General features: G+C 42.1%; 6 protein-coding genes across 8 annotated transcripts; 3 read left to right on the top strand and 3 right to left on the bottom strand.

Annotated features, from left to right (window-relative positions):
• Nucleotides 1–12,878: 12,878 nt before the first annotated feature.
• LOC109866583 (scavenger receptor class A member 3) lies at nucleotides 12,879–23,861 on the top strand. Its single transcript, XM_020455318.2, has 8 exons — nucleotides 12,879–13,118; nucleotides 13,242–13,343; nucleotides 18,022–18,057; nucleotides 18,302–18,346; nucleotides 18,860–18,979; nucleotides 20,322–20,402; nucleotides 20,837–21,880; nucleotides 22,051–23,861. The coding sequence occupies exons 2-8, from the start codon at nucleotides 13,337–13,339 to the stop codon at nucleotides 22,485–22,487; spliced, it is 1,770 nt and encodes a 589-aa protein (XP_020310907.1). The 5' UTR covers nucleotides 12,879–13,118; nucleotides 13,242–13,336; the 3' UTR covers nucleotides 22,488–23,861.
• A 32,442-nt stretch (nucleotides 23,862–56,303) lies between these two features.
• ccdc25 (coiled-coil domain containing 25) lies at nucleotides 56,304–61,386 on the bottom strand. 2 transcript variants are annotated; one of them, XM_020454814.2, is made up of 8 exons: nucleotides 61,199–61,386; nucleotides 60,766–60,813; nucleotides 60,615–60,654; nucleotides 58,809–58,936; nucleotides 58,587–58,690; nucleotides 57,259–57,461; nucleotides 57,106–57,151; nucleotides 56,304–56,967 (listed from the first exon to the last, which is right to left on the bottom strand). In XM_020454814.2, the coding sequence occupies exons 1-8, from the start codon at nucleotides 61,221–61,223 to the stop codon at nucleotides 56,938–56,940; spliced, it is 624 nt and encodes a 207-aa protein (XP_020310403.1). In that variant the 5' UTR covers nucleotides 61,224–61,386; the 3' UTR covers nucleotides 56,304–56,937. The 2 variants fall into 2 exon arrangements, with proteins under 2 accessions (XP_020310403.1, XP_020310404.1); XM_020454815.2 differs by lacking the exon at nucleotides 60,766–60,813 and having other exon boundaries at nucleotides 61,199–61,360.
• Nucleotides 61,387–61,429: 43 nt separating this feature from the next.
• On the top strand, nucleotides 61,430–65,900 carry LOC109866256 (N-acetyltransferase ESCO2). The gene is made up of 11 exons (XM_020454811.2): nucleotides 61,430–61,546; nucleotides 62,069–62,131; nucleotides 62,244–63,135; nucleotides 63,237–63,321; nucleotides 63,416–63,455; nucleotides 63,630–63,780; nucleotides 63,901–64,032; nucleotides 64,235–64,324; nucleotides 64,481–64,624; nucleotides 65,040–65,224; nucleotides 65,407–65,900. Exons 2-11 carry the CDS (start codon nucleotides 62,082–62,084, stop codon nucleotides 65,537–65,539), a joined length of 1,902 nt encoding a protein of 633 aa, XP_020310400.1. The 5' UTR covers nucleotides 61,430–61,546; nucleotides 62,069–62,081; the 3' UTR covers nucleotides 65,540–65,900.
• A 2-nt stretch (nucleotides 65,901–65,902) lies between these two features.
• LOC109866257 (lymphokine-activated killer T-cell-originated protein kinase homolog) lies at nucleotides 65,903–77,042 on the bottom strand. Of its 2 annotated transcripts, XM_020454813.2 has the most exons (7): nucleotides 76,915–77,042; nucleotides 76,517–76,707; nucleotides 76,017–76,326; nucleotides 75,266–75,395; nucleotides 66,607–66,777; nucleotides 66,253–66,467; nucleotides 65,903–66,219 (listed from the first exon to the last, which is right to left on the bottom strand). In XM_020454813.2, the coding sequence occupies exons 2-6, from the start codon at nucleotides 76,693–76,695 to the stop codon at nucleotides 66,274–66,276; spliced, it is 984 nt and encodes a 327-aa protein (XP_020310402.1). In that variant the 5' UTR covers nucleotides 76,696–76,707; nucleotides 76,915–77,042; the 3' UTR covers nucleotides 65,903–66,219; nucleotides 66,253–66,273. The 2 variants fall into 2 exon arrangements, with proteins under 2 accessions (XP_020310402.1, XP_020310401.1); XM_020454812.2 differs by having other exon boundaries at nucleotides 65,903–66,467.
• Nucleotides 77,043–80,982: 3,940 nt separating this feature from the next.
• LOC109866243 (scavenger receptor class A member 5) lies at nucleotides 80,983–129,890 on the bottom strand. The gene is made up of 9 exons (XM_020454794.2): nucleotides 129,581–129,890; nucleotides 126,973–127,091; nucleotides 124,452–124,583; nucleotides 108,295–108,969; nucleotides 105,726–105,806; nucleotides 104,966–105,073; nucleotides 100,582–100,647; nucleotides 88,429–88,617; nucleotides 80,983–82,895 (listed from the first exon to the last, which is right to left on the bottom strand). Exons 2-9 carry the CDS (start codon nucleotides 127,082–127,084, stop codon nucleotides 82,762–82,764), a joined length of 1,497 nt encoding a protein of 498 aa, XP_020310383.1. The 5' UTR covers nucleotides 127,085–127,091; nucleotides 129,581–129,890; the 3' UTR covers nucleotides 80,983–82,761.
• A 2,439-nt stretch (nucleotides 129,891–132,329) lies between these two features.
• Nucleotides 132,330–136,657, top strand: LOC109866702 (sterile alpha motif domain-containing protein 12-like). Its single transcript, XM_031800494.1, has 2 exons — nucleotides 132,330–133,435; nucleotides 133,863–136,657. Exons 1-2 carry the CDS (start codon nucleotides 133,315–133,317, stop codon nucleotides 134,030–134,032), a joined length of 291 nt encoding a protein of 96 aa, XP_031656354.1. The 5' UTR covers nucleotides 132,330–133,314; the 3' UTR covers nucleotides 134,033–136,657.
• The last annotated feature ends 5,703 nt before the right edge of the window (nucleotides 136,658–142,360 follow it).

Here is a 142,360-nt window from a genome sequence, read left to right as displayed (position 1 = left end):
GACATTCTATGAGCGAAAGGAGACTAATTGGTTAGAGCGTTGGACTAGTAACCGAAAGGTTGCAAGATCAAATCTGTTGTTCTGCCCCTGAACAGGCAGTTAACCCACTTTTCCTAGGCCGTCATTGAAAATAAGAATTTGTTCTTAACTGACTTTTTGGAACAGTTAGGATCATACCCTCTGATAGTGAGGAAAGTGAGCTTGAGGACAGTGACAGTGAGGGAAAATGAACCATAGGTTTGAGAGGTAGTGGAATACTGGTTTATTCCCAATTTGTATTTTCTTATAAAAATAGTGCATGTTTCTAGTATGTTTCACTTAATAAATGTTCTGAAAATATCACATTTTCCTTGGTGTTTTATTACCTTTATGTCGCAGCGTTGCCCTGAGGCAACAAGAACAATTCTGGGTGTGGGCGGTAAAGTGAATGTTTTTATTATTGCTAAATGATCAGAAAGCCTAAATCTTCCCCGACAAATAGAATGGAATATTTAAAACAAATGAAAAACCAAAATGTGTGCAGCTCACATTACAGACGCTGTCTGCATAGGAGCTTACATCATATGGTTAGATCTCCAAGACAAAAGGTCATTTCACAGCGGGTAGAGACAACTTCTTACCTTGTGATTATGGATTGAAGCAAAAACAGATGTTTGTCTCTGTCGCTCTCACACGCTCTCTCTTTCTGAGATCTCTTTCAACTACATTTTCTAAAGATAGAGCTTTTTCAAGTCCAGCTGGAAGTGGAACCCAATTTATTAAGTAACAAACTGCTGTCAGAACCTTTTCCAAACAAAGGATTCTAGTTTACCCATCCATTGATTTACTGGCTATTAGGATCCCATCCAAGATCACAACATTTTGTGCATTCACTGAGTATTAGAAAACATCAGTGGAGCATAATAAGACTTAGACAATCACTGAGATAGGACGATAATAGACCAAAGTGGACCGAAGCAATTAAGAGGTTTCTGTTGGAACCATAGAGCAGCTGGATCATTTACTCTGTATGGGCCTTGAAGTACAAGGAGAGAAGGACCCAGGCAAAAGGTTCACTCAGAGGTCAGAGAAAATCAAATCTAACCCAATTTTATTTGTCACTTGTGCCAAATACAACAGGTAGAGACCTTACAGTGAAATGGTTACTTACAAGCACTTAACCACAATGTAGTTTTAAGAAGAATAAGTGTTAAGAATATATTTACTAAAATAAACTGAAGTAAAAAATAAAACAGAAAGAAAATATGTCAAAAAATTAGAAAAAAAAAGTAGAAGCTGTTAACAAGACTTTTGGACGTAGACCGCTTGCCGTGCGGTAGCAGAGAGAACAATCTATGACCTGGGTGGCTGGAGTCTTTGGCAATTTTTAGGGCCTTCCTCTGACACCACCTGGTATAGAGGTCCTGCATGGCAGAGGTCCTTGGCCCCAGTGATGTACTGGGCTGGAACGTATGCAATACCTTCTGTAGTGCCTTGCTGTCGGAGGTTCGAGCAGTTGCCATTCCAGGCGGTGATGCATCTCGATGGTGCAGCTGTAGAACCTTTTGAGGATCTGAGGGCCCATGCCAAATCTTTTCAGTCTCCTGAGGTGGAATAGGCATTGTTGTGCCCTCTTCATGACTTACATGGTGTGTTTGGACAATGATAGTTTGTTGGTGATGTGGACACCAAGGAACTTGAAGCTCTCAACCTGGCCCACTACAGCCCCGTTGATGAGAATGGGGGCGTGCTCGGCCCTCCTTTTCCTGCAGTTCACGATCATCTCCTTTGTCTTGATCACGTTGGGGGAGAGGTTGTTATCGTGGCACCACACTGCCAGGTCTCTGACCTCCTCCCTATAGGCTGTCTCATTGTTGTCGGTGATCACGCCTACCACTGTTGTGTCGTCAGCAAACTTAATGATGGTGTTGGAGTCATGCTTGGCCATGCAGTCATGGGTGAACAAGGAGTACAGGAGGGGACTGAGCACGCACCCCTGAGGGGCCCGTGTGTTGAGGATCAGCGTGGTAGATGTCTTGTTACCTACCCTTACTACCTGGGGGTGGCCTGTCAGGAAGTCCAGGATCCAGCTGCCCTGTCTGTCACACCAGCCTTCCCCTTCGCTCCCCCTCCTGTCCAGCCCAGGCATTCGGCATCGCCGGCGTTCTAGCTGCTGCCGAACCTACTGCTGGCAAAACCCTTCACTCATCAACCCTGGACATGTATCGTCATCATTACACACACCTGGTTCCAATCCCCACTCTATCACTGTATATATACTCCCTCTGCCGTTTGTCTTTGTCGGTCATTGAAAATGTTACTTCTTTTCCTGAGAGGAATTTCCCTTACTATTTCCTGAGTACTTTAGATTTTGCACTTTGGGTTTGCCCTGTGCCTTTTTGTTCCTGAAGATATATTTTGAGCACAACAGAGTTTGTGTTTCGTCCCACTTTGATTTATGGTGCTTAAATAAACTCAGTAGATCTAAACCTGCGACTGCCTCCTGCCTACTCCTCTCTACACCAGTGACCCTGTCCAGATCCTCCATGTACTTCCTTTGTCATCCATATCTTGGTGACTGTTGATGTGACTAGTGCCCATATAGTTCACAGAGAAGCATCTGCCCTTTCTTCAGTGTGCTAACATTATAGCATCTTGATATTATTGTTGGGAGCAATTGATATCATAGTTGGCATTGCATGATCAACACAGCCATATGGAGGGTAATTAGACAGCCTGGTCTCAGAGCAAACACATAATATTTTTACAAAAATTGCACCAACATAAATTCTCCCCATAATTGTCCTCTGTTCTTATAACACAACAAGAAACCTGGTCTCAGAAAAACACATATATTACTATACTTCCTCCAAGACGGCGCATAGTTAGCTAAAATGTAGTAGTTGTTTTTTGGACTGGTACTGTATGACTGGTACTGTATGTATATATATATACATATATATATATGTAATAATATATATATACAGTACCAGTCAATTTTTTTGACAAACCTACTCATTCAAGTGTGTTTCTTTATTTTGACTATTTTCCACATTGTAGAATAACAGTGAAAACATCAAAACTATGAAATAACACATGGAATCATGTAGTAACAAAAAAAGTGTTAAACAAATCAAAATATATTTGAGAGTCTTCAAAGTAGCCACCCTTTGCCTCGATGACAGCTTTGCACATTCTTGGCATACTTTCAACAAGCTTCACCTGGAATGTTTTTCCAACAGTCTTGAAGGAGTTCCCACAAATGCTGAGCATTTATTGGCTGCTTTTCCTTCACTCTGTGGTCCAACTCATCCCAAACCATTTCAATTGGGTTGAGGTCGGGTGATTGTGGAGGCCAGGTCATCCGATGCAGCACTCCATCACTCTCCTTCTTGGTCAAATAGCCCTTACATAGCCTGGAGGTGTGTTGGGTCATTGTCCTGTTGAAAAACAAATGATAGTCCCAATAAGCACAAACCAGATGGGATGGCATATCACTGCAGAATGCTGTGGTAGCCATGCTGGTTAAGTGTGACTTGAATTCTAAATAAATAACTGACAGTGTCACCAGGAAAACACCCCCACAACATCACACTTCCTCCTCCATGCTTCACGGTGGAAACCACGCATGCAGAGATTATCCTTTCACCTACTCTGCGTCTCACAAAGACACGGTGGCTGGAACCAAAAATCTCAATTTTGGACTGATCAGACCAAAGGTCTTCGCCCAAACAAGTCTCTTCTTAATATTGGTGCCCTTTAGTAGTGGTTTCTTTGCAGCAATTCGACCATGAAGGCCTGATTCATGCAGTGTCCTCTGAACAGTTGATGTTGAGATGTGTCTGTTACTTGAACTCTATGAAGCATTTATTTGAGCTGCAATTTTCTGAGGCTGGTAACTCTAATGAACTTATCCTCTGCAGCAGAGGTTACTCTGGGTCTTCCTTTCCTGTGGCAGTCCTCATGAGGACAAGTTTCATCATAGCGCTTGAGATTTTTTGCGACTGCACATGAAGAAACTTTAAATGTTTTTTAAATGTTTCGTATTGACTGACCTTCATGTCTTAAAGTAATGATGTAATGTCATTTCTCTTTGCTTATTTGAGCTGTTCTTGCCATAATATGGACTTGGTCTTTTACCAAATAGTGCTATCTTCTGTATAGCATACCTTGTCACAACACAACTGATTGGCTCAAAAGGATTAAGTAGGAAAGAAATTCCACAAATGAACTTTTAACAAGACACACCTGTTAATTTAAATGCATTCCAGGTGACTACCTCATGAAGCTGGTTGAGATAATGCTAAGAGTGTGCAAAGCTGTCATCAAAGCAAGGGTGTGAATTTTTATAATTTTTTTATTTGGTTACACTTTTTTGGTTACTAAATAATTCCATAAGTGTTATTTTTTTTGTTTTGATGTATTCACTATCATACATAATTATATTATTCTATCATACAGTAAATAGTAGAAATGGTAGAAATGAAGAAAAAACCATGAATGAGTGGGTGTGTCCAAACTTTTGACTAGTACTGTGCATACAGACATACATACATATATATAAATACATTTTACATTAATTTTACATTAACATTTTGTTACTTTACAGCCTTATTCTACTTCTTCGGGATCAGTGTCCCTTCCATGGGATGGTTGAGCTAATGTAGGCTAATACGATTAGCATGAGGTTGTAAATAACAAGAAACAATTTCCCAGAACATAGACATATCTGATATTGGCAGAAAATGTACATTCTTGTTAATCTAACTGCACTGTCTAATTTACAGTAACTATTACAGTGAAAGAATACCATGCTATTGTTTGAGGAGAGTGCACAATTTTGAACATGAAAAATAATTAATTAACAAATTAACAAATTAGGCACATTTGTTAGTCTTGATACAACATTTTGAACAGAAATGCAATGGTTAGCCTCCTGGGTGGCGCAGTGGTTAAGGGCGCTTTACTGAAACGCCAGCTGTGCCATCAGAGACTCTGGGTTCGCGGCCAGGCTCTGTCGTAACCGGCCGTGACCGGGAGGTCGGTGGGGCGACTCACAATTGGCCTAGCGTCGCCCGGTTTAGGGAGGGGTTGGCTGGTAGGGATGTCCTTGTCTCATCGTGCACCAGTGACTCCTGTGGCGGGCCGGGCACAGTGCGCGCTAACCAAGGTTTTTTATAATCTTTTACCAGATCTATTGTGTTATATTCTCCTACATTAATTTCCCATTTCCATATACTTCAAAGTGTTTACTTTCAAATGATACCAAGAATATGTATATCCTTGCTTCGGAGCCTGAGCTACAGGCAGTTAGATTTGGGTATGTCATTTTAGGTGAAAATTGAATAAAAGGGACGAATCCTTGAGGAAAAAGAACAATTTAACTCATCAATCTACACACAATACCCCCATAATGACTAAGCAAAAACAGGATTTTAGATATTTTTGCAGATTCAGACCCTTTGCGATGAGACTCGAATATTGAGCTCAGGTGCACCCTGTTTTCATTGATCATCCTTGAGATGCTTCTACAACTTGATTGGTTTCAACTTGTGGTAAATTCAGTTGATTGGACATGATTTGGAAAGGCACACAGCTGTCTATATAAGGTCCCACAGTTGACAGTGCATATCAGAACAAAAACCAAGCCATGAGGTTAAAGGAATTGTCCATAGTGCTCCGAGACAGGATTGTGTCGAGGCACAGATCTGGGGAAGGGTACCAAAAAATGTCTGCAGCATTGAAGGTCCCCAGGAACACAGTGGCCTCCATCATTCTTAAATGGAAGAAGTTTGGAACCACTAAAACCTTTCCTAGAGCTGGTCACCTGGCCAAACTGAGCAATCGGGGGAGAAGGGTCTTGGTCAGGGAATTGGCCAAGAACCCAATGGTCACTCTGACAGAGCTCCAGAGTTCCTCTATGGAGATGAGTGAACCTTTCAGAAGACCAACCATCTATGCAGCACTCCACCAATCTGGCCTTTATGGTAGAGTGGCCAGACGGAAGCCACTCCCGCTTGAAGTTTGTCTAAAGGTAATTAAAGGACTCACAGACCATGAGAAACAAGATTCGCTGGTCTGAATAAACCAAGATTGAACTCTTTGGCCTGAATGCCAAGAGTCACGTCTTGCACCACCCCTGCGGTGAATCATGGTGGTGGCAGCATCATGCTGTGGGGACGTTTTTCAGCGGCAGGGACATGAAGACTAGTCATGCACTGTACATGTGTGTGCGTATAATGCTGACAGAAAAGTTCCTTTTCCCTCCCTTCCACTTGCCTCTTCTATTTTTGCAGTAATGCTGCAATTAGTTGGTTGTAATTTTGGGTAGAGCACATACTGTTGTTAGCTGCATGTGTGACATAATTCCCAGTCCTATTTATGATATCATTTACAAACATACCGTTTTAAATTTTTTGTTGTTGTAAAATAACCGTTTTTTTTAATCAATTAGTGTAATTGAGTTTAACCGCAATATTTGTTGTATTATTTGTTCTGTCTTTTCTGGAAACTGAAATCGCAACCAACTTTCTATGGCTTGTTTTAAAAATAGCGATATTTTGGAGATGATTTCATTAAAATAACCGCTAGTGAGAGGTTGTAATCTGAATAAAGGGGAAAAGGCCATTCTTAAACATGGGGGGTGTCACGTTCATCATATAGAAGAGACCAAGGCGTAGTGTGACATGAATACATTCTTCTTTTAATAAAGAAAGAACACTAAACAAACGTGCCGCTATATAGACCGAGTGCTGACATGCAACTACACATAGACAATAACACACAAAACCAAAATGGAAAATGGCAACCTAAATAGGATCCCCAATCAGAGACAACGATAAACAGCTGCCTCTGATTGGGAACCAATTCAGGCCACCATAGCCCTACATGACCTAGATATGCAAAAACCCATAGATATACAAAAACCCTAGACAGGACAAAAACACACATACCCACCCTCGTCACACCCTGACCAAAATAATACATAAAACATAGATAACTAAGGTCATGGCGGGACAATTATATTAAATGGACTGGATCTTTACATTTTCCTCTTGGATCCTGTTTCAATAATAATGAAATCAAATCAAATCAAATCAAATGTATTTATATAGCCCTTCGTACATCAGCTGATATCTCAAAGTGCTGTACAGAAACCCAGCCTAAAACCCCAAACAGCAAGCAATGCAGGTGTAGAAGCACGGTGGCTAGGAAAAACTCCCTAGAAAGGCCAAAACCTAGGAAGAAACCTAGAGAGGAACCAGGCTATGTGGGGTGGCCAGTCCTCTTCTGGCTGTGTCAGGTGGAGATTATAACAGAACATGGCCAAGATGTTCAAATGTTCATAAATGACCAGCATGGTCGAATAATAATAAGGCAGAACAGTTGAAACTGGAGCAGCAGCACGGCCAGGTGGACTGGGGACAGCAAGGAGTCATCATGTCAGGTAGTCCTGGGGCATGGTCCTAGGGCTCAGGTCCTCCAAGAGAGAGAAAGAAAGAGAGAAGGAGAGAATTAGAGAATGCACACTTAGATTCACACAGGACACCGAATAGGACAGGAGAAGTACTCCAGATATAACAAACTGACCCTAGCCCCCGACACATAAACTACTGCAGCATAAATACTGGAGGCTGAGACAGGAGGGGTCAGGAGACACTGTGGCCCCATCCGAGGACACCCCCGTACAGGGCCAAACAGGAAGGATATAACCCCACCCACTTTGCCAAAGCACAGTCCCCACACCACTAAAGGGATATCTTCAACCACCAACTTACCATCCTGAGACAAGGCTGAGTATAGCCCACAAAGATCTCCGCCCAGGCACAACCCAAGGGGGGGCGCCAACCCAGACAGGATGACCACATCAGTGAATCAACCCACTCAGGTGACGCAGACCTTCTTGTTGAGTATCTGATCATCTACCATTTTTATAGGAGTGGTTAAAGCATGCTGATAACTGTCCTCTGAGTATATCAAAAAAGGTTTGGTATACCTCCACTGTCATTCAGCACTGGAGTTTTATGTTAAAATGCTTTAATTGCATCAATAAGTTCCTCTGTAATTTGGCCTTCACATGAGTCTTTCTGTACAACTCTTCATTTTTCTTTTTTATTAGGAAACTACATGTGGGCATAATACGTGACACTCTAGCAACCCAAAGGTTGTGTGTTCAAGGCAGGTTGGGGACAACTATAGCATTTTAGCTAACCCTTCCCCTAACCCATATTCTACACATAACCCAATTCACCTAACCTGCTACGTAAATTCGCCTAACCTTTGTCATTTGAGTTCTCCTAACCTTTTACTTAAATTATCCTACCCTTTTTTGTTAGTTCCCCTAAGCGCCAACATAAATTATCCTCGTAATTCTCCTTTGTTGTTATGGTGCAACAAGCAACCTGTCACGTTCTGACCATCGTTCGTATGTGTTTTCCTTGTTTTAGTGTTGGTCAGGACGTGAGCTGGGTGGGCATTCTATGTTGTGTGTCTGGTTTGTCTATTTCTATGTTTGGCCTGATATGGTTCTCAATCAGAGGCAGGTGTTAGTCATTGTCTCTGATTGGGAACCATATTTAGGTAGCCTGTTTTGTGTTGGGTTTTGTGGGTGATTGTTCCTGTCTCTGTGTTTGCACCAGATAGGGCTGTTTAGGTTTTCGTACGTTTATTGTTTTTGTTAGTTTATTCATGTATAGTGTCTTTATCAATTAAACATGAATAACCACCACGCTGCATTTTGGTCCGCCTCTCTTTCCCCAGAAAACCGTTAGAGAATCACCCACCACAACAGGACCAAGCAGCGTGGTGACGGGCAACAGCAAAAGCAGCAGCAGGAGAGGCAACAGAGACAGCAGCAGCAGGAGCAGCAGCAGCAGCAGTGGGAGGGGCTGCACTACTTGGAGAAATGGACTTGGGAGGAGATTCTAGACGGGAAAGGACCCTGGGCAGAGCCAGGGGAATATTTCCACCCCAAAGCCGAGCTGGAGGCAGCAAAAGAAGAGAGGCGGCATTATGACGAGCTAGCACGGCAGAGCGGATGGAAGCCCGAGAGTCAGCCCCAAAAAATTATTGGGGGGAGGCACAGGGAGAGTGTGGCAGAGTCAGGAGTCAGACTTGAGCCAACTCCCCCTGTTTATCGTAAGGAGGAAACCAGAGCCGGTGTTGGAGGGGAGCGAAGCAGAGACGGTGAAGGAGTTAATGGGGAGATTAGAGGAGAGAGATATGAGGGAGTTGCTGTGTTTGTGCATGAGACACGGAATTCGCCCGACGGAGCGTGTCTGGGATTTGATGACACCTGGGTCAGCTCTCCATACTCGTCCTGAGGTGCGTGCTAGTTGTCTGGTGAAGACTGTGCCAGCCTCACACACCAGGCCTCCTGTGCATCTCCCTAGCCTTGCACGTCCTGTGCCATCTCAACACTACAGTGCTCCTAGCAGTGCTGAGCGTGGTGCTGGTCAGGCACCGTGTTATGCGTGGTTCGCACGGTGTCCCCAGTACGCGTGCTTAGCCCGGTGCGCTACATCCCAGCTTCCCACATCTGCCGGGCTAGGGTGAAGATTCAGCCAGGGCAGTTAGTGCCAGCCCTGCTCTCAAGATCTCCAGTACGCCTTCATGGTCCGGTCCATCCAGTGCCACCTCCACACACCAGCCCTCCGGTGGCAGCTCCCCGCACCAGGCTTCCTGTGCGTGTCCTCGGCCCAGTACCACCAGTGCCAGCACCACGCATCAGGCCTACAGTGCGTCCTGCCTGTCCAGCGCTGCCGGAGCCTTCCTCCTCTCCAGCGCAGCCGGAGTCTCCCGCCTGTTCGGCGCTGCCAGTGCTCCCGCCCCTCAGTCCAGAGGCGCAAGAGCCCCTCATTCCAGAGGCGCCAGAGCTCCTTAGTCCAGCGCTGCCAGAGCCTTCCTCTCCAGCGTTGCCCGGAGCTTCCCGTCTGCCCAGCGCCATCTGAGCTACCTGTCTCTCCAGCGTTGTCGGAGCTTCCCGTCTGCCCAGCGCCGCCAGTGCCGCCAGTCTGCCCAGCGCCGCCAGTGCCGCCAGTCTGCCCAGCGCCGCCAGTGCCGCCAGTCTGCCCAGGGCCGCCAGTGCCGCCAGTCTGCCCAGCGCCGCCAGTCTGCCCAGCGCCGCCAGTGCCGCCAGTCTGCCCAGCGCCGCCAGTGCCGCCAGTCTGCCCAGCGCCGCCAGTGCCGGCAGTCTGCCCAGCGCCGCCAGTGCCGGCAGTCTGCCCAGCGCCGCCAGTGCCGCCAGTCTGCAAGGAGCCGCCAGGAGCCGCCAGTGCCGCCAGTCAGCCAGGAGCCGCCAGTCAGCCAGGAGCCGCCAGAGCCGCCAGTCAGCCAGGATCAGTTAGATCCGCCAGTCAGCCAGGATCTGCCAGTCAGCCAGGATCTGCCAGTCAGCCAGGATCTGCCAGTCAGCCGGGATCTGCCAGTCAGCCGGGATCTGCCAGTCAGCCAGGATCCGCCAGTCAGCCAGGGTCTGCCTGAGCCGTCATTCAGCCAGGATCCGCCATTCAGCCAGGATACGCCATTCAGCCAGGATCTGCCAGTCAGCCAGGATCTGCCGGAACCACCAGCCAGCCAGGATCTGCTAGATCCATCAACCTGCCGGAGCTTCCCCTCAGTCCCGAGCTTCCCCTCAGTCCCGAGCTTCCCCTCAGTCCCGAGCTTCCCCTCAGTCCCGAGCTTCCCCTCAGTCTGGAGCTGCCCCTCAGTCCAGTGGGGCCCGTTGTTAGTTTTCCTAGGCCAAGGTTAGCGGCGAGGGTCGCCACTCAAGGGACGCTAAGGAGGTGGACTAAGACAATTATGGAGTGGGGTCCACGTCCAGCACCAGAGCCGCCACCGCGGACAGATGCCCACCCAGACCCTCCCCTATAGGTTTAGGTTGTGCGTTCGGAGTCCGCACCTTGGGGGGGGGGGGGGGGGGGGTACTGTCACGTTCTGACCATCGTCGTATGTGTTTTCCTTGTTTTAGTGTTGGTCAGGACGTGAGCTGGGTGGGCATTCTATGGGCATTCTATGTTGTGTGTCAGGTTTGTCTATTTCACTCACGCCGCCAAGCTTACCCTAGTAAAACTGACTATCCTACCGATCCTCGACTTCGGCGATGTCATCTACAAAATGGCTTCCAACACTCTACTCAGCAAACTGGATGCAGTCTATCACAGTGCCATCCGTTTCATCACTAAAGCACCTTATACCACCCACCACTGCGACTTGTATGCTCTAGTCGGCTGGCCCTCGCTACATATTCGTCGCCAGACCCACTGGCTCCAGGTCATCTACAAGTCCATGCTAGGTAAAGCTCCGCCTTATCTCAGCTCACTGGTCACGATGGCAACACCCATCCGTAGCACGCGCTCCAGCAGGTGTATCTCACTGATCATCCCTAAAGCCAACACCTCATTTGGCCGCCTTTCGTTCCAGTACTCTGCTGCCTGTGACTGGAACGAATTGCAAAAATCGCTGAAGTTGGAGACTTTCATCTCCCTCACCAACTTCAAACATCAGCTATCTGAGCAGCTAACCGATCGCTGCAGCTGTACATAGTCTATTGGTAAATAGCCCACCCTTTTTCACCTACCTCATCCCCATACTGTTTTTATTTATTTACTTTTCTGCTCTTTTGCACACCAATATCTCTACCTGTACATGACCATCTGATCATTCATCACTCCAGTGTTAATCTGCAAAATTGTAATTATTTGCCTACCTCCTCATGCCTTTTGCACACATTGTATATAGACTCCCCCTTTGGTTTCTACTGTGTTATTGACTTGTTAATTGTTTACTCCATGTGTAACTCTTTGTTGTCTGCTCACACTGCTATGCTTTATCTTGGCCAGGTCGCAGTTGCAAATGAGAACTTGTTCTCAACTAGCCTACCTGGTTAAATAAAGGTGTTCTCAACTAGCCTACCTGGTTAAATAAAGGTGTTCTCAACTAGCCTACCTGGTTAAATAAAGGTGTTCTCAACTAGCCTACCTGGTTAAATAAAGGCGAATTTTTTTTTATATATATATTTTTTTAAGAAATTCGATGTTTGGCCTGATATGGTTCTCAATCAGAGGCAGGTGTTAGTCATTGTCTCTGATTGGGAACCATATTTAGGTAGCCTGTTTTGTGTTGGGTTTTGTGAGTGATTGTTCCTGTCTCTGTGTTTGCACCAGATAGTGCTGTTTATTTTTTCGCACGTTTATTGTTTTTGTTAGTTTATTCATGTATAGTGTCTTTATAAATTAAACATGAATAACCACCACGCTGCATTTTGGTCCGCCTCTTTCCCCAGAAGAAAACCGTTACAAACCTGGTCTCAGAGAAAGATGTATAATACCATACGTCCTCCAAGATGTATAGACGTATGATACTATGCGTCCTATAATTCATATGATATTGTACGACCAATATTCCATTCATAATGTAACTTAACATAATGTAGTATATACTAAAATTGTCACAGATTTATGAACAGAATAATCCGAATTGCCCTGAGATCGTGTTGCAAATTGATTGTGATAAATTGTGTTATAAGTTAATTAAGCTGATGTTTGTCTTTTAAAGTGGTCTATAACCATCTAACTACATGTTTTCTGAAATGACTTGAGGTATTGAATTAGCCCTGATATGTCAGACATGGAGGAAAGTGTTTCCTTTTGAACAGTGGAGGAAGGCCATAGATAGTAAAGGTGCCCATTTGATCCATGTTCAAACATTTGTTAGCAATTAGCCCGAGCCGCAGACCGGACATTCTACAACATATGCACCCTCCGTCCCTCCCTCTTCTTTCCATCTCTTAGTCCCCTTCCTCTCTCCCTCCCTCTCCCTCCCTCTCTCTCCCTCTCTCCCTCTCTCTCCCTCTCGCCCAGTCATGTTTCCCCAAGCTGCACATGGTTATTGTCCAAGGTATAAGTTTCCTCTGGCTCTGAGGGAGAGGAGCAGCAGCCTTTCGCAGACTGACTCTAGCATGTAGCCAGGAATTTGTTCTTCACACACTAATAGACCTAGACTGTTTTATGTATGTGAGCTGCAGTTCAAGTGAGAAGTTGCTGGTGAGCGAGAGAGAGCCCATGGGCTACCTGAAGAATTCCTACTGTAGTTGTTGGGAGAAAAGTCTGGCTGGATATACAGCAGTTGTAAATTAATAAGTAAGTCCTGTCTCCTGCTCAGTGCTCTGGACACCCTGAACCATTTACAAGAGGGACCTGTTGCCTATGGATGAGTGTATACATTGTACATTAGACACTGTTTTTCTGTCACTTCTGCTGTAGGAGACTGTATTGCAGAGAAGAGGGCTGGGACAGTCATAGGCTTTTGTCCGGACAAGTTCTTCACATCGTCACCAGAGCTGCCTTGAGGAATCACCATGAAAGGTTAGACGACTGTTGATGACTCTTTGTTGATGCTGTATTCAAATTCAGACTACTGCTCACTGTGGAGGAATATAATATATTATGTAGGAGACGTGAAAGTGCACCGGTGGCACACAAATGTGCAGACAGCTCGCTTTTAAGACCAGTACCTCACAGCATCCAGAGAAAACGTTGGTTTGTTGACTTGGATGTGGGACATCCACCCCTTTTGCTTTGAAAGCTCTGTATTTCAAAAGCTTGCTGTTTCCAGAAGCCACACATTGGCTTTTGGGCTTCCTTTAAGGATCTTATATGAGCCCTTTTGAAAGGATAACATTTAAAGACCAACTTTTGTCAATGTTACATGATATAAGACTCTTCAGAGACTCTGAAGAGGCTTTGGAAATCTGAGGAGTCCTCTCGGAGGAGGAATTGAGTAGCGACATGTGACTTTAGCTTTGGAAGGTGTTATAGAGTGTTATGCTATTGACAGGGGAACACACAGGTAGGTGGTCTCCTCATCTCTTGTTTGGAGCTCCATTGAAGCCGGGCTACTAAAACATATAGACTAACACATTCCTAATGTGAAACAGGAAAGAGGCACCTCGGTAGGGGAAGCAGCAGGTGTGTGGTTGGCACATAGAGTACAGTAGAGAGAACTATGACTGGAGACACAGACTGCCTTACAAATAACACTGTTCAACACAGCTCTCTTCTTTGGAAAGACAAATGCATTCCTTCGGCAGGCATTCAATCATAAATTGTTGGCACGTGACAGTTATCAGATGAAATTGAAAGGTTCTAATTATACAGGACTGCTAGGATTGCAAGAGAGAAGTTTGTGAAATTACAGAACAAGACCCTTGCTACTATTGCTAGTGTTGCCTGGCTATTTCTATCACGAGATGTCCAAAGCGTTTCCTGGAGAAAACGAGGGCATGTATCATTTGATTTCAAGTCTGGACTCTCTCACCACCATGAGATCCTTCGGAGCAAGACCATTTGAATCAACACATTCCAGGCATTTCATTGCTTTGAAAGCAACTACACATTCCCTTTGAAGTGCATCTAAAACAATTGGTTGTCAATAGGGGCTTGGGGAGACACTAGTCTTTATCAGTTGCAGTTGGGGCTCTTTGGTGTTGGTGAATTCTTGTGTCTCTGTTTTCAAATTGGAGATTCAGGTATCCATGTTAAAAGCTTTAAGTCAACACCAATCAGGTGGACATTTCAAACAGTACAGTATAGTTGGTTGTCAGACTTGGTATTTGTTTGTTTGGAGAACGGATTGCCAGTTGCTTCTGTTATAAGACAAGAAAACATAACACTCTTGACCCAAAGCTTATACTATAGTTTAATAGTCAAACATAACTGGATTTTCCCTGCTCCACATTTGAATGCGTGTGAAATCCAAACAGTGGTTTACATATTCCTCAGCTTTTCTAGGTTGATCGGGAGAGATTGAGTGTAACATTTGAAAATCCACTGCGAAGTGTAAATCAAGAAGGAACACAATAGGGTAACCACAAGCATTGACAAATCATGAGGTTTGTGGACGTGAAGGGAGTTGACTGGTGTCATGTTCCTGCTCAGTGTGGCCCAAAGTTCACAATAACAATGAGGGTGGGAGGACTTAGACTTCATGTTCCCAATGAGAGACCACTAACATTCTCTTTGGTCCCTGTGTGTTGTACACGGATATTGGCAATTATTTGATACTTGAAACAAATGCATTGTGAATAGAAACACTGGGTTGTTGATGTAGGTGTTAGGTGAGAGTAGTCTCCCAGAGGAGTCTCCCAGAGTAGTCTCCTAAGGGAAGGCTTCATGTCCAGGGCATTACACAGCAGCCCTATTGTGTCATCATTTGGCCACTATTGGCAGTCAACATTGTCCTTGCCCTATCTGCAGTTCTGTATGGACCTTTCTTCCAGCCCATTGATGGCCTTTTCCTATGTAATAGGTTACATGATTAAATAATGTGACTCTTTAGCCTAATGTGTGATAGCTAGATTATTAGCCAACTTGTCAAACTTACCCTCATACCTACGTAGGTATTCATATGGATGTGGTTACAAATAATCAACTATGTTTAGAGTGGCACCAAAGATGACTATGTAACGCAGTTGCTACCTCTAATGTCCTTGCTGGGATGTTTTAATAGAGCTCAAGGTGTGTTTTCATATGTGGCTGTGTACTGTAAGACATCTGGACCAAGAGACAAATGAACTGTTTTGCTTTCGGGTAGTCAAAGCTCTTCTTTCATGCCCTAGAACTGAAACAGTGTCATAGTTTTTCCTCTTTATCAGTACCACCACTGTATCAATCTCTTCTCACCACTTACACGTTTGTCAACTGTTGAAATGCAATCGTCTCTGTAGCTTTAGCCGAGTCATGGCGGAAGTATTTGGATGAATATTTAAACCTAACAAAGATTATTTTCATGACTTTCAGGTAATGAAATGTTGTAACACATTATGACAGTTCAAGGACTATAGCATTAGAGGTATTTTTGGCAAGTTCTATAGTGGACAGAGGGATACAGGGTCACTGCCTTATACACTGTTAAAACGGAGAACATATCATCAAATTCACATTCCAAGTGATCTATTACAAAAACTAATGACAGGTAGGGGTTATTCTGTTTTCAGTGCATTAACATTGATGTTTTTACCAGGCACATTACTCTTTAGCAATGCAAGAATGACACACCCTCTAATCAAGGAAATCTGCTGGACATACAGTACCTGCTGGATATACCATACAGACATGTCGCCTTTCTGCTGGCATATACGTTATTGGATTACAAAGTTATCTAAATATTTAAAGGTTTTTGGAGTGGACATTCCATTCATGAAGTGTTTGATGAAATATAAATGTTAGTTTTGTCCATTAGAATTTGCAGAGGTTTTTTTCAGCCGTTTCCTCCAAATGCACCTGTGCTCATATTTGCAATGGAACACTGGCTCTACTACAAACACCCACCACATTTAAATATCTTACATTCTAAAGACCACTGACCAATAGAGCCCTCACCTGAGTGCCTGATTCTATCTTAAAAACATGTCTGGTGATTATGCTGGTGAAGTGCCCCTGATTGATGTGAGGTGCTGATAAATTTCCTGATTGGCGTAAGAGGCATGTTTTATACAGGGAAGGCAGGGCAGACCACTTCCCTCCGTTGGCAGAGCCAGGAGAGCAGTGGAGGGAAGGCCCGGGGTTTAGCTTACAGCCACCGGTATGGCTGACTGGATAATGTAAAGTCTAAGAGCTGCAGCGGGCAGCTGGGCCCATTCCAGCCCCCTTCCTCCCTCTCTCTCTCTCTTCCACTGGTCCGCACATCTCAGCATTTCAGTCAGAGCCTTGGCCTTCAGCAGTCTGACTTCAGCTGCTCCAACAGGCTGACTTCACATAAACACCCTCACCTCAGAGTTCTGTATTCCTCTCCACGTGCACAAAAAGCACAGCACAGCCCAGCAGAGGTGAAAACACCAGGGCTGCCTGAATGTAATATAAAGGGGAAAAGACGGTGAAGGAAAAGACAACATAGACTCAACTGAGTGATGTTCTTTACTTTTGTGGATGTTGTACCCTAGTAAGAGAGTTGTTGACATAACTCAGAGGAGATTCTGAAGGATTACCTCACAAGAAATACTGAGGTTTGTAGCCTAAAATTGCATATGCCATTAATCAATTGAAAGGCCCGTGTACATCTCTATCGCATCACAACGGTACAGTAAAGTAAGCTTTTCACAGTAATGTCTACACCTGTTGTATTCAGCACATTGGGGAAAATATAGTTGATTTGGTTTGATTAAATCACATATATTTTAGGTTATAGCTCAATTAGGTAAGCATTGCTAGTTCATTTAGTGGTTAGAGAGTTGGGCCAGTAAACAAAAGGTTGCTGGATCGAATCCCCTAGCTGACAAGGTAAAAAATCTGTCGGTCTGCCCCTGAGCAAGGCAGTTAACCCACTGTTCCCCGGGCGCCAAAGAGATGGATTTTGATTTAAGGCAGCCCACGTACCTCTCTGTTTCAGAGGGGTTGGTTTAAATGCGGAAGACACATTTCAGTTGAATGCATTCAGTTGTACAACTGACTAGGTATCGCCCTTTCCCTTTCATTTGTGCCCAGCAATAAGCCATTTAAACCCAAGTTGAATCCAAATTCAGGTCTTGGCTTGAAGATGCTTCTCTTTAGCATCAGTGTACCATGTCCCCCTGGCCCCCTGGCCCCTCTACCACATTGAGCTGGAACCAGGGGGGTGACACCACAGCCAACCCAGCTAGCATCACACACAATCAGCCTTACTATAGTGTTTCATATTAGGCTGCAATGGGGCCCTTTATCTGACAGCGCATACATTTTCATTCCAGCCCACCATACTTAGAGAAGTGAATGATATATTGGTCAGAGACACAGATTAAACACTGGGAAAACAATCCCGTTTCCAATTTGCGGAATTGTGTTTCTATAAGTTGTGAGCCAAGTATGACTTCACATTCGTATTGAGAGCTCCAAGTTGAATGGTTTGTGTCTTGGAGGGTAAAAGTGGCCGAGGGGGCTTATTGCATTTCACCTCGTACTTTGTGATTTATGACCACTTTAATCATATGTGTGAGTTGTTCCTTCAAGTTTCATACTATTGACCTTCATCTGTGAACACGCATTTCAAGTCTCTCCGTCTGTTTTTCAGAAATCTATTGCGGATACGAGAACCAGCTCTTTAAAGGTGAGGACAAACATGCGTGTTGGTTTTCTAAATTATCCTCTGGTTCTTGGACAGAATGGTGTGACAAATCTGTTTGTTGCTGTCCTGGCTTTGGCAAATCTATTAGGCCTACTATTGCATGCTTGCATGGTGGGAGTAGTCAGATTTAAGTCAAAAGTCAATGAATGCTGACATGAGCTGAACTTCTGTGTGCTATCAGATGTTTCCATAACAGTGACACATGTTTTTCTTTGCTGCCTTTCAGAGGAGGATCTGACTGGGGAGGAGGAAGAGATGACTTCCTTTAGAGGTGAGGAACATGGTTTCTTTCTTGCTGTCCACTTTTGTTTATTTTGCTTGTTATGTGGATAGACAAGCGGGTTCTATGAAGTGTCCTTTGTTTTGATATGTCGGTCATGAATCTCTCAGGTGAAGAACCCAACGATACAATAACCCTTTGAAAAATAGCATCAGAATATCCACCAAGGGCGTATTGTGTCCACATTGGGCTACAGTGTGTGTACAGTGTTTGTGTGTGTGAGGGCCTGCGTGTGTCTGCATACATCTGCCATCACTGTTTTGTTTGTGTGCGTGCATTGTACATCTGTTTCAGATATCCCTCCTTAATCCTTCTCTTTCCCCCGTCTGACCACCATGCTCACTCCAAACAGCCTCTGCTGACCAAAGCCAGCCACTAGTCTGGTAGTTAGTCATGCAAAGTCCACACAGTGTCAGGGTTAAGACATGCATTTCCCCTCCTCTCTGTTCTCTAACCACCTGATGTTATGGTAGAGAGACGAAAGCCCCATGCTTCTGATTACAGGAAGAACCAGAGGTGGCTGTGTCAAATGCCAGCAGACACGTTCTCTGCAGCTGGCCGTTAAAGTGCTGTACAGTTTCTTTGCCTTCCTCATCATAGCAGTGGCAGTGCTGGCATCACTTGGTGAGTAGACTATGATATTATACCAAATCTGGCAGGAGGCAGCAGGTAGCCTAGCGGTTAGAGTGTTGAGCCAGTAACTGAAAAGTCAATCCCCGATCCGACGAGGTGGAAAATCTGTCAATGTGCTCTTGAGCAAGGCACTTAATCATAATGTCTCCAGCGTTGCTGTTGATAATGGCTGACCCTGGCTGTGACCCCTCTCTCTGTTGGTGTCTCTGGGATTTTGAGCTGTTAGGCCCACTTTTACACCACTTTGGTTGGGTTTGATGAGATATAATAACTAAGCTAATAAAGTATTAAATCCAGATTATTGTATGAGTAGATTGAAGTCTGGGACTTGGTGTTTCTGCAGGTATTATGTGTGCACAGACCTCAAGCTTCTCATCAGCAGGCATTCCTCCCCAATCAGAACCTGTTCTCTTTTGTCATGCTTGACTTAACAATGTGCTCCACACTGTACAATAACAGATGAGAGGGAGATCTGCTTCAAGCCTACAGGGTTTCTGTTGTAAAAAAAATAAGGGCCCTTTAATTTCCAACAAGGATTGAGTGAACATACGACTTCAAACCGATTTGCCAGGTCTTACCTGACTGACAACTTTTTCAGTGCTTCCAGATGTTACTTGCATTTCGGCAAAAATATTATTGCGACTCAAAAAGATAAATCTCATTTTCACAGCAGCTCAGAGCTCCCTGAGGGCCATTGAGTAATTCCAAGATACAGAGGGTTGGGATTCCAACACTGCAGTGGCACTGCATTTTATTGGCAGGGTCTGCTTGAGTTTATGTCAACGCAGAGCACGGCAATAATGAGGCGAAACAAGAACAAAGCATTGTCAAACTTATGTCTGAAATGTTGTTTGGCTTAAACTCCCCAAACATCGAGCGAGAACTTAAACATGAACTCATAAATATAGAAATGTCCATATCATGCAGCACATCTGTTTTACATTGTTGAAAGTCCCCAATAATTAGTGTTATATAACAGGCATTCTGGTGGGGGAAAAACATCACATTAGAACCTAACCAACCTCTATGTAGCTAGCGGACATGATTAGAACAATATCAGAAGTTCAAGTCCACCAGTACACCATGATAATGTAAATGAATGTTTGAGAGGCTGTGTAGAATCAACATCCCTGAGACCAAATGCAGCATAACTGGTGGTATGTATAAATGACATCGTTAGTGAGTGCAAACATACTATGGTAAACCAGTTATTAATCCCCAAAGTCAAGGATTAGGAAATAATATGCAAGTATAAGTCCTTAAAAGTGTGCTTTAAGCACTGTTGTTCTTCTTCTGGGGAAAATATTTTACATAATTATCTTTGTCTCATCAGTATTTAGGAAGGTCGACAGCTTATCAGAAAAGGAATCCTTTTATCATAAGAAGATTACCAAGGTCCAGGAAAGTATACAAGGTGAGAGAATATGATTAATCACGTGACAAAATGTGCAGAGCCTCCCAATGTGGCTGCTGACAGAGAAGTCAAGAAGTAAACAATGACTAGTAGATTATACTGAACATTTCTGCAGATTTCCCAAATGTATTTTGTCGAAAGAGGACCCCTCTGTTTAAAATAGGTCACCCATTGAGTGTAACTGTATGGGTGACTGAGTATGAAGTCTGGGCCAGTGAGGATCCGCTCTTCAAGCTTTATGGCCTGCCTCTTCTGGGGTGTCAACTCCCTGAAGAGACATCATTTGCAGAGGCTACGACAACTGCCTCCCTTGGCTCATTTATGGAAGCACCGCACCCGTCAGTCGTCGGCTAGAATTTACAAATGGGAACTCTGATCATGATTAAATGATACATAAACAGATCACCATAATGTTGTTGTCTATTCCTTCCCAGATCTTAGCACTGCCAGCAACTGCTCGGACTGCTTCAATGTGGCCCACTTCAGTGAGGAGATCAGTAGGCTGAAGGGGGAGTTTGAGGACCTCCAGAAGATGATCTTGGGTCAGGAGCAGGTCCTGGACCAGGCCTCCCAGACCCAGCAGACCCTGAAGTCAGCCAGCAGCAGGATGACCCGAGACATGCAGAACTACTCCCTGTCCATCAGGCTCATCAACCAGTCCCTGGAGCGTTACGTACACCAGGTGGCTGGATGGAAGGCGGTCATCACCGAGACGGACGAGAGCATGAAGACTCTGTCTCAGGATCAGTATGACCTCAAGGCCACGGTGAATCAGGTCAACACCACGGTGGCCCTCAGCTCCTTGTGGATGGACGCCCTGCAGAGGAAGACCGATGAGGAGACGCTGGTCCTGCAGAAGATGACCGCTGACTGGCAGAACTACAGCCGGGTGTTGAGCGGTCTGAAGTCTAACTCTAGCACCACCACTCAGATGGTGAGGAGCATCCAGAGCGGAATCTCGGCCACGCACCAGAGGATCAGCATGAGCTCGGAGATCGTGCACGACCTTACACTGCAGGTGATGAACCTGCAGATGCAGCTGGACAACGTCACCTCCTTCATGGACGAGCACGAGGAGAACATGCACGACCTCCACTACCACTCCAAGTACTATGAGAACCGGACGGGCGAGAGGTTCATCACCATGGATGCCCGCATGAACTCCATCGAGATGGAGATTGACACCATCTCGTCCAGCATCAATGCCACAGTGAGCCATGTGCAGAGCATGTACAAGTACATCAACATTGAGAGCACTTCGTGCCAGACGCGGCTTGGTGGCCACACTGAGGACCTGCACAACCTGAACACAACGGTGCTACTGCTGATGCACCTGGCTGACACCCTGAGGCAGCAGTACATGCTGCTGAGCGTCCGTTTAGACGTGGACGTCAGGAACCTGTCCATGGTCATGGAGGAGATGAAGCTAGTGGACACTCACCACACCCATGTCATCCAGAACTTCACCATTCTGAAAGGTACAGCAGAGATGTTCTTGATGTTCGCCAAAGGCACTTTTGTTTACGAGATCTTCATTTAGCTGAGTTGCTGTTGGCTGGTTTCATTAGTGCTCACCTGACTCTTCTCTTCCCCAAATGCACTTCTATTATTGTTTAAACTTGCTAATATTACTGCTATCACCTCACAGGTGCACCTGGCCCACCAGGTCCAAAAGGCAACAGAGGGGAAGGAGGGGCCAAAGGTCCAGTTGGCCTGACAGGAAACAAAGGAGACAAAGGCCTAGCAGGGAACCGTGGCCCTCTGGGAGAGAAGGGCTTCATCGGGCCGGAGGGGGCTCAGGGGGAGCCAGGACCAATAGGAGCCAGAGGCGGAGTGGGAATCAAAGGGGCGAATGGTTCTGTGGGCCAGCCTGGCCCCCGTGGAGAAAGAGGAGAGAAGGGAGATATAGGTACTGTTGGTAAGGATGGACTGCCAGGCCCCAAAGGGCCAATGGGAATACAGGGCCAAACAGGGCTCCCAGGGGTGCACGGGCTACCCGGTCCAAGAGGAAAGCCTGGGCCTGTTGGTCCACACGGAACCCCTGGCCCACCGGGCCTACCAGCTTACCCAGCCACAGTGTCTTGAGGGGCCCATAAGGTCTGATCACTACAAGGGCAGGATTAGATGTACTGTAGTGATGTACTGGCAGCCTGACAAAGGGGTGGAGGGTAATTGAAGAGGTTGGAATGGATGGAGCATGGGAAAGCTAATTCTCAAGCTTTCCGCTTCATGTTAGTCCATTGTTTTCATTGGACACTCAATGGACAACCCATGCTCTTGAGCATATACTGTACAGTACACATAGCCCTAAATGCATGTTCAGGTATGAAGGGATGGAGAGGAGACTGCAAAATTGAAGATAACATAAAGACTGCAAAAGTACGAGTAAAAAAAAAATGCATTGTAAGTTTTCAGTATCACATACAGCTGAATGCATGTTTGAAGGAACCACAACCCTCTTGGGGGCTTCATAAAGATCTAGGTTTACATTGCCATGCAGTTTCATGAAGGTACACTTAAATAAGGATTATTTTGTACACACATTTTTGGAACATTGACACGTGAAATTCTGTTTGATGGCACTTTACTGGTTTTATAAAGTGTAGAAACTACAGTCTGTTTTTATGTGTTTGCTTTTGCATCTTTTATGTTTCGGAGCAGGTTCTCCTGAATACTGACTGAAGTTGAGATGATTCAACATGTTATAGTCATAATGGTCAGGGATGAATGAAATTGCTGAAGAACCAAAGGAATCTGCTTGGGTACGCAACTTTGGAAGTATTGGGTTTTAGTCAGCAATTGAACATTTCCTGAAATACTTCAAATGTATGGTTTGGGAATAAATATCTTTTTACGAGACATATTTGTGGTTTTATACCAATATTTTGCTATGTTACATTCAGATGTGTTTCCAGATTTTAAAGTGTATATAATATACGTCATGTTTGTTGTGTGTTCTTGTTTCCATTGTGACTATTCATATGAATCTCTGCACATAATCAGAGTTGTGTGATGATATGTGTATTTTAACACCAAATAGAACATGTTAAAAAAAAAGGTGAAATGATGAGAGACAGACGCTACGTACTGGGCACACACTAGTTGAATCAACGTTGTATAGACGTTGAATTGACGTCTGTGCCCAGTGGTTATTTTTGTAAACCTGTGTCATTCTTATAAACATTTGACTGGCTTGAATAGATGTTCAATAAATGCTACCACTCTACTTCACCAAAGTGTATCGACATACCACATTCACAAGTTCTGCTATTCTTCACATATGCGAACCTATTTTGAACTCCCATTTGTGTCTGGTAGAATGCTCGGAGGTAGCTGTGGGGAGAGCCAATCAGAGTTCTACTCAGTCCAAAACCCTGAATGGATAAAGGAGTGGTTTTTGCTGATTAATTAAGAACATGCAGTTTTCTCCCTCCAATAAAGTATTTTAGGATTTAGTGACTCAAACAGTCTTTCATTTCCTGTGTTACTCAATTGTTTTTTAATACAACGCATGCCTTAGATGTTTAAGCTATATTCCACATAGAATATTAGCTGTGGATATTATGGCTTCAAATTACGTGCTGATATCATGCAGTCTCGTGAGATCTGAGGGACACGAACTCGAACAAAAACTTCCCCTAAAATCCACTCAAATCCCATATTTTTTTGGTCATATAGATTTGCAATGTGTGGAGGGATTCGACCACTTTATATTTTCACCGAAGCAATATTACAGAGGAAAACAGATGGTAAAATTAAATGGCTGAATATACACTATCAAATATTTCTTCAAAAGAAGGAAAAGACTGCAGTGATGAAATTTGAGAAGGTGTGTCTGATTTCAGTGGCTGGCTGTGTAAAGATACTCAGTTAAAATGGCCTGAGCTTCTCCTTCACATGTGGTGTGCAAGCCGCCGCAAGACATCTGACCTCCAGCAGCTTTTCAAAAAACCATTACCACATGTGCAACCATAAATCACTCACAGCTAGTGTGTAGGGAGATATTTTGGCTTGATGCATCATTACAAATGACACATTTAGGCAGAAACATTGTTATCGACAGTCAATGTGGAGACAGTATTATCGTTGTAGTTTTGTAATAGCAAAAAATTAGGTTTTCCATTATTATTGCAGCAATAACTAACTGCTACTGTAAATTAAACACATTGCGCGTTGAGGAAACATACACTTGAAACATTTAATGACACTTGTTTATTAGATGGTTACTCTGAGTGTACTGTATACTCAATGACATACACTGTAGGTCCATTTTAATGTGAAGCACAGTAAATTATGAAGTCTGCGGAGAATACCTGCTCCATATTATATCTATTGTATTGGCGCCAGGCACATTGTTTGGGTCACAGATGCTGTCTGTTGCTGACACACTCATATTTCACAGCAAAGACACATCTATACCACTGAACACCAGATGCACTCTGTTCCTCAAGAATACACCCTCATGAATACCCCAAAATATATGAGGGAAGATTAGTGGCCGGGGGTCAACATGTCTTTTGAGCCCAATATTCAGTTTCCCTTGTACTGTAAGATTTGCACAAAACTGCTATTATGCTTCATTGAATGTACATAACTCTAAACCCGCAGATTCAATTGATGGAAAAAAAAAGAGATTCTACACCTTTGTGCTCAAGTCACCTCAATTATCATCATCTATTGCCTTATTTTTCACCAAAATACACGACTGCATTCACTAATGAGTAATGACTGAGTGAAACTTGTTTGGTTGTCTGGGTCTCGTTATGTGGCCGCTGTTGGCTGGGAAAACAGGCGTGGGGATTGTTTGGCCTCTCTATGAGCTCATGGCTGTTGCCCTCCTTTACCTTCAGTGTGTGCTAACTGCATGGTGAAAAAAAGGCCCCTGGTCTGGGTGTCTACAGCTGGCAGACAGGCCTGTAGCCTGCAGCAGGTCCACGCCACCACCGCCATCACCACCAACACACCATGTCATTTTTTTTCACCTTTATTTAACCAGGTAGGCTAGTTGAGAACAAGTTCTCATTTGCAACTGCGACCTGGCCAAGATAAAGCATAGCAGTGTGAACAGACAACACAGAGTTACACATGGAGTAAACAATTAACAAGTCAATAACACAGTAGAAAAAAAGGGGAGTCTATATACATTGTGTCATGCTGCTGGCCTGGCTGACAACTAGACCGGACTCCCTCTCCAAACCCAGACATACACACTCCGAGAGTGTGACGCTCCATGGATACGACCACCAGCCATGCAAAACACTGAGCCCACATGGAGGCAAAAGTAAAAGTCCACTGTGAAAAGTTTGTGAGAAAAAGGACTAGAATGAGTGATGGAAGATTACATAAAGTGTTTGTCTATAAATGTAAGCATGGAGCTCCTCCTCCACAGACATGTGTTGGTCTGAGCTGTCAGCTGCCTGGTGATTGTTGACTAAAAAAAGAGCTGGATTTTAACCCTCATACTACCAGCATATTTTACATACATGGATTGATTACCAACTAGGGTCATTCTGACCCCAAGAATAAACTATTGGAAAAGAGCAAAATATCAACTTAATTCTTGTCAAAACATGCTTAGACATGTAAATATGCAATCTCAACCACACTGCTATGAACACTGCTATGAATACCTATGTGAGAATGCTGTTCATCGACTACAGCTCAGCATTTAACACCATAGTACCCTCCAAACTCGTCATCAAACTCGAGTCCCTGGGTCTCGACCCCGCCCTGTGCAACTGGTTACTGGACTTCCTGACAGGCCGCCCCCAGGTGGTGAGGGTAGGTAACAACATCTCCGCCCCGCTGATCCTCAACACTGGGGCCCCACAAGGGTGCGTTCTGAGCCCCCTCCTGTACTCCCTGTTCACCCACGACTGCGTGGCCACGCACGCCTCCAACTCAATCATCAAGTTTGCGGACGACATAACAGTGGTAGGCTTGATTACCAACAACGACGAGACGGCCTACAGGGAGGAGGTGAGGGCCCTCGGAGTGTGGTGTCAGGAAAATAACCTCACACTCAACGTCAACAAAACTAAGGAGATGATTGTGGACTTCAGGAAACAGCATAGGGAACACCCCCCTATCCACATCGATGGGACAGTAGTGGAGAGGGTAGTAAGTTTTAAGTTCCTCGGCGTACACATCACAGACAAACTAAATTGGTCCACCCACACAGACAGCATCGTGAAGAAGGCGCAGCAGCGCCTCTTCAACCTCAGGAGGCTGAAGAAATTTGGCTTGTCACCAAAAGCACTCACAAACTTCTACAGATGCACAATCGAGAGTATCCTGTCGGGCTGTATCACCGCCTGGTACGGCAACTGCTCCGCCCACAACCGTAAGGCTCTTCAGAGGGTAGTGAGGTGTGCACAACACATCACCGGGGGCAAACTACCTGCCCTCCAGGACACCCACACCACCCGACGTCACAGAAAGGCCATAAAGATCATCAAGGACAACAACCACCCGAGCAACTGCCTGTTCACCCCGCTATCATCCAGAAGGTGAGGTCAGTACAGGTGCATCAAAGCTGGGACCGAGAGACTGAAAAATAGCTTCTATCTCAAGGCCATCCGACTGTTAAACAGCCACCACTAACATTGAGTGGCTGCTGCCAACACACTGACTCAACTCCAGCCACTTTAATAATGGGAATTGATGGGAATTGATGTTAAATATATCACTAGCCACTTTAAACAATGCTACTTAATATAATGTTTACATACCCTACATTATTCATCTCATATGTATACGTATATACTGTACTACATATCATCTACTGCATCTTTATGTTATACATGTATCACTAGCCACTTTAACCTATGTCACTTTGTTTACATACTCATCTCATATGTATATACTGTACTCGATACCATCTACTGCATCTTGCCTATGCCGCTCTGTACCATCACTCAATCATATATCTTTATGTACATATTCTTGATCCTGAGAGACAATAGCAGGTTTCCATTCAATTGGCGGCAGATTTTCATGTGAATATTCTCAAATCTGCATACAAACAATATGCGCATTTTCTCACCAGAGATGTGTTGCCATCAAAATGAACTATTGCGGATAAAAGGCTGTGCCTGATGAAGTAGTGCAAATAAAACAGCGTTTGCGGTAAATTCCCATGTACCCAATAAAGAATACAAGTTAAATGGGTTTCCATTGCATTTTAGACTCTAATGGTGGTTTTGTAAAACAATGTATTGCGTTGTATTGCAAATGTGCCCACTCTGGTTTTGGCATGTGCGATCTAGCCCACAGTTTACAAATACAGTGTGGGTAGGATATCCTACATAATGAGATTATTATGGACAAAAGGGAGAGATTATTTTTATTTGTCAAAAGGAAGCCAAGCATCGATCATCATGTCTTAAGAATCAGACCCTCGATATTTATTGAAATGGACCATCAATCACCACTTGCACTTTCACCACCCAGTTCCAAGTTCATCATAACTTAATTAATCTGTAGCCTAATAAACTGCAATTCTTCCCAAATCGTACGGGAGGACCATACAATATACAGTACCACTTGGAAAGTTTAATGAGATTTTGTCATTATCTTTGTTACTTTCAGTTTCACTTACTTAGCTAGCAAATGCAGCTGGCTCGTTTAGTTACTCAAACACCTGGCTCAAATAAAGGGATCCTATATTAGCTAGCTGGCTATGACTATCCAACACAACACTGGAGCTCTTCCAAATCAAGGTGAGCTTTTGGTTTGATTAATTTATTGTTATCGGGGCCTGCTTGTGTAACTGCTTACTGACTAAACATTGTAACGTTACTGCATGATTGTAGCGGGTTTACTAACACATTAGTTCTATTAGCTATGCTGACTATGAAGTTACTTTAGCTAATATGGGGACAACGATGTAGGCTGTGTGTAGCGGTTATGACATGGTTTGGCTTGGAAAAGTTTTTTGACTTGGTCACATACACGTGTTGTGCATTGAAGTCCACAAGCGAAGGGAAGAGAACAAAGTTGTTGTTATGAGAGTGAACTCTGTTTACACGTGACCAGGGGTGTATTCATTCCCGCCGATTCTGTTGAAAAACGTTTCTTAAACGGAAGCAAATTGAACAAAACGGTTGATAAACATACCTGAATTTGTCCAATAGAAACTCTTGTTTGCAACTGTCAGCTAGATGCAGGCAAGAGTATGCAAGGCAGTATTGAATGTCACTGTCTGTCCATGTGTCACTGTCTGTCACCTCAAATTTGTCTCTCGACCTGTGTGCACCTATGTTGTAAACTTTCATTCATAGGCTAGGTTGTTGCAACATCATGATGGGTATAGGGAAAATTTGAGTATCATGTAGTAGCCTAAACCTATCGCTGTTACGTTGAACTTGGCAAATGGAATATGAATGAGAGTCATGCAATATGCTGTAATAGAAAAAAGGCCATGCTCACGAAAAATAATCGTACTCCCTCATCTTAAACGGCACTGACCGCCACTGGTTTCCACCTCATTAATGAAAGAGGGAATGCCGGAAGGGATGGCTACTGTTTTACAGGCTCCTAACCTACTGTGCTATTTTGTACGTTTTTTTCACATTGTTTGTAACTTATTTTGTACATAATGTTGCTGCTACCATCTCTTATGACCGAAAAGAGATTCTGGATATCAGAACAGCGACTACTCACCTCGAATTGGACAAAGATTTTTTCTTTAATGAGTCCGATGTGAAGCATATACTGCTTCTCTGAGACCAGGCCCAAATCCCTGTCATTCGCGTGAAGAAAAGATGGAGATCGAGGGGGCGTAGATCGGGTATGCCTTGTGAGAATTTGTCAGCGAGTGGGTAACCTGCCTCTACCATCCGTTCTCTTGGCCAACGTGCAATCACTAGAAAATAAACTGGATGATCTCATTTCGAGACTAGCCTACCAACGAGACATTAAAAACTGTAATATCTTATATTTCACCAAGTTGTAGCTGAACGACAACACAGATAATATAGAGCTGGCCGGTTTTTCCGTGCATCGGCAGGACAGAACAGCTACGTCTGCCAAGACAAGGGGTGGGGGTGTGTGTCTATTTGTCAATAACAGCTGGTGCGTGATGTCTAATATTACAGAAGTCTCAAGGTAGTACTCGCCTGAGGTAGAGTACCTCATGATAAGCTGTAGACCACACTATCTACCAAGAGAGTTTTCATCTATAGTATTCGTAGCCGTCTATTTACCACCACAAATCAATGCTGGCACTAAGACGGCACTCAACGAGCTGTATAAGGCTATGCTCTCTCTAAATCTCTCTTTCTTTCTCTCTTTCGTTCTTTCTTTCTCTCAGAGGACCTGAGCCCTAGGACCATGCCTCAGGACTACCTGGCCTAATGACTCCTTTCTGTCTCCAGTCCACCTGGCCGTGCTGCTGCTCCAGTTTCAACTGTTCTGCCTGTGGCTATGGAACACTGACCTGTTCACCGGACGTGCTACCTGTCCCAGAACTGCTGTTTTCAACTCTCTAGAGACAGCAGGAGCGGTAGAGATACTCTGAATGATCGGCTATGAAAAGCCAACTGACATTTACTCCTGAGGTGCTGACCTGTTGCACCCTCGACAACCACTGAGATTATTATTATTTGACCCTGCTGGTCATCTATGTACTTTTGAACATCTTGGCCATGTTCTATTATAATCTCCACCCGGCACAGCCAGAAGAGGACTGGCCACCCCTCATAGCCTGGATCCTCTCTAGGTTCTTCCTAGGTTCTGGCCTTTCTAGGGAGTTTTTCCTAGCTACCGTGCTTCTACACCTGCATTGCTTGCTGTTTGGGGTTTTAGGCTGGTTTTCTGTACAGCACTTTGAGATATCAGCTGAAGTAAGAAGGTCTTTAAATATACATTTGATTTCATGATAAGCAAACAAGAAAATGCTCATCCAGAAGCAGCCTCCTCATGGCTGGAGACTTTAACGCAGGCAAACTTAAATCCATTTTACCTCATTTCTACCAGCATGTCATATGTGCAACCACAGAAATAAAAACTCTTACGCCCTCCATTTGGCAAATCTGACCATCATTCTATCCTCCTGATTCCTGCTTACAAGCAAAAACTAAAGCAGGAAGTACCAGTGACTCACTCAATAAGGAAGTGGTCAGATGATGCAGATGCTATGCTACAGGACTTTTTTGCTAGCACAGATTGGAATATGTTCCTGGATTCATCCAATGGCATTGAGGAGTAGACCACCTCAGTCACCGGCTTCATCAATAAGTACATTGACGACGTCGTCCTCACAGTGTCCGTGCGTACATATCCAAACCAGAAACCATGGATGACAGGCAACAACCACAGCGAGCTAATGGCTAGAGCTGCCGCTTTCAAGGAGTGGGACACTAATCCAGACATTCCCGCTATGCCCTTAGACGAACCAACAAACATGCAAAGCGTCAATACAGAACTAAGATTGAATCCTACTAAACCAGTTCTGACGCTCGTCGGATGTGGCAGGGCTTGCAAACTATTCAAATCAAATCAAATCAAATCAAATTTATTTATATAGCCCTTCGTACATCAGCTGATATCTCAAAGTGCTGTACAGAAACCCAGCCTAAAACCCCAAACAGCAAGCAATGCAGGTGTAGAAGCACGGTGGCTAGGAAAAACTCCCTAGAAAAGGCCAATACCTAGGAAGAAACCTAGAGAGGAACCAGGCTATGTGGAGTGGCCAGTCCTCTTCTGGCTGTGCCGGGTGGAGATTATAACAGAACATGGCCAAGATGTTCAATGTTCATAAATGACCAGCATGGTCGAATAATAATAAGGCACAACAGTTGAAACTAGAGCAGCAGCACAGTCAGGTGGAAGTTGAAACTGGAGCAGCAGCATGGCCAGGTAGACTGGGGACAGCAAGGAGTCATCATGTCAGGTAGTCCTGGGGCATGGTCCTAGGGCTCAGGTCAGTTGAAACTGGAACAGCAGCATGGCCAGGTGGACTGGGGACAGCAAGGAGTCATCATGTCAGGTAGTCCTGGGGCATGGTCCTAGGGCTCAGGTCCTCCGAGAGAGAGAAAGAAAGAGAGAAGGAGAGAATTAGAGAACGCACACTTAGATTCACACAGGACACCGAATAGGACAGGAGAAGTACTCCAGATATAACAAACTGACCCCAGCCCCCCGACACATAAACTACTGCAGCATAAATACTGGAGGCTGAGACAAAAAAAGCTATACAACCGGACCAAATAAACTCACACTATTACGGACTATAAAGGAAAACCCAGCCGCGAGCTGACCAGTGACACAAGCCAACCAGACGAGCAAAATGCCTTTTATGCTCGCTTTAAGGCAAGCAACACTGAAGCATGCATGAGCGCACCAGCTCTTCCGGACAATGGTGCGATCACGCTGTCTGTAGCCGATGTGAGTAAGACCTTTCAACAGGTCAATATTCACAAGGCCGCGGGGCCAGACTGATTACCAGGACATGTACTCAGAGCATGCGTGGACCAACTGGCAAGTGTCTTCACTGATATTGTCAACCGCTCCTTGCCGGGTCTGTAATACCTACATGTTTCAAGCAGACCACCATAGCCCCTGTGTCCAAGAAAGTGAAGGTAATCTGCCTAAATGACTACCGCCCTGTAGCACTCTCGTCGGTAGCCATGAAGTGCTTTGAAAGGCTGGTCATGACTCACATCAACACCATCATCCCGGAAGCCCTAGACCCTCTCCAATTCACATACCCCCCCAACAGATCCACAGATGAAGCAATCTCAATCGCACCCCACACTGCCCTTTCCCACCTGGACAAAAGGAACACCTATGTGAGAATGCTGTTCATTGACTACAGCTCAGAGTTCAACTACATAGTGCCCACAAAGTTCATCACTAAGCTAAGGACCCTGGGACGAAACACCTCCCTATGCAACTGGATCCTGGACTTCCTGACGGGCCACCCCCAGGTGGTAAGGGTAGCAACAACACATCTGCAATGCTGATCCTCAACACAGGGGCCCCTCAGACTCCAACACCATCATTAAATTTGCTGACGACAAAACAGTGGTAAACCTAATCACCGACAACGATGAGACAGCCTATAGGGAGGAGGTCAGAGACCTGGCAGTGTGGTGCCAGGACAACAACCTCTCCCTCAATATGAGCAAGATTAAGAGGCTGATCGTGGACTACAGAAAAAGGGGGGCCAAACATCCCCCAATTAACATTGACGGGGCTGTAGTGGAGCGGGTCGAGAGTTTCAAGTTCCTTGGTGTCCACATCACCAACAAACTATCATTGTCCAAACACACCAAGACGGTCATGAAGAGGGCATGACAACATCTTTTCCCCCTCAGGAGACTGAAAAGATTTGGCATGGGTCCCCAGATCCCTAAAAAGTTCTACAGCTGAACCATCGAGAACATCCGGACCAGTTTCATCACCGCCTGGTATGCAACTGCCCAGTACATCACTGGGGCCAAGCTTCCTGCCATCCATGACCCATATACTAGGCGTGTCAGAGGTTTTGTGTTGTACTCTGAGAATATTTTTGCAGAATTCTGCATGCAGTATCAATTGGGTGTTTGCCCCTTTTTCTGAATTCTTGGTTGGTGAGAGGACTCCAGATTTCACAATCTGATTTGAATATTTTTAGCCAGATCCTAATTGGGATGTGAAATTGTATATTCTTTTGATGGTGTAGAAGGCTCTCAGATCGTTCAAAGCCTTATAGAAGTTACCTGCGGTGCTGATGTTTATGCCGAGGTATGTGTAATTCTTTGTGTGTTCTAGGGGAAGGGTGTCAAGATATAATTCATGTCCGTGGTCCTGTGTGCAGGGTGTATATGTGGTCTGTCATACTGTATTTTGGTAAGAAGCCAATTTGACATTTGCTCAGGACATTGTTTTCACTGAGGAAATGTTGGAGTCTGCTGTTTATGACACTGCTGAGGATTTTCCAGAGTTAACTGTTAACACAGATTCCAAAGTAATTATTGGGGTCAAATGTATCTCCACTTTTGTGTATTGGGGTGTTTAGACCTTAGTTCCAAACATTAGGGAATATGCCAGAGCTGAAGATAATATTGAACATTTTGAGTTTAGCCAACTTTAAGTGTGTTAAATATAGCACTGTGCCCTGACAGGGGATGGTCTGTGTGGAAGATTAAGTTGCTTACGTTCCCATTTTTGTAGCAGATAGCAAAAGGTGTCCCTTGATTGTCCATGGGGAACTTATTTTTGTACTCTGTCCATGCCTTCTCATCTCTCTCTCTATTTCTCTCTCTCTCACTCTTTGTATTTTTCTCTCTCTCTTACAGTACATAAAATTCACACCTGCTGTTTTCATGGGTATTTTGTCATAGAGACTCCAGGGATTGGTTCCCTCCATAATGTCATATCCAGTCTGACCATTGAGGTAGGTGACAGAGACATCAGGAGACGTGACCTAACTTGGAATCTGTCCACACCAATGGAAACCCATTACAGTTGCAGCTGTATAAATGGACTGTTCTGAGACCTGCATTAAAGGTGACCAAATTATTATTATTGTATCTTCAGCTATGTAAACAGTGGTTGCACTTGCACCTGCCTTTTTATGTAGTGTATAGTGAGTCAACACTTTTAGAAAGTCTGTACATTACAGAGGTTGAGAACATAATTCTATTGCATGGTGAGTTTTTGTAAGTGCAATGGGACCACTATTGTAGTCTATAATATATGGTTTAGATGTTCTTATTGGAAGTAACTTCATGGGAGAGGGAAACAATCCCTCAATAATTTTCACGGGGGTCGACCCTGATTGCAGTGTCCAATACTATTTCTCCAAGCTGTAGAAAAAGCTATGGCAGCAGAAAGTCCACTGAGATTCTAATCTGCTCTTACAGTCTTGTTATTTCAATCTGTAATGAAATATATCAATGGAGAACTAAATTCAAGTATTATCTATTTATTTGCTTTCCATGACAGAGAGAACAATATAGGCCCCTAGTTATTAAAACAATTTGTTTGGAGAGAGGTCTATAGGCCAAATAAGGCTGATCCATTTAGTCTTTGGCAGTGCTATACTGTACATATGCTGACAAGTTTATTTCTCTCTGTGTATTTTTGGGAAATGTTTTCAATATTCCAATTTGGCACCAAGGATTTATATAGAGTGTTTCAATTTCAACACTTATTTGAATGAAGTAAATTCTAATAAGCAATGTGTCAAACATGATTAATTAGGATTTAATGGAGATTAATGCTCTGTAAAAGAAATGTTGGATTTAATTAACGAAAAATAAGCACATTTTCTTTTCTTTTTGTAAGCTGCAGTAATTTCATGCTTTGAAAGACAGTGTTTGATTTACACTACCCTTCAAAAGTTTGGGGTCACTTAGAAATGTCCTTGTTTTTTATTAAAATAACATCAAATTGATCAGATATACAGTGTAGACATTGTTAATGTTGTAAATGACTATTATAGCTGGAAACTGCAGATTTTTTAATGGATATCTACATAGGCGTACAGAGGTCCATTATCAGCAACCATCACTCCTGCTTTCCAATGGCACGTTGTGTTAGCTACTCCAAGTTTATCATTTTAAAAAGATAATTGATTATTAGAAAACTTTTGCAATTATGTTAGCTTTGTTTCTGGCCATTTTGAGCCTGTAATCGAACCCACAAATGCTGATGATACAAATACTCAACTAGTCTAAAGAAGGCCAGTTTTATTGCTTCTTTAATCAGAACAACAGTTTTCAGCTGTGCTAACATAACTAAAAAAGGGTTTTCTAATGATCAATTAGCCTTTTAAAATGCTAAACTTGGATTAGCTAACACAATATGCCATTAGAACACAGGATGGGATGGTTGCTGATAATGGGCCTCTGTACGCCTATGTAGATATTCCATAAAAAATCTGCCATTTCCAGCTACAATAGTCGTTTCCAAAATTAACAATGTCTACACTGTATTTCTGATCAATTTGATTGTATTTTAATTGACAAAAAAAAAGCATTTTCTTTAAAAAGCACAGACATTTCTAAGTGACCCCAAACTCTTGAACGGTAGTGTACATTGTTATGATCTGTGTACTAAGGCACCCACTCATCCTTAACAAGAAACTCATAAACTCGGAATTAACCTATTTTCATTGTAATTTTGCAGAAACATGTTTTCAGCTAAACAGGTGATCCTTAGGGGTCTCTAATTTTCCGCTTTGATCTGGACCCATATGGCTCACAGGTGCTCTGCAATCTGGGAGACATCTTGGAAGTGTCTTCCCTTGGTCAGGTCATATTGATGACCATACTCCACAATTCAGCTGCAAAACATTGACTTTGGAACATTCTAAACTTACCCATTCTTAAATGCTATAGTTTCTAAGTTCCCTTCCTTTCAATAACAAATGTATTCACAAAGGATGCACAGAATTCCACAATAGAAGGGGGGCAAATGAGAGTGAGACGTGGAACCATAATATGCATTACTGTCCAACAATGTGGTATATTGCGAAACAATATCAAAGTATCATGTGAGGACAGTTCAAGTTAAACAAAGAATGATTCACATTTTCCACCAGCTCTCAAAATGGTTCTGAATCCACCAAAACCAACCAGAGTTCGTGGGAGGAGTACTGTAAATTGCTTTTTCATTATTTTCTTGTCTTAAGAATAACAATGTCTTTCCAGCAAACCTTACAAAGTCCAGCTTAGCTTCAGAGACAGACAACTCCCTGTTTTACAGTGAAGCAGTGGCACCTTGATTCAATATGGCAACTCAATCAATGGGGGATGTTAGCAAATATATAAACAACCCCTGCAGGTTATGTAACAAGAATCAGACAATTAGATGAACATAACACCACCACAGAGGAAGTGGTAATCTGATGTTAAATAGCAGTTAGTGCTTTGTGATATCTACTTGTCTTTGTGCCATTCCTGATCCTAGAGATTTGGTTGGTAGATTTTCATTACTGTACACACTACAACTATAGGAACCCTAATCTGCGAGGACTCCTCCTCACAGCAATTTAGGAAGAATGGAAGTGTGGGATGGAGCTTTGGGGTATGGGCCTCTCCCCCCTCCTCCCAGGCATTTTCTGCTAAATTCATTATCTGTGGTTGCCTGTTTAGAGCCTTCGGGGAGGGCCAGGACATGACTGGCAAGGCAGGCTAACGCCATCCAGATGGAGCCACAGCAGCGGGAAGGGGGTCAGGAGTTGTTAAGACAGCTGCCTGTTTCTCTGGACTATTATGGATGGTGGAAACACCATATTATCATAAGAGCCAGTCAGCAGAGACAAAGGGGGAATGACTGGGCCAGAGGAGGCTGGTGGGAGGAGTTATAGGAGGACGGGCTCATTGTAATGGCCTGGGATGGAATCAATGGAACAGAGTGAAACATTTTGTTTCCATGTGTTCCATTGATTCCAATCCAATCCATTCCATTGTTTCCAATCCAGCCTTTACAACGAGCCCGTTCTCCTATTGCTCCTCTCACCAGCCTGCTCTAGACTAAGCACTTAGGATTCCACTTGTAAAGTTGTTGCAAAACATTTTAACCTCTACGTGATCGGTGTCCCTATACCTGAACGGTTGAGCTAACGTGCGCTAATGTGATTAGCATGACAGTTGTTAGTAACAGCAAACTTTCCAGGACATAGACATGTCTTATATGGGCAGAAAGCTTCAATTCTTGTTACTCTAACTGCACTGTCAAATTTACAGTAGCTATTACAGTGAGAGAGAAAAAAACATGCAATTGTTTGAGTGAACAACAACAACAAAAAAGTATCACAGCAACTGGTTTGATACATTCACCTCTGAATGTAACTCATGTACTTACAATCAGTAATCTTACTGATTTGTCATCCTGAGGGTCCCAGAGATCAAATGTAGCATAGTTTTGTTTGATAAGATACACATATTGCAGTACTGGACAATATTTTGTATCAAGCCTAATGTGCCGAATTGATACAACTGTATTACAATGCTTCACTAGATCAATTTGAAACTGTACACACTAAATTGCACCTAAAAGGGCAATATTATATTTTGGCCTTTCTCTTGCATTTCAAAAAAATAGAAAATGTATGTTGTTTTGTTTGTATTATCTTTTACCAGATCTAATGTGTTAAATTCTACTAAAATTTAATTATCCTATAAAAAAAAATCATAACTACATCATCAACAAGAAGATGAATAAATATGTTGTTATTTAACAAGCACAACACAGAAATATAAATACGGTATATACTGTACCTTGCGCAGCATTTTTAACACCGTAAAGCGAGGAAATAAGGGGAAGATCAAGAGTGAAAACCATGACATTAACCCGAGAATGATGCCAGAACACAAATCCCTAGACCATTTAGTGTAAAAGTATTTAAACTTCAGGCCACCAAGAAAAGTTATGACATGACACGAATGATAATAGTTACAAATAAATAAGCTCTCTTCCACAAAGATAATTGTTTCCAGGGAGAAACGATTATTACGAAGCGCCTCTAAATATGACAGACAGTTTCACCACAATGATAGCTGCGCAGCTGTGACTTTGTTGGAGTCTAGGGTCCCCAGGCATTTCACTTAATTGTGATTTATTTATAATGTCATCGGGTAAAACATGCAAACACAGCCAGTTTAGAGTTTGCTTTCCTTTGGCATGGAGATGATCTTTAGTATGCAGTATGTGGGTCCCAACTAATTAACTTAAAAGCCCAATGCAGGCATTTTTATCTTAATATCAAATTCTTTCTGGGTAAAGTGCCTTACTGTGATTGTTTTCAATCAAAATGGTCTAAAATAAAGAAAAAAATGCTTCTTCCAAGAGCAATTTCTCAAGCCACAATTTTGCTAGGACTGTCTGGGAGTGGTGGGGAAGGGAAATTTCTCAAGCCACAATTTTGCTAGGACTGTCTGGGAGTGGTGGGGAGGGGAAAACCAAAAAATATCCGCTATTGACAGAGAGATTTGGAACTCACCTTCTTATTGGTCTATTAACTAATTTACCGGAGGCAAAAACTCCATCCCACCAAAACAGGCTGGAATTTCATGTGGTCTTTTCAAACAGCTCTTACACTACAAGGGCATTATCCTCATTTTCACAATTTCACATGCTCCATGTGGTAAACGAGCATTCAGTTGTGCAAAAAAAAAAGTGTTTTATAACTTGTAAAACAGTCCGGTTGTTTCCAACTATTCCCTCTGGCTCCACACCAATCCACAGATGCAGAGCAGCCCTGCCAAAAGGATGTCAGGGTGAAAGGCAGGAGATTGTGGATGAGCCAAGTGATCTTGGACAGAAGAAGGGCATCACATGGCTGGAATCTATTGTGGATTCCTGTGGCCTGGACTCACTCCTAACCCAGATGAGCACCCCTGTCATCCAAACTAAACAGTCATTATTCCAATATGCACTCATGCATAATCAGACAGGATCCTGTGGGTTGTTGCACAGCATCAAATCTCATTATTCTGGCCCGGTGGGAGAGCGATTACTATTGTCCCAAAATGTGCAAATGTGTGAATGAATGCATCCACTTACGAACCATGCGTTGACATGAGTTTATGAGCTCATTTGATCCAGAAAGACAATGTTCCAGACAAAGTCTGAGAGATGACACTAACAGAGTGTCTCGTAAGATGCCAGGCAAATCCAAGTATTTATTGAAGGAGGATGGAAAACATGAATGCCTTTGTCTCCAGTGCCATAATTGTGTTTTACTGAGGATAATTTCACTCTTGGCTCAAGAAAGCCTATTGGATGGGTCAGAAGAGCTGGAGGAATCCTTGTTGTTGTCTTGTGAGTTGAGCAGGTTGGACAGAGGCCCGTCCTGCTGGTGCACAGATTAGGGACGTCTGTGTTCTCCTGCTGGGTCTGGGTGACTCAGCCTGGGTGAAATATGCTGACGGTAAATCCACAGGGAACTCTGGGCCCTTTCAGGGATGGATGACTCTAATGTTATGAAACCTGATGCCTAGATAGAGTACAATGAGATGTAACCCTTTGAGAGAATCATGGGTGTTCAATTGTGAAATGGGTTATGTTTGGTAGCAGCTGTGCAGGAAAAATATTTTGCAATGTATGGATAACAAGTCAAACGCAATATCATGTAGGAACTATCTTTATGTGCAGTAAGTGAAAGCATTACCATGTTTATCTGTCAATACCACAAGGATGACGCACGAGAAGTTTAGTCTAGTGCTGTAGGTTGGTTATCTTTGAATGCAGGAAATCATTCTCAATTAAGTAGAGGCTAATTTGTTGAGTCTACACACCAAATCTGGAGTCAATCTGACTTATGGTTCATGAGAAGATATTAAGTGTTTTTAGCATTAGCATATGTGCTAACAGCCATATTTGAATGCAGTCGCTTTTTATATCTCAAAACCATTAAAAACTGATGTATGTACAAAATCTGGATCTGAAAAATGGTTCATTAGATGATGATTGCAGATGATTTTGAGCATTTGGGGCGGAGGGGTAACTAGTGGTTTGAGTGTTAGTAACCGGACTAGTAACCGGAAGGTTGCGAGTTCAAACCCCTGAGCTGACAAGGTACAAATCTGTCATTCTGCCCCTGAACAGGCAGTTAACCCACTGTTCCTAGGCTGTCATTGAACATAAGAATTTGTTTGTAACTGACTTGCCTGGTTAAATAAAATAAATTAGTGTTACATATTTAATAGTTTCTTTTTTTTACTCAGCCATTAGCTTTTCTCAAATTAAGTAAAAACAGGCACCCCGGGCCTACATTCCAAATGTGGTGTCATTTGGTCATATGGTTCATGAGAAGATTTTGGAAGTACTTTTAACACATTTTTGCATATTAGCATAATTGCTAATGCATCAATGTTATTTTCTAAAACTCTTTAGGGACTATTGTGATGAGTCCAAAGACCACATTTGGAGGGAATCTGACATTTAGTCCATGAGAAGAAGATTTTTTTATGATTATTTTCAGGATTAGCTTTACATAGTAAAAAAAATGAATCGTTAATTTTTTCAATTTTGAATTTTTATTTCACCTTTATTTAACCAGGTAGGCTAGTTGAGAACAAGTTCTCATTTGAAACTGCGACCTGGCCAAGATAAAGCATAGCAGTGTGAACAGACAACAACACAGAGTTACACATGGAGTAAACAATTGACAAGTCAATAACACAGTAGAAAAAAAAGAAAAAAAAGAGAGTCTATATACATTGTGTGCAAAAGGCATGAGGAGGTAGGCGAATAATTACAATTTTGCAGATTAACACTGGAGTGATAAATTATCAGATGGTCATGTACAGGTAGAGATATTGGTGTGCAAAAGAGCAGAAAAGTAAATAAATATAAACAGTATGGGGAAGAGCTAGGTAAAATTGGGTGGGCTATTTACCGATAGACTATGTACAGCTGCAGCGATCGGTTAGCTGCTCAGATAGCAGATGTTGGAAGTTGGTGAGGGAGATAAAAGTCTCCAACTTCAGTGATTTTTGCAATTCGTTCCAGTCACAGGCAGCAGAGAACTGGAACGAAAGGCGGCCAAATGAGGTGTTGGCTTTAGGGATGATCAGTGAGATACACCTGCTGGAGCGCGTGCTACGGGTGGGTGTTGCCATCGTGACCAGTGAACTGAGCTAAGGCGGAGCTTTACCTAGCATGGACTTGTAGATGACATGGAGCCAGTGGGTCTGGCGACGAATATGTAGCGAGGGCCAGCCGACTAGAGCATACAGGTCGCAGTGGTGGGTGGTATAAGGTGCTTTAGTAACAAAACGGATGGCACTGTGATAAACTGCATCCAGTTTGCTGAGTAGAGTGTTGGAAGCTATTTTGTAGATGACATCGCCGAAGTCGAGGATCGGTAGGATAGTCAGTTTTACTAGGGTAAGTTTGGCGGCGTGAGTGAAGGAGGCTTTGTTGCGGAATAGAAAGCCGACTCTAGATTTGATTTTAGATTGGAGATGTTTGATATGAGTCTGGAAGGAGAATTTACAGTCTAGCCAGACACCTAGGTACTTATAAATGTCCACATATTCTAGGTCGGAACCATCTAGGTTGGTGATGCTAGTCGGGCGTGCGGGTGCAGGCAGCGAACGGTTGAAAAGCATGCATTTGGTTTTACTAGCGTTTAAGAGCAGTTGGAGGCCACGGAAGGAGTGTTGTATGGGATTGAAGCTCGTTTGGAGGTTAGATAGCACAGTGTCCAAGGACGGGCCGGAAGTATACAGAATGGTGTCGTCTGCGTAGAGGTGGATCAGGGAATCGCCCGCAGCAAGAGCAACATCATTGATATATACAGAGAAAAGAGTCGGCCCGAGAATTGAACCCTGTGGCACCCCCATAGAGACTGCCAGAGGACCGGCCAGCATGCCCTCCGATTTGACACACTGAACTCTGTCTGCAAAGTAGTTGGTGAACCAGGCAAGGCAGTCATCAGAAAAACCGAGGCTACTGAGTCTGCCGATAAGAATATGGTGATTGACAGAGTCGAAAGCCTTGGCAAGGTCGATGAAGACGGCTGCACAGTACTGTCTTTTATCGATGGCGGTTATGATATCGTTTAGTACCTTGAGCGTGGTTGAGGTGCACCTGTGACCGGCTCGGAAACCAGATTGCACAGAGGAGAAGGTACGGTGGGATTCGAGATGGTCAGTGACCTGTTTGTTGACTTGGCTTTCGAAGACCTTAGAGAGGCAGGGCAGGATGGATATAGGTCTGTAACAGTTAGGGTCCAGGGTGTCTCCCCCTTTGAAGAGGGGGATGACTGCGGCAGCTTTCCAATCCTTGGGGATCTCAGATGATATGAAAGAGAGGTTGAACAGGTTGGTAATAGGAGTTGCGACAATGGCGGCGGATAGTTTCAGAAATAGAGGGTCCAGATTGTCAAGCCCAGCTGATTTGTACGGGTCCAGGTTTTGCAGCTCTTTCAGAACATCTGCTATCTGGATTTGGGTAAAGGAGAACCTGGAGAGGCTTGGGCGAGTAGCTGCGGGGGAGCGGAGCTGTTGGTCGAGGTTGGAGTAGCCATGAGGAAGGCATGGCCATCCGTTGAGAAATGCTTGTTGAAGTTTTCGATAATCATGGATTTATCGGTGGTGACCTTGTTACCGAGCCTCAGTGCAGTGGGCAGCTGGGAGGAGGTGCTCTTGTTCTCCATGGACTTCACAGTGTCCCAGAACTTTTTGGAGTTAGAGCTACAGGATGCAAATTTCTGCCTGAAGAAGCTGGCCTTTGCTTTCCTGACTGACTGCGTGTACTGGTTCCTGACTTCCCCGAACAGTAGTATATCGCGGGGACTATTCGATGTTATTGCAGTCCGTTAATAGTTTATTTCTTAAGATATAAATGTCAAACTTAACATGGTTCATCATGTTAAGGTCTTTGATGACCCTAACAAGATTCAAATTGATAGGGCATTGTGGAGTGGATTTACAAAGGACACATAAAATCTGGTTTCCTGATTTATCGATAACCGATTGATCACCAATCCCTTAGCTTTTCTCAAACTAAGTTAAGAAATGTACCATGTGCCCTACATACCAAATGTTGTGTTATTTGGACTTATGGTTCATGAGAATACGAATATTTCCAAAGTTTTCCAAAATGTCCAAGATGGAGGAAAATCTCTCCTAATGGACGTTATGGGTCCTTGAGGCATATTTGTTCAGCATAAGGAAAACACCTACATACAAAGTTTCAAGTTTCTAAGTCAAATGGAGAAGATTTAAGGGATTTAAGTGAAACTGCTTATAACAGCGCTACCTATAGGCCAATCGGATCAATTTTTCAACCAAGTTACTCATGGCCTCAATTTTTCAACTAAGTTACTCAAGTTACTCATGGAGTTTTTGTGTGCCAAATTAGAAAAAAGTTACCGATCTATGCTTCAGTTATTTGACGAGGTCAAGAGGGAAAACAATTGAAGAAACAGGTTTCACAGCTCAGCTGTGAACCCATAATTAAGATTTTAAAAAGTCCTATCATATCTAAAGTCCTATAAGGCAGATAAACCAAAAATAATCATGGGTTGGTAAAATATACTCAAGTGCTGGCACATCTAAGAGCAGAGGTTTAGTGATCCTGGTCAATAAATCTCCTAACTTCACTGACACGAAGGTGATATGTGACCCCGGGAGCAGATTCATTGTAGTGAGGGGAAAGTTGATAGGTGTCCCAGTTCAGTGACGGTAATAGTATGTAAATCTTTGTGGGCACCGTTTGTCACCGTGCAGTTCATGTATTGTTTATCCCCCCCCCCCAAAAAAAAAGGTTTACCCCACCAACTGTTTGGGCCTACATAAAGCTGTCCCAACAGCAGAGCTTTCTTTTCAGCGCCATATAGTGAATACCACCGCTACAACTGGCTATCAGCGGAGCCTCGTCTGGCAGTGAAACAGTTCATTTTGATGTCTTTCACTATTATTCTACAATGTAGAAAATAGAAAAATAAGAAAAACCCCTGAATGAGTAGGTCTTTCCAAACTTTTGACTGGTACTGTATATATTTTTTTGTTTGTTTTCGTTGCCTATTTTGCATGTTATTTTGGCAGTAATACATGTCACATATCAGTTTGCAAGCAATGTAAAAAAATATATATAGAATCTTTTAGTTAATAAAGCCGAGTAAGTGTAGTGCAGTAAGTTGTTTGTAGCACATGTGCCTCACCCTAATAATTTGGTCCCTTTCCCCCTCAGAACTTAGACGACTTCGTAGTGCACATGTAGCCTGTAGCCTCTTTTAGAGAAATGTAATCATTGAATATTGTGCCAATATCACAGTGCCATCCGTTTAGAGCTTTCATTGTCTGGTTATATGCCCCCTTTATTTATCCTGCAGTTCTGACTTGGTGTACAGGGAGAATACTGTAAGAACGGCCCATGTTCTGAATTCTGTAGCTGTACATTTCAAAAGTGCATAACAAATAGTTATATTGACTACATGCATCCTAGCTCGCTCATTAATGGATTAATCGAACTTATCTGCTCGTTGTTCCCTTATCCCATAGTTTGTACATCTCAATTGTCAGTAGAAACCACATTTGTATAAGCAAGTAGCCATATCAACTGTGTTTTTTAAAAAGGCAGTAAATGAGGCTAAATTAACTGTTTGACTGCCAGACAAGGCTCTGATAGCCAGGTGTAGTGGTGGTAAGAATTCACTCCATGGTGCTGAAAAGAAAGCTCTGCTGTTGGGACAGCGTTTTGTAGGCCCTAACAGTTTGTGGGCACTGTTTGTCACCATTATAGTGCAATGAATGTATTGTTTAGTGTTGTGTTGTGTAGTGGCTTTGCTGACATGCATTAAAAAAATGGTTTGCCCCACCAAGATTTACATGCTAAAATTGCCACTGTCATCATCAAACTTTGGTTAGTGCTAGGGAAAAAAACAAAACCTGCACCCAGGGGGGCCCCAGGACCAAGTTTTGGAAACTCTTCTCTAACACGGAACCCAAACCGGCTGCGTGCATGCGCCATCGTGCGCTATCGTGCATAAATTAATTTTGTCCCCCTGCACCAAACACGATCACGACACGCAGGTTAAAATATCAAAACAAACTCTGAACCAATTACATTAATTTGGGGACAGGTCGAAAAGCATTAAACAATTTAACTAGTTAGCTTCCACTTGCTAGCTAATTTGTCCTATTTAGCTAGCTTGCTGTTGATAGCTAATTTGTCCTGAGATATAAACATTGAATTGTTATTTTACCTGAAATGCACAAGGTCCTCTACTCCGACAATTAATCCACACATAAAACGGCCAACCGAATCGTTTCTAGTCATCTCTCCTCCTTCCAGGCTTTTTCATCTTTGAACTTATATGGTGATTGGCATCTACACGTTCATAGTATTACCACGGCAACCGGCAAAACATTTCATCTTTCAATCACCCACGTGGGTATAACCAATGAGGGGATAGCACGTGGGTACCTGCTTCTATAAAACAATGAGGAGATGGGAGAGGTAGGACTTGCGAGCAGTGTGGGTACAATAACTGAATAACATGGATTTCTAAATGTATTTTCCGATGCTCGCACACTCTGCAGACTACTACAACATGACCCCAATCATCACCGACGTGTCCGGTCTGGTCAGCATGTAAGTGTATTAAATACTTGGTTATTCTAGCCACAAACTTATCTAAAGATATGGTAGAGACTAACATGAGATCTTTACTGTACTCTATGAAAGGTTATTTCCAAAGATGCATAAAATGTATTTATCAATGTGTGGAAATATGAATTGTATAAACATTATGACAGCTCCAGTTGTGTACTATACCCAGTGTCGGGCAAGCTACTCTGCAAATATAGTTTACCATGCTACCAATTACTTCACACTGGAAGAAGTTACGTTATACTAAATCTAAACTAAACTTAACTAAAGTTATTTTTAGAAAATTGTTTACTACATCCAAACTGCTTTGTAAAACCTGAAATTTCATGGACTACAAATTGCAAGAAGAAGATCACTCTGGAGTCAGATGTTAGCAGAATGTGTCATTTAACCTATTAAACATAGAAAGGTTTCATATGAAAAAAAGTTGTTAACTACTGAAAACACAGTAACACTTTACTTGACACCCAGCGTCATAACACGGTCAAAACACGGTCATAACTATGTCATAATATGTCAAAGAAGCTGACATCATACATACAGTGCCTTGCAAAAGTATTCACCCCCTTGGCATTTATCCTATTTTGTTGCATTACAATCTGTAATTTAAATGGATTTTTATTTGGATTTCATGTAATGGACATACACAAAATAGTCCAAATTGGTGAAGTGAAATTGAAAAACTAGCTTGTTTAAAAATAAATAAAAAAAATAAAAAAACAGAACAGTGGTACGTGCATATGTATTCACCCCCTTTGCTATGAAGCCCCTAAATTAGATTTGGTGCAACCAATTACCTTCAGAAGTCACATAATTTGTTAAATAAAGTCCACCTGTGTGCAATCTATGTGTCACATGATCTCAGTATATATACCTGTTCTGAAAGGCCCCAGAGTGTGCAACACCACTAAACAAGGGGCACCACCATGCAAGCAGCACCATGAAGACCAAGGAGCTCTCCAAACAGGTCAGGGGCAAAGTTGTGGAGAAGTACAGATCAGGGTTGAGTTATAAAAAAAAGATCAGAAACTTTGAACATCCCACAGAGCACCGTTAAATCCATTATTAAAAAATTGAAAGAATATGGCACCATAAAAATACCTGTCAAGAGAGGGCCGCCCAGCAAAACTCACGGACATGGCAAGGAGGGCATTAATCAGAGAGGCAACAAAGAGACCAAAGATAACCCTGAAGGAGCTGCAAAGCTCCACAGCGGAGATTGGAGTATCTGTCCATAGAACCACTTTGAGCCGTACACTCCACAGAGCTGGGCTTTACAGAAGAGTGTCCAGAAAAAAGCCATTGCTTAAGAGAAAAAAATAAGCAAAAACATTTAGTGATTGCCAAAAGGCATATGGGAGACTGGAAGAAGAAGAAGGTACTCTATGGAAGAAGGTACTCTGGTCAGATGAGACTAAAATTGAGCTTTTTGGCCATCAAGGAAAATGCTATGTCTGGCGCAAACCCAACACCTCTCATCACCCCGAGAATCCCATCACCACAGTGAAGCATGGTGGTGGCAGCATCATGTTGTGGGGATGTTTTTCAGGGACTTGGAAACTGGTCAGAATTGAAGGAATGATGGATGGCGCTAAATATAGGGAAATTCTTGAGGGAAACCTGTTTCAGTCTTCCAGAGATTTGAGACTGGGACGGAGGTGGACCGTCCAGCAGGACAATGACGCTAAGCATACTGCTAAAGCAACACTTGAGTGATTTAAGGAGAAACATTTAAATGTCTTGGAATGGCCAGGTAAAAGCCCAGACCTCATTCCAGTTCAGAATCTGTGGTGTGACTTAAAGATCGCTGTACACCAGCGGAACCCATCCATCTTGAAGGCGGTAGAGCAGTTTTGCCTTGAAGAATGGACAAAAATCCCAGTGGCTAGATGTGCCAGGCTTATAGAGACATACCCCAAGAGACTTACAGCTGTAATTGCTGCAAAAGGTGGCTCTACAACGTACTGACTTTGGGGGGTGAATAGTTATGCACTCTCAAGTTTTCCATTTTTTTGTCTTATTTCTTGTTTGTTTCACAAGAAAAAAATATTTCGCATCTTCAAAGAGGTAAGCATGTTGTGTAAATCAAATGATACAAACCCCCCAAAAATCTATTTTAATTCCAGGTTGTAAGACAACAAAATAAGAAAAATCGGACCAAAATGCAGCGTGGTTAGTGCAGCGTGGTTAGTTTGATACATGTTTAATGAAAGATGAAACGAACAATACAAAAACAAGAAACGGAACGTGAAAACCTATACAGCCTGTCTGGTGAAAACAAACACACTGAGACAGGATCAATCACCCACAAACACACAGTGAAACCCAGGCTACCTAAATATTGTTCCCAATCAGAGACAACGAGAATCACCTGACTCTGATTGAGAACCTCAGGCAGCCATAGACTATGCTAGACACCCCTACTCAGCCACAATCCCAATACCTACTAAAACCCCCTATACCACAACACAACACAAAATAACCCCATGTCACACCCTGGCCTGACCAAATAAATATATAAACACAAAATACTAAGACCAGGGCGTGACAGGGGGGTGAATACTTTCGCAAGACACTGTATATTTAGACCTGTTGTGACATATATTGCATTATGTTATGGCTGGTTATGACACCTACATAAGAGTGTCAAAACCCACAAAACCTACCACGGATGGTAGTTATTTTATGGCTGGTTATGACACCTACATAAGAGTGTAAAAACCCACACAACCTACCACACAAGAGAAAACATTCCATTAATTTATCATTTTAATTGCGCACAAATTGATGTCAGGCATGCACATACCCCAATTATCTGTTGCTGATGACTGGGATGAATGCAGGAGCAGATTTCAGGAGCAGGACAAGGCACCCTCTTTCTGACTGATTACTGACATAAGGGCATGTACGTTATAGGCCTATCTGGTTTATGAGATTATGACGGACATAATGCTTCTTGACAGTGTCATAAAGTTATTTAAAATATGCTGGGGGAAAAAACATGACTGTGAGCAGAATTCATTACAAAAACCACAAAGGACTTAAGAAACAAACTTTCAAAAGAAAGGAAACTTCTTGGCAGGGAAAAAACACATTTGAATAAATGTTGGTTTTGACACTTATGTAGGTGTCATAACCAGCCATAAAATAACTCAATATATGTCACAACTGCTGTAAATATATGGGCCATGACAGTGTTATGACCATATTATGACAGGTTATGATAAGTTATGTCAGTTTTTAAGATATATTATGACATGGTTTTGACCGTGTCATAAAGTGTTATGACGCTGGGTGTCAAGTAAAGTGTCACCGAAAACACGACCCAGATTTGAATTTAGTTCAACTACCACCAAGCTACAGCAAAATGTAATTCAATTACTAGTTGAACTACATGTAGTTCACTAGTCCCTAACACTGACTATACCTTATCTCATTTACCAATGCCAATCCCAGAATCATACTTTAAAGAAATAGATAGGATTTTATATGGGGGGAAGTGAGGCCATCATTTTTGGGCTTGAAAAAAACAACAAGCACACCCCTCTAGAGGTGGCTTTAGCCTCCCTAACTTTAAATGGTTCTACTGGGCCCAGACAGTTAAACAGCTAAGTGTATGAAGACCGGGAGGGAATGGAGCTGTACAAACTGACTGGTATTATATGGAGAAGGAGATGTGGGAGGGAATATCACCTTGGTGCTGGGCATTTCAATCTCTAACTCTTAGACAACAGGGTCATCCAACCATGTCCGGTGAGGCTGTGATAAATGTTTTTTTTTTATAAAATGGGATCTTAAAAACGGGAAAAACAAAGCAATTGTAATAGGGGGCAAAACAGCAGACTGGGGCGTCTGGATGAAGCTGACGGCCCCACAATGTACAACTTTGAACATCTGTCTGTATTCTGTAACATATGAGTTGCCTACGACACAGTTTTGCAAATACCCACTGGTCACAGAGGTCAGTTCAACGTCTAGTTTTGATTTACATTTGGTTGAGTTGTCAACGAAAGTCAATGTCATTGGATTTAGGTTAAAAGTTTGGTGGGAAAAAAATACGAAATGCTCTTACGTTGATGATTTTTTGCGAATCCTATCAGTTTTCCACATTGATTCAACGTCATCACTGATTTTTGGGGGGTTGAAATTACATGGAAACAACGTTGATTCAACCAGTTTTTGCCCAGTGAGTACCTACAATTGCAGGGCTGTCTGGCTAAAAACCTTTGTCAACCTCTGACTAGTTCAACTAAAAACTCAATTTGAAAGGCTTTTGTTGAAACAAAACAATAGAAAAAGCTTGACCTCCTTTACAGTATATTCTTGCCTACTAGATGAAATGGCTGAACCATTGGCAAAAGTGAACAAAATACAACCTATAAAGAAATGGGTAACAAATGTATACAAGCTAAAGTGATTCACAGGTGGCACTGGACTCCAGAGAAGCTGTGTAAAACCAAGATATTGCCGAATGATAACTGTTGGAGATGCAAGAGAGACACAGGATCAATCCCTCATATTTAATGGTCCTGTTCCTCTATTCCAGACTGGTGCAATAGTATCATCTATGCTATTTGTGAAGTAGTGGGGACTGATTTTTGCGTTTCTAATACATGTATAATGTTGACCTCTACATTAAGTGGCAGAGTTCATTCTCCTCTCACAAGGAGGTGGATCTTGCTGGCCCTTACTTCTGCAAAAATAGATATTTTTAGTCAACACTCTTACCCAGAACAACTACATTTTCATACTGGTCCCCCATAGGTATAAGAACCCACAACCATGGTGTTGCAAGCAACATGCTCTTACCAAGTGAGCTACAAGGGACATTGGAAGCAGGATCAACCCTCACTGACTATGACCTAGTATGGGCTCCGTTCCTGCAGTGATCAGCAGGTGGAGCTAGTAACTCATTATTCATGTTCTTAGATATGACAATTTTTCTATAGCATTAATGACATTCTCCCATCAATGTGTAACCGTAACAGATTATGAACTGACGATTAATGAAATTGTCTCCCTTAATTGTATATACACTACCGTTCAAAAGTTTGGGGTCACTTAGAAATACAACGAGTTTCAGAAGAAGTTCTTTGTTTCTGGACATTTTGAGCCTGTAAACGAACCCACAAATGCTGATGTTCCAGATACTCAACTAGTCTAAAGAAGGCTAGTTTTATTGCTTCTTTAATCAGAACAACAGTTTTCAGCTGTGCTAACATAATTTTAAAAGTTTTCTAATGATCAATTAGCCTTTTCAAATTATACACTTGGATGGTTGATGATAATGGGCCTCTGTACACCTATGTAGATATTCCATAAAAAATATGCCGTTTCCAGCTACAATAGTCATTTACAACATTAGCCATGTCTACACTCTATTTCAGATCAATTTTATGTTATTTTAATGGACAGAAAAGGAGCTTTTCTATAAAAAACAAGGACATTTCTAAGTGACCCCAAACTTTTGAACGGTAGTGTATATTGTCCAATGTATAATAATGAATATGTGATTATTATTTATTTATTTACTTGGGGCAGAGGATGGTGGTCCACATGTATCTGATGCCCATCTTAACATTTATTTTGAAAGAATGACCTGTAAAAATTCCAGGCGCATCTCCCATGCATTGTTTAAAAAATATATTGTTTTCCCCCCCGTTGTGTTGCTGATGTATGTACCTTCATCATTCAGTAGACCTATTGGCAGTTTCATAAAATACTTTAGGCCAGATTATGAACAGACTATTAAATGTAGGTCTGCCTACCTCTGGAAATAATGGAAATAATCTTGTTGATGTTAGGCTGCATATGTCTGTGTGTGTATCTTGTTTGTTTAATTTTGTCTCATCTGAATAAAGAAAGAAATTATATATGTAAAAAAGAGAAGCACAGTCCATGTTGTTGTAGGGGAGTGCTCTCTATCAACCCCATGTGCAAGCCATATTTCCTTACATCAGAAGGAGGCCTTTCCAAAGACAGCACCCCGACTCTGCATTTTACGGCCTTGTTTGCTTTTGTTGGAGGCTTCAGCTGGTCAGGCTGGACACGGGGACCACAGCAGAGCAGGTGGGTCTGTTGGTCGGAGGGTCGGCAGTACATCTCAGTCTGCCCTCCACAGCCAGACCCTCCATAAGTGGCGGTGTGTGGTCCCCCTGCCTCTGTCAGCCACAGGCAGATGTTATAACCAGCACATGGGTAAAGCATAGCTGAAAGAAGCCACAGTTAGGGGAACTTTCCTCCCCTCTCTCTAAACAGGAAATTACAGGACTGCCTAGCTATAGATGACAATACATCCATAAAGCAGAAATGTTTAGAGTAGGAGTTACAATGGGCCACAAGTTGAGGGCACCATCGTTAGACTAGGTGGTACCCCATTGTGGAAAAGCAGTATACATGTCTGATACATGTTGTACTGCAGGGAAAGGGGGATACCTAGTCGTAACTGCCTTGCTCAAGGGCAGAACAACAGATTTTTTTCCACCTAGCCGTCTCTGGGATTCCAACCATCTTTTTGTTACTGGCCCAACACTCTTAACCACTAGGCTACCTGCAACCCTGAATGGCCTGGTTTCCTGGACCCAGAATAAGAGAATCCCCATTGAAAATGCTATTTCTGTCCATGAACAGGGTTAATCTGGGTCCGGGAAACCACCAGCCCTAAATCTCAGCCATAAAGCACATAAGCATCTGGCTCAATAGTGTACTGCACCGAAGCAAATTAACAACAATTTGCTCCCACGCTCTCTCTAGTCATTTCTACTCTCCACCCCACTACTGCCCTGTGCTTGGGTTCTGTGAGAATTGGGCTGGGATGAAGCTGAAGCTCTGGCAGGGTCATGGGCTACTGGAGGAGATGATTGCATATTTCCAATAAACACATAAACATGCCTTCTCCACGTGGAGAGGAGAGGACCATCAGAGGTGGCAGCATTAAGAGGTCATTCTTTCCACAGGACCTTACGTCCTGCCAGCATGGCTGACGCCCTCCTCTGCAGAAGAACTCCTTTCTCAGGCTTCCATTACTGCGTCTGTCATCTCTATGTTGTGCAGGCCAGCTCTTCTGAAATGTACCCTCTTAAATCTACTGTGGGAGAAACAGTCAATTCAGAGCTGTGAAAGCTTTGTAAGAGATTAAACGGGGCTACCTTCAGGTTTCTGAAGCAAAGGTTCTGAGCACCGAGTTCAAAGTTATGGGAAACATAGGGCTTTTTGGCAGGATATTCGCTTGTAAATATGAAATTAAACTATTGTGCCAGAGCTGGAAATGATCCCTAGTAGAGGCCTGTCCGTATTTGTCCTGGTTCAGTGCTTTACTTTTAGAATGTCACTGCCAAACTATTATTTTGTGTGATTTGGGTAACCGTTGCCTCCCGCTGCAAATTACATACAGCCCACCAAAAAAATGTTTAGCTGACACCAGCTAATTAGCCACCAAAATTCCTGGTTTTGTCGTCGTCCCCCCCCCCCCCCCCCCCATTTTAAAGTTTAAAATATATTTACAAAAATGTACATACTAATTTATGGTAAAACAAGACAAAGGTGTAAAAATAGTGACGCTGAAAACATAGGCATATAGCTTTGTCTCTGTGAGATCATATTGAAGAAACACTTCGAAAGAAACACATCTGTAGTCGACATCAAGTTTGATTATAGATCAAATCAATCAATGGATGACAAATTATACCATTTATCATGTCAGAGTGACCAACTCTAGCATGATATTTAGTAAATGTGAACCTCTGGAAATAAAGCAATAACCTGCCATCTAGTGGTCTTAAAGAAAATGGAATCTCAAAATGTGAAATAAAGCAACAGCAACTATTTGAGACTTAGTACAAAGTACATGTTGTTACAATGGGTGTAGCATAAGTTCTTGACTCTGCACTCATAGCTGTAAATCTATGTAGATCTCATTATAAAAAGAACTGGGACGTCTTCTCAGTTCTGGAACTGACTCATACAACAGGACTAATAAAACGAGACAAGAATTACAAATTCTGGCTGAACTCTTAATGACTCCCTTGCAAAGGAACAACTGAACTGCCACAGCAGTACCTCTCAAGAAGTACATCTCTTTAGAACAATACAATGCAGGCTACTTCTAATCAGCACTGAAACACGACAGATTCAAAGGAAATCTCTAGCCACCTTAATAATTGGATGTAATAAATTGATTACTAGCCACTTTAAACAATGCCACTTTATTTAATGTTTACATACCCTACATTACTCATCTCATATGTATATACTGTACTCTATACCATCTACTGCATCCTGCCTATGCCGTTCGGCCATCGCTCATCCACATATTTTTTATGTGAAATTGTTAGATAATTGTTAGATATTACTGCATGGTCGGAACTAGAAGCACAAGCATTTCGCTATACTCGCATTAACATCTGCTAAACATGTGTATGTGACAAATAAAATTGGATTTGATTCCCATGTAGGCCTGTTGTGATAAGAGCAATTTAAACACACATCCAACTGTTAGGTCAGCTATAACATCAATATTATGCCTTTCTCCAACAGTTCATGTCTTGAAAATGTTTTAAATAAATGCCTCAACCATGAAATAACTTTAATAAAAAAATGGATTGAAGGTGTATGCAATATTCCAGTCAGATTGAAATCATACTTGCATGTGACAGATATGCATATTCACAGTTAGTTGATGAACACACAGGGTCCTGCAGTTACATACAGTTGAAGTCAGAAGTTTATACACCTTAGCCAAATACATTTAAACTCAGTTTTTCACAATTCCTGACATTTAATTTTGTCTCATCTGAGTAAAAAAATCCCTGTCTTAGGTCAGTTAGGATCACCACTTTATTTTAAGAATGTGAAAATGTCAGAATAATATTCGAGAGAATCATTTATTTAAGCTTTTATTTCTTTCATCACATTCCCAGCGGGTCAGAAGTTTACATACATTCATTTAGTGTTTGGTAGCATTGCCTTTAAATTGTTAACTTGGGTAAAACATTTCGGGTAGCCTTCCACAAGCTTCCCACAATAAGTTGGGTGAATTTTGGCCCATTCCTCCTGACAGAGCTGGTTTAACTGAGTCAGATTTGAAGGCTTCCTTGCTCGCACATGCTTTTTCAGTTCTGCCCACAAATGTTCTATAGGACTGATGTCAGGGCTTGTGATGGCCACTCCAATACCTTGACTTAAGCCATTTTGCCACAACTTTGGAAGTATGCTTGGGGTCATTGTCCATTTGGAAGATCCATTTGCGACCAAGTTTTAACTGATGTCTTGAGATGTTGCTTCAATGTATCCACATCATTTTCCTTCTCATGGTGCCATCTATTCTGTGAAGTGCACTAGTCGCTCCTGCAGCAATGCACCCCCACAATATGATGCTGCCACCCCGTGCTTCATGGTTGGGATGTTCTTCGGCTTGCAAGCCTCCCCCTTTTTCCTCCAAACAAAACGATGATCATTATGGCCAAACAATTCTATTTTTGTTTCATCAGACCAGAGGACATTTCTCCAAAAAGTATGATCTTCGTCCCCATGTGCAGTTGCAAACCGTAGTCTGGCTTTTTATTGGCGGTTTTGGAGCAGTGGCTTCTTCCTTGCTGAGCGACCTTTCAGGTTATGTCGATATAGGACTCGTTTTACTGTGGATTTAGATACTTTTGTGCCTGTTTCCTCCAGCATCTTCACAAGGTCCTTTGCTGTTGTTCTGGGATTGATTTGCACTTTTCGCACCAAAGTATGTTCATCTCTAGGAGACAGAACGCGTCTCGTTCCTGAGCGGTATGATGGCTGCGTGGTCCCATGGTGTTTATACTTGCGTACTATTGTTTGTACAGATAAATGTGGTACCATCAGGCGTTTTGAAATTGCTCCCATGGATAAACCAGACTTGTGGTCTACAATTATTTTTCTGAGGTCTTGGCTGATTTCATTTGATTTTCCCATGATGTCAAGCAAAGAGGCACTAAGTTTGAAGGTAGGCCTTGAAATAAATCCAGATACCTCCAATTGACTCAAATTATGTCAATTAGCCTATCAGAAGCTTCTAAAGCCATTTATTTTCTGGAATTTTCCAAGCTGTTAAAGGCAGTCAATTTATTGTATGTAAACTTCTGACCCACTGGAATTGTGATACAGTGAATTATAAGTGAAATAATCTGTCTGTAAACAATTGTTGGAAAAATTAATTGTGTCATGCACAAAGTAGATGTCCTAACCGACTTGCCAAAACTATAGTTTGTTAACAAGACATTTGTAGGGTGGTTGAAAAACTAATTTTAATGACTCCAGCCTAAGTGTATGCCATCCTGTCACTTTGAACAACCCACTTTTATTCATGTTGTGGGAAGCAAATCACATGCAGAGTGAAACAAAGGCCTTTTCTTCTGCTATTCAGTTGTTTGGAGTGAAAATGTTTATGCAGATGTGAAATGAAATGTAAGTCTTCTTGGAGAATTCATTTGGACGCGCTCCTCATACCTTAACCTGCTCCACGCGTTTCAGTCTGTGTGATGTGGACCAGAGGTCAGCCACAGCTGCTTTCCATTCATGCATACACAGCATTGAGAAATGAAGAGATGTCGTGCTTTATACTGAAAATCCAGCATGTTAAATCCTAGCTCTGATCATGACACAGGAAAGAGAAACCTGATCCGTTACCCTGACAAAAAGCACTTGGAATAGGTAGGGGAGAGACTGGTACCCATATGACTAATAAAGGACCAAGTAGCTCAAACCATTCAAATGTCTCACTCTTCATTAGCAAAGCTATTTCAACATGTTTTCTAAATAATGACCTGGGCAATTACTCTACCTTCTGGGCAGTTCAAATTAAAACAAAAACGGAACTTTGCATGGATAAACAAGGGGAATTTTATTAATAACGTCAGCGCTCTTTCGGCTATTACAAAGAAACATTCAAGATAAAAACTTACTTTGCATGGCCTCATGGGGACACATTTACTAGACTCCAGTCTCTGGACAGGACAAAGTCTGCACCATCGGCCAGGTAAATTATAATAGATGTAAAGTATATATTCATTTCACCCATAGCTAGACATAATGGTCAGGAGATCATATATTCATTCATATCATTAGGTCAACATGCACCAATAGTGAATTAGATCATAGAGCGTGTAAGGAATAGCAGTCCCAAGACTAAATCCTTGACAGCACTTGTCTGAGGAATCTGGAATTGCCGTTACCCTCGTCAGTCAAGCAGAGGATGTAAAAGTACAAGATACCAATGATGTTTGAATTTTTCCTTTGAAATTCAAGAAGCGTAGGGAAAACAAGCAATTCACTATGGTCCTGAAATTGTGCATAATTGGCACGAGTACTGTTCCAAAAATACAGTAGCAAGTTTATCGATCTATACACACAATGTCAAAGCACTGTCCGGTATAACAGTGTGTATAACAGTGCAATCCAACAATGTTACATTTCAGGGGATGGTGTTTCTCCGATGTCCCAGATTCTCTTTTTACATGAAGTCATCCGAATCATTTCCATCCTGAAAAAGACTCCATTATCCATTTCTGACATACTGAATGGTCGTATTGCAACAACAGTCATATAAACGATTAACAGGCCAGTCTATTTCTGAAAGAAACAGATTATAACTCTGTTCGGATTTTGTTAATCAACTCACCTCATTTGTTGTCATATTGTCACTCGTCATCAGCGAAGAATAACTTCTGTTTAGGAACAATTACAGTGTAAGTTCATATCATTCACAGAAGTGACACGTGGTGTTTTGGGATGCCAGTCAAACATGGATGATGCAGCTAGGGAGATAACTTACTTGAGCTCCTCCAGCTCTCTTTTCTTTTTTATGTCATCTTTCTCTTTCTTTTTCAGATCTTGTATCTGGGCCTTCTTCTCGTTTCTCTCCTCCCTGTCTCGAGACTCTTTCTCTGCTGCTAGATCAGGGTATCGCTCGTCCTTTGTTTTCTCCACCCTGTTCACTATCTCATTGACCTTTTTCTCTACTGCCACGACCTTCACCTACAAAACAGTTGACAAAACAGGTCTAAATGATCGTTTTATAGAAATTACCAAAACCTTGCAATACGGTGCAGAGTGTTGGATTTGGCTGCTCTGCTAAAACCATTGACAACTACATGCCGTTTTCAAAGGATTGTTAAATAAATGTTATAACCATTTGGTTTTAATGTCATCACCTCTTGAAGAGCATAGTCAGAACTACACATGTCCAATTATTCCACATTTAACTTTATAATTAGACGTATACAGCATGTAACTGCATCCCTTTCATGATCAGTAAACATAAATTGACAATATATTTTTAGATATGCGAGGGTAGTCTATCCATTTGGCATGTAGATAGCTACAACATGTGTAATTTAGCTTGCTTCATCAGAGATTAGGCTTTTGGAAAGAGCTTGACATCGGCAAATCCTCGTCCTTGTAAAGTTCATATTCGGACTACTGTCATCACCACTGAAAGTTAGCTTGTTAACTAGCCATATTGACGTGATCTGTTATTAGCTAGCCAATTTGACATGGTCCATCAATCGATGTAGCCAATCATGTCTGTCAGCAGCAATTGTGATTTAACCCTCTTTAAAACAATTTTGAAGAGAATAATTTGTATGTGTCCTGCCGCTTGACAGGCAGAGCACCCATATTAACCTAAACCACACATACTTGTCAGGTATGGTTCACTTTAATCCAATTAATGGAGGACAATATTGAGAGATATCGTGAGTCTACCCTCAGGTATCTGAAATTACATGATCAATTGATGTTTACTGATCATGAAATCATGCAGTTACTTGCTGTATAACTCTGATGACAGAGCTAAATGTGGAATAATTGGACATTTGTAGGTCTGACAATGCTCTTCAAGAGGTGATGATATTAAAACCAAATAGTTCACATTTATTTAACAATCCCTTGAAAATGACACGCAGTTATCAATGGTGTTAGCAGAGCTGAGGGTCTCCTTGCAACCCAGCAGGCAAATCCAACGCTCTGCACCTTATTGTGACGTTTTATTGATAACAACCTATAGAAACAAAGAACATATGAACAATACAAGATGAGACACATATAAAAGTGACAGATCTGAAAGTAACACAGATTCATTATGCCAGAAAGATCACTGACCTCCTTGTGTCGATGGAAACCTATTTGGCCTACATCCATGTCTCCTGTTTTCTTTAGGTTAGCCCATGGTGTGTAGACAACATTGATGTTGTTCATTTTACAACCTGTTAAAGAGTAATTAAGAGTTAAAAGGCTATCACCAAGTTTCCTGGAAATGCTTGTGATATTGTATTAACTGCTCTGTTATTTGTATCAAACTCACCAGGAAACTCAATGTATTACCTTGGATGCTGTTGTTTTTCACAAGCTGTGCACAGTCAATCAAGACTTCCTTGGGAATATCCTCTATTGTCAGTCCCTTAGGCATTCGCAGGTACACATGGGCAGAGGAGAGTTTATCCACATGAAACCTGTGGACACAATTATGATAGAATTATTATAAAGCCTTAAGGCACACATACTAAAATAATCAATGCCATACAGTACCAGTCAAAAGTTTGGACACACCTACTCATTCAAGAGTTTCTTTATTTTTAAAACTTTTTTCTACATTGTAGAATAATAGTGAAGACATCAAAACTATGAAATAACACACATGGAATCATGTAGTAACCAAAAAAGTAGCCACCCTTTGCCTTGATGACAGCTTTGCACACTCTTGGCATTCTCTTAACCAGCTTCATGAGGTAGTCATCTGGAATGCATTTGAATGAACAAGTGTGCCTTGTTGAAAGTTAATTTGTGGAATCTATTTCCTTCTGAATGCGCCTGAGCCAATCAGTTGTGTTGTGACAAGGTAGGGGAGGTATACAGAAGATAGCCCTATTTGGTAAAAGACCAAGTCCATATCATGGCAAGAACTGCTCAAATAAGCAAAGAGAAACAAAGGTACATCATTACTTCAAGACATGAAGGTTAGTCAATACGGAACATTTCAAGAACTTTGAAAGTTTCTTCAAGTGTAGTTGCAAAAACCATCAAGCGCTATGATGAAACTGGCTCTCATGAGGACCGCCACAGGAAAGGCAAACCCAAAGTTGCCTCTGCTGCAGAGGATACGTTCATTCGAGTTACCAGCCTCAGTAATTGCAGCCCAAATAAATGCTTCACAGAGTTCAAGTAACAGCACATCTCAACATCAACTGTTCAGAGGGGACTGTGTGAATCAGGCCGTCGTGGTCAAATTGCTGCCAAGAAACCACTACTAAAGGACACCAATAATAAGAAGAGACTTGCTTGAGCCAAGAAACAAGCAATGGACATTAGACCTGTGGAAACCTGTATTTTGGTCTGATGAGTCCAAATTTGAGATTTTTGGTTCCAACTGCCGTGTCTTTGTGAGAAGCAGATTAGGTGAACGGAATATCTCCACATGGAGCATGGAGGAGGAGGTGGTGCTTTGCTGGTGAAACTGTCAATGATTTATTTAGAATTCAAAGCACACTTAACCAGCATGGCTACCACAGCATTCTGGAGCAGAATGGAAAATGACCCAACACACCTCCAGGCTGTGTAAGGGCTATTTGACCAAAAAGGAGAGTGTTGGAGTGCTGCATCAGATGACCCGGCCTCCACAATCACCCGACCTCAACCCAATTGAGATGGTTTGGGATCAGTGATCAGCATGTGGGAACTCCTTCAAGACTCCTTCAAGACTTTTGGATGGAAAAGCATTCCAGGTGAAGCTGGTTGAGAGAATGCCAAGAGTGTGCAAAGCAGTCATCAAGGGAAAGGGTGGCTACTTTTTTGGTTACTACATGATTCCATGTGTGTTATTTCATAGTTTATGTCTTCACTATTCTTCTACAATGTAGAAAATAGTTTTAAAAAAAAATATATATATATATATATTTTTTAAATAGAATGAGTAGATGGGTCCAAACGTTTCACTGGTACTGTACATACAACATACAGCCCTATTAGCTGATATAGGACTACTGTACCTTTGCTTAGCTCTAGGTGCCACCATGTGGATATTTTTCAACACTGCATAGAGTAATGTATCAGACAAATGTTCAGACTCAATGGTCAAATCCCAATAAGAGGCTCATGGTTTCAGTTATAAGCAGAGAGATATGAGTTTCTCACCAAATGTCTTCTGGCCATCCATATTTGATGAGATCTTCATCTAATTGTGAGAAAGAAGCAGACAGTTAGCTGAGTAGGCATCTTTAATGCCGCTGACAACATGAATCGTGGTTTGTTAGAAAACTACACTTTAAAATGACCAGCTACCTACTTTCATATTTGTCTTTCCCCATGTAGATAGTGTAGGGAGGTGTAACAACTGTACAATTTAAAAAAACAAAGCAAATGTTAGTTTTAGTTAGCTATATCAACAAGGCTTTGGGGCTAATAAAACACGAATAATATGATAATTTGCCTAGCTACACATTCCTGTCCATTCTCAGAACAGGACAATAACTCTGCCATCATCCACTCCACATGATTATTATTCCCTAATTAAATGCCTAGCTTCATCTGCTGACCTGAATATGTCAACAAACATCCATGACGAATGACAACTCATGATTATATTTGTCAAGAAAGCTTTCTAGCTAGAAATCAAACGTAGCTATCTAACAAAATGATTCAAGAAGATTCTCTAGGCTAGCTAGTTCAGTGCTAACTATGGGCGGGATAGCCAGCTAAAGAAAAGCTCACTTACTCACCGGCACTTGTGAAGTAAAACACCATCTTGCATAAATCGAAGAAACTGTTTTAAACTTTAGAAACAAAATAGGAATGGAGTACTTTACACACTTTCCAAATAACTAAATGTGCCTCATAACGAGAATAACTGTGCTGACAGTCAATTTCGCATGGAAAGTTGACCCGGAAGTTGGCCGCGGTCACAAACCAACTATTTCCGCTAGGTCATGCTGCTCCACTTTTTTTTCAAAGTGGGACGCGCTCATATGGTCATTGGGCGCGCTGTTCAAAAACAGTCTGCACGGGAACCGCGGGGAAAACAAGCCACACTCCAGAACTTTGCTACGTATTGGATCACTTTGGATTTGGTATGCATTTTTGAAGAACAATTTATTTGGTCAAAGTTAGCTAATTCTTTAGATGGCATTTTACATTTTGTCTTGCCTGTCAGCTGTTTGTTTGCACCAAAACGTTGCTAGCTAAAATAGTTAGCTCGCTAACAAGCCAATAATCATTTCAACGACAATAATAACAACTTAGCTAAAGTTAGTTTTTATATTAGTACATTTTTAGTGAAAAGTCGCCGTCAAATTTTATCATACAAACGACATTCCCACAAACATTTCGTTAACTTTGTAACTTATATGCCACACAGTGTAATATTTGTGTCAGACCCATCCCGCCAATAATTATTCACTCAGACACTGAACTAACGTTAGCCAGCTGGCAAAGGCTGCGCTTGTCTATACATAATACACCATTACGTTTGTATTGCAATTATCTATTATTATTGCTAGCTAGCTGATTCTGCGTGGTTAATTTATCTATCTATTGATTATCCAATGCGGGACCTAGCTAGCTAACATTAATACTTTTACTTATTCTTCCAGTAAAGTTACAAACATGCCCAATACTACAAGGAAGAGGAAGCACTCTTCAGTTGATTCTGACAGGTGAGTGACATGTCTATTAGTAAGTCATGTGTTAAATCAGTTATTAATCAATAATTCACGCATATAACATTGAGTAGGGTCTAACATCCTTGTAATTCTCCAACATTTTTAGTAACTCAGCCAAAAGGCCTGTTACAGATGGAGAATCTCCCCTAAAAAGGAAGTCATCTCGGTTGCCCCAGTCTCCACTAAAGATGTCCATAAAACACCAGGAGAAAGAGAACTGCCCTTCTCCCCAGAGATCCCCAGCTCCATCTCCCCTAAAGATTGCTCTGAAGAGAGGCTCTCCGTTCAAGGCTGCTGTGGTAACAGGGTCCTTCTATGGTAAACGCAAACCTTTGTACCTGACACCCCTGGAGAGGAAGATGCTGAATGAGACCAAATCACCTCCAAGGCTGACCAGTGTGGATCCTTATGGAATGCCGACGGCTGCTGTAAAGAAAAGGATGAAGATTAAAAGTACCAAGGCCAAAAAGGTGGCCACTGTACACGGAATGAAGACTGGCGTAACGGGAAACGCCAACTCCAAATCAAGCCTAATCAATTCCTCAAAGCCTAAAGCCAGCACAGAGCAAGTGGAGCTGAAAAAAGGCATCACCTTGAACTTTGGCGGTTTAAAGCCTAAGCCTAAAATCTTCATTGGGGCTGCCTTTTTCAGCACAGGGAAAAAAACTGCCTCCATGTACAAAAAGTCTGCCTCGAAATCTACCAAGCCAGCTTTGAGATTTGAGAAAATAAAGGCCATGGTTCCTGCCTTAGAGGGAAAGCAAGAAAAAGTACAACAAGCCCCCTTTCCACAGCGACATGCTGTTGTAGTGAAGATACTGCAGGAAGAGCCAGAGTCTCTGCCCGGTGTGCAGGATGTACCAAAGAGTCCAGAGTCACTCGAGGCCCAGTCACCCAGAGCTATAGCAGAGAAATACGGCATGAACAAGGAAGTCAGGATTGTGTTAAGCCGATCTCCGTCTCCCACATGTCCAGCATCCCCAGAAATAAACACTCAGGTGAGCTGTATATCACTTGACTAGTGTTTAGCATAGGTCTCACTGTCTGTAAGCATATTGTATCTGTATTACATTTAGGATATTGTTCTTTCTGTTTGTAGGAGGAGTTGATCACAAATACAGGTTCTGATGCCGTGTTTGATCTCAGTGACATTAGCCCGTTAAACGGCATCAGTCCAGTCAAAGGTTGGTTGTTTATCGTTGGTCAATTAGCATTCATGTTTTTACTTAATGTCTTAATTTTCATTCATGGTTTCTCTCCCCTTTATGGAATCCTCAGCCGATGCTGTGTATCCAATCTTTGGATCTGCATCAACGAGGTAGGCAAAAACACTTCCATTTAATCTTTTTTTTGGCTAGAATGGTTTACTGCCCTCCCAGGGATGGTATTATTTTCGGTCTTGCACATGGACATATAGTAGTAACTCCACACACTGTCAACATGTGTGTATCGATGTATATATGCATTATCACTTTCTATTTTCTGCCTTTAGGCCCCAGAGGAAGGCAGCTCTGGACTCTCCAGTGACCTGCAGCACCCCCTCGGCCCTTAGTCACCCCCTTCCCTCTGCTTCCAAGGAGAGGAGTGCCAGGAAGAAGAGGGAGACTAACAAACAGGCTGAGGCTGATGATCAACTCATCATCGTAAGTAAATCCTCTGGAAAGATGATGGATGGAAACATTGATGATGACCGTTGACTGCCTCTCACACTGTCATCTGTGAGCTTTGCAAATGCTCTTTGTTCTGTTCTGTGTTTACCTCAGGATGCTGGCCAGAAGCAGTTTGGTGCCACTGTGTGTGGGTCCTGTGGCATGATCTACAGTGCAGACAGCCTGGAAGACAACTTCCAGCACACACAGTTCCACCAGAGTTTTCTGGACGGAATTAAGTTTGTGGTACGTATGACTATGCATTTCCTCCCTTTCATCGACTCGTACAAGTTGCCCTAAGCATGTTGCTTTTAGAGTGGCTCCTTATTTTCCCCCCCCACAAAAGCTTAGCCAAAACCGTTGACGTGGTTTAGCGAATAAAGTGAAACTGACCACTCGCTCTTGATTTTTGACGGTTGCTTAATCCGTGTTTCCTTCTCGTCCCCAGGGCTGGAAGAAAGAGCGGGTGGTAGCAGAGTTCTGGGATGGAAAAATCATTCTGGTTCTACCTGATGATCCAAAATACGCTGTCAAAAAGGTTTATCAATCATATCAGTGTCTGGGTCTGAAACAGCACCCTATTCCCTTCATAGTGCACTACTTTAGGCCCATAGGGTGTGCTTATGCATTTGGTTTGAATGGAATCGTGAACGCACTTGCTCATGCTTAATGATTTTTTAAAATGTTTTATTAGGCAGAAGATGTGAGGCGACTTGCTGACAACGAGTTGGGCTTCCAGCAAGTGTCCCTCCGCTGCCCCAGCCAGGCTAAAACCTACCTGTATGTGAACAGTGACAGGATGGTGGTCGGCTGCCTCATTGCCGAGCACATACGACAGGTAACTTCTCTCTCCTGTGCTGCTAAACTTTTGCACTCTGCTCCGATGTGTAACGCGCCAAACAAATGGTGGGTTTTCCAGGAATGGATCAGGGGTCTTTTACCACAATATGCTGATGTAAAGGCCTGTGATAATGTACTTTTTGTGTGTGGTGTGCACGTGAAAGATTGTCTGCTTGATCAAGAAATGAACAAATATATACGCTCGGTCAAATACGATTAATCGGACGTTAGCTTTTGCGGACAGTAAAGGGGTGGTCATTACCTGGCTCATTGCAGAGCGTGTAAGGGACCAAGGGTCTCCTTCAGAGATAGAAAGGTAGCACACTGGGGGTGATAGCAATTCACTCGCTATCTTACAGGGGTATTTAGCGGAGTGACTGAGTGATTTAGTCTATCTTGCCCTTTGTTTCCAGGGCTTCAGAGTGCTGGAGCAGCCAGAGCAGACCAAGGACATGACCAGGGAGGACTTCATGGAGCACCACAGAGCCTGGTGCTGCTCTACCACGCCAGAAAAGGCCATCTGTGGGGTCAGCCGCATCTGGGTGTTCAGCCTGGCCCGGAGGAAGGGCATTGCCACACGCATGCTCGACACAGTCAGGTTAGGAAATTATTACAGGTTAGGTAGTGCAAACTTTTGATTTGTTAAACCGAGAAGTACAACAATTCAAATCAGCCAAACAGGCATACTGGTTTGAGGGCCAATTTCAGGGAAGTATAGCTAAATGGAAGATGTCATGTATGGCTATTTTTTTTAAAAATCTGAATGTATGTCATTTTCAGAAACTCCTTCGTGTATGGGGGCCACCTGACCAAGGAGGAAATAGCCTTCTCTGACCCCACCCCAGATGGCAAACTGTTCGCCACGAAGTACTGCGAGAAGCCTGCATTTATGGTCTACAATTTCATTGGTTAACTTAAAGCACAAGTTCAGACTTTTTTTAATGCTTTGAGTTTGATCAATGTTTTCCCCTTTTTGAGGAGTTTAATTTAAATCAGAAAGTTGGTTTGTTGAACATGCAAGTTATGGCTGTTGCAGTCAAATTCCATTAGTGTTGAACTGAAGTATATTCTCTAAAGCTTGTATATAGTTTTAATAAAATTTCTCACACTTCAAAGCCCAACTTCTTAACAAAATACATCATGCTCCATCAACACTAAATGGGTTTTTTTTCTCCCCCAAATACACCCATTTCCCTAGTTTGTCTGTAATATGACAGTTGTGCCACTGCTATTCACAGAAATGCTGTGGGAGCTAAATAAAGAGTATGGCAGAACATCTGAGCAATTTATTTAATCACATGATTGACATTCATGACACTTTACAACATAATGAATCTACACTGCACAAACCATGTATGCCCACAGGACACTAAAATGCTCAATTATTAGTCAACTCTAGTTTAAACAACTGGAAGAAAAACCTACTTCTTTGAATTCCTTTTGTTTTCATAGCAGTATACTGAAATGTAAATAATTAAATTTACATGTTTCACCTGAAAAAGGAGTACAGGCATAAGAGTACAGGACAGAATAATACAATTATATTACAAAAGTCAAGGTTTCTGGACACCGGTCTAGTCATGACAGTATGGCTTGATGAGACTGGTCAGTCTATGACAATGTGGCCTCACTATTTTTGTTGTCCACCTACATGTTGGACTCCAGAACCTGAACTATTTGGGTAGCTGAGGGGCGTTTCTGTGGATTCTCCTCCGTGCAGAGCCAGAACAGCTCCACCATTCTCTGGTAGGCTCCCCCGAGACTGACAGAGTCCAGCGCTGGCCGGGTGCCCAACTTCTCATAGTAGGCATCCTCATCAAAGTAGTCCTCCAATGAATCATCTGAGAATGTAACGTTTATACAATTATTTAAAACCATTATTGAGCAAATTATCTTGTTTCGAACAGAAGTCTTACATAAATCCAAAACAAGTGAAATTGCCTTTTTAAATTAGCTCTAGACATATAGAATTCTCCTTACCCCCCTCCTCACTGTCCAAAATCTCCAGGTGAGGCATGGCCAGAGTCATCATCTCCCAAAGGGTCAGTCCGTAGGCAAAGATGTCTGCCTTGTCAGTGATCACTCCTCCCTCCAGAGCTTCCTTGGGCGTCCACGGCTCAGTGCCAACATACTCTGCTTTGGGGTCACTCACTGAGAGAGGAGCAGAAACAGGAAGAGGTTTAAACATGTCATACAGTGATTAAAGCATGGGTTTTTAGGCTTACTGGGCATTGGTATATTTGACCAACAGTTTATTTGTGAGTATTGTTGGTTCTCAGAAAATCCAAAAGTAGAATTGGTTGGGAACATATGTGAGAAACACTAAGAATAAAGATTTTTTTTAAATGTATTATTTATTTTACCTTTATTTAACCAGGTAGGCTAGTTGAGAACACCTTTATTTAACCAGGTAGGCTAGTTGAGAACACCTTTATTTAACCAGGTAGGCCAGTTGAGAACACCTTTATTTAACCAGGTAGGCTAGTTGAGAACACCTTTATTTAACCAGGGAGGCTAGTTGAGAACAAGTTCTAATTTACAACTGCAACCTGGCCAAGATAAAGCAAAGCAGTTTGACACATAAAGAGTTACACATAGAATAGACAAACATACAATCAATAATCCAGTAGAAAAAGTCTATAGGTAAGGCAATCAATAGGCCATGGTGGCAAAGTAATTACAATATACCAATTAAAACGCTGGAATGGTAGGTGTGCAGAAGATGAATGTGCAAGTAGAGATACTGGGGTGCAAAGGAGCAAGATAAATACAGTATGGGGATGAGGTAGTTGGGTGGGCTATGTACATGTGCAGTGATTTGACAGCTGGTGCTTAACGCTAGTGAGGGAGATATGAGTCTCCAGCTTCAGTGATTTTTGCAGTTCATTCCAGTCATTGGCAGCAGAGAACTGGAAGTAGAGGCGGCCAAAGGAGGAATTGGCTTTGGGGGTGACCGGTGAGATATACAGTGCCTTGCGAAAGTATTCGGCCCCCTTGAACTTTGCGACCTTTTGCCACATTTCAGGCTTCAAACATAAAGATATAAAACTGTATTTTTTTGTGAAGAATCAACAACAAGTGGGACACAATCATGAAGTGGAATGACATTTATTGGATATTTCAAACTTTTTTAACAAATCAAAAACTGAAAAATTGGTCGTGCAAAATTATTCAGCCCCTTTACTTTCAGTGCAGCAAACTCTCTCCAGAAGTTCAGTGAGGATCTCTGAATGATCCAATGTTGACCTAAATGACTAATGATGATAAATACAATCCACCTGTGTGTAATCAAGTCTCCGTGTAAATGCACCTGCACAGTGATAGTCTCAGAGGTTCGTTAAAAGCGCAGAGAGCATCATGAAGAACAAGGAACACACCAGGCAGGTCCGAGATACTGTTGTGAAGAAGTTTAAAGCCGGATTTGGATACAAAAAGATTTCCCAAGCTTTAAACATCCCAAGGAGCACTGTGCAAGCGATAGTATTGAAATGGAAGGAGTATCAGACCACTGCAAATCTACCAAGACCTGGCCGTCCCTCTAAACTTTCAGCTCATACAAGGAGAAGACTGATCAGAGATGCAGCCAAGAGGCCCATGATCACTCTGGATGAACTGCAGAGATCTACAGCTGAGGTGGGAGACTCTGTCCATAGGACAACAATCAGTCGTATATTGCACAAATCTGGCCTTTATGGAAGAGTGGCAAGAAGAAAGCCATTTCTTAAAGATATCCATAAAAACTGTTGTTTAAAGTTTGCCACAAGCCACCTGGGAGACACACCAAACATGTGGAAGAAGGTGCTCTGGTCAGATGAAACCAAAATTGAACTTTTTGGCAACAATGCAAAACGTTATGTTTGGCGTAAAAGCAACACAGCTCATCACCCTGAACACACCATCCCCACTGTCAAACATAGTGGTGGCAGCATCATGGTTTGGGCCTGCTTTTCTTCAGCAGGGACAGGGAAGATGGTTAAAATTGATGGGAAGATGGATGGAGCCAAATACAGGACCATTCTGGAAGAAAACCTGATGGAGTCTGCAAAAGACCTGAGACTGGGACGGAGATTTGTCTTCCAACAAGACAATGATCCAAAACATAAAGCAAAATCTACAATGGAATGGTTCAAAAATAAACATATCCAGGTGTTAGAATGGCCAAGTCAAAGTCCAGACCTGAATCCAATCGAGAATCTGTGGAAAGAACTGAAAACTGCTGTTCACAAATGCTCTCCATCCAACCTCACTGAGCTCGAGCTGTTTTGCAAGGAGGAATGGGAAAAAAAATTCAGTCTCTCGATGTGCAAAACTGATAGAGACATACCCCAAGCGACTTACAGCTGTAATCGCAGCAAAAGGTGGCGCTACAAAGTGTTAACTTAAAGGGGGCTGAATAATTTTGCACGCCCAATTTTTCAGTTTTTGATTTGTTAAAAAAGTTTGAAATATCCAATAAATGTCGTTCCACTTCATGATTGTGTCCCACTTGTTGTTGATTCTTCACAAAAAAATACAGTTTTATATCTTTATGTTTGAAGCCTGAAATGTGGCAAAAGGTCGCAAAGTTCAAGGGGGCCGAATACTTTCGCAAGGCACTGTACCTGCTGGAGCGCGTGCTATGGGTGGGTGCTGCTATGGTGACCAGTGAGCTGAGAGAAGGCTGGGCTTTACCTAGCAAAGACTTGTAGGTGACCTGGAGCCAGTGGGTTTGGCGACGAGTATGAAGCGAGGGCCAGCCAACGAGAGCGTACAGGTCGTAGTGGTGGGTAGTATATGGGGCTTTGGTGGCAAAACAGATGGCACTGTGATAGACTGCATCCAATTTGTTGAGTAGAGTGTTGGAGGCTATTTTGTAAATTACGTCGCCGAAGTCGAGGATCGGTAGGATGGTCAGTTTTACGAGGGTATGTTTGGCAGCATGAGTGAAGGATGCTTTGTTGCGAAATAGGAAGCCAATTCTAGATTTAACTTTGGATTGGAGATGCTTAATGTGAATCTGGAAGGAGAGTTTACAGTCTAACCAGACACCTAGGTATTTGTAGTTGTCCACATATTCTAAGTCAGAACCGTCCAGAGTAGTGGTGCTGGACGTGCAGGCAGGGATCGGTTGAAGAGCATGCATTTAGTTTTACTTGCATTTAATTTAAGAGCAGTTGGAGGCCACGGAAGGAGAGTTGTATGGCATTGAAGCTCGTCTGGAGGTTAGTTAACAGTGTCCAAAGAAGGGCCAGAGGTATACAGAATGGTGTCGTCTGCGTAGAGGTAGATCAAAGAATCACCAGCAGCAAGAGCGACATTGATGTATACAGAGAAGAGAGTCGGCCCGAGAATTGAACCCTGTGGCACCCCCATAGAGACTGCCAGAGGTCCGGACAACAGGCCATGCGATTTGACACACTGAACTCTATCAGAGAAGTAGTTGGTGAACCAGGCGAGGTAATCATTTGAGAAACCAAGGCTGATAAGAATGTAGTGATTGACAGTCGAAAGTCTTGGCCAGGTCGATGAATACGGCTGCACAGTAATGTCTCTTATTGATTGCGGTTATGATATCGTTTAGGACCTTGAGCGTGGCTGAGGTGCACCCATGACCAGCTCTGAAACCAGATTGTATAGCGGAGAAGGTACGGTGGGATTCGAAATGGTCGGTAATCTGTTTGTTAACTTGGCTTTCGAAGACCTTAAAGGCAGGGTAGGATAGATATAGGTCTGTAGCAGTTTGGGTCTAGAGTGTCTCCCCCTTTGAAGAGGGGGATGACTGCGGCAGCGTTCCAATCTTTGGGAATATCAGGCGACACGAAAGAGAGGTTGAACGGGCTAGTAATAGGGGTTGCAACTATTTCGGCAGATCATTTTAGAAAGAGAGTAGAGGTTGACCGACTAATTGAAATGGCTGATTTCAAGTTTTCATAACAAAGTCGGTATTTTTGAATTTATTTTTTAACACCTTTATTTAATCTTTATTTAACTAGGCAAGTCAGTTAAGAACACATTCTTGTTTTCAATGACGGCCTAGGAACGGTGGGTTAACTGCCTCGTTCAGGGGCAGAACGACAGATTTTCACCTTGTCAGCTCGGGGGATACAATCTTGCAAATTTACAGTTAACTAGTCCAACCCTATAACCACCTGCCTCTCGCTGCACTCCACAAGGAGACTGCCTGTTACGCAAATGCAGTAAGCCAAGGTAGGTTGCTAGCTAGCATTAAACTTAACTTATAAAAAACAAATCAATCAATCATAATCACTAGTTAACTACACATGGTTGATGATATTACTAGTTTCTCTAGCGTGTCCTGCGTTGCATATAATCTGACTGAGCATTCAAGTATCTGAATTAGTGGTGGTAGGCAGCAGCAGGCTCGTAAGCATTCATTCAAACAGCACTTTTGTGCGTTTTGCCAGCAGCTCTTCATTGTGCGTCAAGCATTGCGCTGTTTATGATTGCAAGCCTATCAACTCCCGAGATGAGGCTGGTGTAACCGATGTTAAATGGCTAGTTAGTTAGCGGGGTGTGCGCTAATAGCGTTTCAAACGTCACTCGCTCTGAGACTTGGAGTGGTTGTTCCCCTTGCTCTGCATGGGTAACGCTGCTTCAAGGGTGGCTGTTGTCGTTGTGTTCCTGGTTCGAGCCCAGGGAGGAGCGAGGAGGGGGACGGAAGCTATACTGTTACACTGGCAATACTAAAGTGCCTATAAGAACACCCAATAGTCAAAGGTATATGAAATACGATACATAATATGGTATAGAGAGAAATAGTCCTATAATAACTACAACCTAAAACTTCTTACCTGGGAATATTGAAGACTCATGTTAAAAGGAACCACCAGCTTTCATATGTTCTCATGTTCTGAGTGTAACAGTATAACTTTAGACCGTCCCCTCGCCCATACCCGGGCGCGAACCAGGGACCCTCTGCACACATCAACAAGTCACCCACGAAGCATCGTTACCCATCGCTCCACAAAAGCCACGCAAAAGCCATCTGCAAGGGGAAGTACTACTTCAAGGTCTCAGAGCAGGTGACGTCACTGATTGAAACGCTATTTAGTGCGCACCGCTAACTAAGCTAGCCGTTTCACATCCGTTACATGAGGAACTCTCCAGATGAGGAATTGATGTGCCTAAAAGCCCAATTATATAATACATTGAGGTATTGTAAACTTTTTTTAGACCCTTTTTGTTCCGACCCATGTTAATGTCTATAACTATAATTAATTACACACACATTGCTCAAAATATTTACCAAAAGAAGGATTCAAGTTACCAGGATAGGATCGACGCTATTAGCAATTTTACTCTAAATACAAGTATCGATATGCAAACAAAGCTTTTCTGCATTTGGTTTGAGGTTAACAAAACTCTTATCGCATTTCACTTGACAGTTCAAATGATTCACTATTGTGTCTTGACATATGTATACTGTAGGCCTACAGCCTATTTCTGAAATACAAGAATATATGGACTTGTATTGTCCTGCCTTTCTCTTTGAGAGGTTCTACAACCTCATGGACAAGAGGAACACCGATGTGAGAATGCTGTTCATGGACTACAGCTCAGTGTTCAACACGATGGTGCCCAAAGCTCACTAAGCTAAGGACCCTGGGACTAAACACCTCCCTCTGCAACTGGATCTTGGACTTCCTGACAGGCCGCCCCAGATGGTAAGGGTAGGCAACAACACATCTGCTACACTGATCCTCAACACGGGGGCCCCTCAGGGGTGCGTGCTTAGTCCTCTGCTGTACTCCCTGTTCACCCACGACTGTGTGGCCAAGCACGACTCCAACACCATCATTAATTTAGCTGAAGACAACGGTAGTAGGCCTGATCACAGACAAATATGAGACTGCCTATAGGGAGGAGGTCAGAGACCTGGCATTGTGGTGCCAGGACAACAACCTCTCCCTCAACAAGACAAAGGAGCTGATTGTGGATTACAGAAAACTGAGGGCCGAACACGTCCCAGTTCCTTGGTGTCCACATCACCAACAAACGAACACACCAAGACAGTCGTGAAGAGAGCACGACAACACCTTTTCTCCCACAAGAGACTGAAAAGATTTGGTATGGGTCCCCAGATTCTCAAAAAGTTCTACATCTGCACCATCGAGAGCATCCTGACCTGTTCCATCACCGCCTGTTACGGCAACTGCTCGGCATCCGACAAAGGCACTACAGAGGGTAGTGCGTACGGCCCAGTACATCACTGGGGCCAAGCTTCCTGCCATCCAGGACCTACAGCGGATTCGGAAAATATTCAGAACCCTTGACTTTTTCCACATTTGGTTACATTACAGCCTCTGATTCAGAGCGGTTTGGTTAAATGCAGAAGACATTTCAGTTGAAGGCATTTTAGAAATCTTTGCAACTATTACATTTACATATGTATTCAGACCCTTTACTCAGTACTTTGTTGAAGCACCTTTGGCAGCAATTATATTCTCGAGTCTTCTTGGGTATGATGCTACAAACTTGGCACACCAGTAGAGTTTCTCCCATTCTTCTCTGCAGATCCTCAGAAACTCTGCCAGGTTGGATGGGGAGCATTGCTGCACAGCTATTTTCTGGTCTGTCCAGAGATGTTTGATCAGGTTCAAGTCCGGGCCCTGGCTGGGCCACTCAAGGACATTCAGAGACTTGTCCCGAAGCCACTCCGGCGTTGTCTTTGCTGTGTGCTTAGGATCGTTGTCCTGTTGGAAGGTGAACCTTCGCCCCAGTCGGAGGTCCTGAGCGCTCTGGAGCAGGTTTCATCAATGATCTCTCTGTACTTTGCTCCGTTCATCTTTCCCTTGATCCTGCAGCTGAAAAACATCACCACAGCATGCTGCCACCACCACGCTTCACCGTAGGGATGGTGCCAGGTTTCCTCCAGACGTGAGACTTAGCATTCAGGCCAAAGAGTTCAATTGTGGTTTCATCAGACCAGAGAATCTTGTTTCTCATGGTCAGAGTCTTTAGGTGCCTTTTGGCAAACTCTAAGTGGGCTGTCATGTACCTTTTACTGAGGAGTAGTTTCCGTCTGGCCACTCTACCATAAAGGCCTGATTGGTGGAGTGCTGCAGAGCTGGTTGTCCTTCTGGGAGGTTCTCCCGCCTCCACCGAGGAACTCTGGAGCTCCCTCCCTGACCAAGGCCCCCCTCCTGATTGCTCAGTTTGGCTGGGCGGCCAGCTCTAGGAAGTCTTGGTGGTTCCAAACGACTTCCAGTTAAGAATGATGGAGGCCACTGTGTTCTTGGGGACCTTCAATGCTGTAGAAATGTTTTGGTACTCTTCCCCAGATCTGTGCCTCGACACAATCCTGTCTCGGAGCTCTAAGGACAATTCCTTCGACCTCATGGCTTGGTTTTTGCTCTGACTTGCACTGTCAACTGTGGGACCTTGTATAGACAGGTGTGTGCCTTTTCAAATTATGTCCAATCATTTGAATTTACCACAGGTGGACTCCAATCAAGTTGTAGAAAGAGCTCAAGGATGATCAATGGAAACAGGATGCACCTGAGCTCAATTTCGAGACTCATAGCAAAGGGTCTGAATACTTATGTAAGTAAGGCATTTCAGTTTGTTTAATACATTTGCAAACATTTCTAAAAACCTGTTTTCTGGTTGTCATTATGGGGTATTGTATGTCGATTGATGAGGAAGAAAAGTAATCCATTTTAGAATAAGGCTGTAACGTAACAAAATGTGGAAAAAGTTAAGGAGTCTGAATACTCTCCGAATGCACTGTATATACCAGGTGGTGTCAGAGGAAGGCCCCCAAAAATGTCAGACTCCAGTCACCCAAGTCAGACTGTTCTCTCTGCTACCGCATGGCAAGCCTAGGTCCAAAAGGCTCCTTAACAGCTTCTACCCCAAAGTCCTAAGACTGTTGAACAATTAATAAAAAATGGCCACCCGGCCTATTTACATTGACACCCCCTCTCCTTTCTTTTAACACGGCTGCTACTCGTAGTTTATTATCTATGCGTAGTCACTTTACCCCTACCTACTGCACATGTACTAATGACCTCGACTAACCGGTAACCCTGCACAGGTACCCCCGGTATATAGTCTCGTTATTTTATTGTTTTACTTTTTATTGTTTGTTTTTTTACTTTAGGTTATTTTGTAAATATTTCCTTAACTATATTTCTTGAACTGCATTGTTGGTTAAGGGCTTGTAAGTAAACATTTCACGGTAAAGTCTACAGCAGTTGTATTCGGTGCATGTGACAAATACAATTTGATGAATAAAATAGATTGTTTACATAGCAAACCACCTGCACATTGTTTGTTACTCTATACCCTTCCCTACAGCATCCCTACTATGAATAGAAACGCTGTGTTTCCCAGAAAGCATGAGCATGATGCAACCACTGGGCATGTGTTCCATTAGGCTCAGGACATGAGTGCGCGCAACAGCTATGTTGCAAGAACAACAGATGTTTGGCATCAAGACCTAAACTAAAGAGGGCTAGGAATGTATTTTGTTCAGGTCCTACATCCGGCTAATTTCTCAGGTTCACACTTTCTAAACAGAGACAAAGACAGGTTGTCTAACAAGAGCAACAGATGTAGAAAAGAGACTAAAATACCAAGTTCTGCCTATTTTACCAGTGTTTGAGTGTATGTATTGAGCTCAGATGGTGATATCTACCTTTCATATTCTCATCCAACTGCAAGGAGACTCCCACATCACAGATTTTGACAGTCTCAAAGTTTCCCTTGATGACAACATTGCAAGACTTCATGTCGCCATGTAGTAGCTTCTTCGCGTTGTGAAGGTACTGAAGGTGAAACAAATATACATTTCAAGCGTTTCCTTCATATATTTTCTATACCAATTGTACACAGCCATATGCATTTGATTCCCATTAAAATATGGAATAACATGACGCATCTGGTAACTGACAGTGAATGAGAAAACAGGAAAATCATTTCCATTTCAGAGGGGTGTTTCATGGTGGTTTTTCAATTAATTTGGTCATAGCTAGGCCATGAATCAAAGATTCCTATACTCAGTAATGGTGCTGAACTGCTGCATAAAGCAACACCCATTCAGGGTATTACAGAACATTTGAAATCCTAAACCTGAAATTGTTGACGTAATGACACTAATGGAGGAGAAACTCAAATACCCCTCATCACCACGTATTATTCACGTTGATTGAGGGGAAATGTATAACAGCAATCTTGAATTACATTTGCTTACATGACCTCTCTGCCCCCAAAGCATGAGAATAGAGCCAATCCATATCGATGAGCTGGATGATCACATCCAGTCGGCACTACAGTACCCCTGGTATTACAGCTTTATGTTACAAGCTGTATCTCCATTCCTCCCCCTGTAACCCATTCCAGATCAATACCAGGTGAAAACTAGATTCAAAAGATGAGCAGGATGTTACCTGTAGGCCACGTGCCACATGTAAGGCCACTTTGTCAATGGTGGCAGCTGGAAAAGCCTTCAGGCCCTCCTCTCTCCTCCTCTCTATCAGGTCGTTCAGGGACTGCTCCCCACCATACTCCATGGCCAGGCACTTGGAGCCATCCTTGGCAGTGGCGAAGGCACGGAATCCAACAATGTTTGGGTGGTGCAGGCCTTTCAGGATCTTTGCCTCGTCACTGAGTCTTCTCTGGAATACACCCACCTGTTTTGAAGCACATTTGCTGTTGATCTTTTTGACAGCCCATGGAGACTGGTTAAATGTACCAAGTCTGCAAAAGAGCACATAGGAACATGACATACCAACTCCATAGGTAATATTGAGAAGCTAAATGACAGAATATAATGTAAAGAGATGTATAGGAAAGATATACCACTGATGTGTATTTAACATATGGAAATATGTCTATAGTTGGCTGGGATTAAGGATGAATTACATAAAGGTTATCCCACAAAACAAACCTGTTCATGAGATAAACATTCACCCCAGTTCCACATCCCAGTTTCTTCATGAAAGGGGAGGCAGGGATGGTTATAGGGGTTCTAGGACTGGGTGCGCCATCAGAGAGAGGGCTTTTAATCTTGTATGGTTTGCAGGGCGTCTTAAATGCATTCACATCACTGGCAATAGAAGAGTCCATTCTTTCACCGATCTGTGAACACATAAGACAGAGTCAAAGTACCTCAATGCTAGCAAAGCTGGCTAGCTAACTTCAATAACAATCATAATCTATCGCAAGGACCCAAAATTAGCGATCAACGACCTAATTTACTCAAGTGCGAATATTATATTTTTACGTAACTAACGTTACAGCATAATGTGATAAAGGTTTATGAACAAATTCAGTGATTATTCTTACCAATATTTCTGTCCTGTATTGTCTTGATCACAAAATATGCAGTAGAAAAGGCGCCCAACGTTTAAAAATCCTAAATGTTTTCGTATGTTAAATACAGGCGCCCTAGAAGGACAAACTGCAATATGTCAAAATGATTGAAAAAAGCGTTTCTAAAATATGTAGCCTCCCAACTATCTGAAATACAGGTCAGGGGCATTAACACATTGTTTTGTGTATAATATAAAGTACTGATGTAGCTAATGGTGTTTCTGGTTTGATTAAAACTCTGTTTATGCTTGTAGAAAATATTTGTAAAGTAAAATACATTGATTACACCACCAGAGAGCAGACTTAGGCGCTAAATAGAGAGGAAAGTTGTGTGTGGACTGTGGGCACATCTATACTGAGTGTACAAAACATTAAGAACACCTTCACTACGGAACATTTCAAGAACTTTGAAAGTTTCTTCAAGTGCAGTTGCAAAAACCATCAAGCGCTATAATGAAACTTCCTTTTTCTTACATCTTTATCTTTGGGCCCGAATCCTGGATTCCAGTAGTTTACAGATATCCATAATTTCAGATATTCTGCAGATCCAGGAACAAATTCTGTGTTTCATTTGTTATTTATCCAACCACATTTGAGCAGATGTCTGCTGCAGCCTGCATGTGTGTCCCCAAGCACAGTTGGGGCTCATTGATTGTGTCTCGCCACATTTCTCCACATAGCCATGGGCAGACCATGCCCAAGCCATATTGCACTTCCAGGTGGTACTGCATGCTGTTTAATCCTTGGTGAAAACTGATTTCAATAGGGACATACCTGATCAATTGTACAACTGAATGCATTCAATTGAAATGTCTCTTCTACATTTCAGAGTGGTGCCTTAATCAACATCTACGTCATCAGCACCCAGGGAACAGTGGGTTCACTGCCTTGCTCAGAGCAACAGATTTTTACCTTGTCAGCTCAGGGATTCAATCTAGCAACCTTTCTGTTACTGGCACAACGCTCCTACCCGTCAGGTTTACATGTAGTTTCCTCTCTTTCCTTCAACCTGATATAGCAGAAGCATAGTATAATATGAAGAACACAGTACCTTGGTTAGAAAACAAATGTTCAACTAAACCTCAGAGGGAAATTGGCACATTTTTCTGTGCTTGCTACATGTTGTGGTTGGTTTTATAGAAAAGTAGAGTGTGTTCCTTGGTCAAACCTCAGCATGGGCTCTGGTTGGGGAGAAGGAGCTGTCCCTGGCTCTGCTCAAATTTGGTAGATTTGGGGAAATCCACAATTGAATCATTTCATGCATGTTTTCAATGTCAAACATTGTTCTGTAGACATGGTTTATTTGTCCATTGTTTTACTTGAATAATCAACTGCATTTTGACCATGTATGGCTTATTGTTTAGCTTTACAGTATTTTGGATCATGTCCAGTGTACACACAGTACCAGTCAAAAGTTTGGACACATCTACTCATTCAAGGGTTTTTCATTATTTGTACTATTGTCTACATTGTAGAATAACAGTGAAAACATCAAAACTATGAAATAACACATGGAATCATGTAGTAAACAAAAAAGTGTTAAACAAATCAAAACATGTTTGAGATTCTTCAAAATAGCCACCGTTTGCCTTGATGACAGCTTGCACATTCATGGCATTCTCTTAACCAGCTTCATGAGGTAGTCCCAGTCACCTGGAATGCTTTTCAATTTACAGGTGTGCCTTGTCAAAAATTCATTTGTGGAATTTCTTTCCTTCTTAATGCGTCTGAGCCAATCAGTTGTGTTGTGACAAGGTAGGGGTGGTATACAGAAGATAGACCTTTTTGGTAAAAGACCAAGTCCATATTATGGCAAGAACTGCTCAAATAAGCAAAGAGAAAAAACAGTCCATCATTACTTTAAGACATGAAGGTCAGTCACTACGGAACATTTCAAGAACTTTGAAAGTTTCTTCAAGTGCAGTCGCAAAAACCATCAAGCGCTATGATGAAACTGGCTCTCATGAGGACCGCCACAGGAAAAGAAGACCCAGAGTTACCTCTGCTGCAGAGGATAAGTTCATTAGAGTTACCAGCCTCAGAAATTGCAGTTCAAGTAACAGACACATCTCAACATCAACTGTTCAGAAGAGACTGCGTGAATCAGGCCTTCATGGTCAGATTGCTGCAAAGAAACCACTACTAAAGGGCACCAATAATAAGAAGAGACTTGTTTGGGCGAAGAAATACGAGAAATGGACATTAGACCGGTGGAAATCTGTCCTTTGGTCTGATCAGTCCAAATTTGAGATTTTTGGTTCCAGCCACCGTGTCATTGTGAGACACAGTGTAGGTGATTGTATAATCTCTGCATGTGTGATTCCCACCGTGAAGCATGGAGGAGGAGGTGTGATGGTGCTTTGCTGGTGACACTGTCAGTGATTTATTTAGAACTCAAGGCACACTTAACCAGCATGGCTGCCACAGCATTCTGCAGTGATACGCCATCCATCTGGTTTGCGCTTAGTGGGATGATCATTTGTTTTTCAACAGGACAATGACCCAACACACCTCCAGGCTGTGTAAGGGCTATTTTACCAAGATGGAGTGCTGCATCAGATGACCTGAACCTCCAAAATCACCCGACCTCAACCCAATTGAGATGGTTTGGGATGAGTTGGACAGCAGAGTGAAGGAAAAGCAGCCAACAAGTGCTCAACATATGTGGGAACTCCTTCAAGACTGTTGGAAAAGCATTCCTCATGAAGCTGGTTGAGAGAATACCAAGAGTGTGCAAAGCTGTCATCAAGGCAAAGGGTGGCTACTTTGAAGAATCAAAAATATTTTTTGGTTACTACATGATTCCATATGTGTTATTTCATAGTTTGATGTCTTATCATTCTACAATGTAGAAAATAGTAAAAAATAAAGTAAAACCCTTGAATGAGTAGGTGTGTCCAAACGTTTGACTGGTACTGTATATTAATAAATTCTGTAGCTATATGGACATGTTGACAGAATGTGTGTTCCAACACAGCTCTCAGCAGCATCTTCATCTGAACATTCAATCATTCATCCTCCCAGACACAGGAGACGGAAGATTGTTCAGGAAATCCAGGCCAACAGCCACTGATAACTCTCTCTAGTTTACAATAGCAAACAGCCTTTGTCAAATCTCAAGGGAGGACTCTTTCTTATAGAACTTATCCTGTCCAGAATACACATGGACACATGGGGGAGTTCAGGAAGACTCTGAGGAAGCTTACACTTCTAGCAGTGCTGATTACTGGAACTGCTCTTTCTCTTGCTGAGTTCTGTGACATGACCCTAAACTGCTCTGAACAATGTAGTTTCTTTCTATAAATGGACTGAAGAGGTATAGTTATTGAGCCCACTACCCCTTGCACAAAATCTCTATAAATGGTTGCACTGTTATTTCAAACCCCTCTTACCGAGCTGACTCAATGTGACAGTCATGGATGTTAATGCCAGAGAGAGGTCCTCTGGGAACTATAGAGGATAATGGAGTCCAACGGTTCCTGTGTCCATCTGTGAATTCTCCTGAATTATCGCTTCAGAAATATTGTCCTCGGTCATACCTCAAATAAAATACTTGTTGTTTGTCTGCATTTGACATAAAACTGAGGGTAGAAAATCATTTGAGACAGTTCCAGATGCTAAGGACTTTTCACAAGGGGAGTGTATGAAACAGATTAACCTAAACATTTCACAATGCAAAATTAAATATGTTCTTATTACCTTCCATAGAAATGTTTCATCCAATAAAAGTTCAAACATTGTTTAGAAGCATCTTCCCCTCAGCCGTAATTCAGGGTCTTTGTTCTCCCTAGGCTCACCATATGCTGAGGTGATCAGGTGATTCTCCAGCAATCATTTCTATTTTCGTCCTTCATGTGGAACCACTTTTAAGGTAATTGCTTCTCAGTTGTCAAACCAGAGATGACATACCCAACTTCCTCTATCCCTCCTCACCTGTTCTCTTGATGTACTGTATCTAGGGTATGGGCTAGGATTACTTAGCTTTCAACTGAACTGCCTCAACCATTTTCATCCTAATCAGAAAATAATCAAGTCCACATGTATAAACAAATGTATATTTTATTATTTCCATGGTACATGAACAATTTAAAAATCTGAAAAATCTAGTAAAAAGTATTGTCTAATGGACATATGAAATATTCTTGTCACATATTCACTGTATTTATTTGTCTATTTCATACTACTTCAGGTATTGTTATCTGGGTGTTATGACCAGCACAATCAATAAGCAGATATTTACATTCCTCAGCAGTCCCTTTGTCCAATAAAAGTGGTGATTAGGGCCACAGTATAACCAAGTATAACCATAGTATAACAAATCAACCAATCTTGACTTCACATAGCAATCATACCATCCTGGCATTTGATAGTATGTTCCTGAAGTGGGAACCTGGGTTTGTGGTCCCTATTATACAAAGCAAATGTGTGCAGTCTGCTCCCATAAATGTATGTGAAAAAGCATTGCATGACAGTGATTCATTTCCAGCACAGTTGAAGATCCATGCAAGAATAACCTCTGTTATGTTCACAGACTAACTGCACCCTGGTTGAATATCTGAGACAGGATTACAATAGAGATGATCACGTACTGTAGGAATATCTATCAGAATAATATCTCCCAGAATAAATGTTTTGTATGAAAATATTTTAGGTAGAAAACATTTTTCTCCTTTCTTTTCTGTTGAAGGACCTTTCCCAAGAGGGAAGCATGATCAGTCTGAGTGAAAATATATAGAGATTGTAAGGTATTCTCCTTGGCTGTTGGCTTAGAAAACGAGTGCTTTGCAACACCTCTATAGCACTTGTCTGCGCATGAACCATAGTTGATAAAAGTGAGGACCATTTCTGAGGGGAGCTGCTCCACTGCTCCAGATGAAATACTGAGATAGTCCAGATTCATGAGTCTGAGAGTGGATCAAACCTAGTCCTCAGGACCTCCGCACATTTCATTGTTTATCCCAAATCAATATTTGGCAAGGGATCATCTACAGAAATATTTTTCTTACAGCCATCATATCATGTCAACACGTGATTTACATGTGAAAGTATCTGACATCAGGGGTTGGTTTTGTTTATTTCACACAATAATACATATTTCCCTGTTTCATTTCCTGTGAGAAACCTCAATTCATTGTGCATGTTTTACCATTTCACTTTATTTTCCCCCAAACTGTAACTTGCCCTCTTAGGCTGTAATTTGTCTTACTCATCGTTAGAGTCATGGTTTCCATACGTAAACCAAGCGTCAATCTTCCAACCGCCCATGCAATTATCGATGAAGAGGGTGACATTTTTGGGCTCTAACAAAAGAAAAACTGTTGAAGGGAGAAGCAAAAACGAGAGAGAGAGAGAGACTCTCATTCATGATGATAAAAAACTATGCTTGGCTCTACAGGCAGAAATAGTCAAATTGTCAGACACAAACCAATAAATCGTACTAGGGCCAAGTCATACATCCATTTAAAATGGCATCTCTTCCCCTTTCTGTTCTTTGTAATCGCTTTATCTATCAAAAAATTTGACAAACATTTGTGACTGACCATTTTTTAAGTTGGTCCATTTTTGGCACTGAATCTAGTTCAGCTAAGAAGTATCTGCTATTGATAAACCTACTTTACATGAACAATAGCCATCCAAGAGGCCCTAAGGGGTCTGAAATCAAAGCATGTTTGCACATAACTGTCAAATCAGTTGCCCACAGCGGTGGGTGGGTGTAGGACAGCAGGATACAGCTCTTCTGCTCTACCTCACGCTGCCTGTCAACTGCAACTAATCTCAGCAGTTTGTAACTGAACTCGGTGGGGGTTCAAATGGTGGGTGTTAGTTGTTGCATGTCACCCCCGCATCCTCCACGTGCCCACAGTTTGTCTTACCCCAGCCTGAGAACTTGCACTGGTGAATGGTGTCCTCGTTCCCAACGCAGGCCACATCATCCATCCAGATGAGCCCAGTACCTGTATAGAGAGAGAGATCGAGAGCGAGCGACAGACAGACAGACAGACAGACAGACAGACAGACAGACAGACAGACAGACAGACAGACAGACAGACAGACAGACAGACAGACAGACAGACAGACAGACAGACAGACAGACAGACAGACAGACAGACAGACAGACAGACAGACAGACAGACAGACAGACAGACAGACAGACAGACAGACAGACAGACAGACAGACAGACAGACAGACAGACAGACAGACAGACAGACAGACAGACAGACAGACAGACAGACAGACAGACAGACAGACAGACAGACAGACAGACAGACAGACAGACAGACAGACAGACAGACAGACAGACAGACAGACAGACAGACAGACAGACAGACAGACAGACAGACAGACAGACAGACAGACAGACAGACAGACAGACAGACAGACAGACAGACAGACAGACAGACAGACAGACAGACAGACAGACAGACAGACAGACAGACAGACAGACAGACAGACAGACAGACAGACAGACAGACAGACAGACAGACAGACAGACAGACAGACAGACAGACAGACAGACAGACAGACAGACAGACAGACAGACAGACAGACAGACAGACAGACAGACAGACAGACAGACAGACAGACAGACAGACAGACAGACAGACAGACAGACAGACAGACAGACAGACAGACAGACAGACAGACAGACAGACAGACAGACAGACAGACAGACAGACAGACAGACAGACAGACAGACAGACAGACAGACAGACAGACAGACAGACAGACAGACAGACAGACAGACAGACAGACAGACAGACAGACAGACAGACAGACAGACAGACAGACAGACAGACTTTATTCAAGATGAACCTAACAGTGCACATATGTCCTCTCAGCCTCCCACTGTTATTAATAAAAAAAACATCCAGATCGACTCCAGTATTCAGGACTTACAGAAAAGTATGATTCACAGCTAAGATGATAAAGGAGGGATATACAGGGAGGGAATATAGGGGCGGCCAAGTATCAGGCTCTGCTATTCTATTGTTTTTCTTTGCAAATCACAGCCTTTATCTGAATGAAAGAGAGTGTGATAGCAGTCTGGTCTGGTCATACTCAGGCTCCTCTTACTCATCACACTACTCTCCTCTGAGAGCCCTTGGAAGCATCAATGTGAGGCAGATATCTGGCAGAGGGATGAGAGCATGTCATGGCTTCACAAACACAGAGGCTCTGGAGACTGGCGCAAGCCTCTCCTCTCTCCTCTCTCCTCTCCCCTGTCCACAGGCACCAGGCAGGGTAGCCAAGAGTCACCAGAGGCGACCTCTGGCATGGAATCTATGTCTGAAATTGGGTTTATTGTGGTATCAATTACATTGAAGACAGAACTGAGAGGCCGACAAACATACGAGACGACACCCTCTAGTGCCTGTTTCCCGGTCCAAATTAAAATAATTTCAAGACGCAGTCAAAATCTCTCGATGGCTTGAGTAATAATTGCTGTCTGAAGAATGATGTGCAAAATGAATGTCCAACGTATGAACACAATCTTAGGAACTCCATTGTTCATGATAATGAGTTGTGAGTTACAACAGTAGATGTGGGACACTGAATTCAACATTGGGTTTGAGAACAAAATTCACTTTCAATCGGTATGTATAGGTTCGGAACATTTGTGTAACAGCACAGTTAAACATATACGGTAAATAGAAAACAAAACTGGATGGTCTTCAGATACAGATGGGAGGGGTTGAGGGTAATTGAAGGATTGGATTCAAAACAAACAAAAGATAACTAATGTAAAATACACTGTGTCCGATCTAATTTGCCTACTTGCCAAATAAGCAGGTTAGAGAAAGACATAGGACCTCAAATATACAGTGCATTCGGAAACTATTCAGCCTTATTCTAAAATGGATTAAAATGTTTTTTTCCTCATCAATCTACACACAAACGGCCATAATGACAAAGCAGAAACAGATTTTAGAAACATTTTGCAAATGTATAAATATATTAAAAAACTGAAATATCATATTTACATAAGTATTCAGACCCTTTACTCGGTACTTTGTTGAAGCACCTTTGGCAGCGATTACAGCAACGAGTCTTCTTAGGTATGATGATACAAGCTTGACACACCGGTTTTTGGGGAGTTTCTCCCATTCTTCTCTGTCAGGTTGGATAGGGAGCATCGCTGCACAGCTATTTTCAGGTCTCTCCAGAGATGTTCGATCAGGTTCAAGTCCGGGCCCTGGCTGGGCCACTCAAGGACATTCAGAGACTTGTCCCGAAGCCACTCCTGCATTGTGTTGGCTGTGTGCTTAGGGTCAATGTCCTGTTGGAAGGTGAACCTTCACCCCAGTCTGAGGTCCTGAGCCCTCTGGAGCAGTTTTTCATCAAAGATCTCTCTGTACTTTGCTCCGTTCGTCTTTCCCTCGATCCTGACTAGTCTCCCAGTTCCTGCCGCTGAAAAACATCACCACAGCATGATGCTGCCACCACCATGCTTCACTGTAGGGATGGTGCCAGGTTTCCTCCAGACGTGATGCTTGGCATTCAGGCCAAAGAATTCAATCGTGGTTTCATCAGACCAAAGAATCTTGTTTCTCATGCTCTGATAGTCCTTTAGGTGTCTTTTGGCAAACTCCAAGTGGGCTGTCATGTGCCTTTTACTGAGGAGTGGTTTCCGTCTGGCCACCCTACCATGATTGGTGGAGTGCTGCAGAGATGGGAGATCCTTCCAGAATGACTGCCATCTCCACAGAGGAACTCTGGAGTTCTGTCAGAATGACCATTGGGTTCTTGGTCACCTCCCTGACCAAGGCCCTTCTCCCCTGATTGCTCAGTTTGGCCGGGCGGCCATCTCTAGGAAGAATCTTGGGGGTTCCAAACTTCTTCCATTTAAGAATGATGGAGGCCACTGTGTTCTTGGGGACCTTCAATGCTGCAGACATTTTTTGATGCCCTTCCCCAGATGTGTGCCTTGACACAATCCTGTCTCAGAGCTCTACGGACAATTCCGTTGACCTCATGGCTTGGTTTTTGCTCTGACATGCACTGTCAACTGTGGGACCTTATATAGACAGGTGTGTTCCTTTCCAAATCATGTCCAATCGATTGAATTTACCCCAGGTGGACTCCAATCAATTTGTAGAAACATCACAAGAATGATCAATGCAAACAGGATGCACCTGAGCTCAATTTCAAGGCTCATAGCAAAGGGTCTGAATAGTTATGAAAATAAGGTATTTCTGTTTTTTATTTTTAATACATTTTCAAAAATGTCTAAAAAAACATGTTTTCGCTTTGTCATTATAGGGTATTGTCTGTAGATTGATTTTAAAAAAACATCTATTTTAGGATAAGGCTGTAACGTAACAAAACGTGGAAAAAGTCAAGGGGTCTGAATACTTTCCGAATGCACTGTATGCCTAACATAACTACAACTTTCTTTGATTTATAACAACAAGGGATAATATACATGCAGGAAAACCATAGTGAATCCAGGTGAAAGCTATGATCCCTTCTTGATGTCACTTGTTAAATCCACTTCAATCAGTGTAGATGAAGGGGAGGAAACAGGTTAAAGAATGATGTTTAAGCCTTGAGACATGGATTGGGAATGTGTGCCATTCAGTGGGTGAATAGGCAAGACAAAAAATGTAAGTTCCTTTGAACGGCCTATAGTAGTGGGTGCCAGGCACATTGGTTTGTGTCAATAACTGCAACGCTGATGGATTTTTCTCAACAGTTTCCTGTGTGTATCAAGAATGGTCCACCACCCAAAGGACATCCAGCCAACATGGGCCAGCAACCCTGTGAAAAGCTTTTGACACCTTGTAGAGTCCACGCCCAGACGAATTGAGGCTGATATGAGGGCAAAAGGGGAGAGTGCAACTCAATAATAGGAAGGTGTTCTTAATGGTTTTTTATACTCACTATATACAGTTTACCAAACCAATCCAGAATAATATATGTTTTAAATGCAATATGTCATAAGGATATCACTCTCCCCCAAAAAGTTCCCACAAAGTTAACATTAGCATAAGCATGTCTTTCTTATCCCACATGAGATTTCACATTATAATTCCTGGTCTTCGTTTGCTTCAGGGTTATATGCGAATGCTGGCAACATAATGAGCACAAAAAGTACAATATGCTTTTTATATCCTGAATCAGACCTTCATTTCTTTCACTCTAAGATGACAGTTTACAGATGTGCATGTGGGCCTCATCCCCATAGGCCTATCGGGGCTGTGTACCAGTGAGGGGATTCATAGACGGACTTGATATAAGATAAGAGGCCAAAAATATCCTACACTGGCTGGAGGCCGCAGACAAGACCATCAACCCTTGAAATGACAGGGCTTGTCTGATATATTGTGTAAATATACGTCTACAATGAGAACTATGTGTGTAGTTAGGAACTAATGTCTCCATTTCAGCTATTTTATTTGATGTATTTGTGTGTCTTCCCTCAAAAGTAGTAGTATCACTAATGCTCAAAGGAGGCCCTTTGTGTGTACGGAAATATCGTTCCGTATTGTTTTCCATATACTTTATGACCAGCAGTACTGTTGGGAAGGGACCAGGACCTGGTAGACCTACCGTCTGTCTACTCTATCCGTTTGTTCACAGAAACATTTTGAACTTTGAGTGTGAGCAATATTTTCCCTCAGAATGTTGGCAAACACACTCTGTATGATCAGAGTTTCTGCTTTAAGGTCATTCTACCACATTTAGCACCATGAGAGAAGACTCCAAGTTTGAGCACCACCAACTACAGAACATTGAATAACTGAAACATCTTGAGTGCAGCATGAACTTGAAAAGGAAACTTGGCCAGGACCAGTATAGTATAGTGTACATTCACCACAGATGTTTGGACTGGGCCTAATACATCACTGTTGGGTTTATTTTAACTAGACATGCCTCCTAAACTGGTTTACCCAGCATCTCAACACTTATTTTGAGAATTATTTATTGTATTGACCATGTACAATGTCATCTCTAACATAATTATAGATACAAATATGGGTCAGGATGAGGTCAAGAATAAAAGAAACAACATTTTGCTTTGCAAATGGGGTCTATGAAAGAAAGACACATTTACAACTGTTTATTTAATCCTCAAAAGTAAATGTGAATTATTGTTAATTTTAAAAAATGGTTATTGGAATTAGATTTGTTTTTTTTGTTTTGTCCAGATTAATTTGAACAAAACCCTAATATTTTGATTGGACCAAACATAGATGTGTTTGTATGCATGATGTAATGATGGTTGTGGAAAATAGGTCATAAGAGAGGAAACAGATGGATATTACCACTGGCACATTTTTGATGGCATCTGGCTCATATGATGTTCCCTATAAACATATATGAATCTCAGTAGTTTTCAAATGCTTTGTGCACTAATACCCACCATAAAAAAGTACAATTACAACAAAAACTTGTAAAAATCCTAATTTTTACACAAGTTTATCACAGTCTGCACTGTAGTTAGTTCAAATCTCCATAGAGATAAAAACAGCCAAAAGGCTTACCTTGTCCAAACCGGCCTGTTTTATGGATCTCGAAGGCTCCTTTGTAGCCAAGCATCCTGCAGACCACGTCGCCGTCCTTCTTGTCCCAGACGTCATCACACACCGTTCCCCAGCGTCTCTCGTGGAACACCTCCACTCTCCCCTCGTGAGGGCCTGATCCATTCACCAGCCTCACCAGTGTCTCATCCACTGAATCGCACGCACGCATGCACATGCACGCACACACACACACACACACACGCACACAGCAGGGGAGAGAGACATGGATGGTGGTTCGAAAGGGGAAGCTGGTTATGGGCCAAACAAAACCCCTAGCCACAGAACACTGATCAGATTGAGGTGGCTTGACTCAGTGTATTAACCTCAAAGATGGATCATAGAGTGCATTTCTGTAAAGTCAACTAAATTACAGTAATATTCAGAGGACACTGGCTTGTTGATTTGCTGTTGATTTCCCAACCAGGTTGGTTTACCAGCATGTCTTGGATTAGTGAAGTCATACTTTTTGGATTAGTTTGTTCAAAACACTGTTTGTACATTTCATGTAGACACAATAAATCCATCAGGTATGGAGCAACAAGCCAAACATCTTTCTAACTTTACTTAATGTCAATAATTTTTTCATAAGCGGGAAAATAAAACAAAACACTTGAACACATCTTTAGGAAATGCTTTCCATGAAGCTTGTTTGTTCAAAGGGGTTTTCTATTAGGGGTAATTACTGCCTCCACACTTGGTGACCTCCATAACTGCAGTTATAAAGAGTTTGGAGTGAAATTTGTGGTGTTGTCTGGGCAGGAGAAGGTGTTGAAAACAATTAGTACCTCCCATTGGAAGATTAACTCTGACTGAACTAGCCTTTATTGACCTTTTTAGGAGATGGATAACCTGGGGCTCCAATGGCTGAACATGAATCTGGAGGATAGACTCGAGAAGAGCACAGGAACAAGGTCAGGAATTTGGTCTGAGAATGTTGTCACAAGAAATAGAGATGCAGGGACCGGATATCAGCCATATCATCAAGTGAAATTATTACAGTTTGTCAAAATACATTTTAGTTGACTAAATGTGTTCATCAGCATTTTGGTTAGGCATACGCAATCTGTGTTCTAGATGGCCATCACAGGGACCAGTCTATGTGCTATCGTAACTGTGCTGAGACCATCTCCTCCATTACAGGTCACCTCCGCTGTGTGTGTTGATGCTAGACTGCCTTGTTTAAAAAGGGTTCTGGGTGGGTATTGTCATTATCCTCGTTCGTTCGTGTGTGTGTGTGTGCGCGCATGTGTGTGTGTGCGCGAGTGCATGCGCGTGACCGTGTGCCCCACAAGACAGTAGGCGTCTCTTTCCCCCAGCACACACAGTGGGAGGTTGATCCGAGGAGCCCCCCATCCACCATCATGTTTGGGAAGATTTAGTAAGAATTGGATGGAGAGAAAATGCTATTTCTTGCCAGGATGTCATATTACAGCTCCCCTGCACATGAAGCCTAGTCCTATAATGAAGCCTAGTCCTGTAATCCTGCAACAAAATCCCTAATGAAAAACATGTTGCAGCCAGGTAAGGACCTACCTTCAAGCCAGCATGAGGCTTGGTTTGTTCAAATCATTTTAGAAGTTCAGACAGAAACTTAAGTTAAGTTAATCACACATCCAAAAGAAAACCTCTTAGCAGACTTCTCCTGAGAGAGACTCATGCACAGTATAATACAGGGCCTATTAAAGTCAAGCTAATTGATAAGATGAAAACCAGTACTTCCCATTTCTACCACCACACTCATGATATCTATCTGTAGTTTCACAACTGAAGTATTTGTTCTAGAAAAAGAGTTGTTTAGTCTTATGGGAGAAAACACTAAAACAGTGCTGTCAATACCTTATAAAAGCAATACCTTATAAATGCCTTTGACGATTAGAGCACTGGCCCACTTTGCTATACTTTACATCATCAAAACTACAATTTGAACTAGGTCTTTTCATTATGAAAATACACTGGGGGAAAAATGATATCTGACTTGAATTTAGCATGTATGAGCAACATCATTAGGACAAAAACAATAACCGATTAAAGAACAAAAATGGCTATACTGACCTATAAAACTGGCAATCAACCAAACGTTATATCTTCCTCTCTACTCTTAGGGGAGAGTAAGAGAGTGAATCTGAATCTTAGTGCAACAGCTTACAACATCTGGACCTTTTGCAACAAGATTTCTGGACTAATGGACTAAGACAATGCTGTGCATTTTGGGGCGTGTGTGTGTGCAGGTCTAAGTGCACGTGTGAGTGTGTATATGTTCACAACTTCAGGATGTTCATGTGTAAATGCACCTCCCATTGGAAGATTAACTCTGTCTCAACTAGCCTTTATTGACCTTTTTAGGAGATGAATAGCCTGGGGCTCCAATGGCTGAACATGAATCTGGAGGATAGACTCGAGAAGAGCACAGGAACATCTTGTTAATGTGTTGCAGATGCTGCCGCCTGAGCTCCGCTCTACTCTTAGCCTGAGACATGCAGCCAATCTGGCAGACTGAAACCATGTGTCTGCTGCAGATATGTAGGCATAACTTTACTCTGGTAATGGCTCAGGAAACTTCAATCTGTCCAGTGAGACGCAGACCCAGGTTATCTCTGATAGGGGTGGGGCTAGGTGGTACCACCATGGTGGTATTAGCAGGGTAGCTAACATGGCACAGTGGATGAGGATCTGTGTGCAGTAGGTAGCTGAACCGATATGGAGAAGCCCACGCTCTTATAAACGGCTAAATCGGCACAATGATGCATAGGTCTACTTGACTGGCACTATAAGGTCAGATTGATTTAGTCCACAGAGCCAAATTAGAGATACGCGTACTTACTGTTGTCATGACGTTGGCCTGATGGTAGGTTTATGACAGTCATAAATACCTCTTTCCCTCTTTTTCCTCTCTCTACCCTACTGATGTTACATTTGCAAAACCCTTGGTTAACATAGAGATTCTGGGAACATCAGAAGGTGGGGGGAAATGAACTATATTCTGGTAATCCGACCAATTGAACATATGCGGTGGTACTTAATGAATATGATGTCAGTTCGGTTGTCATCTGAGACATTCTCATCAATGATAAGATGACATAAACTATACAGTGGAAAGTCTACACATCAGAGTTATCGGATTCACGTGGAATTGTTGTTCAATTTAAATGTTTGAATATGAAATTATTCGTGATGGGATGAAATGTGATTTTAGCTTCTAAAATGTGAGATTTGGGTTTTCATAAGATAGGGCTCTGCTCAATCAGTGGCCCGCCCCTGTGAAGGGACATGCGCGCCCTCCTCTCCCTTCCTATAAAAGCCCTTGAAGACAATATAACCTCCTGTTCCGAGGATGTGAGGACGACGGTCTGATGTCAGAATGGTTCAGATAATAACTACAGAATGAAGCCAACATCAGCGTGAGCTTTGGTTGTGAATGGTATGAACTTTGAACTCTTATTCACTACAGAAGTGATACCTCCTAGCCGTTGAGTTAGCAACAGCCGCTGTAAACGAGGGTTAGGAAGGAACAGACAGACTATCCCGTCTACCACACAACGACGTTACTACAACGTCTTCAATTTACCAGCAGAGACATTCTTCAAAGGACAAAGGACTCGTTGGGCAACAAGGCCTTCCATCTACCACCAACCTACCGAAGCGCAGCTCAGAGTAAATATTTATTGCATTTTCCTTTTCCAAATGGGCGGTAATTTAGAATGCATAAGATACTGTATTTACGATAGCACAGCTTCGCCCTTTGTTCCTCAGTCTTTCCGCTCTTTCACTCAAACTCAGCCCCTTTTCTTTTGTGTAACAAGCTGTCATATCTGTTCCGCCCGCTAGGGACGTTTACCTTTATGACGTAATTTGTAATCAAGTTATGATTTAAATATGTGTATGTGTAATTCTGTGTGATTAGTTAGGTATTTAGTAAATAATTAAACCCAATTTTGTATTGCTGATTCAACTTGTTAGCCAAGAGTATACTCTGTCATCTAAGAATTTACCATTGTTCGATGATCCGGAAAGGATTTGAACATTTATGGAACTAGGCCACACGTCTGGGTTAAATCAACATTATTGGAGGCCGCTGATAGGAATCTAAAATAGAATGACGCTTTCATTTTGATTCAGCCTGTATAAAATTGAAAAGCAGATTACATAATATACCAAGCTTATTGTACACATTTTTGGAGTGTTAAAGACAAGCATTATTGTGTGTGTGTGCTGAAGATTCCCCGCCTCCGTGTTGTTCGCTGACGTAGTCAGCGGGTAACGTAAGCGAACACATTTCTGTATGAGGGCCGAGAAAGCTAATTATAGACATCTGAGAAATAGAGCGTTTGGCCATACGCAGGGCTATTTCTGCCTGGCGCATTTCAGACGCGGGTAGGCTCGGTCATTATTAATTTCTCGAGCGAGGACAAAAAGCCAGCCGATTGAAATTCAGGAGATATAAGCTTGACCAACGATATATATATATATCTCTGTCTCTCTCACGAGAAGACCAAGGTGCATTTCGTTGTTTGCGCGTGTTCCGGTTAAAACATCGTCAAAAAACACCGAAAAGGGTTTGAACATAATACGTTATAAGAAAAACCTTTCCCATGCCAAGGTAATCCTATGTGCTGCATTTTCAGGCACAAAGAAGGGTTTAGCTAAAGCTAACAAGGGAAAGTAGCCATTTTGTTTTCTTGTGCTACGTTGAAATTCCTCCGCCTTGCGGAACGGAAGTCCCGCTCCGGATAGTTCCGTTTCATTTCCTGACACGTGAAGGAAATGCTATAACCACTCCCCAACCACATCTAATTAAGTGGATGGGTCACTATTGTCTAGACATGTACACATGTTCATGAAATACAATAGATGGCTGTAATCACCCGCAGACACACTTGGCTAACTTGATGGATTATGTAATCAGCTGGCGAAGTGGAGTCTTTTGTTTAGACATGTAGTTAGCTAGCTACACAATAAACCGGCATAAACTCATACTACTCCCAACACAAACATTGTCATAGCTGTAGTATAAATCTGCAGGTAGCTAAACAGCTAACCAACTAGGTGTAATGTTAGCTAGCTAACATTAGGCTATAACTAGCAATGCAAATTATATTACTACACAGATCATACACGTAAAGTTAGCTAGCGAGCCAGCAAGCTAATGTTCGCTAGCTAGCTAATAGTACGCTTTGACTTGATATGAAAATGACTTTCTGACAAAAATAGAAACATATACAATCTGGAAATGTATCTGTGTGAAATCACTGACTGCTGACGTGTGCCCAGGATATTCGTTCATGAAGAATTATTCATGTCACACTCAAGTCATTACTTATGCTATCCAGACGGATATCAATGTCTTATCCAATTGAACTAATAAGTGTAAATCTGGCAATTTACATTCTGAAATAGACATTTTAAATAATATCCAAATTGATGAGTTTTCTAAATAAGACATTTTTCCAAACTAACCTAGATGAAGCAACTTCTCAGGTTAATTAAAGTTTAATTCCCAAATAGCCTATACAGGTCTGATTTATCATTAAATTTATAAATCAGTCAAATTTGGTTTTTGCAAAAACCATTCAGTAATCCAGTACTGAAAGAAGCCCCGCCCCAGCGCGAATCCCACGTGGCTTCGGTCTTGTGTTGAATGTTCCCAACATTTGATCTACTGTTTACACTTATGATATCCAATCAATGGAGATTGTATGGATTATCGTCTCATTCAATTTAATAAGTTAAATTGTTGAACATAACTTAATGTTCTTCCAATCAAATGAGACACTTTTAAGCTACTCATATTAACCTCAGGTTAATTCAAGTTTAATACCCAGATAGCCTACCCAGGTAGGATTAATCATTGGCATTGATTAATTTATTCAGTTTGCTTTTGCATATTCATTCACGTTCAACTTCCACATTACTGGTACAGTACTGATAGTTCGTCAACATCTATAAATAGATTAAACTTGTCTTTGCATCAGCTTCCAATGAATTCCAAACTTTGAAAGAAAATAGCAACATTTTTCCTTTCAATTTTTCTAATAATGTGCAAGCTATCAAAGGAGGTGGTCACCACTCCTCTGCTAATTAGTGAACCTCCACCCATAAAAGGATTGATCTCTGACCTCAGCAGCGATACCAACCCTAATTATGCCATTAGCGAAAAAACAGCCGAAATTGCGAACGCTCTCCAAAATCAACCATCAGGCTTTGTGACGGTTCTCCCTACTTTTGTACTGATGTATCGCCATAAAAATGCGGCATCGGTCCAATACCACAGTGTACAGCTGATGCACGTGCCAGACATGGCTAACATGAGGGGACATGAAAACATTCTGCTAGTCGAGGAACTGCATTTGAAATCTGAATAATTAAAAGTAATTGCAAATACTTATGACGATGAACGAGCACAAACTCTTGAACAAAATCGTTGTCAAGAACAACTCGATTTAGCCCAAACTAAATACGATGTAGTCCACTCCAAACTAGATCAAAAAATGAGAAATAGAATTGAGTGCACTTTAGAGAGCCATGTTACACTGTTACAGAGAGACATTTATGACTATGTGCTGCAGTAGAAGGAAAGACTCCCCTATCCGTTAGTGGAATTAGGTCTGAGAATGCTGGCACAAGAAATAGAGATGCAGGGACAGGATATCAGCCATATCATCAAGTGAAATGATTCCCGTTTGTCAAGACAAACTAAATAGCTGTAGACTACTGCAGAACAAGGACAATACAGTATAACAAACAATCTCCCATGTTGAGTTTGTCAACTTGTACAAGCATTTACTCTATAATGTATCTCTGCTTGATATCTGTGCGTCTGAATACAAACACCACTACATCTCTCTGGCTTTCATTGACTAAATGTGTTTGTCAGTTCTTTGGTTAGGCAAACACAATCTGTGTTCTACCCTGGACTGTAGGTGCCCCTGCTCACGGTCCCTAAGGGAGTTTCATATGCAAGACCTCACCTCCCAGAGATGTGTGTGTGTGTGTGTGTGCAATCGTCTCTTTCCCCCAGCAAACTCAGTGGGAGGCTGATCTGGGTGCCTCCTGTCCACCACATTAAAAAAATGTGGGGTTCAACAAGGGTTCTTCTATGAACCCTAGGGTTCCTGGCACTGAAAATGCCCCCCAAAAGGTTCTTCCAAGAATCCCATATGAGGTGGGGTTCATCGAGGAACCTCTTTAGTTGGTGGGGGTCCTTGCAGGAACCTAACTGCCCAACTGAAACATTTGGATTTGAATTTGAAAGGACAGCAGGTGCCGGCACAATTTAAGATAAGGTTTGGTTCTTGTATTATCTAAATTAATATTGTTTTATGATGACACCATCTACCTTTTCATATTGTGCAAAAAGAAAAAGGACACAATTCAATGGATATCAATCAACAGAGAGGTAATAATATGTAGGCCATTAGAATATGTTGAAGGCTAGCTGTTTTGGGTGAAGATGATTGAACTGCTCACTTTTGTGTCTTTGTCTGCAGGTATAAAGACACGGAGGCACACAAAGGTACAGTACCAGTCAAAAGTTTGGACACACCTACTCATTCAAGGTTTTTTTCTTTATTTGTACTATTTTCTAGAATAATAGTGAAGACATCAAACTATGAATAACACATATGGAATCATGTACTAACCAAAAAAGTGTTAAACAAATCAAAATATATTTTAGATTATGGATTCTTCAAAGTAGCCACCCTTTGCCTTGATGACAGCTCTGCACACTCTTGGTATTCTCTCAACCAGCTTCAACTGGAATGCTTTTCCAACAGTCTTGAAGGAGTTCCCACATATGCTGAGCACTTGTTGGCTGCTTTTCCTTCACTCTGCAGTCCAACTCATCCCAAACCATCTCAATTGGGTTGAGGTTGGGTGATTGTGGAGGCCAGATCATCTGATGCAGCACTCCATCACTCTCCTTCTTGGTCAAATAGCCCTTACACAGCCTGGATATGTGTTGGGTCATTATCCTGTTGAAAAACAAATGATAGTCCCACTAAGCACAAAGCAGATAGGATGACGTATCACTGCAGAATGCTGTGGTAGCCATGCTGGTTAAGTGTGCCTTGAGTTCTAAATAAATCATACAGTGTCACCAGCAAAGCAACTCCACACCATCACACCTCCTCCATGCTTGAGGTTGGGAATCACACATACAGAGCTCATCCATTCACCTACTCCGCGTCTCACAAAGACACAGCGGTTGGAAACCAAAAATCGCAAATTTGGACTCATCTAACTCTGGCTCTTCCTTTCCTGTGGCGGTCCTCATGAGAGACAGTTTCATCATAGTGCCTGATGGTTTTTGCGACTGCACTTAAAGAAACTTTCAAAGTTCTTGAAATGTTCCGGATTGACTGACCTTCATGTCTTAAAGTAATAATGGTCTGTCGTTTCTCTTTGCTTATTTGAGCAGTTCTTGCCATATATGGACTTGGGCTATCTTCTGTATACGTCCCCTACCTTGTCACAACACAACTGATTGGCTCACACACATTAAGAAGGAAAGAAATTCCACAAATGAACTTTTAACAAGGCACACCTGTTAATTGAAATGCCTTCCAGGTGACTACCTCATGAAGCTGGTTGAGAGAATGCCAAGAGTGTGCAAAGCCATCACGTTTCAGGAGAAGAACCCGATGCAGACAGTGTCGAAGTAACAACAGTTTATTACTAGAACACGGGGCAGGAAAAACGACATGTCAAGGGCAGGCAGAGGTCAATAATCCAGGGTGGTGTGACAAGGTACAGGCAGAATGGTCAATACCGGGAAAACAAGAAAAAGACAGGAGCAAGGGGAAAACCGCTGATAGGCTTGACAAACAAAACTAACTGTCAACAGACAAACAGAGAACCCAGGTACAAATACACTGGGGATAATGGGGAAGATGGGTGACACATGGAGGGGGGTGGAGAGAAGCACAAAGACAGGTGAAACAAATCAGGGTGTGACAAATGCAAAGGGTAGCTACTTTGAAGAATCTTAAATATAAAATATATTTGGATTTGTTTAACACTTTTTTGGTTACTACATGATTCCATATGTGTTATTTCATGGTTTTGTAAAGTAAAACCCTTGAATGAGTAGGTGTGTCCAAACCTTTGACTGGTACTGTATGTCCATTAGTATTGGTATGTTATGCAAATCACATCCTCCTCCCTTACCTCTTCAATGAAAATCACATAGGCCTCTACATTATGGACAATGTATGCGTATGAAAACCATAATCAAACGTTTTTTTATTCACATTTACCATAAAAACCAAGGTATAAATACGGTTGTGTTCGTTTTGTTAATCATCTGTATAATTACTATTTTTTGGATTCATAGACATCACTCTCCCTTCTGCTTTTCCACAAAAATCATAATAAACACTGCCAACTAAAATACGCTCATGACATCTCTCTGTAGTTTCACAACTGAAGTATTTGTTCTAGAAAAAGAGCTGTTTAGTCTTATGGGAGAAAACACTAAAAACAGTGCTGTCAATACCTTATGAAAGCAGGCACGTTTCCAACTGTGCATTTGGCGATTGGAGCACTGGCCCACTTTGTTATACTTACAGCTACAATTTTAACTAGGTCTTTTCATTGTAACGTCTGCTTCCAACTCATACTCTCAAACATGTAGATCCCCTGAACGCAGCTCACTCTCCAGCTCCCAATCACCTGAATTCTGATCACCTGTTCACACACCTGTATGCCATTTACACACACTATTTAGTTCAGTCCATTGCATCCCATCATTGTGAGGTATTGTTTGTTTTTGTCCACGGTCTAGGCGGAGCGCTGTTTAGGGCCATATTAGTCCTCCTGTGTATCATAGTTTTTGTCCATTTTATCCATTCACGAACATTGTTTTTTTTTCTATTTCCTGCCTGTACTTTTGCCTATCAGATTTCCTGTCATCAACCTCTTGCCTGATCTCCCGGACTACGTCATTAGCCATTTTCCTTGCCTGTACTGTTACCTTTTTGGATTCCCTGTGTATGACCTTCTGCCTTTCCCTGGACCCAGCTACCTGCCTCCTCCTGTGGTCCTTTACTAAATAAACACCTGCTGCGCCCTGTGCTTGAAACAAGCACTCTGTCTCCCATCATACTCATTACAAATACACTGGGGGGAAAATGATATCTGACTTGATTTTGGCATGTATGAACACATAATAAGGCCATAAACAATAACTGATTAAAAAAACTAAAATGGCTACACTGACCTATAAAACTGGAAGTCAACCAAACGTTATGCCTTCCTCTCTACTCTTAGGGAAGAGGAAGGGAGTGAATCTGAATCTTAGCGCAACAGCTTACAACATCTGGCAGGGAACCACCCTTTGCAACAACATTTCTGGACCAATGGACTAAGACAATGTTGTGCATTTTGGGGCGTGTGTGTGTGCAGTTCTGAGTGCACGCGTGAGTGTGTGTTATGTTCACAACTTCAGGTTGTTCATGTGTAAATGTGACCGCTCACACATGTGTATATGAGTAAAGTCTCTAACTCAGCACCGGGTTGACACTTCAAATGTGGAGAATGGAGCTTGTGCCTGTCCTGTAAAAATAATCTTTCCAATCCAAGCTTACTCCAGTTTCTGTTGGACTCTTGGGATATCGTATCAAAGTTCGGTACCCCCATCCTGAGAAGTGTGTGGATGTTAGGGTGAAAGGCAACGCTATGGCAACAATTACCAAGTAAGCTTTAAAGCACCTGACATTTTACAGCTTGTCACGCTAGTTACGGTATATGGGGCTTTAGGTTCAACTGCACCCCCAACTCTCAGCCCCAGCTCTCAGCCCTAACCCTCAGCCTGAGGTAAGCGCCAGCTCTCAGCCATAACCCTCAGCATGAGGTAAGCGCCAGCTCTCAGCCATAACCCTCAGCCTGAGGTAAGCGCCAGCTCTCAGCCTTCTATGAGAAGCATGGTTGTCAGTTGTGACATTCTAAAAGTATAGCGGGGTAAAGAAGATAAATGAACAAGGGGACTGGGGGAGAGCCCCACTGTGTCTGAGCTGTGACAGACCTTCCTCTCACTACGAGGACCTATACTTTGTGTGACACCACTGCTTTCCATCAACCACTAGCATGAGAGCTTGACAATTATGGAAACAAATCCAGACCAAGTACCAGAAGAAAACCTCTTAAATCACATGGCTTTGAATGTGGAGTTCTGATCTTTTCCTGGTTGTAGCTAATGAAGAGAAATGTATTTCAGATGTTTGTAGCTGTCACTTTAAGAAGAACACCGTTCCAGCTCTCATCACACCAAAATGGGTTTAATGATGTCATAGAGAAAGAATAATATTTCCTGTGTGAGGGAAGAAATTGAGGTTTGCGGGTTTGTTTTCTTTCCCTGCTTGAAAACACATTGTGGTTTTATTGAAATTACCTGTCAGTGGGGGTGTGAGGGCGTATACTGTACAACGATACGACAGGCCCACTCAGTACAACCAGGCCTACTAACCAGTTTGCCCATGCTTCAAACTCGGTGGATAAATGTTTTGTTACTTATTATTTGGTGAGGTAAGCCATATTGAGTGGTTTGGATACAGGAAGAAACCTGTAAAACGTCACGCTAATAACTGCTTCAACATATGAGGTGACCATTCCATGTACAAGTAGAGCAGAGATTTATGCTTGTTGTGGCTCGGTCCATAAAAATAGTTTATTTTTCTGTTTGATCCACTGGCATCCCTGTTTACAAGTGGGGTCTGCCAGGTGAGAGCCTCCAGCTACTGATGTAAATGAGTAATGAACTCACTAGACTGAGACCAGCATGTGACTACAGCTCTGGTGCTGAGTTTTGGAATGTGTTGTGATGGAGTAAACAGCATTCCAAAGCAAAACAGAGAGGGAAAAGGCCTCAAAAGACCCTCTGCACTCCTTCACCCCCCGAAGGAGTGCAGAGTTAGTGAAAGTTGATTGGTAGGTCAGTTAGGGTTAAATTCTATAGCCTACCTGGGTTTTATTACAACCTATTCCAATAACTCATTTTACGATGCAGCAGTGTCAGCGATATGTACACAGATAACAATGGACACCATCATCGACCAAGATCATTTGGAGGATGAGGAGGGATCAGCAATCCCATAACTCTTCACTGCTCACTGGTCTCACCTGTTTTTTCACCACGGTCACCTCGGTCTCCCTTCTCGCCCTTCAGTCCTCTGTCTCCTTTGTCACCTTGGAAACGAAAGACAGACAACAAAATATTGTGTTACGCTCAGTGGCAGAATAAGAAGTAACACAGATGAATACACTGCTCAAAAAAATAAAGGGAACACTAAAATAACACATCCTAGATCTGAATGAATGAAATATTCTTAGAAAATACACAAATCACACAAAAATTATCAATGGAAATCAAATTGATCAACCCATGGAGGTCTGGATTTGGAGTCACACTCAAAATTAAAGTGGAAAACCACACTACAGGCTGATCCAACTTTGATGTAATGTCCTTAAAACAAGTCAAAATGAGGCTCAGTAGTGTGTGTGGCCTCCACGTGCCTGTATGACCTCCCTACAATGCCTGGGCATGCTCCTGATGAGGTGGTGGATGGTCTCCTGAGGGATCTCCTCCTAGACCTGGTCTAAAGCATCCGCCAACTCCTGGACAGTCTGTGGTGCAACGTGGCGTTGGTGGATGGAGCGAGACATGATGTCCCAGATGTGCTCAATTGGATTCAGGTCTGGGGAACAGGCGGGCCAGTCCATAGCATCAATGCCTTTCTCTTGCAGGAACTGCTGACACACTCCAGCCACATGAGGTCTAGCATTGTCTTGCATTAGGAGGAACCCAGGGCCAACCGCACCAGCATATGGTCTCACAAGGGGTCTGAGGATCTCATCTCGGTACCTAATGGCAGTCAGGCTACCTCTGGCGAGCACATGGAGGGCTGTGCGGCCCCCCAAATAAATGCCACCCCACACCATGACTGATCCACCGCCAAACCGGTCATGCTGGAGGATGTTGCAGGCAGCAGAACGTTCTCCACGCCGTCTCCAGACACTGTCACGTCTGTCACATGTGCTCAGTGTGAACCTGCTTTCATCTGTGAAGAGCACAGGGCACCAGTGGCGAATCTTGGTGTTCTCTGGCAAATGCCAAACGTCCTGCACGGTGTTGGGCTGTAAGCACAACCCCCACCTGTGGACGTCGGGCCCTCATAACACCCTCATAGAGTCTGTTTCTGACCGTTTGAGCAGACACATGCACATTTATGGTCTGCTGGAGGTCATTTTGCAGGGCTCTGGCAGTGCTCCTTCTGCTCCTCCTTGCACAAAGGCAGAGGTAGCGGTCCTGCTGCTGGGTTGTTGTCCTCCTACGGCCTCCTCTACGTCTCCTGATGTACTGGCCTGTCTCCTGGTAGCGCCTCCATGCTCTGGACAAAACGCTGACAGACACAGCAAACCTTCTTGCCACAGCTCGCATTGATGTGCCATCCTGGATGAGCTGCACTACCTGAGCCACTTGTGTGGGTTGTAGACTCCGTCTCATGCTACCACTAGAGTGAAAGCACCGCCAGCATTCAAAAGTGACCAAAACATCAGCCAGGAAGCATAGGAACTGAGAAGTGGTCTGTGGTCACCACCTGCAGAACCACTCCTTTATTGGGGGTGTCTTGCTAATTGCCTATAATTTCCACCTGTTGTCTATTCCATTTGCACAACAGCATGTGAAATGTATTGTCAATCAGTGTTGCTTCCTAAGTGGACAGATTGATTTCACAAAAGTGTGATTGACTTGGAGTTACATTGTGTTGTTTAAGTGTTCCCTTTATTTTTTTGAGCAGTGTATATAACATCATGCAAGTACAAAATTAAACTGAACACAAGTGATTCACTTGAAGAAGAACAGTATTACGTGTATGTCCCTAGAGAACCTTCCAGCATGCTACTTCTCTGAGCAGTGCCCTCTACGTCTGTCATGGTTGACTCTGGGTGGGCAGGGATTAGGCCTAAATATAGGCTATGGTTTGAGGTTTCCAAATTGCCTTACTGGAATACTTGGGAGACATGAGAGGGTCTTTTTGCTCTTGGTTGGGGGAACATAAAGTAGCTCTAAAATAGCCCCCCTCACCCTGAGAAGAACGCCAGATATACCAACCTCAGGTCTGAAATTAAACATTATCCCTCAGCTCAATTTCCCTTTGGATACCTTATTATCTTGTTAACCTGAATTGAAGCCTCACGAACTAAATGTAATCACCTTGTCATTAGACATACAAATTATAGGACAACCCCTTTGTGAACTACAACCCCCTTCGGCTTTTGGTTTTCCTAGCCAATGCAGCGGACTAGAAACAGTACAAATAGCAAATATGGTCAGGGTGTATGTTTCCCCAAAAGTCAACATGAACCCATATGTCCTTGATTCTCTGTGATCTGAAGTCCATTATTGTGGGCCATTGTTTTGTTTGTTGCTCTCAACATCTGAGGCAACTCAGCTGTCTGTGGATTGTATGCCAAATTTTGAAAGACAAAAAGGGGTCAGGGCAAAAGACAACATCAATTTAACGATTAAAGGATTTAATTAACAAAATGACTGGGATTGAGAGGCTGAAAGCACAGTTGTCCTGCATCTCCTCTTTCAGAGTGAGAGGAGAGAATCGTTATGGCATCTTTCTGGCTTGTCCGATGATGTTATATGCTTTACAGCCTCACTACTTGAGGCCAGTTAACAGTCTTATAAATGCGATTGAAAGTAGATCCTCCTTGAAGACATTTGTGTCCTGAATGAGGGCATCTGATGTTGATCTGATGAGGATCGGAGTGTGGACGCAGGGACATTCTGTAGCCTTGCAGTTTCATCTGAAATTCTAGATTTACTGTCTGGACTTGAGAGAGGCTGTAACAAATGAAGTAATCATTCCATTTCAATCTTTAATTCTGCTCAATAAAATCTTCAGATTTGTTGTAGTTTAATGTGTAATACCAGAAGTATGTCCATGATAATAGAGGACACCACGAAATCTGGCAAAAAGGAATATTATTGTACTATTTAGTAGAATATTCATAAAAATAACAAACTAAAGATATGCCTTTGATGAAGTCCTACCGCTCAGTTCTGTGGGAACATTTCTCTGTAATTACAAGTCTAAAACCCCAAGGTGTGGTTATGAGCTGTTACTGTAATAAAGTAACATTACACAATGATTATAAAGTGACCATTATCCCACGTTTACTTCGTGAATTTTCATATTCAAAATCACAGGAAAGGGACCAATTGCAGTGGCGCCCAGACCGAACCACCAAGTGTCGGGTAGTGCTCTGTGCTGACCACATCCTCATTGTAGGTTGAGAAATTGACCACTCTGGTTCAAACACCTACTGCAAACACCACTATTCACAGAAAAACAGACTTAATGAAACTGCCTGGCTATTCATAGGCCTGCTTTAACAAGCCCCAAAACACCTCTGCCTTTTCCACAAGGACCCTTTTGCAAGCATCACTGATATTTCTCTAACCCTGTTAATTGCGTGTTGTAGTCTCAGTGAGTCAGTCTAATATAGCTGGGCCTGGGAGGCCTGGGCAGATAGACAGCACAGGGCATCCACATCCCATCTTAATGTCGTTGGCTCACAGGGGTTTGAGCCTCCAGCGCCGGACAGTTCAGCCAAACTAAACTGATCCAGAACAGCTGTTTGTTTAGCATGGAGAAATAGAATAGGCCTATTGTGGAGAGTCAAATCTATGACCAATACGATAAGGCGCTGTGTCTCGAATCATGTGTGTGAGAGGTCTAGGAGCAACAATGGCTCAGCCACGAAGTGATAGGCCACGCAAGCTCACAGAATGGGACCGCCGAGTGCTGACGTGCGTAGCGTGTAAAAATCGAATTGACTTGGCTGAATGGAAGCAAGTCGCCGTAGCAATGTTCCAGCAAAGGTGTAGGCAACTCCATATTGGGGCAGCAGGGTAGCCTAGTGGTTAGCCTAGTAGTTAGAGTGTTGGACTAGTAACCGAAAGGTTGCAAGTTCAAATCCCCTAGCTGACAAGGTACAAATCTGTCGTTCTGCCCCTGAACAGGCAGTTAACCCACTGTTCCTAGGCCGTCATTGAAAATAAGATTTTTTTCTTAACTGACTTGCCTAGTTAAATAAAGGTAAAATAAAAATATTAATGACCAAGATTTTGAAATGATATGTTCGATGAGCACGTGTCCACATACTTTTGATCATGAAGTGTATTTCTATCTTCAAGGTTTTAGGTTGGCTCAGCACATCAGCTGATAAGGTAGGTCTGCTGTGGGTTAGGATGGGAAGGCAGAGGGCCTGCAGATATAGTTGTCTATGAGACACAACAAATCAGACGGAATTGACCCTGATCCTCCATCCATCTGCCTTGGATTACCTTCTCTGGAGCCTGAGCCAAAGAGAGAGCACGGTGGCACAATCGGTGAGAGCACCCCTTTAAGGTTCAAAGAGACAGGAAGGTACAGATGATAGTTTAACTAATGATTCTACAGCTGGCAGACAGTAATGATATCAGACATACCTTTGGGCCCTTTGGGTCCCATATCCCCTTTCTCCCCCTGTCGGCCGTCGGGGCCGCTCGGGCCTTTTAGTCCCCTTGGACCCTGGGTGCCTTTTTCTCCTGTAAAACCTGCCGGGAAGACATAGATACATGTATTTTCCCAAGTCTTTTCAAACAGGATATCTGGCATGCATTTCAAAGAATGAAAACAACCTATCTTATCGGGATATTTGAGTACGATTGCATGCCATAATAACATTTTCCAATGTTCTCTTTCTTTATTCATCATTTCATTATGTCATGAAAGACTCTCTAATGGAATGCCCTTACTCCCTTTCCCAGGATGCTTTGAGCCCAGTTTGAGGGGCTGTTATTAGGTTGTTAGCAAACAGTGGATTTATGGGTTTGGAACCACCAGTGGTCCCGTTCACTAGGTATTGAAGATATTGTCACTGCATTACTCACAAGGTAATGTACTGGAGTACCCAACTCTTTAATGAGTAGGAATGAGTGGAACAACTAAGATTTTGAATGTGGTAGGAGGAGTGCTTTGGGTGGCTATAACAAATGTCCCATGTTCCTAAAGGGAGGCTTGCTTTCAGCATTCTTCTTGGAAATAAGTCTTTGAGGGTCCTTGAGGGTTTACATAAATCACAATTGGGACCTGGGCCAATTACAGTAAGATACGTTTAGAAAAAAATGGTTTAAATAATGGTTGAAGAAAGTAATGTATGTTGAAAGCTAGAATAGGACAAATGACAGTACTGTACAGTGTACGAACCGCTCATCCCTGTGAGGCCTGCCACACCAGGGGACCCAAGTGGCCCAACATCGCCCTTCTCACCCTTTGGTCCTGGAGGACCTGTTGAAAACAACGTAATTAAAGCATTAAGTTGATCCCAAGATAATATAAACTGATTAATATACTGTAATATAAAGACAATATGATTATTGAAGTTGTGTAATCCCATAAGTCACACTGGTTTCCTGTTGGTATGTCATTCTTGTTTCACCACACCCTCTGACTAAAGCAGAGGAACTTAAGGCAAAATCTGAAACATGGTTAAGGGACATCGTTCAATGGTTTGTTGTACTTGTTGTACTTGGAACCAGTGGACTGACTTCAGACTTGTTTGTAGAATTAGCTTGGCCTTGATGGAAAGCACATGTTACACAAGGTACACCACAATGGAACCACAATGGAATAGTTCGACATTTGTCTTGTTTTGTCCAACTGACATGTTCCAAAGTAGCTTTTCACATAATGGTGTGATCTGATCCTTACAGATGTAGGATCTTAATTTGAGACAGTTTGCTACAGCAGGAAGATAATCCTGCAGCAACAGGAAATGTGAATTATTATGTGGATTATAATGAATTGACATTTTTGTAGGGGTTGACATATTTTCCACAAGGAAAAATCAAGTCTGACGTTTCAAAGTGGAAATAAAAAAATGTCAGAAGACTTTTTAAACCTCAAATACACTACAAGTTTTACATTTCTCCTGCAACAGGTTGATCAAACTAAGATCCTACATCTGTATATCCTAAGATACTGTCCTGGCCATGCTTTGAGCCACTCAACATCCCCTGGCCTGGCCTGAAACTTTACTGGGAAAATATTAATCTATTGGAGTGAAATAGTGACTAGTGAGAAGTCAGGTTGACTTGGAAGTCATATCATCCTGGGGGGCCTGAAGGAGAAAACACTGAATTGAATTGAGCGGTGACTGGTTTGTTTTAGTAGGATCAACGGTACCACTCATCACTTCTTATTTAGAGTCTTCTATTAATTAAATTGAGAATGTTTAACATACAATGGATCAGCAAATCTGATTTGGCTGAGCAGAATCCATATGTTAGTAATGGGCTAATTGCATGTCAAGGGAAAATGGCTGCAATGCAATCAGTTTTGACACGTTTAATGTCAAGCTGATAGATAGATTATTTGAAAACATTAGACTGCTTTAAAAAAAATGTAGGCTATTTTAGGTGACTGATATTATTTTACACCAGGATGTCCATTTATCAAATTATCTAAAAGAACATTTTCCTTATTTTGTTTCACCATTTGTGAACAATGAAAACAGCGCAAAATCAATGTTATATAATGAAAATCACATTTCCATGAGAATTAAGCCAATAGACACACTGCTCCTCCCAGCCTGAAGACACTTCACTAAAACAGCAAACAGGTCACTCCTGAGGCCATTACTGTTAATCAAGTGGCTGTGTGATGATTATAAATGTTTCCATGCTAACGCTCTCCTCAGACCAACACATAGCAGTTTCTTAATCCACCTCTCAACTTTGCAATATGTTTTTTTTTCCCCTTCTCATTTGTACACCGCTGCCAAATTGGAAGGTAGGCATGAAACATAAGCAAAAGGCATTGGGATGGAGGGAGGGAGAGGAGGCATCAGGCCAGAAACACCAAGTACCATGGCGAGGTGCAGCTTTCCTGGCTAAACCCACACTTAATGACAAACAAATGTGATGTGAGGGGGAACTAATGACAGGGCTGAGTTCCTTGGTTTTGGAGGCTTCTAAATGTAACCCACAATTGTTTCCAGCCTAAATAAACCACTGTCCCACCTAGAAAACAGTATACATCAGATACTGGTTTAAAGTCTTTTTATACAAAGATTAACATCACTCAACTCCTATCAACATGGAGGTGGAGGTGCTAAGATGACATAAGGAATTGTTTTAAAATGGTCATACTATGGATCATTTAGCTATTTGATTCGGGATTTTAGGACTCCTTTAGGTATACATTTGACATTTTTTACGTTTTCTTTTGATAAAATATTGAATTTGGCCATTGAATAGCAAATTCATAAACGGCAAAAAGGACAGTCAAAAAATGTATCATAAAAACAAGATTTGAAAGTGTCTGTCCTAAATCTAGGAGATACAGATTTAACCCCTTTTTTGGGGTAGGTACAAAACTACCATCATACTTCCATTCGTTTTTTTAAAACTGGTACTGTGGGGGTCGTAGAGCAAAGCAGAGAACACCATCGTGTTTTTGACATCTTCCCCTTTCCATAGAGTGGTCATAACAGTTTTGTAGGTCAAACCGTTCGGATGCTACAGACTTTTATGTGAGAAGACTGATTTTCGGGATGTGTCATGGTCTGACAAACACTGCTCTAGCTCTGCCACCCTTTCACTGTGGAAGTACGAGATATACAATACATACTGTATCTCTAGCTTAAACTCACAGATTTTGCTGGGGATTTTTGTGTTATGTAACTTAGATTGATGACCCGGGGTGTCAATCGACTCTAGGGGGATAATCATGACATTAACTTCTAGCCAGTGATTAGTGTTGGGGCCGTTATTACCTTCTAGGAAGGTGATGTTCTTGAGGATATTGGAGTGCTCCCAGTCCTTGAGCCTCAGGTCCTCTGTGACGGTGCTGAGGATCTCCACCTCGTTCTTCAGTGTCTCCTCCATTTGCACCTGTGTCTCCCTCATGTACCGTGTGTCCTGGCTCACATTGCTGATCTGCACCTGCAGGTCCTGGATCTTCAGGTGATGGATGCTGATGTCACTCGTGAATGTGTGGTTGACCGCGTCCACCGTCCAGCCCACCTCCTCAAGCCTCTCCTTGAGCTGGTCCACCTGATCCGCTGCGCTCTTCAGCAGTAGGTCGTGGTCGTGCAGCGAGACAGAGGCCTGGGCCAGCAGGTTGCTCAGCCCACTCACGTTCCTCTGGGACGATTGGTTCAGGGTAGAGACACGGCCCCCCAGCTGCTCCACTGCACTGTCTGTCAACTGGGAGTGGCCCTGCAGATCCCTGATGTCCCTCTCCAGGCCGTGAAATGCCCGGCCCAGCTGCTGTAAGGACTCGCTGTGGTTCTGGAACAGGTTCTCCAGCTTCCAGATTTTCTCCAGGAGGTTTGCCTGAGAGGAGATGTCGCCCAGGGACTGCTGGAGCTCCCGGGAGCGGTCCCCCATACGGGTCATGTTCTCCATCAGTGCCTCCTGCTTCTCTGAGGACATCTGAGACCTGGACACTGAGGAGGACACATGGAGAGAGGAGAAAGAGGGGATTTTACAACACCTACATAGAAAACACTAAAGATGAAGAATGCTTACTAGAGTAAAGTGTGAAAAAATTGGATCAATGTTATTTCCTGACATTTGCTGGTTGAAAATACAATCTACATGATCTTCTAATCAGCTTGGTTTGAATGGGTGGAGTTTCGGCTTGCCTAAATAAGTTAATAGACCAATAAGAAAGAGAGTTCCAAACCTATCTGCCAATTACAGCTAGTTTTCAGTTTTCAGGTGCACTCCCCCTCCCACAAAAGCCATTGTGTTTCTTATTTTTTACAATTTTAATGGAAAACTATTACAGTAAGGATCTTAATTGTTACACATAAATGATTTGACATTGATATAAAAACAGCTGCATTGGGCCTTTAAAGTTTAGGTTCTGTTGGAGGGAAGTTTTTGGTAACAGTGCAATCAGCCAGATAGATACAGTATGTTGAAACCAAATCCTCTCAGCTCTGCAATGACAACATCCTCTGTTATACTTTCAATGTAATGTAATGTTGCTCAATGAGAGAAAAGGAGAATGTTGGAGAAATGGATGGAAATTGCTATTTCCCAGCACAGATGCTCAGAACCCCTCTCATCCCTGTCCACAGCTATTATAACATTGTTGCCTATGTGTGTGTTGTGGGCCAGAACTAAATGAATTATTTCAATATGAGGGACATGTTGCCTACATGGCTGCACAAAAGGGACTTTATATTCCTTGTCATTTTATGTTGTGCACATTTCCAAAATGACAGTCCATCGTACAGTATGTTATATCCACACGAAGATAAGCCTAATTGTTATTCATCGGGAATTCACTGACTGGCAAAAACCACAAAACCGAAACAGATGGATTTGTTTCCCAACAGGATAAATTAAGAGGAGAGAGATGTGGGTTCCTGAACTAGACTCGGGTGAATATAGAGTTGGTGAAGGTCTGCACTCATTTAGCATTCAATCACTCATCCTGGGTGACACCGAAGTCTCTGGTAACACATTGAGGCTCTTGGCGTGACCTGCTCTACCGAAGGCCAGTTGCAAGAAAACAGACACATTCCTTGAAATGCTCCAAAATGCACAAAGACTCCTATTTTTCTATTGCTCCTACTCATGTATTTCAGTTTCCAAGCATCTGGGAGCCCAATTAAGTCTCAAGCAATGCACTGGGAGAAAATCTAATGTATACATTTCAACATCGCCCATGCAAAATGTACCTGCGCACCAGAGCCAAACAAAATTGCAAATAGATGTGTGGCGACCAGTAAACTGGACTGCTCATGGAAACAGCCAGCAGGTGAGGTCAATAACCCCAATCCACCACTAGACTACCTACCATGAGGACTGCGGAATCTGTAAAAGATATGGAGAGTCAATGTGTAAAACATCCCCTGTGAGAGTGTGGTGGCAGACCTGTTATTCCCAGAGTCCTCAATGTTCTGGTGCATCATAGGGTTTTACAGGATCTTACTGTGCAAGAGCATCTCTAGGACCAGGTGCTGGTCAGCTGTTTACTCTCAAACTAGTTTAAAAAAAACAGGAGTCTGAAACATACAGGCCATGCGCCTCTCCTTTTCCTGTTTTAGGATTTCACATCCCCACACCCAGGTTCCTGATTATCCACTGTTTTGCCTCTTAACAAGCCTCTTCAAAAAAATTGAGGAGTTCAGTAAAAAATCCCAGGAGTTCAGTATGCAGGGGACTTTTGACCTCGTGGAAGTGTGTTATTCTCAATAAGAACTGACATCCTCTTGTAAAAGAATAACATCAATACCTCAATAAACAACCACATGTTTTTTCAGTTACACACCTCCTCTACCAGTGAATGTACTGTAAATATAAAACCAAAATATAGAACCCATAACGAGCTATGGTGGGTATCACCAAATGACCTGGAACTAACAATAACATAACCACTATGATTAGACAGATAAAGTTGACTAGTCCCTGGAGAACCATGAGTCTGGGGCGACTAGGGCTTCAACTCCCGAGGAAGGTCAGTAGAGGGGGAAGGGGGTACTTGCATTGCTAACTATCCATGGACAACCTGCTTTAAGCATGGTCCTCATTCCTGTCTCTGAGAAAAGTCCAAACAATATACAGGTTTTCGAAAAGGAGTAGTGGCAATTTGACAGTTTGCCAGGCTCATAGCGCCTGTGTGCACTCAGAGGCTCAAATGACCAAAGGGGGCTGAGGTTGGGGCTGATGAGGTTTAGGGCCCCACACCCAGAGCTGGTCTGGAACCGGCCTAATGGACTACACATACCAAGTGTGAGGAAGGCGATCGCCACAGCCCGCTGTGACTCATTTGTTCTCGAACAGAGAGAGAGCAGCCTCAAACTGAGCGGCTTGGCCCACTAGTCTCTCCATCTAGCTCTCAGAGGATCACTGAATCTCTCCCTGAATGGGCATTCGTTGAGGGGATAGATTACAACAGTGCCTGAAACTCTAAACATGTTATGGCGCAATATTCTAACATTACTGTCTGATGTGGCTCATGTCTCTCTTTTTGGCCTTGGGTGTTCTGCTGAAATTCAAAAGTTAAACAAAACTTGTCACTGATATTTGGTATTTTAAGAGTTTAAATACGTCAAACATCCAATTTACAGAGTGTACCAGTTAATGTTAGACCGCACTCTATCAATAATACATCAAGATCATAACACACTTATCTAAAGTTCAAGTTAGACGTTCAAGTTAGACAAGTTAAGCTATATCCTACAAAAATCGTGTACACAAGGATGAGTGATACATTGCTTCATTGTGTTATCAAATCAAATCACATTTTATTTGTCGCATACACATATTTAGCAGATGTTATTGCGGGTGTAGCGAAATACTTATGTTCCTAGCTCCAACAGTGCAGTAATACCTAACAATACACTCAAATCCCCAAAATTAAGCAATATAGAAATATTAGAATGAGCAATGTCAGAGTCCGGAATATAAATATACATATATATTTATATATATATATATATATATATACAGTATATGATGTTGTGTATAGACATTATGGACAGTATATGGATAGAAAAGGTGTGTTCAGCAGTAGTTATATAGGATGAGCCTTGACTAGAAAACAGTATATACATATGAAGCTGGTAAACGGTATGTGAACATTATTATAGTGACCAGTGTTCAATGACTATGTACATACTGTTGGGCAGCAGTGTCTAAGGTGCAGGGTGGTGTACCGACTGGTAGTGTGATGTTGAGTTCTGTATCACTGGACAACTGCTTACATTCCTGCAGCTGGAATCTTCTCGTGGATGAAGTAAATCTCATCGAACCATTAAACTGCCAATATTATCATTTGCAATGCATTCCTCTACTGTCTCTGTCAATCAGCCTTTTATAAGAAATACCCTGAGGATGTGTGATATTCATTCATAGTGGGATATTTCCCAGTGCGTACCACATACAGACATGCATGACAACCATTACAAAATACACAGAGTATACAAAACATTAAGAACACCTGCTCTTTCCATGAAATAGACTGACCAGGTGAATCCAGATCAAAGCTATGATCCCTTATTGATGTGACTTGTTAAATCCACTTCAAACGATTTAGATAAATGGGTGGAGACAGGTTAGAAGAGGATTTTTAAGTCTTGAGACGATTGAGACATGGATTGTGTGTGTGCGCCATCAGAGGGTGAATGGGCAAGACGAAGGATTTAAGTGCCTTTGAATGGGGTATGGTAGTAGGTGTACTGGTTTGTGCCAAGAACTGCAACATTGCTGGGGTTTTCACACTCAACAGTTTCCCGTGTGTATCAAGAATTGGCCACCACCCAAAGGACATCCAGCCAACTTGACACAACTGTGGGAAGCATTAGAGTCAACATGGGACAGCATCCCTGTGGAATGCTTTCGACACCTTGTTAAGTTCATGCCCCGACAAACTGAAGCTGTTTTGAGAGCAAAAGGTGTTCCTAATGTTTGGTATACTCAGTGTACCAAAGTAGTAATGCAGTCAAGGAGGTTTTTCTCATCTCTATCTGAACGTGCCTAGAGGAAGGGCGCAAATATATGAAGGTATCCATCACAGAATATACAATTGAATAAGTTAAAGGGAACCTTAACCTACGACCAGGTAAAATATCTCCATCATATTACAGCATGAATCTAATACTTCAAAATATACAGCCTACAGTTCAATGTGAATATAAGGTAAACACATGAATTCTACAAGTTTGAAACGTTCCACAGCGATGTTGGTCCATGCAGACAAGATGGCATCAGCCTGTACCGTTGACACCAGGAAGGATGGGTAAATGGACTCGTGCTGCTTACACCAGAATCTGACTCTGCCATCAGCACGACACAACAGGAATTGGGATTTGTCGGACCAGGCAATGTTTTTCCACTCCTTCTACACCAGTGTTGGTGATCACGTGACCACTGGAGCGGCTCCTTGTTTTTAGCTGATAGAAGTGAAACCCAGTAGCCCAACCGTGACAAGGATCAACGAGGTGTGTGTTTCGAGATGTCGTTCTGCACACCACAGTTGTACTGCGTCATTGTTTGTCTGTTTGTGGCCCGCTTGTTAGCTTGCATGATTTTTGCCCTTCTCCTTCGACCTCTCTCATCAACAAGCTGTTTTCGCCCACAGGACTGCCGCTGACTGGATTTTTTGGGGTTTGTTGCACCATTCTCGGTAAACCCTAGACACTGTTGTGCGTGAAAAGCCCAGGAGGGTAGGTGTTTTTAGGTACCTGGATCCGGCGTGCCTGGCACCACAATCATACCACACTCAAAGTTGCTTAGGTCACTCGTTTTGCCCAGTCTAACATTTAATCGAACAGTAACTGAATGCCTTGATGCCTGTCTGCCTGCTTTATATAGCAAGCCATGGCCACGTGACTCACTGTCACTGTAGGAGTTAACCATTTTCATAAACGGACGGTGTACCTAATAAGCTGTCCGGTGAGTCTATGTTCCACTGTACATCCATATGTAGAGTCTTTATTAAGAAACATTCAATTACCCACATCAAAGCAACCCCAACAGCTGTTTCTCGGTCTTACTTGTTACCATTCTCCTCCTCTGACCCAAGGTCAAGGGCCCTTCAGAAGAAGGGTTAGGGCTTAGAGGCATGCATTTAAGTGAATCACCCTGATAGAGAAAGACACTGTGCAGGGCAGGACAGGGCAGGTGCTGACAGTGTTCATGCTCCAGACAGACAAACAGTGCATCTGGACAGAGCAGGTTAACCTGAATCTGGGGAAGTTTAAAGGTCCATCTATCAGCCCTGACAGTTATGGCTCCCTGTCCTCACATTTATCTGTTATGTCTCTGACTGGTTCTGGGTTCTGCATAGGCTCTGCCATTAACAAAACAAATTATATATCACATTCAGATATGTTCAACATAATTTATCCTATATGAGTCATGTACTGAAAGAACTGGAATATGAGTATACTTCTGACAGTGTCTAGCTACCAATAAGCTGATTTACAGATGATCTTGCACCTGATGAAATCATTACAAATTCTTTCTCCGTCGTCGCTCATTGCATATGAGAAAGTATTCTCTCCCAGTGACAGACAACAATGCAGATTAGTTACAATCTCATGCACAGGTCTGGGTGTTTTAGACATCACGAAAGGGCTCTCTGGGGAGAATCATCAACCTTGTCCACCCAGCAATGCTCTGGAGCTCTGGTCTGGCCATGTCTTGGCAGAGACACAATAGGCCTACAACAGCGCTCTTGTTTTCTGAGGTGGACAGTGTCACAGAATGTTTGAGGAGACACCAGGCCAGAGCCCAGTAGAAACCTGTACCACTACGTTATCACCCAGGCCTGCACTCCCATGCTGGATCCATGGTGGCACACCCAGCCCTAGGGCTCAGCCAGCACACCCACCCCACAATAGGACCATTGTCTCTGGGAGTGGAGGCCAGAGACGTCCATCCTAGATCCGGCTCAGACCAGCTCGGCTCTTTCATCCACAGTGTCACAGACTGGCCAAGAAGCAGCCCACTCTCAAATCAAAGGGATCTCAGATTGTTAAAGGGCTTTGAGAGAAAACATACAGATACAACCAGGCTCTTACAGTTGAACAACTTAATGTGAGCCATGGGGCGCACAAACTGACATGACATTTACATGGTGGCTCGCTGGGCTGGCTCCATCTGCGTCCACTTCACAGTGCCACTGTCAAGAAGATGCACAGAGAGGACTATTAGAGCCGCATTCCTCCGAGAGCCAATTTTGAAAGCAGTGAGTCAGTGGCGTCATTTCGTTCTGGGAATGCGTGTCAGGGCCTCGTCAGTGTTGCTGAGTGCTCCTCTCGGCGCTTAGAGCAGAGAGCAGCACAGAGCGCTGTCACAGGGTGCCAAGTCACTCTTTTTTTTAGCACATCAGAGTGTGTAGGCTGTGACATGACTGTCATCTGGAACACATTTCAGTATGTGTTCTGCTCTCGGAGTCACGCGCACATTAAACAGGGCATTAACTTGTATTCAGGCTGCAGTAAAAGTGGTGGGGAGGTCAGGAAAAAGAGTCTCATCGGATTGACTCTGTATACTGCACAGTGCATGTACGGACCTGACCCTGTAGCCATAGATGCTAAGCTGGCCGTTTAGGCCTCTCAGGGTTTTCAATAAGGTTATTAAAAGGGCCTGCTGAATTTGCTGAGGTGGCCACGGAAATGTATACAGGCGTAATTTATTTTGGACTGTCTTGCCCCAACAAACAGCGATATTGGACGCCTGAGTCAAGATTAATATTCCACTGGTGTCACATCTTCTCCTGCTCCTTCCCTCTGGCGTACGACGTCGCCAGAATACTAACCCCCCGTCCTGGGATTCATCATTACACACACCTGGCACTCATTATTACGCGCACCTGTTAATCATTATGATTCACACCTGAACTTCATTACCTTAATTTCCTCCCCTTTATGTCACTCCCTTATGTTTTCTCACCAGTTGGTATTGTTCCTGTGTACCGGCGTGTAGCCTTATGTAATTGGCTCGTTACTGGTTTTGTTGTTTTATTAAATGTTTCACCTGCACTTGCTTCCTGACTCTCAGTTCTGTCATTACAACTGGAGAAATCCTTTTTGGGTCAACCGTTCATATTGACCTTTGACTAAGCGTTCCTGTTGAAATTAGCAACCTCTCCCAGGACAAAAATCCTTCTGTCGTCCAACTTTAATATCTAATAATAAACATTCTCTAATCGCAGTGTTCGATGCCATTAAACCCTTCCCCACCCTGGAGCTTTAATTAATGATAAAAGTTCCTCTGTGTGCCCAAGTGGTCTTCAGAGTCTAAAAACATGGCCCATGCTTGGTTTACATTGGCCTTCACCAACTATGCTAAAAGCCAGTGTGTCACTTGAATGTTGACTCTGATACTGTCTACTAGCTATTCGTTATGTCCACCAGTCAAATTGATGTACATTTGAGCTGTTTGTGGGGGAGGATGTGAGCAGATCAAAAACAGCTGCCTGTGCTTCCAGTATGCCATCTATCCCCACGGTGTGAGTTCTGTTTGTGGTGGATACACATCAAGTAGTTCAATGTTGTGATGGCAACCTCTGAATGTAATACCCCAAACAGAGAGTCAGGTACTCAAGTGGACATCTGCTATGAAGGGAGAAATCTCATCTGGGCACACTACTGAACTGTCCGAGCAACTAGAGCTGTTTGAGAACTATAGAGAGACCTTGACATTTTCCAGGTGGAATAATACAATTATGGGAGGTTAAATCTGTTTTGTTTCACATCAGTGAAAATCCATTATTCATATTGTCTGGACAAGACAAAGGCTCGACTTAGTCCTGTTCCCAGAACAACCTTTCTTACCCAGAAGCCTATGGGATTGAATGCGTAATTGAGGAGTGTGGGGTCGTTTGGATGGTATGTGCGCTAAACTGCTGTGGATTACATAGATCAGTCAGTGTCCCAGACAGGGAGTTAACCAACTCTATCTGGACCATGTGATCCAGGGGTGGCCATGAAGGGACTGTCTGCTGGACAATGAGAAGGTCAGACCTGACCAGCAGGCTGTAGCTAGCTCGGGATGTGTGGAATGGTATTTCAACCAGCTATCTGAAACCTCGCTGCTGGAATATAGAACCCAGGCTTTTGTTTGATTCTGCTTCACTTTCTCTGGTGTGAGAGGGATCAAAGCCAAGTCCTGCTGAAAGGGGGGTTGGCTGGTTGAAGTGATGTATTCTAGGACCACAGGGGGAGCTTTTCCCTGAAGCCCCTGAGGTAGAAAGCACCTGTTCTCGCTCTCTCCCGAGGGCTTTCACTATGGAAATTGAAAATATCTTGTGCCTAAGGAAACCTAAATGAGAGTATTCTCTCTCAATTCATCTGAGCTTATCTCTGCATCTATTCATTACTACTTCTGACGTTCAGGGAGGGAGGGTATTATCTACGTCATTGCCTGCAGGTTTGTCAACACTACAGTTTTATGAGGTGCTGTACCTTGAAGAAGCATTGAGGCAAACAACTTTGAACCACTGGTAAACCAAGTAATGAGACAGATGAAATTTCCCTCTTCGAACGTTCGTTTCCCTAGACTAAACACTATTTTTATAAGAATGTTTCAAAACAACTTTTACAGCCACAAAAGAAGGCCATGATGTTGATCTCAGAGGTTTACTGTAGAGTCAACACAAACCGATACCAGGCTCATGTAACTTTACTATCTATAACCTGGGGTTTGGACATGAGACAAACAATCCCTACGGTTTTTGCTCTCCAACAGTTTGTTTAATTTGTCTTTGCCATCTCATCAACTCCCCATACACTGTTTGAAAGTAACAACTATGCAAGCCCCTGATGGCAGCCATCACGCATTGTGTGTTTTCCCAGCAGTATAATCACTGAGGCTGGAAACCCTACGACGGCCAAGACACAAAACACAGCTCAGCATGAGGCCTCGGAATCTCTTGTGCTTAATTACCCCTTTGTAAAACAGAGAAACATTTAGAGGTTTCATTTTGTAGCCTGCTGCGACATTCGAGTGTGATATACATTTATAATCCTCTCCTGCAGACTTCTAGAATCACTGTCGTCATTTGTGAAAAGTTGTATCAATGACACTGCTGGTTTATTGGACGGGCAGAGCTTTGGTTTTCCGGTGTTCATTTTTCTAAAACTTGTCTGTTGTGAACTACTTGAGGTCCTTGAAAGTGGAATAGTTTATATCCTATTAACCTCTTGACATGAAGGGGTTTTGTCCCGGTCGGTTAGGAGGGACCACCGACAGCCAACGAAAAACTAAGATTCAAATCAACAATTCCCAACAGAACTTTTTAATGAAAGGATATTATTAACATCCAGTCCAGATATTGTGTCAGAGCTTATCGGCCCTTTCGTCACTAACCCCTGACTATTTTTGATAGAACAGCTGACTAAGCTCTCTGCGTGGAATGAACTCAGCACATGGGGACAACTCATTATAACAGTGAGGAACGGCAAAGTGCACAGTCCAGCAACGTGCCAGACCAATTATGGCTACAATGTTAATTGACATGCTGTTTAGCTCTCTGTCTGAATGGGCATCTTTTTAGCATTCATGACTTCCTAGTAAGCCTATAGGGAGCAGGACTTATCCAACGGGAACCCAAGGGTTCATCCTTGTCTGTAATGAGTTCGGCACAAAGGAGCCTGAATGTCAGCTCAGAAGTTCATTAGAGGGGCTTTTCCAAAGAAGAATGGACGGAAACTGGGGCAAAAAGGGGCACTTGGAAACTAGAGAGGGTTCCAGCCAGGGCTTTAACTCTGTTGCCAAGCTACACGTGTTTGCGGAAAATCTTTGTCTTCTTCGGAATGCTTATGAAGCGCATATAAAAGTTCACTTCTCACTAATATCAAACGTAAACACGTAAAAATAAGAAATAACTTGCAAATGTGCACGAAAACCCAATAGTTTTTCAGAGTTGGGTGTGGCAGTTCAATTGATGTTCTCTTTCAGCTATGAGGAGAAAGTTACTCTATGGGTGAACTGGGCATGACATGTGTTATAGATTCATGCTTTTTAAAATCTTGTATCATGTTATATGAAATGTGTAAATATGGTCATAAATAACTTCAGACACCATAAAACCTTGTCTGTGGTTATGTTAAGCTCAACTTCTCATTATTTTCCCAAAAACTCAGACTGGATTTGAATGTCTCCTGCCTCGCCCAAGTCCTACACTTCTAATAATTTGGCTGAGTAGTGCCTTTCTAGTTGGTCACAGATAATGAAAACGCCACAAGGTTGGCATCAGACCACAGACCTTCCTTTAATCTGTCAGTTTGTGGTTATGTTGGCCAGCAGTGTGGTTGAGAGTAAGCAGAGAGGTTTGGGACGAAGCTTTACTGCTTTACACAAACTGGGCCAAGAAAGCCCCCAGCGCCCTGTCCAGATCATATCCTGCAAACATCATACCGAAGACAAGGAAGATGGTTTCATTGGTCCAAAATGACTTCGGCAAAGGCAGGAGAAGTTCAATAGCACACGGGTCTTTTACAATCATATGACTTCAAAATCACATATAAAACCAATTAAATATTAAAACCTAGAAAGATTTTGCACCATAGAGTTGGGTGTGGTAGTACTACTGAGGTTCTCTTTGAGCTATGAGGAGCGGCTCAATTGACCATCCATGCAGAGTCGAGGTCCAGCCCAAAAAGCAGAACATCTAAGGAATGCCATGTCATAAATAAAACAAGTTAAGTGGAAAACAAAATCGTAGGTCTGATTTTTCATTGCAGAAACCTACAGTATTATGGTCATTTATGCTAACCAGCAACTTGTCAGGAAAATCAGCAGCCCTCAACTTTTCCAACGATCCAATTCGGGATAAAAGCCATAAGTTAAAATGTGCACAAATTTGACTGGTTCCATACAGTACATTCAAATGGAGAACATTACTCAAATGTATAGGGGAAACAGAGGCATACAGGAAACGGTTCCTGTGGTAGAGAATCATGCCATATAACATGTATTAATACACAGGGGTTGGAGGGCATTTCTAAACATTGTTTGTGGACGCCAATGATTAGCAATAGCCTAAGTCTACAGTATGTCTACAGTAAAATACTGTAGATGCCTATATCTATAAAAGGTCATTTCCTCTCAACATAAGGATGTAAGTCTCTATCCAGACAGCCTAGCAGGGAGGAAGGTCCAAGAATAGGGACTCCTAAATATAGCAAAACTCTGATTGAGAAAAGCAAATAACTAGACACTGGTATCAGTGAACGGACCAATATGTTTTTACCAAGACTATAAAAACATGGACAGCGATTGGTGCCTTGATCTTGATCTCTCAAAACTGCTTAGACATAAAAAAAACAATATAATCTCAGGTCTGACTGCGTTCCTTATAAAGTAGCCTCAGAGCATGTTAACCTGGTGCTGAGCCTGTAGAACTAAATCAAGTCGCCATCGTTCCAACTAATAACCATCTGGGGAGAAGTGACGGTGAGGCCGTCATGACTCATGACAAAGCAGAAAGGTTTTCCTGTTGAATGTTCTCTCTCAGCAGTGCTCCTCTGTTTAACTATTTACACAGATGGATGAGGTTTAGTTCATGGAACTGGGCTTGCACAACATTGAAACACGCCCAACAACGCTCTTTTAAATCTCTTATATTTCAAATGTATGCCAGACAGGCCTATGGAAAACGTTGTCCTACAGCTTCAAACAAATCTGTTTCTCTCAAACTAGGAATCTGCTGGCTAAATGAGGTAAGTTAAAAAAAGAAGTGACTGTTTAATTGAATTAAGCGTGTAAGAAACATACATACATTGACACACCGAGCCCAAAACAGGAGGTAAAATACCGACGTAGTTTGGCCAAATTCGAGACCATAACATATATCTTGTCAGAAAGAAACTCGGTAAACAAAACAGGAAGAGGACTTTAACCACCAATCGATGTGATGACATTGAATCAATGTGGAGAACTGCTTGGATTTGCAAAAAGTCATCAACTTAGGTGCATTTTGTCTTTTAACCTAAATCCAATAACATGGTGACATGTTTGATTGATTTCACCTTGAATTCACATTAGGTTGAAGACTCAACCAAATGTAAATCAAAAGTACACATTGAACTGATGCCTGTGCGCAGTGGGTTATGACCGTATCAAGGAATAGGCAACTAGTCAGCCTTCAAAACAATAGATGATCTGAACAGGTCCATGTGGTTTATTTCATATTTAGAAAGACTGTCCAGATGACTTTTAGGCATTTGGAACAGGGCTATGCAGGAAAAGGTTTGGAGAGCAGTTATTACCAGCAAATCCTGGTGTTTTCACGCTTTGAAACATGAACCCACTGTAAGGGGGTAATAGCTCCCAATGCCTGAAGCTTAACTAGGCACTTGATTATGATTCATGGGGGCCATTTATACAGACTAATGTAGCCAAGTTAAAAACATTTTTTTAAAGCAGCTGCAATTTGTTTAGCTATTGAAATAGAACAACTCTAACATGACACATTAGTTATGTACCTGGAATAGGAAGCTGCCTCTCTTCACGCTCAGCTGTTGACAGTAGAAAAGCATGAACTCTCGGTGACATCCTCCTTCACATCTATCCTACATACAGTTTTTGGGTTGGCATTTCATTTATTTTTTGCAGCCTTTTCCCTCTTGACTGCACCGGTTCCTTCCCATCTAAAAACACTGGTCGAACAAGTGCATTACTTTTACGCATAAACATGGAGGATCAAAACTATGAGAGACAGTAAGGATCCTAAAGGTCGTTAAACTCACTGGAACACTTTCAGGCAGCTGAGAGAGCCAGACTTAATCAGGGAGGTCCCCACTGGAACCTAAATACTAGCTGGGTCACTCACTTCTCATATACTCTCAACATCACGTGCTAAGGTCAAGTAGCCATAGAACAAGTGCTTCAGTTTTACTTCACTGCTCTGCCAAGCTGAACCCTGAGATTTTAGACTGTTATACAGTATCCCAATTCTCTATTCTCTCCATATGTCCCTCCTTACTGTCCTTGGCACTTCCATTCCATCTCAATTCCTGAGGAGGAGGGTGATAGTTACTGTGATGGCCCGAGTAATGTGTAGTTATGCTAATCCTACTAAGCAGCAGATTTCTTTGATTGTACTGTATGTAAGCTGTTCAACTGTTTAACAGCTGCAACAGCCATTCTGAGTCAGTGTGCAGTGGCCAGAGGTAAAGCAACAGAGGTTGTTTACGGAAAGCGTGTGAGCATCCTCTGATACAGTCCACAGGGTTCAGTTCTGTATTCCTGCCGTGCCTTCTCCGACCTTACAGAGATGTAATCGCTCAGCATGGGTCAACGAGTACATCTGAAATATCGAGTGATATGACCCCTCTCTCTTACAGTATCTATCTAAAAGCATAGATTAAAGGTTCAGATGTCAGGTCTGCATATTTGCGCTGGCTCGGAGATTGAAGCCCAGGTCATATAGGGAGATGTCATAAATATTCACATATGAACGCAAAGTATATATATATGAATGAAGGCAAATGTGGATTAAAAAGTGCACTGGGTGTTGGTTCGTGTTCACACTGGAAACTTGGCAGGATCACTATGTAATTTCCCCCTCCACAGCGGTCCTCATGTTATGTTAATCTCATTCAGCATCTAATGATCCACATGTCATTCTATAGGGACTATCTGAGAGCTCTGTTTGATTAGTTTTTAAGTTAGCTTAAATTTAAACCACAAATGACTAAATACCTCCATGACAGTGTTTGTCTCATACAGTTTTCAGGCTCCTTTTCAAATGATGTCACTGGTATTGCATGTCGGTCTCAATAATGCCTTTGCCTGTATCAACCTATAGAACTGCAGTTATTATGGTCCTGATAGAAGGAGTTGGAATGGCCTGCTTCAAATTACATAGAGATTACACAGAGTTTATCCATTCAGATTCCCGCTGTTCACCAACCCAAACGCTTAAGTCTGTGTCCGGGAACTTTCCCCCTTTACGAATAATGCAGAGGTGTGATTTACAGGGAAACACTGCAGGGTTTCACTGGGCTACAGACCTAGTATCTACCAGTGAAACATTATTCATTTGTCAGCCATGGCTACCAAGAGCCTCATTCTTTTCAGATGCTTTGGATTTTTCCAAATCAATCAAAAAGCTAAAACAAAACTGGTGCTTACGTTTGTCCTATTTCACACATGTACAGGCGTGTAATTCATTCGCATGTTGGAATTGGAAATGTGTTTTTTTGCAGATCCCACTCTTCCTGAGACACCCTCGGGGAGTGGGGTCACAGCTAGTGTTAATCAATCTAGGCAACAATGGTATAATTCAAAATCGGTGTAAACGACAACAAAACACATGAACATAAATCCAACTTCAAACTTTCCACAGTTTTGCATTCATCCCACCAGAGTGGTCATTAGTCTTGAAAGACCTGTCAAGACAGTAACTTCACATCACTCCCCTGTTCAAGCCCCATTCTGTTAGTCCTGCTGCTCTTGTCTAAATAAAGCACCAAGGTGTTGCCCACGTCTGACATATCAGCGTTGCAGGTCACCAGGGTATTGGTTCTAACCCTGACAAGTCACGTTATAAACATCCTTGAGGAGGGGAGAGGCTCTGGACACGGCTTGACAGGAGAGTCGTTCCGGAACCATCTCATCAAGCCATGACACCCACCATCTCAAATTGTTCTGAAATGGTTGCCGTTGTTAGAAAAAAGCATTCCTGCAACATTATTTTGTTGAAATTGAATTTCATCTGACAAATTAAGATAATTAATTGCACCAAATTTAATTTATAGGATTTGCATAATCAATAAATATACACCCAGTGGACAGTTTATTAGGTACACCCATCTAGTACTGGGACAGACAATCCTTTGCCTTCAAAACAGCCTGAATTATTCAGGGAATGGAAATGTTGCCTATTTCAACCTATAGAACTTCAGTAATTATGGTCCTGATGGAAGGAGTTGGAAAGGCCTGTGTCAAATTACATGATTCCATATACTGAATGAGACAGTTACTTAAATTTAAAGTGGAGTACAATTGCAAAGTATAATCCTTATGTATTACCTCAGGCAGACTAACTGTTTTAATGTTACAGTACCCATACATTTACCAATTCATTCTTAATCTTAATCTTAATCTGATGCCATTGGTTGCAAACGGCTGAAGACCAGAGTTCTCAAGTGAAGTCAGATGTACTAACAATTTGGAATTTCACTTGAAGAACTTGAGAACTGAACACATCTGAACACAAGTCAACCAGAATACCCGTTTCAGACAGTGTACATCATTGATTTCAATCACATTTGATCCCACAAGGAAAAATGTCAAGGATATTATTGTTATATCCACCATTTAGCACTTGGGAACTAGAATAACATTGACAGTGTCCAATATAGTCTTTTATCTTATTTTAACTACCCAGATAGGGTCGCTGTGGTTGTTCATTTAAACTCACAAAGAGCCAGTTTGTAACTCAAGTGATTTGACTTACCTGCTAAACAGAGGCCAAGGATACACAGGAGTACCAGGATGTATAGAGACACGATGGCATACTTGATGGCAGACAGGGAGTTCAGGTGGCTGCAGCAATTGTCTGACTTTCTTCTCCTCTTGGCAGAGCCGGCTGAAAAAGAAAACATCTCTTTAGAAATGAACGACAAAGACGGACATAAAGGCTCTTAGGTGAGGTCTGAAGTGAGGGGTAGAGGATAAAAGAAGTCGGATGAAATTAGGATAACATGTCATGAGGTAATAAAAATGTCCTACATGAAAATGAATGCCTGACCGTAGACTGAATGACTTGTTGCTGTCAGATACAATATGAGCATCTCTCATACCATAGGACAACTTTATGAGTGCAAAGAAATCCCCCCCAAATGATTGTGTTATTGCTCTATTAGTACTGACGTAGCGACTTGGAGGCCTTGATTCCCCACTGGGCTGATATTGTAGTGAGCATGAGAGTCAAAACAAAGTCTGCAAGTCTGGCATTTGGCCTATTGGCCGCTGTTGCACCACCATACATCACAGGGCTGCCACCCAGATACAGAGCAATATATACATTCATTAAACACTCATTGCACTGTCCAGGTCAAACGGTTTCAGGGGAATTCATTTGGATAAAACTGTCATCGTGACATTCCAGTTGGAAGTGTGTGCGACATGTGTGTGAGCAAGCAAGGATTACTGAGCAAGCAAGGGAACATTCAGTGCTGGTCAAAAAGACCCCCCAAAAATGGTGACAGAAGACATCATTTGTCATGCTAAGAAGATTTCAGTCTAATAGGATTTTGGTATCAATTCCAGAGTGTATTATGCTATTAGGTCATGAAGCACATTGTCTTATTTCAAGGCGACATAAGCCCTGAGAGAGACCCGAGAGGAAAGTATTACACACTTTGATTTTATGTTCTCCTGGCAACTCATCCCAGCCACAAGACAAAAAAACGACTTGTTTTTAGAAACAGCCTGAAACATGGTTCTTCTATGTGCCTATGGTCTTTCTCTTCCTCTCTGTGGAACATGTAGCTCTGAAGTCACTGAGGAGCCTGCTTTAGAAAACAAGGCCTTCAGCCTATTTTCCATAAACAGCCAAGTGCCTGCTCTGCAGCCCGGGTTCAATTGTACTAAGACTGGTGATGTCATGTCAGTGGAGACAGGCAGTGGATCTGTGCTGCACACATGCTGTGGCTGCTGGGATTCTGTGTGAACAATAACCTCACAGAAGAGCCACTTCACATCACATCCCACTAGGCTGAGCTCCATGATAAGGTACCTTTTCTTAAGGCGAAATAATAAAAAAACACGGCTGTTTAAGCGAGTGAAATATATGGAACGTATAGAAATGTTGAGGCCTTTGCATATTTGAACCGTGCAAACGTGGACCTCAATGATACAAATACTAAGCATTTGTTTGTTGAAATGTGCCTTTTTGAATGTTAGAGTGAAAACATAAAATACATTTCCATTTTGGAAGGTATGCATGCTGGTCATGTAAAGGGTGACTCGTTTGACATTTTTCAGTAAAATTTGCCTGCTAACTAAATCACACTAGTTTTTCTGTGGAAGAGAAACACGTAAATAAAAATGTTCCACAGAAAAACACTGGTGCCATAAAGTGTTTACTTCATGGCATCATGTGTATCATATATCCTACCATACACCCTGAGTATTTACCACATATAGTGTACATTACAATATCTACTTATCGTAGATATTCATAGGGGTCAATAAAGTCTAAACACAAGCTGACATCAGGCAGTGAGACTGAATATTTATAGAGGAAGTGGAGCAGAACAGCTTCGACTTTTAAAAAAATCCTGCAAAATTAAGACAGAAATTGTAATACGTTTAGACACAACACCAAAGACCACAAGTTAAATTGGCAGTATGTGGCTGCATGTACAGCCTAACTTTTTTTAAAGGGGGTGTGATGGCAACAATGTCCTTCAGTATTTACAGTGTGTCTGCTTGGCAAGTTTAGGGACAAACTAGTTGACTTGGGCAAGAAGAGGCCAACAGAATTATAACCATTTCACTGGTAAGGCTCGTTAAGCCTTTCCCACCAGCGTGCCATGCCGGAGGTCATAACTTGAGAACACTAAAGTAGATTTTCTCCGCTACACCTGTCCAAGCCCGAAACCCTCACACATTAACACACACAACATACTATCAGCACCTAGTGTTTTTTCACCGCTCGCTGGGTGAGAGAACTCTTCAGTCCCCAGCGGGTTGGGGGACAAGAGTCAGATTTCCCATGTTTATCTTTGCAGTTACAAGCATATCCTCTAAAAAGGTCATGACTAAGTCGGGTCAAAGGAACTCTGCTTGCATCCCTTCATGAGCTGAAATATGAGCACCTCACATATGGAGGCACTAAATGAATTCTTCCATCAATGGCAGAATTCAAAGAGATTCTAATATGCTGTGATTATACATGGGCCTGTGGGCCCATGTGTGAAAGGTCAAGGGGCAAGGATTTATACAGGACATAAGGGAAACTGCTTCTTTACCATCTTCACACAGGTTCAGCTTTGATAGGTTCCTGCCATCGTAGCCCTCCTCACAGAAGGATCCGTTCTCCCTCTCTTCGTATGTACTCAGGTACATGGCCTTATTCTCCATTCAGGAACTGTAGGGTGGACAAAACAGATGATTTCCATGCAATCAAAGCAATATGCAAGAGAACAATAAAAAGCTCTCTGTATGCATGTACTTCCATAGTCATTCACGGAACAGAGAATTACAGCCGAAATGTAATGTAAAGCACGTGAGCTTCATCATCTTGACATGCTGATTCTAACCCCTCTGGACAAGATGATGTATCTCCTTCAGAAATGCTTGTCTTTGGCATACAATAGCAGACACCAGACTAACCACACTACCTTCCAGTGTAATAACAGCTATTACAATCAGGCTGTAATGGTCTGGCAGTCCATAGCAGCTCAGGAGCACTAAAGAGACCAGACCACCGCTCTATTCTACTGGCCTATTTTAGATTTAGTGTGCCACTGCCATGCCCCTCCCCCCCTTTGCCTGTTGTTCTGATTATGAACTACTTGGATGAAGTCACTGTCTTTGCTTTAGGGGAGAGAAAAAATACTTGCAATGAATGCACTCCAGATTGCATGAATATATGAAATGTTCCAGTAAAACCTCTGGCAGGACAAAGCTGACTTATTACATTCTATCAAGCTCTATATCTCCCCACTCTTGTTTCCAACATTGATCTGAGTGATCTGTCTCTTATACGCCATGGCTAACAATCTCAAGTCTCACTAATGTGGCAGGCTGTCAGTGTCAAAGCGTTCGTTGTTAACGTGAAATTGAAGTGTGGATGTAGGGCCGTCGGTCGAGCACTGTACCTGTCTCTCAGACTACTACATATTATTACAAGTATCCTTACCAATCTATTACCTTATCTTTTTAGCATGGAATACAACACCAAGGTCATAACTTTTGTCTCTAAAGCAAACAGCAGAGAATCTAAAACATAAAGCAAGGGGCATGGGTTGAATTATAATAATCAATGACAAGAATGTAGAGGGTTCAAAGCCTCCTGTGCTGCCATCTAGTGCCATAAATCAGACTGTAGTCAGAGAGAGAGTGAGAGAGAGCGAGAGAGAGAGAGAGAGAGAGAGAGCGTGAACATTCCCATCTGAACAGCTGTGAGAGAGAGAAGCACTCCCACATTCCTGGGCCACAGCAGAGGCAGACCTATGGACTCCTCCCCCTATGAACAAGTAGCAGCAGGAAATAAACTAGTACCTCATAAAATATAATAATAATCCACTAGATTTAGGAGAAAGGTGCATGTACATGTACAGTATGCTATGGCTGAGAAAACAGTGCCATTTGGACTTTAGTGGGTGGGGAGTAGGTCATTAATAACTCCGTAATAGAGAATAGATAGTGAATACAGAGACGGATGTGGGACTGTTGAACAAAGTCATTAAAAAGAGTTCAATCTGGCCTTTTTCATTACGCAGAGGGGATGTCAGTTGACATTTTTGGATAGGGGGCAGATAGCCATTACCGAACCAGGCTGCTAGGAAACCTGTACAGTATGCTAACACCATCCCTGATCATGGTCACCCCATGCAGGACTATGAGAATGTACACCCCTTCCATCCTGCCTTCATTCACATCTCTGTGTGTTTTTCCCCAGAGGCAGGGCACTGATAGGTTCCCACCATGGTATTTTTCCTTTGCGGTCAGAAGCTACGGTACAACTCCTCCATGGTATTGCTTTACTTGGCAATGAGTGTGCCTTGTGATGTCTCCTCAAATACAGGAACAAACCCTTGAGCATGTCCAATCTCCACGAGGTCATTATATATCATGAAAAATAAAGTCCCTATAGGCAAAGGGAGAAGACAGAGCTCTCCATCCATCACTGTGACAAAAAGCCACACTGTGGGCTATGACTATGCCATTGTAATATTTGCCTTCTCTCTGCCAGCCAGGTAGGTCTGAATAGACTAGACGCACTGAAAACCAGCATACTTGGAGAGTGATGGAATCTAAAGGAGAGAAAACAATTAAAATGTCCAATGTCCTCGGGTGCACCTCACAGCTGAGTGGCGTCTCTCTGCAGAGTGCACTGGGTCAGCAGTACATGTGGTCTCAGAAGTCTCACATCAGCGGAAACCTTTATAGAGACATCCCGTGTCCATCCGTCCGTGGGGAATTAACCCATTTCCCAGTTAATTAAACACGCGGACATTTCACGCATGAGTGGAGAAATATAGAACAAAAAACGTTCAGTGGTTTTGGATGTGCATTTTCTTGGCATGAAGTCAACGAGAAACAGAGACCCGTTATTTTTTTGGATACCAGAGCACAGGTGTAAAATAACGTGTCCATACAATAATTTAATTCAGATGTCATTATGAAGAGACTACAGGTGAATTGTCTCGTTTATCTTTTTTTGCAATTTCAAAGTCATGATGCAAAAATACTGAAAATAATGTATCTATGGACATACATGAATATAAGAAGGTCCGCGGGTATAGATGCATTTCAGGTTCACTCTGTTGATGTTTTCAAATAACTCATAGAACAGGTGTCACAATTACACGACAGAAATTGATGCAACATTTCGAAAAGTTTGTCACTCACCTTGTCGACGTTCTGACTACAAAGTATTACAGATACACGTCTCAAAACGTTATCTAAAAAGGTGCATGTTTTGCCAATGAACTGAAATCTCAATAAATGTTTCCTCTCAACATAAAACAAGTCACTGAAGTCTCTCTCAGCAGATAAACGCAGGGTGGAGATCCGTGCAACAGCCAGTCTGTGATGCTTGGGTCAATTAATCCCTGTTTAAAAATTAGAGTGGAGGCATGGAGAGTACGATGTGACGAATACCGCTTCCTGGACAACTCTGATTAGATGTGTTCGTATCTCATTCTATATAGTATCTAGTTTCTCAATTCATGCGCCCGGGGCAGGGTCCAGTATAAATTTTGTACCGCGGTAAAACTTTTTTTACACATTTCTGAACAAATGCGCCCTCCTCTGGGCATTTAAGCATGGCACGTCAGGCCTACAGACTAAGACTACCCTCCTAATTCCTCATAAGATACATACATTATAGATAGTTCAATATCGTCAGAGGAAAATAAACTATTCTTAATCGAAAGTAATTCGTCTGCAAAAATATTAGAATAGACTCATGTTAATTTCTGTCTTTAGGCCTATTTTGTAAACATGACTCTGTGGGCCCAGTATATAAATAGCCTATATTAAAGCATGTCCGTCATAAAATAGCCCTTATTGGGATGAATATGGCTGTGGTCCAAGATCACATTTTAGTTAGAGTTCCTTCCACACGAGGCCGCCCTCGAGTAGCGGTTCTTCCTTCAACCAGGTGCGCAGGACGCGGGCGAGACAGACACAGATAGGGTTGGGCAGGTAAGATCTGACTGCCGATAAAACGATGAACTGTACTTGATTAAACACTACAACAACTTTTACTTTAACTGTTATGAATTTCTAGCCTAGTAGATAGTGAATAGTGATAGTGAAAGCAGGACATCGACAAGGACTAGCCTATTCAAGTCTGCCTTACCAGAGCCAGGTTTACTTTACAAACAGGACGTGGTAGGGTTTACAGTAGATTGTATACGAGTGGCACTCGTAAACAAAGACTACCGATTTGGTTTCATCACTTTTAGATCTTTATCGGTTTTTAGTGCAGTTCAATACATTTCCGGTGAATGGCATATACCATTACTTTAGAGGGAGTGGGGTAACTTAGTTAAGTTGAGCCCTTTTTACATCCAGCACCACTCCATCAAGGGAAAAAATGATGTCTACATATATTTCAGTGTGTTGTGTATCCCTGAACATTTTCAGAATTCATATAAACATTACAGTTTGACCACAAAGTTAAGCATTTGCCTGTATTGAATGAAATATTACCACTAAGGTTACCTTTTTAAAACCATGTCTACACCGAGCTCTGTACTCAGCACATGATTTTTGAAATTATACAAAGACTACCAGGTTAAAGTGCAGCTTTAATTTGAGGGTATTTTCATCCATATCGGGTAAACCGTTTAGAATTGACAGCACTTTTTGTACATAGTCTTCGTGGTCCCCCCCCCCCCCCCCCCCCCCCTCAAAGCAGATTTGTTTAAGACTACCAAGAAAAACTCTGTGGGACCCTGATTTAGCCCACTGCAGTGAAAGGTTAATTAAATGTATACCTGTGTCGCACTTGAACGTACAATATAACGTTATTGAATGACCGTCAGTAGTAGAATTTGGGAGGTGAATGTTCTGTGATATTGCATATCACCACTAGGTGGTGTATTTCTCACATTGGGCCTAATGTTGTTCAGTAAAAACCCACTGGGAGTTCTGTTGGCAAAAGACTGTTCGTAATATATATACACTTCTTGTATACCCAGGTCCTTCAAAACATTACACATCTGTTTAAGGTATGTTCAATTACTTGGCACGTTTGATTAATTAGCTGAGCAAGGGGAACCTACTGTATGCACCTCCTCACATAGAAACGTACTATCATCTCCCTCTCATTTTCCCTCCTTCTCCTCTTACGTTCTCGCTGTATCTTTATTCCACCAACCCATATAATGTTTATTGAACCTTTTTCCTATAACATTCCAGGCCTGCAGAGCTTTACTCTAAAACTGATATATAGTATTTGATTAGGTCAGTCTTAAGAGAAATTGACTCCAAACCTCATACTCCGTCTGGTCCGTGGTCTACTCTCCAAGAGTTTGTGAAAACAAACAGAAGGGAACTGCCCAAGGGCAGATTTGGGGTTGGGAGTAATGGTCAATATGCACAGGATGTCTTTTTCACGACTTAGATCCTATCTCTCCAGTATCATGTGATTAACCCGGGTGTATTGTAAGAAATTAAATACTCTAGACTTTGAATCACACAAAACATCGAATTACACACCAGTCAGAAATGCACTGGGTCAGATTATGTGGTTTCATTCCGGTCAGATCAGGAAGATGGTGATGTAATACTTCTGGAAAGCAGCAAGCCTGATGAAGAAAGGTGCTTCTCTGCTCAGATTGTTTCATACAGGTTGTCGTGAGGTTTGTATACAGATCTAATCCCACTGCCCCTAGCTCCGGGGAGAAGATCTTACTGCAACATGTCAGAGTGTTTAGAGCTTTCTTTATGTGGGCAGGAAAAACTCCTGGTGATACATACTTATACAGATGTGGATCTTAATTTGAGCCAGTTTGCTACATCAGGAAAATAATCCTGCAGTAACAGGAAATATGAATTATGTGGATTATAATTAATGGACACTTTTGTAGGGGTTGATACATTTTTCGTAATGGAAAATCGAGTGTGAAATGGAAATGACAAACTTCAGAAGACTTTTTAAACCTTCAATACACTACACGTTTAACACCCTGCAACAGAGCGGTCAAATTACATCTGTACAAGGACAGAGGTTCTCACTGTCTGGTCTGGCTGTCCAGTAATTACTCATATGGGAGCTCATTCCATCATAGATCAGTCTCTTTGTTAAATCAGAAAATGACATTCCTATATATCCAACATCACAAAAACAATACTATGCCCCACAGCATGTAAAGGCCAAATAAACACAGCAGTTTTAGCTCTATTAAAGTTACTGGTTGAACCCTAGGTGATATGACTGAGGAAATAGTACTATAATGAAGTTGATTTACAAAAGCAACAATCTCACTGTCATAACATTTGTGAATGCAGTATTCATTTGTTTTAGCAGGGAGTTCCATTGAGACCAAGGTTTCTTATACAAGGGAGGCCTGCATATACACAATTCACTAATCCAACCTAATACAAATATACACAATTCACTAATCCAACATAATACGAATATACACAATTTCAAAACACACTCAAGAGGAACAATCCCATTCCTCAGCAAAGATGTCCCCAATCAACATGTTGAACTGTCTGAGAGGCACCAGTACATCTAGTTGTAAGGAACTCTGTATATTGTTTGCAACCCATGTATGGAACAAACTAAAAGCAGATTTACCTAACTCTGTGGAGACCAAAGGAGTCTCCAGAGTTAGCCATCCCTAACACCGGGCATGGTCATTTGTACGTCTAAAGACGGAGGTTTTTGTTATAGAGATTTATACATAAAAAGACAGTAATGAATCAACCTACTGTACATGACTTCAAAGAGGACCAGCCTACATTCTGGTATAGAATGCAGTGATGTACTGAAAGTGGGTTGCCACTTTTTGAGGAATGTGATCCAAGGATCCATTGTGTGATGCTAATCTCCAATTTACACTAGTTTGTTGTGCTGTTTATTCCTTCCCTGGCATATACATTGCAGCCCATGCTAGAAATCCACAATGAGCCTCCCTAAAAGGGTCTCCCTCTGGACCATGGAGGACGTGTTTGACTGGGTCAAGGAGAAGCACCCCTACCAAAAGAGTGTCCTCCAACTGGCCATTGTGAAGCATGACATATCCGGTAACTATCTTCAGTAGCTCCTCTACTTAACAAATCTTGTCTTAGAACAAAACAAGCTATGGTCATGTATAACAGTCATTATTAATACACTGCTATGATCTTAAAACATCTTTTAAAAACTTGTGAATAAACGTGATATTTTATCCCTGGCCTACTCCAGCCCTGTACTGTGTGCATCGGATGTCTGCAGACAGTTCACCACAAAATGACATGGGACATTAACTGCCTCCAATGATCTTCCCAATTGATGTTAATCATCCTGAACACAGAGCTCATGTTTGACACAAATAAAGTTGATCATGCAATTCAAACAATTTTCAATTTAAAATCCATGTACCCAGCCTGAATTGACAGGCATAATTTTGTCCCCAACTCTAGTGGCCTCCCCTCACCACCTCTCTTGCCTCCTTGCTCTGCCCCTCCCCAGGCCCACCACTGCTGATGATGGGTGAGCACCAGTTGGAGAGGATGGGGGTGAAGGGGGAGCATCTTCAGGACATCCTACTGGACATTCTTCGCCTCAGGGTCCAGGAGAAACTGGAGAACATCAACATCTTCTCTGGTGAGGGATTCTACAGTCTCCTCTTAAAGAGATAGTTAGACATTTAGGCAGTTAAGCCATTTTGTAATCTTACCCAGAGTCAAATGAACTCATGGATAAGGGAGAGTGCGGTAAGTTGAGTCAAAAGGGTTAGTTGAGCCATCCTTGTTTCTAGGCAACCATACACAAAAGTAATAATTTCACCAAAATGTAGGAAGAGGTCATCATTTCATGGAGTCCGAAGGAAGTAATCACATGGAAAAAATGGTAAGCAAGTTAGGTCCAAAAAACGGATTTTCAACAAGTCAAATTAATTTATTGCGTTAGATGTTTCATGACGCTTGTATCTAAACTAAAGTAGATAATTTTAAGATCTTCTATGCATCAGTTGGGGTCTCTATAAGCTTCAATATGAGGTCCTAAACCCAGCATGAAAGTGCATCCTTGTAGCTGTGTGGGATTATAGTCAAAATGTTTTCCTTGGGGTACGTTGTGGCAATGGTTGTGCCAATGGCAAGTTTAGAAAATGGAAGTGTTTTCTTCCCAGGCATAATAGAAGGCATTATCGCTGGGATATGAGGTACCAACAGGGCCTAGCCTATATTAAAAGTGCTTTTTTTAAAGTACAAAGGGCTTGGTATTTGTTAAGCCTGTGTTAAATTATCCTTAAAATTATTAAAAGACAAAAAATGATTGTGATTGTGTTAAATTGTGTTTGGGGAAATAAATATAGACATGGGTTTTAAAAAGGTAGTGGTAATATTTCATTCAGTACAGAAGTTTGTAGGGGGCTTAACTTAACCTATCCCGTGGCTCAACTTAACCCATAACGAGTAAGCTGTGCCAAGAGACCACTTTTTTGGACAAGCTATGTTTTCAAAACTGTAATGTTTAAATTAATTATTATTATTATTTCCAGGGATACACCACATCCTGAATATATATATATATATATATATAGATACAGTGTCTTTGTTAGAAAGAATACTATATTTCTGTTGATGGAGTGATGCTGAAGGTAAAAAATGTCTCTACTTACTCCACTCTACCATTTTTACGTCTGAGTGCAGTTTGAAGGAAGTTGAAGGTCGTTTCTGGATACATTGCTAACTAGCATTAGAGCAATGACTGGTTCTCTACTGGTGCAGCTAGAAGGATTTCATCTGACTCTGAGTAAGTAGAAAAAAAGGGTTTGATTGCCAGAATGACAAACTATCCCTTTAAACTGTATCAGGAATACAGTTGTAGCCTATATCAACGGCATCTTCTTTGATGAAGAAGTAACTGTATTGTAAACTGTATTGTCTGAAACTGTATCATAAAGGGACAGACATATATGGTGTCCTCTTAGATTGCAGAAAAAATTCACTTGTAGCCTATATCAGTTGGCTCATATAAACTCAGACAGTGCAAATACTGCGAGAGAGTCATACAAGGTTCCATCATCAGCCAACATGATTGACAGACATGTATTTCATCAAGAGGGTTAGCCTAGAGATACATATCCCCTGCCAAGAATAGATTGACATCGAAAGAGAAGAGAAAGCCTCTGATGGATTATTCAACAGAACTGAAAAGAAAAGACAGAACAAGTTACGCTATTTGGCGTGGATACATAAAACAAGGTCAAGTTCAATACTACAGATAAAATATGTTCACCAGGGTTTTTGTTCACAGTGGGCTATGCTTGCATTTAAAATGTATTTTTAACCAAAGGTTTCTTTAGCGCTTTCTCTTTTGAGTGTTTCTCTTCATGACTAGGAGAAGATGTCTCTGATATTCTTATGTTCCCCATCTACGATGTGGAGGTCTAGAGAAGACAAAAGCATTTGCTTTCAGGAATCATTGACCTGAAGAAAAAAGGCCAGATTGGTTTTGGCACAGTGGTATTTTCACGGACACTTCTGTGAATCAAGTCCTTGCCTCTCGCTCTGTGCTGCTCTTGCAGTCTTTTTTTTTTTTTTACAATACTCATTACACTATGTGGCAGTTATTGCAGAGGGAGAATATAATTCCCCATTGAACAGGGGATACAATGCATCCCTCATCTGGACTAAATGTTGCAATCCCATACCCAGCAGTGATTTGGCTAGCTAATGGCCTGTTATATTACTCTCAGGAGATCCAGTGTGAATTAGTAGGGAAAGTAAGTCAATTAGTCTCGAGTTAAATGTAGGGACACATGGCCATCATTTAGATAACATCCCAAATGCTGCTCCAAGCTATTAGGTCTTTCACAGGGAAGGTAATGGGGGATCATTTAATGGGAGGTTTCCGGCAGAGACAAAATGTCTAATGTATTTGCTTATAAGTTCGATGCTGGAGCAAAGATGTTGTGTCTTCTGACTGACATCGGCGTCGTCATCTTTATTTGTCTTTTGTTGCTCCGAACCTCATGCTTGCTTGTAAGATGTCGGCTGTGTTTTTCTGTCGATCACATACGATCACTGACACATCTTGGAATGAAACACAACTATACATAGAAACCGTCCAGACAGAGATGTATGTATAGGCAGAGATTTCCTCTTTCATTTGGTGCCGAATCATATTCATATTACTGTAACAGTCCATTGTGTTATCATGTGTGTATTATATGTGCTAGTTTAAAGTGCATAGAGATACTGGTTTAGCATATTAAGGATGTTTTCAAGTTGAGCAAATAAAAGTGCTACATTTGCAAATACTAAGTCTGTTTCTTTCAAATCCTTCTTGCCCAGAACAATCCCTCCCCAGACTTAAATGTTCTGCCCATAGTATAATGATAACATTTGTTTGCACCAGCTTGAAATATTTTGGTGCATCCCTAAGGTTCTCCACGTTTCACTAGACAGTATATGCACATGAAAAACTGCAGGACTGTCAAATCTGAAGCTCATACCGTAGCGTATTTTACAATGCAATCCAACTCTAAACCACTAAACCTGTATTATTTTGTAGTATTTTCAAAAACAGGAAGACATCCATTTGCTATATCCAGCCTAGAACTCAGGAACGAAACAAGGTATGGCATTTGAGAGCTCCATTTAGTGGGAGGAATCTGACTTGACACCTTATTTTTTTAATGAAGACCAAGTCTGATCCTTGTTTGTTTGAAATAATTGTCTCCACTGATAATTATCTAAAAATCAATATGTAGAATCAGCCAGTGGCCTAAATCTTGAGAGGCATACTGTTGCCCTAGACACTGTCCATTTGTCTTTATTACATGACTCACAATACATCTTTCCACTTCCCCACAAACTTGTCAGACAACCCAAACTTGCAATCTCCTCGTTATTCTGAAGGGCAGACCAAAAAAAATGGAGGACAGCCGAATGTAAGCAACAACATGTTGTTCAGTGAAAGTAACACCTCAACGGGAAGTTCAGATGTGCTTTTCTTTGTTCAGTAATCCAGCCCCTGAAAAGTGCAGCCCAGCCCTGACGTGCTGAATCTGATGTGCCCCATAAAAGGAGTGTTTACATTTCCTCACCTTCCATGGACATTAGCAAGTGCTGAGCCTGTGGCTCTAGGGTCCCAGCGGGGGGGGGGGGGGGGGGGGGGGGGGGGGTTCACCAAATTAGACGGGCTGATTAATATCCCTCAGAGATGCATGGCATTTGATTTCTTCCATTCAGGGCAGTGGTGCATCAGGAAAGCGCTGACTCACATTAAATGTAAATATACCTCGGGGAGAGATACTAAATCATAGCTGACAGAAGGAGGGCTGCCCGAATATTCCAAAGGTTAGCAAATCGTGCCGTCGACCCAAAGTGATGAAACAAAAAATATGAAACTGGGCTGTGTATTGTTTGGCATGCAACAAATGAGGGGTTGAAAAAAAAAAGTGTTGTTTTGGGTCCATACTCCAGCACTTTGGATTTGAAATGATACAATGAGGTTCAAGTGCAAACTTTAATTTGAGGGTATTTTCATCCATATCGGATTAACCGTTTAGAAATTACAGCACTTTTTGGACATAGTCCACCCATTTTAGGGGACCTAAAGTAATGGGACACATTCACTTACAGTACCAGTCAAAAGTTTGGATACACCTACTCATTCCAGGGTTTTTCTTAATGTTTACTATTTTCTACATTGTAGAATAATAGTGAAGACATTTCAACTATGAAATAACACATATGGAATAATGTAGTAACCAAAAAAGTGTTAAACAGATCAAAATATATTTTATATTTGAGATTCTTCAAAGTAGCCTTAATGACAGCTTGGCACACTCTTGGCATTCTCTCCACCAGCTCATGAGGTACTCACCTGGAATGCATTTCAATTAACAGGTGTGCCTTGTTAAAAGTAATTTGTGGAACTTCTTTCCTTCTTAATGCATTTGAGCCAATCAGTTGTGTTGTGACAGGGTAGGAGTGGTATGCAGAAGATATACCTTTTTGGTAAAAGACCAAATCCATATTATGGCAAGAACAGCACAAATAAGCAAAGAGAAATGACAGTCCATCATTACTTTAAGACATGAAGGTCAGTCAATTACGGAACATTTCAAGAACTTTGAACGTTTCTTCAAGAGCAGTCGCAAAAACCTTCAATCGCTATGATGAAACTGGCTCTCATGAGGACTGCCACAGGAAAGGAAGACCCAGAATTACCTCTGCTGCAGAGGATAAGTTCATTAGAGTTAACTACACCTCAGTAATTGCAGCCCAAATAAATGCTTCACAGAGTTCAAGTAACAGACACATCTCGACATCAACTGTTCAGAGGAGACTGCATGAATAAGGCCTTCATGGTAGTAATTGCTGCAAAGAAACCACTACTAAAGGACACAAATAAACTCCATTAAAGAGTTTGTTTGGTAATGTATATGTAAAATGTATAGTTAAAATGTATGTATATGTAGCAAGAAAAGCATCGTTGTTTTATTTACAGCTTTTTTGCTACATATACATACGTTTTACCTATACATTTTACATATACATTTTACATACATGGTACTTTTATATATAACAACAATACATTACCAAACAAACTCTTTAATCCCAACCCTCAGCTACTCTCAGCCCATCCCACCTATCACCATAGACCTCAGCTCTTTAATCCCAACCCTCAGCCACTCTCAGCCCATCCCACCTATCACCATAGACCTCAGCTTTTTAATCCCAACCCTCAGCCACTCTCAGCCCATCCCACCTATCACCATAGACCTCAGCTCTTTAATCCCAACCCTCAGCTACTCTCAGCCCATCCCACCTATCACCATAGACCTCAGCTCTTTAATCCCAACCCTCAGCCACTCTCAGCCCATCCCACCTATCACCATAGACCTCAGCTTTTTAATCCCAACCCTCAGCCACTCTCAGCCCATCCCACCTATCACCATAGACCTCAGCTCTTTAATCCCAACCCTCAGCCACTCTCAGCCCATCCCACCTATCACCATAGACCTCAGCTCTTTAATCCCAACCCTCAGCCACTCTCAGCCCATCCCACCTATCACCATAGACCGCCCTTGTTTGGTTTCCATGTGCCATATATTTTTCAATTATGCTGTGATGTTTTACAACTTTTTTTAACCTTTGTAATCGTATATTATCCTCAGATTGTTATCTAAAGATGAAAACCTTTCATACAAGTATGATTATATTATTTATTGACTGACTGTGTCTTTCCAGATCACCCAACACTGCTGTTTGTTAGGTTCATTTTAAGAGCACGTTGTGATTTTTTAACCGTTCCTGAACCTGTGACCAGAAACAAGCTCCATAGGGGCAATACCAGAATAAATTATCTAGTGTTTCTGTCTCTTCGCACCAAAATCTACAGAGCTGAGATTGTTGTATGCCCCATATATATAGCATTCTGTCGGTGGCAAGAATTTTATATAATAATTGAAATTGAAAAACTCTAAGTGTTGAGTCAAGTGCAGTTTTTTTGTACTAGTTCATAAACCATATGCCATGGAATTGGTACATCAGATCTCCTCCCATTTATTTTGCAACCTGTATGGCGCAGCTGTCAACATTTTTGTCCTCAGATAAACTGGTATATTTTTCTATTTATGCCAGTTCCTTTCAGCCAATTTGTATCTTTAATATATGGCAGGCAAACAAGTTCCCAACCTTCTCCCTTTTCCACTTGCCTCCTCCATTTTTGTGGTTGTGCTGCAATCAGGTGGTTGTAAATTTGGATTGAGCAGATATTACCATATATTTTCAATAACTGCATATGTGACATAACTCCTCCATTTTTATTCATAATTTCATTAATACATATAATACAATTTTTTTACTTTTTTCCATAAAGAATGTTTTTTAAAATTTGAATCAATATATTTTAGTTTAATCATAACATTTGTATTAATATGTGTTCTATCTTTTCTGGAGGATAAAACTGAAGTTGTAACCAGCTTTGTATGGCTTGTTTAAGAAAGGGCAATACTTTAAACAAAATTTCATTTTCAAATAGTCGGAAATGAGAAGTTGTAATCTGTATGGAGGCAAAAAAAGCAATTTTTGAACAAAGGATGAGCTTTTCTTAATATTCTACTGGAGAACCATTTTGGATTTAAGTATAACTTATGTATGAGTGAAGCATTTAGTGAGATTTAAAGCTTTACTATTTAATAATTGTAGCCCATAAAACTCATATTCATTATATAAATAGGCACGTTTAATTTTGTCTGGCTTAGCATTCCAAATAAAATGAAGTATTTTTTGCTCATATGATTTTAAAAACGAATCATCTGGAATAGGCAATGCCATTAGTAAATAAGTCAACTGTGATAGGACCAAAGAGTTAATCAATGTGATTTTTCCATAAATAGACAAGTATTTACCTCTCTATGGTTGCAAAATCGTATCTATTTTTGCTAACTTTCTATTGAAATTAATTGTGGTAAGTTCATTTATATTTTTTGAGATATGAATGCAAAGTATGTTTACTTCACCATCCACCCATTTTATTGGCAAACTACAAGGTAGTGTAAACACTGTATTAGTTAACGATCCAAAATGTAATATGGTGCACTTGTCATAATTAGGCTTTAATCCAGAAAGGCTAGAAAAGTGATCAAGATCTTCAATGAGACTGTGCAGGGATCCAAACTAGAGTCATCAGCATACATTGACACTTTTGTTTTTATCCCCTGGATTTCTAACCTCATCTAACCTTGATGTTCTTCTTGGATCTAATTTTAATAGCTAGCATTTTAATGGCTATAATAAATAGAAATGGAAACAACGGACAGCCTTGTTTTACTCCTCTTAAAAGCTCAATACTTTCTGAGAAGAAACCATTGTTTACTATTTTACATCTGGGGTTGCTGTACATAGCTTTAACCCATTGTATAAGAGATTCACCAAAATTAAAGTATTCCAGGCATTTCTATATAAATTCTAATCGTACTTTATCAAACGCCTTTTCAAAATCAGCTATAAAGACCAGACCTGGTATCTTCAATGTTTCATAATGTTCAATTGTTTCAAGTAATTGTCATATATTATCCCCAATATTTCATCCATGCAAAAATGTAAAAAACCTGTCTGATCAGGATGAACAATATCTGGTATAACCTTTTTTATTCTATATGCGATGCATTTCGCCAGGATTTTCGCATCACAACATTGAAGTGTTATAGGCCTCCAGTTCTTTAAACGGACTGGATCTTTATACTTACCACCTGGGTCCTGCTTTAGTAGTAATGAAATCAGACCTTCTTGTTGAGTACCTGAAAGTCTACCATTTGTATAAGAGTAATTAAAACATGCTAATAATGGATATTAAAAAAGGTTTGATATACCTCTACTTGTATTCTGGTATACCGTCAAGCCCTGGTGTTTTTCCAGACTGAAAACATTTTATTGCCTCAAAAATGTCCCCTTCTGTGAGTTGGCCTTCACACCGGTCTTTCTGTAAATGTGTTAATTTGACATTATTATTATTATTATTATTAGGAAATACATCCTTACAGTTAACATCATTCAGTGGACATGGAGGAGACTGAAAATAAAACATATGATTAAAATGTTTTGCTTCCTCTTTCAAAATATAATTTAGTGAATCATGGATAACTCCATCATTTGTAACGAGTTTCTGTAAATTCTTTTTGGTAGAATTTCTGTGTGGAAGAATCAAGAAAAATGTTCTGCATTTTTCCCAATTTTCCATCCAATTCGCTTTATTTTTGTAATACATTACACTTAATCGTCCTTGAATAAGTACCTCCATTTCTTCTTGTTTTTCCTCTAACCTATGTTGTGCCTCTATAGTACAGTTTCCAATACCATCTCCCTGCTGTTACTTCCTCTATTTCCTATGTTGTGCCTCTATAGTACAGTTTCCAATACCATCTCCCTGCTGTTACTTCCTCTATTTCCTATGTTGTGCCTCTATAGTACAGTTTCCAATACCATCTCCCTGCTGTTACTTCCTCT

This window comes from Oncorhynchus kisutch, linkage group LG21 (genome assembly GCF_002021735.2).
Source record: "Oncorhynchus kisutch isolate 150728-3 linkage group LG21, Okis_V2, whole genome shotgun sequence".
In the NCBI taxonomy this organism is placed as follows: Eukaryota; Metazoa; Chordata; class Actinopteri; order Salmoniformes; family Salmonidae; genus Oncorhynchus; species Oncorhynchus kisutch.
This window is presented reverse-complemented; position numbering and strand designations above follow the sequence as displayed.

Coding starts and splice junctions, on each gene's coding strand:
- LOC109866583 (XM_020455318.2), top strand. Junction 18,980..20,321: donor GGCAGTGCTGGCATCACTTG/GTGAGTAGACTA, acceptor TTGTCTCATCAG/TATTTAGGAAGGTCGACAGC. Junction 21,881..22,050: donor GAACTTCACCATTCTGAAAG/GTACAGCAGAGA, acceptor ATCACCTCACAG/GTGCACCTGGCCCACCAGGT.
- ccdc25 (XM_020454814.2), bottom strand. CDS start 61,223: ATGGTGTTTTACTTCACAAGTGCCG. Junction 60,814..61,198: donor GTTTTACTTCACAAGTGCCG/GTGAGTAAGTGA, acceptor TAAATTGTACAG/TTGTTACACCTCCCTACACT. Junction 58,691..58,808: donor GAAAAACAACAGCATCCAAG/GTAATACATTGA, acceptor ACTCTTTAACAG/GTTGTAAAATGAACAACATC.
- LOC109866256 (XM_020454811.2), top strand. CDS start 62,082: ATGCCCAATACTACAAGGAAGAGGAAGCACTCTTCAGTTGATTCTGAC. Junction 62,132..62,243: donor TCTTCAGTTGATTCTGACAG/GTGAGTGACATG, acceptor CAACATTTTTAG/TAACTCAGCCAAAAGGCCTG. Junction 64,625..65,039: donor TTGCCGAGCACATACGACAG/GTAACTTCTCTC, acceptor CTTTGTTTCCAG/GGCTTCAGAGTGCTGGAGCA.
- LOC109866257 (XM_020454812.2), bottom strand. CDS start 76,695: ATGGACTCTTCTATTGCCAGTGATGTGAATGCATTTAAGACGCCCTGC. Junction 75,396..76,016: donor ATGTGGCACGTGGCCTACAG/GTAACATCCTGC, acceptor TTTCACCTTCAG/TACCTTCACAACGCGAAGAA. Junction 66,778..75,265: donor GTTGGATGAGAATATGAAAG/GTAGATATCACC, acceptor CTCCTCTCTCAG/TGAGTGACCCCAAAGCAGAG.
- LOC109866243 (XM_020454794.2), bottom strand. CDS start 127,084: ATGGAGAATAAGGCCATGTACCTGAGTACATACGAAGAGAGGGAGAAC. Junction 105,807..108,294: donor GAACATCACCTTCCTAGAAG/GTAATAACGGCC, acceptor TGTTTTCAACAG/GTCCTCCAGGACCAAAGGGT. Junction 100,648..104,965: donor GGGACCCAAAGGGCCCAAAG/GTATGTCTGATA, acceptor TTCGTTTCCAAG/GTGACAAAGGAGACAGAGGA.
- LOC109866702 (XM_031800494.1), top strand. CDS start 133,315: ATGAGCCTCCCTAAAAGGGTCTCCCTCTGGACCATGGAGGACGTGTTT. Junction 133,436..133,862: donor TGTGAAGCATGACATATCCG/GTAACTATCTTC, acceptor GCCCCTCCCCAG/GCCCACCACTGCTGATGATG.